Source organism: Gopherus flavomarginatus, chromosome 8, assembly GCF_025201925.1.
Source record: "Gopherus flavomarginatus isolate rGopFla2 chromosome 8, rGopFla2.mat.asm, whole genome shotgun sequence".
NCBI classification, from domain to species: domain Eukaryota; kingdom Metazoa; phylum Chordata; order Testudines; family Testudinidae; genus Gopherus; species Gopherus flavomarginatus.
In genome coordinates, this window is record NC_066624.1 from 40,678,302 (window position 1) to 40,822,480 (window position 144,179).

Here is a 144,179-nt window from a genome sequence, read left to right on the forward strand (position 1 = left end):
TGGATAGGATATAGACCCTCATGCTTCAGGGCATAAACCAGACTCTGCCTGAGGAGATTAGGAAGAAACTTGTCCACTGTCCTCTGAAGCAGCTGGTAGAGGTGAGGGCCAGGATACTGGACTAGCTGGCCCCATGTTCTGATCCAACCTGGCAGTTCCTATGTTCTTAAACAGGCCACCCTCCCGGCTCTGGATTCAAGGGCTTGCCGGAATTCATGCCCTGTTCCCAGGAAAAAAAATTCCTCGAGGAAAGGTTGCAGCTGTGTATTTTAGCCAGTAGGGCTGGGTTATTGTTTTATTTTATGGGGTTTTATTAGAAAAAGATCCATAGCTGATAAGGAAAGCATCATGAGGATGACTGTTTGCTTTGTGTCATTACTATTTCAGTGGGCAAATCCACAGCACAATTAGCCGACACTTGGCAGTCCTTCCAGAATTTCAGACCCCCAAACTTGTGCTTTGTTGGGCCAATATCTCCACTCCTGTCTAATTGCAAAAGAAAGAGAGAGACTTTTTCTGGGTCACTGTCTCTCCTTCCTGGGGGAACTCCCGGATTCTCTCCATCATCTGCCAGAAACTTTTAGGAATTCTCCCCAAAGGCTTCCTGGGAATGCTATCAGGCCTCTTAGCCCCATGGGTTAGAGAGACGCACTCGTGCTTTTCCTTCTCCTCCGTGATCTCATTGAAGGAAAAGGTTTGGTTTTGTGAGCTCAGCAGGCTATTTCAAATGGCCACGGCAGCGATCTGCTCTGTCAACTGAAACGTCTCTCCTCCAGACTTATCCTCTCCCCCCAAAATAACATTCCCCCCCTCAATTCCCTCTCCAAACCAGCAGGGGTTAATGTTGTCAGCCATGACGTCAGAATCCTAATTTGCCCATAGATTTTTTTCCCTTCCCCAATCTACAAAAGTCCCTCTCTCCTCCCCTCCTCTTGTGACTTTGCAATGAGCAGCAAAACTCTACAGGAGCTGCAGCAACAGCATTAAGGAGACATGCAGCTCTGTTTTTGAGAGCAATTCTTTCTGTATACAGGGATTTTTTTTTTGGATTTTTTTTGTTTGTGTTTGTTTTTTAACCCTTTCACAAAATCCATCCAAGTCACCAGCATCAGGGTGCAAGTAAAATAAAAGCACCCTGGGGCTTGAAAGCCCCCCCTCTTAAAAATAAAATAAAATAAAAAAAGAGGAGTAGGGCAAACAGATGAATAAAGGGTAGACGAAATCCAGAATAAAATTGCATTGCTAGATAACTCTCACCCTCCCCCCCACCACACACACACACACACACACACACACACACACACACTTTCTCCTCCTCCTCTTCTCTGAAGGTGGATAACAGGAGCCATGCAACATCTGCAGAACTGGATGGCAAAATAGCAGGGAGAAAATAATCGAAGTGGAGAGTTCAGGGGAGATTGGGTTCTTTTTTCTTTTTTTACCTGTGAGATTTGATTCCACATTTTGCTGAGTCCATTTTGAGGACACTTCATTTTTCTCTCTTGGGATTTTCTCCATTGCCAGAGGATGTCTCTTGTTGAGAGGATGCTGAAAGGAAGAAGAGGCGAATTCTTTGACTGGCACTGAAGGGAGGGGGAATATATATTTCCCCCATTTTTTTTTACTGTCTTGTGCTTTTTTTTAAAATAAAGGAAATTATTTGTTGTCTTCTTTCCTTCTGTCATTCTTTTTTTTTTTTTTTTTTTTGGAGGGGGATTTCAGAAGATCTTCCCCTTCCCTCCAAACATTTTTTTCCTCCATCGTGTTTGTGGAAATGTGGAGATTTCAGGCAGACAGATTGAGTGCATTTGTCTCTGCTTTAGCAGCGCTTTGTCTCGCCTGCTGTGCGCAAAGGTAAGGATTTGATTTCCAGGGTGCAGGGACAGATGGGGTGGGCTTGAAGGAGTGGGCTGGGTTCCTTTGGTGTTAGTGGTGGTGAGGGTCTTTCCCCCTAAATTGCTTTCCTGATGCCTCCTGTTTCTTATTTCCTAGTCAATTGCATTTTAGGGGGAGGAGGGATGCTCATGCATGGGATCTAGAGCAAGCTCTCTGCAGACGGAGCTCACCTCGCAGCTCGTTTGCATCAGAGGCTCCTACTGTAAGCGAAACTGACGCGAATTGGGGGGAATTGACAAAATGAAGCCTTGTGCTGGGAACATGGTGTCCAGCGAGCGGAGATGGAACTAAGCGCAAGCAGCGGTCTGTATGTGTAAGTGATACATGCAAAAACAAACATACACCCTGACATAGCCATGCCTGTGTCTGTACACACACAGTGCACATGCAACCACACTCACACATGTCCATGCTGTGTGTCTTCACACAGCTATACAGTGTGTGTTACAGATGCAATACATCCATCCATCATGCATACAGACTTATTCATTGCATGCATACATGTAAATATAACCATATATGTTTATGTCCAATGCATACACACACATCTATGCATGTATGCATCCATATATACTCACACGTGTATATTCATGCAGTATATCATACCACATCATACCACATCTACAGTGGACAGTATACTAGATGTGCAATGCAGTGCATGTGTCCATAGATGCCTACTTAGTAATGTATTGCATACATACCTGCAGAGATATGACTATATATATGGACACAAGAGATCCATGCATTCACACATGTACACACATCCATAGTGGACAATGTATGTGGAGTTCTATGCATGTATGCATAAGTATGTGTCCACTGAACACACACATTCAATGTATACACACTCATTTTCAGTTCACACATATGTGCATTTACACAGAATGCACTCATCAGTGCATTAATAGGGTAGTTATGTATTAGATATATACTCACACATCCTTGCATATATAATAATGCATTACATTAAAACATCTACAGGTCCAGGCACAAATATACATCTCTGTATATACCGAGATCTATGTTTCCTATTTACACAAAGACAGATGCATACACATATGCACATGGGCAGATCCATGCCCACACACACATCCCTTTCCTCCTACTGCTTAATGCATGACACATACACTGTACACTGAAAAATATACACACTCATGCAAACGCACATGCATATGTGGATCCTGCCCACTCATATATGCCCATGCACGTGTTTGTTTACACACACACACAAAGCTAAATTCATGCACATAATGTACACACACACATCTGTGCTCACTAAGCATCTTGCATGCACATACAGGATCCATACATTTGGCTGTGTACCTACATGTACAGTGCACATGCACACCTGCTGAGCGTCAGGTGTACAATATCCAAAGATACAATTCACACATTGAATGTCTATGTATCCTACATGGATACAGACCCATGTTCATAAAGATTTTACTCTTAGCTACAGCCACACACACAAATCCTGTGTAATTACACAGATTGTTTGTTCAGAGGAAGATGGATGGCCTTACAGTACAGGCACAGGATTGAGAGGCAGGAGACCTTGGCCCTATTTTTTCTTTCCTAGGATACAAGTAACTCCCATTGACTTCAGTGGGAGATACTTGTAGTTTGTGGGAAAGAATGGGACATCAGGGTTCTAGTCCCAATTCTGCCACAGACTTCCTGTGTAATTTTGGGTATATTGCGTACTCGGTCCCTGCCTTAGTTTCCCTGTCTGTAAAATGGAGGTAATGATATTTTCTGACCTCATGGCTCGTTGTGGGGATAAATAAAAGTTTGTAAATTCCATTGAGAAAAGCATCCTATAAGCCTGAAGCATTTTGATTATTATATACATATATGAAAACCCATGCACCTAATTGCGCACACACACACGTACAGATAAATATGCATGTATCCAGAGTGTGCACATATACATACTTACACAGATTCCCAAAATACATATACACATACACGCACAAATACGTGCAGAGTCACACATAAATCTATATGTGCATGTGGTACATACTTACCTATGCAAATGTCCATAGCCTATGTATGCACAGACTAGTGTATGAGAATGTACATATCTGCATTTTCCTGTACACTTGTGTAAAGACATACCTAAACAAATGGGGCACATGTATAGGAAATCCAGCTCATATACACATGGCCATCAGCATATTCACTGAACAGTTTATCCATGTGCCTAGATTGTGCCCAGATAAATATGTTGGTTTATGTTCACACATACACATTCTGACTGAAGGTGTATGCATTGAAAATCCAGGCACACACACAGGCTCATGCATCCCGATCAATAACACATGCACACACCAATCAATTTACCCATGTTCCTAGACCCACACTCATGCACTAATATCCATATACCTGTACCCACAGATTCATGCACCTATACATATATATTTTATACATGCTCATATATCTGTGCAGCCAGATTTACATTATACATAGATCTATATTTTTACCCAGAATCGGCCATTCGTATGCTGATCCATGCACTCAGATCGAGTTGCGTGAGGATCCAGGTCCGTACACACACCTGTGTATACAGATCTCTGCACACGTCACACACACTGACTTGAGCACTCATGTGCATGTAGATCCATATTCACATACAGTAAATCCATAAGCATAAATCACAGCCAGCTGTACGCACCAGGGGCATGCGGACATGTCAACGCACCCCCCAGCTTCAGGGAGACACGTTGGCAGGAGGGGTAGTATTGTGTTGCAGCTTTACATCTTAGACGGATCTGCTGTGGAAGGACAGATGGCCTGAAAGATCTGTCTGTTTCATGGGATTTGGAGTTTAACCTAGGATTGCAAAGAATGTTGTTTGATGAGGGTATGTGCACCCAAGCTCTATGGAAAACAAGGCTTATTCCTTGGACAGAGCTGGGACTATGGTTGGGTTTGGGGGTCACTCAAGTGGAAACAATATGCACTTATATATATTATGGAGCTTCATTCTTGTAGCTTCTTCCTTCCTTCCTAATGTTCCACCAGCACTTTCCTTGCCTCTAGGACTATTTATAGCAGGAGATCCCTCTCGTTCATATAGCTGGAAAGAATTGGAACTCCAGTAGCAATGGAGGCTACCGAACCTCCAGATGGAAAACACAGGGCTTGGTAGGGAAAATATCATTATCTAGGCATACTGAGCCAAAGATGGACTCTTCCTCTCTCTCTCTAGGTCTGTGTTGCTAAGAAGATATTAGAAGCTGCTGTGTAATATATCAAGTATCAGAGGGTAGCCGTGTTAGTCTGGATCTGTAAAAGCAGCAAAGAATCCTGTGGCACCTTATAGACTAACAGACGTTTTGGAGCATGAGCTTTCATGGGTGAATGCATCTGAGGAAGTGGGTATTCACCCACGAAAGCTCATGCTCCAAAACGTCTGTTAGTCTATAAAGTGCCACAGGATTCTTTGCTGCTTTTGTGTAATATATATCCTCAGAGGCCAAAGATCATAGATCTATGGTGTGTGTGTAGGAGAGAGATATCTTCTGTGTGTGGCTAACACAAGAGAATGCCTCCTTGCACTGAGTGCAAAAAGGAGATTGTATAGATGAATGTGTTTGGGCAGGGGGCATGTAGAGTTAAGTGTGTATTAGGTGTGAGAAGTCTGGGTTGTATATAGTGTATGTGAGAGACAGAAAGTGGCTATTGTGTTGGAGATGAAGTGTGTGTGCAGGGTGAGAGGGAGGCAGCGCATGGAGGTGTGTAACAGAGAGGGAAAATTTGTGTATACTTTGTGTGTTTGACAGAGATACAGTGTGTGTGTGTGACTGGAGTGTGGAAGCCCTGTATGTGTGTATGGTAGAGGATGCAGATTTGTGTACAGTATGTGAGAGTGAGTGTGTATGCAGTATGAGAGAACACGAGGGGTGTGTGAGTGAGAAGGAAGTTGAAAGGCTGTGAAGTGTGACAAAGATGGAGGCTGTGAGTGTATAGTATAGTGTGGGTGTATGTGACAGAGACAGTAAGTGGGGAAGAGTGTGTATGTGTGCAGTGGTAGAAAGAGAATGAGTATCTACAGTGCCCATTTAATAGCCCCTGTGTGCCACCCCCTCCAGGGATTGGTTCACAGGCTTTTTAAACTGCATGGATGTCCCAAAAGTATGGGATCCCCAGCAGCCTCCAGCTGGGCTTGTATTTGATAGGGCATGTGCAGTGTGAAAGAGTGCGAGGATAGCTTTGTGAGTGCAAGACAGTGAGTGCGTGTGTGTGTGTGAGAGAGGAGGGCTACGACTGTGAGAGAGACAGGGAGGGGATGTTTGTGAAAGGAAAAGCTCGTCTGTGAGGCGGGGAGCATGTGTGCATCTGGGCATGCACACCAGGGCTCAGCCTGCAAGCCAGGGAATGCGTCTGCCCTTTGCCTAGGCCCTCCACATGCCTCTCCTGTATAGGGACAATGACAAGGTCTTCTTCTTCTTCTTCTCTGTTTCAGCCAATCCACTGGGAATATTTCTGTGGTGAAAGAGATTGTGGACAAATTGCTGAAGGGGTATGACGTCCGCCTCAGACCCGACTTCGGAGGTATGGTGATCCACGTTCTCTCTCGCGCTGGGGTAGTTTGCGATTGGAGGAAATGGAGCAGAGGCACTAGAGGCCAACTGCTCCATTTGTTGGTGCTACCTGTTCAACTGCTAGCAACATGTATCAACCTGTGAGATTTTCCCTTCTCCATGCTCCCTCTCTCTCCTCCTTTGCTGTTTCTCTGCCCTCCCCCCCCCCGTCCTACGCTCTCCTTGTGCTTCCTTTGCCCTCTGTCCCTCAGTTTTCTTTCTCTGTCATTCTCTCTATAAATCCTTCCTTGTGCTCTCCCTCACCTTCTCCCCATTTCCTTTCTTTCTCACATCTCTGCTCCCCCTACCCCTGTCCTCTTCTCTACAGTATGTGTGTCCCGGCATTTGGCATTCTGGGATCGTTCGCTGGCTGCTGACCCCTGTAACAGGCTGTCCGGCAGTTGGATAAACTGTGTTGCTCTGGGTTTAACCTCATTCATGGGCTGCCAAAAGCTTAAGAAAAACCTCAGCAACCCTACAGTCTGTATCTCATGGACTCTGTCATTTCTGTAGAGACTTCACTGTGACATTGGCTTACTGGATATCTCCCTCTTACCCCTCCGCCACATGGTACAATGCTATAACTAGCTTCCCCCTGCATACAGTGAGTTTTGCAGTATTGTCCCTGAGTTGGTCAGATCGTCCACTGGCCAGGTTGATGTTTTGTCTGCCAGGATACCAGCTAATGAGGTGGTATGGGAAATACCAGGAAGTTAATGTGGTCTCTCTGGAATGCTCCGTGCCTCCTGCTACGGATGCAGAATGAAATATTTCTTCCAGAGATGGCGATCTCACTACCATTTTGTAGGGGACATTCTTGTCTGCTGATTCCCACGGGCAAGGCTTTCCAGCCCCCCAGGCATTAAAGAAGAGGAAGAGAGAAAGGGGGCTTCTTTTCTTTTTTGGGTGGGTGGGGAAATAATTACAGGGCCATGAAGCCCCATCAGTGGGTATTTATTGGCGCCCACTTAATAGTAGGAACTAGATTATGATGTGAGTGTCAGGGCACTTTCGCTTGTACTTACTTTGATTTGGTTATTTTTAGCCTTAGTTGGGTGGTGATTTCCCTTTCCCTATAGGTAGGAATTCATCTCATAAGTTCTGGGAGTTGCAGAGGACTGAGTGGCCCTTCTGGAAACAACTGCTGAAAAGCAGATTCATGTTCTTGGTTTCAAGGGGAAAATGTGCCAATGATGGTGTGGGACAGAGGTCTCCCATTACAGGCCTGATCCAAAGCCCACTGAAGTCAATGGGAAGATTGCCACTGGGTTCCAGGAGCTTTGAATCAGTGTTTAAGCACCCCAGTTTCTCTCTGCTCCATAAACTAGCTACGATCTCTCTATTTAACAATCTTCTCAGACTTCCCTCCACCTCACACACAGTCTTTCCACCCCACTCTCGTGCTTGTCTCCCTGCTGGTGGAATGGGATTTTCAGAAGGGCAGGAGCAGTATAATCAGCTGCTGAAATGCAGACTTCAAGAAGGACTTGAGGTGGGGAGAGACTCTCCCATTTAAAATGACTCCTCAATGGTGCAAAGTGGTACATCCTGGAATTCACTTAAATGGACACAGCTTCGGGAGGGTAGCAGCGCTCAGCAAGCGAGCAGGAGGTAATGGAACCTCTTTGAATCTGGAATACAGGAGGGCTTGATGAAAAAGGTTTATTGGGGAAACACAAAGCATTCCCTATTAGCTGGCTGGCCCCAGTCACAAAAGTTGGTGCAATCACATTTTATGTGTGGAGAACTTCAGAGATGCCATAAAAATGGCAAGAAAACTGCCTAGTTAACCTTTGGGATTATTAGGATACAGTAAAACACAATAGGTGATCCAGCTCTGTGCAGGGGCAACATGAATGGACGGAGGGTGAGGGCAGTGGTGATTGTGGAGGATTGGCTATCCTGTCTCTCCATGGAACATGGCTCAGGGGTCCAGAGCGGGCAGGGAGTCATGCATGATCTGTTGAAAGACAGATCTGGTGCTTTGTCCTACTTGAGTGGCCATCCAGCAGAGCAACCCCATGGCGCACACTGTCCCTCTTTAGCTGGGTTGAAAGAATAGCTTCTTCCACATGGTGCCATTGCCACTGCCACGCCCAGATTGAAAGGGGGTGTTCAGCCTCTCTGGATGGTTCAGTCCTCTGCCTCTGTCCCTGCACAGCCTGAAATAAGAGAACTTATGGTAGCGGTAGGAATTGGACTGAGCCCCAGGACTAAGTAAGGGTCCCGCAGCAGTCAGGAGATAGTGACACATCTCAATCATCATCAACCTAGTGAGCTGGAGGTGAAAGTCTCCATGTACCAGCACCAGTCCCCACAGTTATCTGGGTCCCCGAGATATTGGGCCAAATCTGTCCCTGACACAATTCTACTGAGGCCAGTGCTGTCACACCAGGGGATAAATATGACTCACTGTGTTTTCTACCTCATTCATATCCCTGCCATGGAGGGGTTGAGGTTTCCACCCTATCCCATAAATAGTAGATGAAGCTGGAAAATTACACCTTGGGTAAGACCCAGGAAGCTGTCTAGGAGCAAGGCTACCTTCTCCCAGGGATGTGTAGTAGCCAGGAAAGTACCTCAGAACTCAGGCCCACAAGCAACCAGAGGGGTTAGGCTGGCTTCCAGCAGGGACCTATGGGCATCTGTGCTTGCTCTGACTCCACACCCCACCCTCATGCCAAAGATCAGAGAGGCACAAGGGCATAGAACCTCAACAATATTCAGGTACCTCACAACCATTGAGCTAGGTGCCTAAACACCTTAGAGGATGCGGACCTAAGTACAGTTCCTCCTGATAACCAGGACTCACCTTGCAGGTCTCATGCACAGAGCTGCTGTGGCTGGCCAAGCCACACTCTACAGTTGTCAGTGATACCAGTTTGTCATCCCTGTGGTATTATCTGTTAGTGCATGTCCACCTCCACTATGCTCCCACACACCATTGCCGCACCTTGACCTGGCAATAGGGAGCTGCCAGAGCACCCCTCAGACTTTCCAAAGAGTCATGGTGCTTTTCTCTGGGCCAGTAGCATCCTGCCCTCCCCTTATTACAGTCCAGTTCCCCTAGCTCCTGCTCTCTCTCTTTCTCATACGCAGAATTTTATCCCACTTTCCATTGTATGGTACTCCAGACAGATCTCTGTATCCTCATCCATCCCAGGGATGATAGAGCCACTACTGTTCACACCCTCCGCCCTCTCACCAGCCCCAAGTTACGACCCAAATTCCTCTCCCTCCCACACACACTTGCCTGCTCCCTCTCACTACAAGGCCAAATTCCCCCTCCCTCACACACTCACATTCTCTCTCTCTCTCTCTGCTCCCTGCATCCCATGTTTTATCGTCTCTGCATCCCCTCCACACTGCTCTATTGATGTAAGATAAATAGGTGGCCAGAGAGTTAGAAACCAGCCAATCAGTGATAGTTCCCCGCTGCCCCCGCCCCCCAAGAGAAAACACTCTCCAAAGGGAATCTCTCTGGGGGCCCTGACTTCACTGAAAAGCCCCCCCCACCATCTTTCCTAAGGCACAGGCCCTCCCCATCCCAGTATCCCTGTGCACTACCCAGGACACTGTGCCTCAACAGATCTGAATGCCGCTCACTGTTCCCCAGCTCTCTGAGATAGAAAGAGAACTCCAACTAATGCCAAAAGGAGGACAGGCCTGCTGGGAATTGCAGTTCACTTTTTAATTTCGAGATGCCTTGTTAGCTCCAGGCCAAGCTGAGCGGCTGAGAAGCGTCATCCACTCACTCCCCCCTTTGAAGCCCATTAGACCGATGAGCAGGTTGGCTTTCAGGTGTGGCACTGTGGCAGAGGGAGTGACGTGTTCATCAGTTCAGCTGAACCGTGAATGGGGTGGAGAGGAGCTTCTGGCAAATCTTGGTCCACCTTCCCCAGACAGACAGACAGACTTACACCATGCTGTCCAGAGGTTGCTAGTTGGGGAGATGGAGCTTGGGTGGTGGGGGAGCATGGAGGGTGACTCAGTGTACTCTCAGTGGCATCACATCTTAGGAGCTCAGGTGCTAAATCTCACTAGGATATGGCCTATGACTGGAGTAGCAGGGCGCTGTTGCAGAGCAGCCTGAGAGGCCTTGTCGTAACTATGGGGGGGTCTCCATACTGGAATAGAAGGGGGTGATACAGAGGAGGACTAAGATATATTGACAGAGATGTCAGTCTGTGGGGAGAGGAGATCTCAGTACTGAAATAGCCAGAACAGGCTAGGAGAGAGGGCAGGAGTAGGGTGTTTTGGCTGAGCTGAGGGAGGAGGGCGGGTTCCCAGCATTGGACCATCAGGCAAAGCGTGCATCAGGAGTTCTGTTGCCAGTTGTGTAGGATCCAGCAAGCTACCTCTGGGGCACACTGGTAGAGTGGTGCAAAGGCCTTGTTTCTTAGAAGAGAAGGTGTGACGGGGGAAGGAAGAGCAGGAAGCTTTCACAGCAGCATCCTGCACAGTGCCTGGCTCTAGTCAGTGCCATTAGCCTCTCACTTTTGGAAGCATTAACTCCAAAGCAAAAGAAAGCAAATTAAGAAGGTATTGCCCCAGGTCAGAGAAGGAGATGCAGGAAATGGTGCGAGGAGCCTTGTTAAACGCAGTGACTCAGCTGCTCTCGGTGCATCGATGCCCAAAACTTCACAAGAGTTTCAAGGAGATGGTCCTGCTTCCAGAGAACAGAGGAAGGGGGAGGAAGATTTTCTCCATGTCCCCCTTCCACCCACAAAGTCAGGGGCTCATGGGTTTTCCATGCTAGGGAATTTGCATACCATGTTTGGAAATCTCAGGTGAAGAGGGAATGACTGGAGGTCCTTAAGGAACAAATACAAATCCCTACACTGCAAAGCATGGAGGTCCAGCAGACTCTCCTGCTCCGATCTCTCTTCATACTTAGGGAGAATTAGTTACAGTTTATGGGGTCCTGGTTTTCAAAGACATCAGAATGCCACAGTCTGTGCTCCCTTTCCCATGCCCCTCATTATAAATGCAAACTTCCCTCCAGCATACACTTACACACACCTATCCTCACCCCCTCATCAAAGATCCATGTTCCCCTCCTTCAGATACACACACCTGTCCTCACCACTCTCATCACAGATCCCTGTTCCCACCCCGACACACGCACCTATCCACTCCCCTCTCATGACTGATCCCAGCTCCTTTCCCTCAGATACATACACCTGTCCTCACCCCCCTCATGCACACCTGTCCCCACCCTTCTCATCAAAGATCCCTGCGTCCCTCCCTATGATATGCACACCTGTCCCCTCCAGTCTCATAAGAGATCCCCTCTCCCCTCTCACGCTTTTTCTTTCTCTCACTCTCACTCACACACACACACACACCTGTTTTCTCCCCTCTAATCACAAATCCCTGTTCCCTGACTCAGATGCACACACCTGTCCTCACCCCTCTCATCACAGATCCCTGTTGCCCCTCCCTGAGATACACCCAACTGTCCCCTTTCCTATCCTCACAGATCCCTGCTCACATCCCTCCCATGCACAGAACTATGCCTTCCCCTCTCCTCACAGATCCTTGCTCTCCCCTCACCCAGACACACACACCTCCCCCCGCTCCATCACAGATCCCTGTTCCCAGTCCCTCAGATTCACACACCTGTCCCGTCCCCCCTCACCACTGATCCCAGCTCCCCTCCCTCAGATGCACACACTTGTCCTCAACCCTCTCATAACAGATAGAAGCTCCAGTCCCTCCCTCCCTCACGCACACCTGTCCCCACCACTCTCAAAGATTCCGGTTCCCCTCCCTGAGATACACACACCTGTCCCCTCCCGTGTCATCACAGATCCTGGGTCCCCCCCCCACACATACACACACACACACTTGTTTTCTCCCCTCTCATCACAGATCCCTGTTCCCCCTCCCTCAGATACACACACCTGTCCTCCCCCTTCTCATCACAGATCCCCACTCCCCTTCCTTACACAGATATACCTTTTCGGCCCTCTTATCAGAGATCCCCATCCCTCACACACATACACACCTGTCCCATCCCCTTTCATTATTGTTCCCCATTCGCCACCCTCTGATACACAGAACTGTCCTCATCCTTCTCATCACAGATCCCTGTTCCACTTCCTCAGATACCAAAATCTGTCCTCACCCATCTTGTCACAGATCTCCGGCTCGCCTCCATCAGATATACACATTTGTCCTCACCCCTCTCATCACAGATCCCTGTTCCCTCCCGCCCCCCTGACACACACACTTGTCCTCATCACAGATCCCTGTTCCCTCCCACCCCCCCGACACACACACCAGTCCTCACCACTCTCATCACAGATCTCTTGCTCCCCTTCCTCAGATACACACACCTGTCCTCACCCCTCTCATCGCAGATCCCCATTGCCCCTCCCTCAGATACACAGTCCTGTCCCCTTCCATTTCATCACAGATCCCCGCTCTCCTCACACCCAGACACACACACCTTTACCCCCTCTCATCACAGATCCCCATTCCTCTCTCTCAGATACACAAACCTGTCCTCTTTGCTCTCATCCCAGATCCCCTCTCACCTTCCTTACAAAGACACGTCTATCCTCACCCCTCTCATCACAGATCTCCATTCCCCCTCCCTCAGTCACCTGTTCCATTCCCTTTCATTATTGTTTCCCGTTCCCCACCCTCATATACACACATTTGTCCTCACTCTTCTCATCACAGATCCCCGTTCTCCTTCCTCACACGGATACACCTGTTTTCAACCCTTTCATCACAGATCCCATTGCCCCTCCCTCAGATACACACACCTGCCCCTTTTCCTCTCATCACAGATCCTCGCTCCTCAGCCCTGTTCTCACCCCTCTCATCACAGATCCCCACTCCCATCCCTCAGCTACACACACCTGTCCTCACCCCTCTCATCAGAGATCCCCATTCCCCCTCCCTCATATACACACACCCGTCCTCACCCCTCTCATCACAAGTTCCCACTCCCGTCCCTCACATACACACACCTGTCCCCTCCCCTTTCATCGTTGTTCCCCATTCCCCTCCCTCAGATACCCAAACCCGTCCTCACCCCTCTAGTCACAGATCTGAGTCTCCTCCTTCAGATACACACACCGGTCCCCTTTCCTCTCATCAAAGATCCCCGCTCCCTTCCCTCGGATGTGCACACCTGTCCTTGCCCCTATCATCACATATCCCCATTCCTCTTCCTCACACGGACACTACTGATTTCAACCCTCTCGTCATAGATCCTGTTACCCCTCCCTCGGATACGCACACCAGTTTCCTTTCCTCTTATTACAGATCCCTGCTCTCTTTGCTCAGATGCATACAGCTGTCCTCGCCCCTCTCATCACAGATCCCCGTTCCCCTTTCTCTCACATAAACCTGTCCTCACCCCTCTTATCACAGATCCCTGCTCCCCTTCCTCCCATGGACACAGCTCTTTTCAACCCTCTCATCACAGATCCTGTTGCCACTCCCTTAGATACACACACCTGTCCCCTTTCCTCTCATCGCAGATCCCTGCCCCCTTCCCTCAGATACCCACACCTGTCCTTACCCTCCCATCACAGATCCCCATTCCGCTCCCTCAGATACCCACACCTGTCCTCTCCCCACTCATCACAGATCCCTGCTCCTGTCCCTCAGATACACACCTGTCCTCACCCCTCTCATCACAGATCCCCATTCTCCCCCCACACACCTGTCCCCTACTCTTTCATCTTTGATCCCCGTTCCCCTCCGTCAGATACCCAAACTTGTCTTCACCCCTCTAGTCACAGATACAAGGTCTCCTCCTTCTGATACACACACCTGTCCTCACCCCTCTCATCACAGATCCCCATTCCAGTCCTCACACAGACACACCTGTTTTCAACCCTCTCATCATAGATCCTGTTGCCCCTCCCTCAGATACACACAACTGTCCCCTTTCCTCTTATCACAGATATGTACTCCCTTAGTTCAGATGCAAACATCTATTCTCGCCCCTCCTATCACAGATGGGGAGGGATAGCTCAGTGGTTTGAGCATTGGCCTGATAAAGCTGGTGTTGTGAGTTCAGTCCTTGAGAGGGTCATTGAGGGATCTGGGGCAAAAACAGTACTTGATCCTGCTAGTGAAGACAGGGGTATGGACTTGATGACCTTTCAGGGTCCCTTCCAGCTCTATGAGATAGATCCTCCCTCAGATATACACACACCTGTCTTTACCTCTCTGCTTATAGATTCTCAGATTCACATACTTGTCTCCACTTCTCTGATCCAGATTCCCTGTACAAACACACACACCTGTCCTCACTGCAACCCCAAATTCTTTTCCTCACCTCCTACCAGTACAGACCCAAATTCCTCTCCCTCACATGCACACTTCTCTATTCTTCCAAACTCCCCTCTGTGTCACACACACCTGCCCATACTTTCTTCTCAGGTGATGAGCAGGAAGGATGGAGTTCAACAGAATTCCATCCTCAGCCATTCCCTTTAGAATCTGCAACATCAACACCTGCAATCGCAAATAGTAAAAATAAATGATTGCTGATGCATAAAGTGTTGCAGCGAAACATCGTCAGTAGTTCAAGGCTCCTGAAGTGACTGTGCTGGAAGGCTGAGCCACCATGTTGGCTGAAGGGAATGCATCAGGAGCAGCGAGGGAGGGAGACAGCAGATCTGTCCCTCACTGCCCAGCATTTGACTGCTGGAAAATATTTCGCTGTAGTGGTGTTGTAGCGTAAGGAGTTAGGCACATGGTTATACATTAATGCCAAGGTACCTGAGGCTGCTCCCTTTGTCCATCCTGGGATAATGCTTGGGGCTTATCCAACATGGTGTCGGTGTCCATGGATTCAGTCCCCTTAGAAGGTAAATATTGTTATCTCCATTTCACAGGAAGGGCACTGAAAGGTTAAAGGAATTTTCAGTGGCTTGCCCAAAGTCTTACACCCAGGCAGAGCCCTGCTCTCCTGTCTCCCAACCTGGCTCTTGGGCAATGGTGTTTTCAGGTCACACATGTATGCTATTACACCCGCGCTGATTGTAGCCAGGCCTGTGTTGGGGTCTCACATGCCAAGCCACATGGGGAACATGGTGAGTGATGTGAAAGGAAAACTCTGGCAATTTATGAAGTTGGATTGGTGATTCAATAGGTGGGACTTCCCTATTATGTAGCTATGGGTCATGTGAGAGGTGCCATCTTCTGGATTAGACATAAAACTGAGGTCCTGGATGCTTGTAGTCATCAATTAGCCGAATACAGCAGTAGAAAATGATGTTTGTTTTCTGGCTCTGGCCAAATTTTATTTTGAGTAATTGTATTCCACCTCCCTAAACTCGCCTGATGCTTTCCTCTTCACTTCCTCTCTGAAACAGTTGGGTACCATGACTTTATTCTGTTCTACTGCTACTTCATTCCAACCCTGGGTGGCTGCATTTCAGTGGTGGTTTAACTGATTCTTGTTTACCTGTGCTGTAGTTTATAAAGTGCCTTGGGATCCTTTTAGATAGATGGCTGTCTATAAATGGGTAAGACATTATTATAATTACTATTATTAGTATCACCTGACTCATAAATTTGAAACATAAGCCTTTGTCTATACTGATTATACAGTTCCATTCAGAGCGAGGTGAATAATTTTTAACATAGCATTTCTTCCATGACTTTTGCCTTTTCTTTCCTGTTCACAAGCTCTTTATGAACAATTTGTGATTTAATAACATTTATTCATTACTGAAGGTTTTTGGCTGAATGATTCTTGATCTGTAGATTGGTCATAAGCAGTTTGTTGTGATTATTCATTATGCAAAATATGAGCTGTTTTGAGTGGCCTCATAGGTCACATGGTGTTGTTCTGTTCCCTGATTGGGTGAGTGACATTCTTAGATTCAGATTTCTGGTTTGAATGCTCCTAATTATGAATTTTAAATTCACTTTCCATGAATATTCTCTAATATCTGCTTAAAAATCACTGTTTCCATGCACATACCTGCCAGCAAGCTCACCTACCAGACTATTCCCAGAAAGCTAATGCAGGTGTGCAAAAAACTCCAAACAGCTAAATGATTTAATTTAAAAATTGAGGTGTTAATGAAAAATATTCACTTGCCTCTTGATCAGAGTATCTCAAAGCACTTTGCAATCCTTATTTTACTAAAACCTCATAACCCCCATATGAGATAAGTCAATATTTTTACCTCCATTCTGCTGCTGGGGAAACTGAGGTACAGAGGCTTTATTTATATATGTAACACATTGGCTAAGTATGTCATTTCTCTTTCTAGAGGCTGGTTCACATAGTGAATCAGAGCCTACTAATGTAATGTCATGTAGTTCCTTTAGGTCAAGGGCTGAAGTTTGATGTGGAAAGTCAGAGGTTCAATCTTTGCTGGTAACCCATGAGAGGGGGTGTATTTAGCTATGTACACACATATGGACAGTTCATGTGAAAGCTTGTATATTTGCATGCACCTGTTAAAAAGTGTATATGAAAATGGCTGAGTGCTTTTAAACAAATGCTGCACTCGACAGTGGCACAAAACCCATTAAATGAATTAACTCCATGTGTGTAAAAGGTGAAATACATTAGAAAGCAGAGCCCTGTAGCAAGCATAGAGCTGTTCAGCGAATCGGTATTCCATAGCTCAAACCCATTGTTCCTGTTCCCATTGCACATAAGACAACAGAGCTCTTCAAGGGAGTCTTCTTTACAGGTCTGCAAGGGAATCAGTTTGCTCTAAGCAGGCTATGCGTTTCATGGTGGTTCAGATGTCACTACAGTGTTATTCAGATACAAAAGGGTTATTCTTCTGTGTTCAGCATTTTTCCCTTCCCTTGTGGTAGGAGTTGAGAAATCTCTGTCTTTGACCTTTTTTTTTAATTCTCTGTCCCTTTCCACTTGCACTGACACTAGAATATTGCTGTTAACTGATTGTGCAATCACAGATATCTGTGCTTGTGGCAGGGGCAAGGCCCAGTGGACCTCGTGTGGCTTTGGTTTCAGACCTCAGGACCCCTTAGTTCAAGTCTGGGATGACTTGAAGTGTGGTTATGGTTGGAAAAGAGCCTCTGTAAAAATTACTTCTTGTTATTCTATATTTATTCTCCCTCAGCGACTTCCATGTCAAATTTGCTCAGTTTACCAGTCAAAACAAGATATCTCTACCTGCCAGCACAGCAAGCTCAGCCTGGGATCTGGAAATCAAGCTGTGTTCTCTCTGCTTTGGACATCATCACCAAGCAAAAAGATTCTGGAATCAGGGCTTAACTGGATGTGATTCTTTGATTGTGTGACTGTAATTTGCTCTTCTGTAGCATTATTGGCTCTGTGTGACAAAGAGGAGTAAAGATGCTGTGCTGTGCAAACATTGACTAATGAATCCTCTCAACTGCCCTATGAGGTGGGGGAGTATTCCCACTCCTGTTGTACACTTTGGGAAACTGGGGTGCACAGAGATTAAGAGATTTGTTAAAGATCAGGCAACAGATCAGTAAAAGAGCCAGGATTAGACCCAAGAATTTCTGCCTCCCTTACTGTAAGAGTAGAACGCAGGAGTGCCCAGGTTTCCAAGCCACTACCATACTCCTTCTCTAATTAGGGTTAGTTGGTGAACTCAGCAAGGGGAGCAGATAGGGGCATTCACCTTTCTGACATAGCTTTGAAGTACACTGTATCACAAGTTTATTCACTGATAATTTATTTTCTGATTGATGGGGGGAGAGGGGAATTGCTAATAATTTAATTCACAAATATTATTTGACTATCCCAGAGCTGATTGAATAATGAAAAACTGTATATGTAAATAATGTAGTAAGAAAAATGGGCAGGATGTAATTCTCCACCGACTTTGACCTTTACATTTCATAAGCTTCTATAACAAATCCCACCACAAGCTGTCAGTAACTACTGACTTTAGATCCTTCAGCACCAGAGCACAGGCCTCTACTACTTGAGCTAACAGAATAACTTCAACAGCCTGTAGCAGTATTAGACTTTTATCCACTACATGGAACAGCCACTAGAGGGAGATATGACATTTAGCTAGTATGTCACGTGTTATTTCAGTGATACATTATTATCAAAAGCACTTGGAATTAAAGGAAGGTTTCCCATCATGGCCAGTCTGTCTTACCCGGCTGAGAAATGATCATGCCAAATTATCATTTTAATTTCCATTGGAGCAGACTATGATGTCACAGTGTGGCTATGCCATGGGCCCAGGCCAGAGCAGGTGTGGGAAGGAAATGCACATTTCTCCAGGAATGGCAAAGAGAATTACTAGCCCATTCATTGCTGTTTGTTTAAATGGTCTCTTTGTTTATAAGTTTGCCCTAGTGAGAAAATCCTTCTTTAAACCTCTTCTTTGAGGAGGTTTGCAGGGTGTTGGTTAAACTGAATTTTTCTCTAAATCCAGGGAAAGGTGTTTGCTCCAGGTCATACCAAGGGGTCCATTAATGAGGCTGTGCAAGGGGGAAGGCCAGGACTCAAAGGAGAGTGGATTCCCCTCTTGCACCAGTCCATGCTGGGGAGTTCGCTGAGACGATAGCAATAAATTAAACATGGAGATTGCGGTCTCAGTCTTGCATCCATTACAGTTCTGGGTGTCGGTTTGGGCTTTGAATTCCCCTGTCACTCCAGAAGCGGGTGAGCCTTCATGTTTATGGCTGGGAATCCATTGATGAGGCAGTGCACCTTGAAGCTCAGGACTGAATGAACATGGAGACTGAATTCTCCTCTTCCTACTGGGGAGGGTGGTCCTCCTTGTGGTACCTAGGGGGTGAGTCACATCACCTGTAGACCCCAGACTGGAGATGGCTCCAGAAGGGATTTTCAAAAGCATTCAACATTAGCCTAACTCTGACCCCATTGGAGTCAAGGGTAAAATTCCCATTGGCTTAAGTGGCAGCAGAGTTAGGACAGTGCTTAATACTTTTAATAACCTCACCCTATGTGGGGTCAGTCCTGCAAAGCCTTACACCAGGGATCTCAAACTCAAATCACCACGAGGGCCACATGAGGACTAGTACATTGGCCTGAGGGCTGCATCACTGAAACCTTTTCATACAATACAAAAGTATAGTCAAAAATGAAAAAAGATGCAGAGTCATATAGTATGCTATTAAAAGTTAATGTGTTAACTTTTTCAAAACTATAATGCAAAGAGGGTTTTTTTAAATAAAATATAAACACCTGTAACTATTCCTTATGTGGTCAGTATCACTGATGCTGATCTACACTAACAGTCTATCAACATAGCTGTAATGGCAGAAACTTTTTACAGTAACTATTCATGTAAAATATGTTGCCAGTTTTAACAAACATTCTTCCCAACTACTCACAGCAAAGAATTATACATGTGGAACTTCATACCTCAGACTGCTCGTCTAGTCCATGAAGCCCTGCCTCTTTCCCTCCCGCCCCAAGCCCCATCTCAACCCTTTCCCAAAAGTCCCTGCCCCAACTCCACCCCCTCTCTGACCCATTCCAACCAAATCTCGGCCCCGGCCCTGCCTCTTCTCTGCCTCCTCCTCTGAGCACGTTGCATCCCCGCTCCTCCCCTGTCCCTCCTAGAAAGTCCTAAGCACCAACAAAAAGCTGTTTGGTGGCATCGGGATGTAGATGGAGGAGCGGGAACGCGGCGTGCTCGGGGTGAGAGAGGGAGTTTGGCTGCCGGTGGAGTTGGTGGCTATGGCGGGCCGCAGGAAATAACTCCGCGGGTCACATACGTGTTTGAGACCCCTGCCTTACACACATGAGTAGCCCACGCTCATTGACATCAGTGGCTCCTCTCATGTGAATAAGACCTGCTTGCCCATGTCTTGGCAGAACAGGGTCTCATATTATCTGTGCTCCTTGTGCTAGAAAAGTGTTGACCGTGGTTTGGAGAAAGGGACACAATAGGTACTTCCTGTTAGCTGGAGATTAGAGGCCCATAGAAGTAAATGGGAAGTCTCCTGTAGACTTCAGTGAGCTCTGAATGAGACCTTTGGTGAGAACAAAGAGGGAAGGGGAGGACTAATATTGCCGATTGCATCCATAATCTGAGCCAGAGTTCCTTTAATTCCTGAGTCTGATGTCAGCAGAAATATTAAAAGGGGAATACAATTAATCATTAATGTGAACGATTCCTTTGATGTTTACCAGAAATGAGAGGAGCTCATCGGAATTGTCTCAGCCTGGGAAGGAAGTTTTGGGGAATGGGGGGGAGGTTTGATGCCAGAAGTAGGACGTAAAGCAGGAGTTTTCCATATGTGTTTCTGGTTTTTGCACTGTTAACTCAGTTTCATTTTTTGAAGTTGGAGCTGAATTTGACAGGCACCTTGATTAATAATGTGTGCTAATCACTCTGAAGAATTGTAGAAGATGTCTACATATATATCAGCCTTACAAAACCCTAATCACCCAAGCACCCCAGGCAAGTAATTCTTTTGATGGGCAAGTGACATACTGTTAGTAGCTTTTGTTATTATCAGCTGTGCTGGCAAAGGCTGGGCAAGTGGATTTTGTGAAAAGGCTGATAAATTTTCAGGACATTTATGTAAGGCAAATCTCTGCTGAAATGACCATAATATCAGCACATTGGTGGTGGACGCTTTCAAAAGCGACTACAGATTCTGGGTGCCCACTTTGAATCCCCTTCACTGTTACCTACTCTTGTGATTTTAGCACAAGTCACATAATCTTTGGTGTTTTTCTTAAAGCCGCAGCTCCTGAAGTCAAGTCATTAGGGATGAACTGCTGCTTTCATTAAAAGAAAACATTTATAGATTGTAAAGAAAAGGTGGAGAATATGAGCTGAGTGCACCCTAAAGGTTCACACATCAGAAGGCAAAGAAAAATAATCCCAAATTTATTATTATTTTTTAAAATTCTGATGATTTCTAAGAAAATCTCATGATTTTTAAACCAGTTTCATGATTTTTTCAGGCCTGGCTCATGATTTTTGAATGTTCGGGGTTGGCAATACTGCATCTTAAAGGGGCCTGACAGTTTTGAGACGCAGCCACACATACGACCCAGTGCCTTATTTCAAGTCTCTGGCCAACTGGTGAGTCAAGTGTCATGTGACAGCTCAGAGGCAATGCTCCCTATAAGGGGGAGCCTGCTCAGTTAGAAGGAAAATGCAGGATTAGTGGAAGGACCTACGATGGGTCCCCTGTCTCAGTCGGGTAGACAGTCTGGTAGGAAATACCTGTAGAGAGCAGGTGTAATGGGGAAAGGCCAGGAGCAGGTGTGGGTTTCAGAAAGGAGCTATAGAATCCATGGATGATATAGCTGAGTTAATAGTGTTAAATAATCAAAACCCTGAAGAAAGGGACTGAAATTCTGCCACTGTTGGGAGCTTTATCTGACAGTGAGTTGGCTCATTGGCTTACACTGACTTTCAGGGGTTGGAGTTTAGCACTTTCTGAAAATCAACCCTCTTGACGGTATCTCAGTTTGGCAAACGCTGGAATTGGAGCCCCCCAAATTACTAGCTAGATCCTGAAAATCCAGGCCCCAATATCTATAGAAAACTGGCATGTTCTCAGCCATCAGGTTGTACTGCTGTTCTGTGCTGCGTGTGCTGGATTGAAATGGAGCTGGAGCTAGTGATATCCTGTAAAACAGAAGAGTGAGTGAACGATGAATAGGAAGTATGATTTCTTCATTAAAAATTAAAAAAAGGAAAAAATACCTTCCCATTGCCCCTTTGATAAATATGACAAGTCAATAGATTTTCTTGTTACAAATATTTGCAGTGTTTCATAATGGGGTAATGGATTTGATATCAACCAAAGTGTTTGCATTAACCTATTTAAATTAATTTGGTTCAACTCACTTTGCATGAAGGGATTGGATGACTCAGGGCTTGGTAATATATACAAATGTTTTCCTACCAATAGGTCCTGGGTTCAAATCCAGCCCTGATCTATAGTGAATGACAACTGTTAATTGATTAATAGTTGCTGGTTGATACCGGAACCCTCATGTTTGGTATCGATTGGCTCCTTTGTTGACAGTCGGAGAAAGTAAGTTAAGGAATGAATCAATCACATAGACCCACTTCCCCTATGACCTTTAAAGGTAATCATAAGACTAAGGCATGTTGATGGGGCAATATGGGGACAGCTTTCACAGCTACTGTCCATTATGTGGCTAAATAGATTAATTCAGTCTCTAGGGCTCTTCATCCAGCACTAAATTATCTTAAAGTTTCTCAGTGAATTTTTAAAAAAAGAGATACTTTTTATGTTGGATTAAACATCAAGGAATGATTTGACATGCTTGCATGACAATATGTTAGTAGGACATAGTCAGGGGTGGTAAGTAGACCCATCAGCCTTGGTTTGCTTTGCAGACTTGGGCATGCATGTCACATGAGTACATGTACTTTTCATCAGACACATTTCCCTTATCTGCAGTTTCATACTTGGGAGCCAGCGGGGTAGTGAAATCCACAAAAGCCCTGCCAGGCAGAGGAAGGATGGTCTTGTGGGTTTCACTTCCTCCTGTTGTCCCAGACTTCTTGTGTGACTATGGACAAGTCACAGAGGGCCTGATTGACTTCAATAGGTTGGATCAGGGTGTGAATCTCCTTATGCTTTTGTTCCCTGTGTGTGGGGACAATAATCCTGCCTTCCTCTCACTCATGATCTGTCTTGTCTATTTAAACTGTAAATTCTTGAGGCCAGGGACTACCTCATTTGTTTGTACAGCACCTAGCACCATCATAAGGCTCTGATCTAAGCACTCTGCATCCTTCCTATGGGGTCAGATGTCACTTAGGGCACAAGTAAAGCCGGGCCATACCTGTGCATCCTGGGCTGCTGTTTGCATGTCCTCTCTGTTAAGTCCCTTAAGTTTTCCCTCTCTGAGTACTGTTCAACAGAGGGATTCTTTTGGTCAGCTGCTTTTGTGTATCCCTCCAGCTGTCCAATGGCATGCCTGTCATGGCGCATGCTCTGGCTTCATTCTTAACATGCGTCCCAGACATTTCCAACTTCTTGTCTGAATAACTTTGGAGAGAATGGGGTCCTGGAACTCTCTGATGGCTCTTAGTGTTTGTTAGATTCCATGTAATACTTGGTATTTTTCTGAGGCGTTTGCTTTCGAAGACATTTAGACGTCCGTCTGTACCTTGGCTGGCTTTCCAGCTTTCACACCCACGTGGGAAGATGGAAATAACATTAGAGTGAAACATTCATTGTTTGGTCTTCAAGTTGAAGATTTCTAAATCTAAGCCTTGTTTCAGCTGGTGAATGCAGCTGCCACCTTGCCAGTTGGTGACATTCTCTCCTTCTGGATAGCTAGGCACTGCAGTTGTATAAATAGTTATAATAAGGGACACAGCAGCCTGAAAATAAACCCAGCAATCAACTGTGAGATGAGCTGCAAATCCATGATGGAGACCCAGGTTCAAGGCTGCTCCCATTGTTGTCTTCCCCATGCTGACCTGAGTGGACCTGGGCCAGGCGGTGTAACATAGTTCCCTGTTGTCATCTTCTTTCCCTTATCCCATCATCTGGGTTTGCGTTGTTGTGCCAGCATCCACCATCTTCATCTGTCCAAGGAGTCACACAGTCCCCTGTATTGTGATGGATGAATCTGACATAAAGGAGGAGGGAACAGCATGGTGAGAAAGCTGCCCTTGTGAAATGTTGACTGTTCTGTCCCTCCTTGGGAGCATGGCAGAGTCGCCCGTAGGAAAAGAGGGCCAGGTTTCCAAAGGAACTCAGCTCAGCACCCACAGCTGGGGCCAGATTGACTGAGGAGATCAACTTCCATTTAGGCAACTAGCTACTTGCGCCTAGTGGGCTGAACTCTTTTGAAAATCTGGCCCTTATTTAGGTGCTGAAATGAGAGCTAAGCTGTGCTGGAAATCTGACACCCAATGCCTCCTGGGCTCAGCCACTGACACACAAAGAGCACAGCAAAGGTGCATTACATAACAGACGAACGACAGTGATCCAGTTGATCAACAGCATCCTATGATCCAAAGGAAAACTTCTTCGGTCCTCTGGATGCTGGAAGAACAGACTCCCATAATGCTTATAAGTTAATCAAGCCCTAGGAAATGTACTAGACCAGTGGTATATTTGTCTGTATTTTACCTGCCTGGAGGGTGAAGAGGGAGTTTATAGTGGAGCCATGGGACCTTACTGCAAATCTGAGGGACAGCAACCTTTCTCAGTATACACAGCATGACCTTCAATGGAAGTTAGGTGTGTAAACTGCTTAGGCCCTTTTGAAAATCCTGTTAGGTGCCTCACCACATCGTTAGGTGTCCAAATACTTTGTAAACCTGGCCCAAAGTACTTAGGCACATGCCTAACTTTAAGCATGTTAATAGTCCCAGTGAAGTCAATGGGATGGCATGCTTATAATGAGGCTGAATGAGTGCCTGGATGACCTGAGGGCTTGCAAAGGAATTCCCCACAGTTAATTAGCTTTCTGCTGCTTTTCATTCTCTGTTTTAAGCCTGCACAATTGATACCTTGTTTTTATTCAGCTCAGATACTTGCCTACCACCATCTTTTAAAATCAACCTCGATCTAGCTTCCTCTATAATCCTTCAATACTCACGGGATGGCTTTTGTAGTCTATTGCAGCCAATTGATTGTTCTCTCTAACTTCCAAATTTCCATGGGATAGTCACAATATCCCACTTTAATCCCCACTAATCCATTAAAAATGCCCATGGGATAGCCTCAGTAATCCACTGCGCCTCACGGATGGCATTCTCTAGTTTTCGGCTTTCCCTGGAATATTCACAAAATAATGATTGTTACATTTATACCAGCAGGGCACCTCACCTTCTGAAGGATCCCACAGCAGTGCCTTGCAAATTGATATAGGGCTCACTTCACCCACAACTGCAATGCTACCCTCTCTGGGGTGAAACATAGCAGCTGTTCAATAGTGCACAGCAACACTATGCAACAGTTGAGGGCAGGAAATGAAAAATACTGTATGCATTCAAATCTGCAGGGGAAATTTAGGTCAACAGCTTGTTGGAATTTGGCCATCACAACAAGGTTAACACCTGTACGCTTGGAAAGAGTGCAAGGGGATATTAATGAGTACGAGTGGTCAGTTTTATGTCTCAGCTCAAAGGTGGCACAGCCAGCAGCACAGTGCCTCCTGGCTCCCTGCTGAGCAATTGGTTCAATGCATGTAGGCTCAGGTTTTCAACAGAAATCTTCTTCTGTATGAGTACCCAGCTAGCCCAAGCCTCTCTTAGCTTGTGAGACAAGAGAGGACTGCAGCAAAAACATGGCAGGATTATATACAGAAGATGCTGTTTTTTTATGTGAGTCCTAATTACTGTCTCAACCCCCACGCAGTACTCTACTGTATCTTGGAAACGGCTCACTCTAACTTTCCATTTCCCATGGGACATCCCTAATATTCCTCCTTATTAAATGAATTGTGCAAATTGAGCAATCTGATTGGCTACTGGCCAAAAGCCATGCTGTTAAGAGAGTAGAACAGCACCAGTTGGAACTCATCATTAGCTTCATCACTCAGGGCTATCTTGTGCTTAGTCTGACAGAGGTGTGAATAGATGGGAGTGGGTGTGAGGAGATATTCCGTCCCCCATCCCAATAAGAATAAGCAGGACTCAAACGCAGGTCAGCAGAGCCACCAGACAATAGACACTGCCACACCGCAGTAGCTATAACCTGGCCACTGCTCAGATGCTGCAAACTGCAGCAGACATACACTATGAAAGGTCCTGCCCAAGTGACTCCCTTGGAGGCTCCCGATTGGCCTTTTTACCCCATATAAGCCCAAGGGGTGTATTAGGAATCAACAATTTAGATCCCCAGTGAGCTGCCATGATTGACACTGCTTCCAAACTCCTGGAACTTTGGAGAAACAGGATAAGAGACTTAGTACTGCAGCTACCTAAGGAAATTCTCCTTTAGCTCAAGGGCTAAAAGCATGTGTTTCTGGAGTGGAAGAAGCAGGCATCTAGCCCTAGCTACCCAGGAAGAGGTGTGATTTTAGATAGTAATTGGGTGTGCTTTTCTGCAACACTTGAATTCATTACCCTGCCTTTCCCCAAATCTGTGGGGTTTCTACTACTGCTGTCAACACTGGAGTTCTGTTGCTTGGAGCATGAGCACAGAGACTGTGGCTCTGGCTTGGATTCTGACTCTTTGCTTAGAACCCCAACCGAAGTTCTGACCTCTAGTATTGACTTTGGCCCGGAAATCTGACCATGACAAACCCTTCATGTGGGCCAGACACCTCTTTCAGCTCCAAAAAAGCATGTTTTTAGCACTTGAACTGAAAGAGAATTTCCTTAGGTAGTTGCAGTAGTAAGTCCCTTATCTTATCTCTGCCACCAGCCACTTGAAGGCAACACCACACTCACTCTTACCACCCAAAGCCAGGACATCACAGCAAGGCAAGAATGGGGCCATTTTCCTTTCTCCCCTACCCCAGCTCCCGGCCCTGGACCTTTTCATCCCTCACCTGGCAATGTGGGGCAGTGCATTAAACCTGTAATCTAGCCCCCATCTGCTGATTCCCGGGTATTTTTTGCCCCATGCCCAGACCAGTGTACAGTGGGGTAAGGCCTGGCCTGCTAGGAACAGGGGCAGACTCTGACAGGAATGCTGGAGGGAGTGCTTTTATATCAACCTCTGTAAATGTTTGATGTTTCTGGCTTTTGCACTGGTAGGACAAGCTCACTGTGTGCTTTGCGATAGGCTGGAGGGATGATGGCGAAGTCAGCTGTGAGTCACACAAATGCAGAGGGAATAAAAACAGGTGAAAAGGGGTTGGGGATGTTTAATGTGTATTTCAAGTTTGATTGTGTTGGCAAGATTTAAGCAGGTGCTTAAGTGACCCAGCTGAACTCATTGCTTCTAAACGTCACCACAAATCAGAGAGACACCAGATAAAATCAGTTCCCCAAACCCTTTACTTCTGCTTTCCTGGCACATGGTCCGCTATCCCTGCTCCACAACCAATAATAACCCCTTCTGATTCTCAGGCACCTCTGCCCCAAATGCTAAGTCATAACACTTTTGGGGGGCTATGTCAAGCATTTCTGAACTAACTCTATGTTTGTCTGTTACTGCTGGTTTGTCTGTGGAGCAGGGACCTGTCTTTTAATAAATGTTTTTCCTGCACCTAGCACGAGGAAGCCCCAATCTGGATTGGGGCTGTTAGGCACCATCATGATACAGGTAAATGGCATTAATTAACAATCCCCTTTATTACAGCCATCCCATATTATAAAAGCAAAAAGAGACTCCATGGTGCCCATTATTAGGCTGGTAGTATAGCATTTCTTGGTTACAAGATGCGCTCAGTTTATGACCTTTCCAGCTAGGTTGTGTAATAGTGGTGAGTGTTATGGTCATTGGACCCTAATGGAGATCAGCACTAGTGACACTTCATTCATTATAATATAGTGCTGAATGTGAGCCATGCTCTGTAATCTATGATTACTTGTGGGATATTGTCTCTAACATACCAGTACCTGTCCGCATACAGTCAGAATGGCTCAGTGGAATTTTTCTGTTTCCACACATAAAGAACAAAGCATATACTATCCATCTAACATAATGGTTATGTACGATTATGGAAAACAATGACGAGAAAGAACCAAAGTAAAGTCTCCATGCGTGAGAGAGAGAGCGAGAGAGAGAGTGCAGTGTGTGCATCTCCTCTGCAACAAGCTGCAGAAACTCTTAAGAACAAAATAGCAACTATCTCTGAACAGAGGCAGGTGCTTATAAATGTAAACGTGCAAATGTAAACGGGGGGAGGGATAGCTCAGTGGTTTGAGCATTGGCCTGGTAAACCGTGTTATGAGTTCAATCCTTGAGGGGGCCATTTGGGGAACTGGGGTAAAAATCTGGGGATTAGTCCTGCTTTGAGCAGGGGGTTGGACTAGATGACCTCCGGAGGTCCCTTCCAATCCTATGATTCTATGAAATGCAGAAAAAGGACATCCCAGTTTCATAGCTGCATGCACCACCAGGTTTGTGGGGCTGGAAGAGAAATTCAAAGAGTAGCACCAGCTGGTACAACCTTTCACAAGGTGGAGCCTCCATTCCACCTGTGCTGGTACAGCTCTGCCAGCCATTTGGGAGTGGGATATGATCCTGATCTTGCCCCAGCCTGTTTCTGGAGCCCTGTTCCAGGCTCCTTGAATCATGAGCACTTGGAACAAAGATTGTTACTTTGCATAGTTATCCTGAGGAATCTGGGGAGAAACTACTTGTGCTTATGTCCCCTTCAGGGCTAGGCACAGTCTTTTCCTATATATAGGTTCAGGGGCCCCAGACAAGCTGAACACTCTGCCTGAGAAAAGGAGGGGATGGCAAAGAGAAGTAAATTTACCCTTGAGAGTGGGGGCCCATCATGGTCAAAGCCAGACTGGTCTGATTAGGAAGCCAGCCTTTGATGCAGCTACTGAGGGAGTCTTCCAAACTTGCGCATGGAGAAAGTTCCATAGGCAGGATCCCTGAGCAGAAAACTCCTTTGTCCAGTTCAGAACTGTGCTGAAAAACCCTAACCACATTATAAAGAAGCACGAAATCACATTGTCTCCTTTCCTTTCTGTGCATGGCTCTAATGCTGTGCAAGACAGCCTAGTGGGCAAAATTCTTCATTCATCTGCAGGCCAGCTACAGCACAGGCAGGCCCGTGCTGCCCCATCAACAGGTTCTACTTCCTGTCTGAAGGGAGAAACTTGAGGGGCCAGAGGATGATCAGTCCCATGAGGTTCTTCGCTGTGCATCCCTTAGTGTGGGTTTTGTGAGGCAGACACACATCTTCTAGGAAATGTAGAGACCAGCCAAGCTCAGTATTATCAACTCCACATGTTTGTAAAGCCTGAGCCAGCCCCGCCCAAAATCACAAAATTGGCTTTAAAAAATCATGAGATTTCAAAACATAATCCAACATGAGTTCTTTTTCATTTGCCTTCTGGTTTCTGAGTCTTTCAGGGACACATGTTCAAGCTTTTCTCAGCAACAGTAAGGTCTAGAAACTTTTTTTTAATGAAATATCAGATTCTCACATTCTCACAAGACTCTAGGAACAGAGGCTTTTAAAAAATCAAATACTGTGAGAGTCACAATATAATTGTGAGTTTTGGCAGTACTACTAATTTGCTCTCACGTAAGTCGTTGGACAGCTGTCACAGAGTAACAATATTCTGTCACTATAAAATCCTTTTTTAGCGGTTTCATTTTTTCTGGTTTTGTCTTGAATTTTAGTTTTTCAGAGTCTCTTTTTCCCTTCCCCCTAATACAATTGTCACAGGCAATAAGCTGCTTTTGCTGCAAAACAGCTGAGATTTCTCCATTGATGATGGGAAGTGGGGAATTTTTCCCCTAGGAGCAGTGGTGGGGAAATTTGCAATTTGTCCCTGTAAGGAACATCATGGAAAGATGCTATTCACTGGTGAAAATGGCATCACCTCAATCTCTACCACATGGATGGAATCCGTTTTCACGTGGAAACATTTCCCCTTGTTAATATGGCTAATGGCACAAGTCAGAGAGCATCATAACATCAACAACGCCATGAATACTGGGTCTGCTTCCACCACCCAAACTCAAATAAAGTAGTCCAGGGCCTCTCTATTAGCCAAAAAATGACGCAGATAATGTTTTTTTTAATCCTTTATCTCTTGTATTAATCCCACCTGAGATTATGAACATTGGCAGAGTTGTATTTATTGTGCACAATGGATGTCCTTTGTTTATTTTATTTATTTACACTTCACTCAAAGCTTGGACATTGGCAGTAGATAGAAGATGAAATGAGCCAATTTACAGTCTCATCTAGTGGCCCGAGCAGAGACTGGGCCCCATTGTCATTGTGCTTGGTGCAGCATAAATATAGTGAGAAATAATGTCTGCCCTGACGAGGCTGAAACCTAAATAGACAAGTCCTGCAAAGGACAGGACAGGAACCCCAGGAACAGAGAAGGTGAAATGACTTCACCGTGGCCACACCAGGGATAGACCACAGCTCTCCTGAATAATGGACTGCTGCCCTGCCGACTGGACCACATTGCCCTTTGCTACCTCAGTGACACACCGGCCTCTCCTGGCTTCTTCCATGCCCTTGTGTTGAGGGGAGTGATTTGTTGCCATACTTTACCAACAGCCCATTACCCCCATATGAGCTCAGCTGTGCTGGATGGTGCATTGGGATGGGGGCAAGGCAAGGCTGCACTCATTCCCCACCCCACCCCTGCAACTCCCTCATGAAGGGCTGGAGTGAGTGGGCGCTTAGCCCTGTGTGCTAGCCTTAAGGTGCAGGTAGCTCGTTCAGGGATGTGAGAGGGATTCTCATTCCCCTGCCTGGGCGTGTCCTCCACTTCACAATAAGCACATGAGTAATCCCATGGGGGAAAATTCTGATGTTGAATAATACCTTGGTGTACGAATAGCCTGTGGCTTGTCATGTGGGTTAAAGGGCTACTGAACCAAAGCAAGGGTATCAGGATCAGATTTTTAGCCACTTTGTAACCCCCTGCTTTTGGCAGCTCCTCTCCATCCCTTGCCCCCTCTGATATGACTCAGACTTGCTCTCTGTGCACAGATTTCACAATTGCTTCCCAACCCCCCTAGGAGACAGACCCCATAAATCATCTTTGTATGCAGGCTTCTTAAACTGTTAGGTTTGCAAGCTGGTGGCCTCAAGCAATTAGAGACGTCTCCCACTTGGCATCCCAGTGATTAGGCCGGATGGTCTCTGCAGCCACTCGCACCGGTGAGCTGGAGATCTCTCTCTGGCTGAGCCCGTAGAAGCTGTGCTAAGCTCAGCTCAGCTGGAAGTGGTGCTTTGTGGATCTTAAATCCATCACTCATCTTTCTTAGAGCAGGGATTTGGGAGTCAGGAGTCCTGGATTCTATTCATGGCTTTGACACTGAGTCACTGCATGACCTCAGGCACTCAGATACCATGGTGATGAGCGTGGCATAAATGCCTAGACAGATAGATTAGATTAGATAGACTTTGTGCGTTTGACAGCTCTTTGTGTAGCGTCAAAGTTTCCCCTTATAGTCAGTCAATTTCCTTTGTTGTTTCTGTGGGTCTTTCATGTGGAAACAGGGGAGAGAAACATATATATATTTAGATGGCAAAAACTTGATTGTAAAACCACAAAAATTGTCAGCGTGTATGTGGGGGCGGGAGGTGAAGGGGAAGGAAGCGGAGGTGGTTGGTGGCAGTGGTAGGACCTTTGTGAAGGAGAAGAAACATAGACTCATAGATTCCATGGCCAGAAGGGACCATTGTGATCATCTAGTCTGACCTTCTGTACAACACAGGCCAAAGAACTGCCCTACAATAATTCCCAGAGCAGATCTTTTAGAAAAACATCCAAGTTTGATTTAAAAATTGCCACTGATGGAGAATCCACCACGACCCTTGGTAAATTGTTCCAGTGGTTAATTACTCTCACCATTAAAAATTTACACCTTATTTCCAATCTGAATTTGTCTAGGTTCAGCTTCCAGCCTTCGGATTGTGTTAGACCTTCCTCTGCTAGATTTCAGCAGCATAATCCATTGGACGGCAAATGAGACTAGGAACTCCGAAAACCTGGCCTTCTATTCCTGGCTTTGCCACACACCCGCTGTGTGACCTTGGGCTAGTCTCTGGGCTCTCTCCCACCCTTTGTCTACTTATATTGTAAGCTATAGGGGCAGGGACTATGTCTGCTATGCAAACGTATAACCATTAGCACAGTAATAATAGTAATAGCCCTGATTTTAGCTGGTGCTCTCGTAATAAAAAATAGTGTCAGGAAACTGACAAGAGAATGATTTTTTTTCTTATAAAGCCTTTCCTTGTGCTCCTAATAGCACCCAATGTGATTAAGACTGAAAGGGTTTTAAAAATTCACCTGGCTTGTCTCTGCTGAGGCTGGCTATGCCTTTCACACTTCACTCAGCTTGAAAGGTGAGGCTGACAGATCAGCTCTGTGCTTGCCAACCACGGGGTGGCCAGTTAGTGCCCCTCTGTGGTGTTGGTTTTCTGAGTTGGGCAGACTTCAGACTGAGAACCCACCTACTCATTTCAGGCAAACAGCCAGCAGTCTGCTGTCTGTATACTGTAAAGTCCAGCACTGCAGCGTGAATGGCTGCTCCTGCTGCAGAATGTCCAACAAGCTCTGAATCAGAGAGGAAAAAAATACTGCTCTGTCTCTTTAAGGAGATTTGCACTAATTACAGTAGTTATTGATTCTGATGTTTTAAGTGTTATTCATATCCCATTAAAGGATAATGTTGTCTAATTTACAGGCATAGGGTCTCAGTAACAGCACACCCAATCACAAGGAAGCCTTAATGACACTACTTTCCTATTTCTGGTAACACACAATTAATATATCATTTCATTTCCAGTTTAAATGCCTCCCCCGTCACCCTCATTTGCTATTTTTTTTCGTTATTTTGTGATTATCTGTAACTATTTCAGCACTTGGAGCTGCTAATGACTTGAAGGAAAAGTCAACACAGTGTGTGGCAAAATTTCCTGCCTCTCCTTTTCTGGACTCGTGCAAGACATCACTCAGAAAAACACACACAAGAATAGGGACTTGATTTCTTGGGGATGGTGCCCACTCAGAGGGGTTTGGATAGGGATGGAGACTAGAACCCACTAAGACTCTGATCACCTAACAGGCAGATGGCCTCCTCTAGCTGGCCACAGTTAGAGTAGCAGATCCTGTTTTCTCTCTGTGGGCCTAGCTAATAGCTAGCAACATCACATTTACTCACCTATAGGCACAAATCCATATGTTAGAAGCGTTGGCCTCACAGAGAGCACTAAGGTATTGGGCTAAAGCGCTACAGTTTGAAATCCTGCCATGTGGGGTTAGCAGTGTCTATAGTAGGACATTTATTTTGTATATGGTTACAGGGGGTTATGTGCCAGGGGAAGGGACCTCTGCAATCCTGGAAAAGTTATGTTCTTCTCATACCACCATTCTACAATTTCCAGTCAGACATTGGTTCTTTATCAACAGGTGAAGGTGGCTTGGCTGCTGAAGCCTCCTGGGGAAGGGGGTATCTCAATTAAACACTTAGCCAAAACACACCAAAAGGCATCCATACAGCTCATTGGCCACGAGGGCAGAGCAAGATGGTACCTTGTTACCAAGCAGATTAAGTTTGACGATGAACTGAAGTGCAGTGCTGCTCGGAGAAGTGACTGTGAAAAACAGCATCAGCTTCCTCCACAGATCTGCTCCCTGCGTGTCCAGAGGCCTGTCTGCTGTCTGCGCTGACTAACATACGGTTTAAAAATGGTTAGCATTGCAGAGCTGACTCCGTGAAGAGGGAGTGAGCTGGAGTCTAGTCCCTCTTATGCCGCAGCGGCAGTCTTGTTTGCTACATTCCAGTTACGTGGCCAGTCAGTTACACCTATGCAAGCCCATGGCCGAGCATGGGATCCTACTGGTGTCACTGGTGGCAGCACTGGAAGGCAATGGGGCTACAAAGGTGTCAGTGAGGGCATCATTTGGTCTGCAGAAGTGAATTATTAGTGATGAAGGAAAGAATCCAGCTTCTCTCTCAGTTCCCAGGGTGAATTTGCAGGGCTGGCAGTTAGAAAAATCCACCTTTTCCCTAGTAAATTGGGCACTCGACGTGGAAAGCCTTTCAACCCAGTGGACCTTGTACCTTCACTTTCCATTGGTAACTTCATTGCCCAGTAAGCTGCACTGCTGTGTGTGGGCAGCACGGCTGGAGCTGGGTACTGTTCTAACCTGGGCCCTTTGTGTTTCAGGTAACCCTGTTACAGTGGGAATGAGCATCCATATCTCCAGCATTGACCAGATTTCAGAAGTCAACATGGTAAGTCCAAAAAGAAGCAAAAAGCTAACAAACTTTATCCATCTTCCAGTGAGAGAGAAATCCAAAGCTATGGCTACTCAGAGTCATTAGAGCAACAGGAGTATTCTTTTTTTTTTGCAAGAGTTTGGGAGCTAACATAGGAGGGGTGGCTAAATTCCAGTGTGTGTAATTAAGTTTGGTTTCTCTGCATTCCTTCTGCAGTTATTCTTCTGAAAGATTGTGTTTGGTGGAAGGGTGAAGGAGACATTCACTGGAGGTTATTCCTCTGTTCTCTCGGTTCTGAACAATGTAGAAGAAGCCTAGCCTTATCTAGAGCTCTCTGGCCAGTGAAGAGAATTAAAACTTTTGTGTCCCAATGCTCCTGCCCTGTTTCTCTGGGTCTGGACATTCCTGTCTGATTTCAGTGTTCCTGTTCTTGGTTTGTGTGTGGGAGGTGGGATTTTTAGGAGTCGAGGGGAATCACTTTTGTTTTAAATCTTCTCTACACTTGGAACAGTTTGGGCCAAATTCAGCTCCGTTGAGTTGAGTTGGAGTTGCACCCACCTGCATCAGGGCTGAATTTAGCTCATGGTGCATCCATGTTCTCAGATGAAACCATTTGCACTGCAAGTTCTTGCACAGTAAAGCCTTGGAGTGCTGCGTTGAGGTCTGGCTTTCCCATGGATCTGTCTAGGACAGGTTAGATTTCCCTGCAGGTCAACCCTTGGCCTTCCATGTGGTACATACGCTTCTCATTGCTACTTCTAACAGCTTGTCTTGTGGGACAAACTCAAAATTCCAGTATAGGTTTCTGGCTCCCAATACTGTAGTATCTGAGCACTTTAATATATGTCTCCTCACAACCCTACTGTGAGATAAGATGGAGCTATCCCCTGTTACGTGAGGAACAGAGGCACTGGAAGTTAGGTGCCAAAGTGCCTTTGAGAATCTGGGCCTGCATGATTTGCCCTACATCTATGGCAGGAAATTGAATCTAGGCCTTCTGCATCTGGACCATTCTTCCCCTCACTGTGCTAACACCACTTTTCAACCTGATGCAGTCATCCCGCCAAACACAGACAGCTCACCCGCTCCAGGAGAGCAGGCCTTCCACCTGTGTGCCATGTCTGTAGCGTCTCCAGTGGCAGACTGGCACTGATCACATCTGTGCTGGGTCCACATGAGAGGGCCCTCCACCTATCCACACTGGCTATGGCCGGTCCGTACCAGGATGGACGGTGGCTGTCTGCTTCCCACCTTGGGTACATTGAGCCCTTCTTAGGAGAACTGTCCTACCTGCCTTGATGGGTATGTTGTGTCCTCACTGGAGGGGCATTTCTCACTCCCATGCAGGGTATGACAGGATCTGGCTCCTGCCTGTTCCTCATACCTCATGTGCTATCTCCTAGGAATTTGTCCTGCCTGCCTGTCCTTGATATTTTGCAGGACTGGTCTCCTACCTGTGCCTGATGAACCACTCAGACTCTCACTCTGGGAGTGTGACTTTCTCCTGTGGATCTCTCCACATGTGTGTATGGAGGAGGGGGACCCTTGCTGAGAAGTGTTGTGTCTGCCCATGCTGGAGGTGCCTGGTTCTGCTGGGGAAGCTCATTGACAGACGTTTCTTCCCCCCTGTGCTGGCTCTAAGAGACTCACTGGAAGTATGTTCTTCCAAGCTGTGACTATTATGTCACATTCTCAATGTGGGAGCTTTCTCCCTGGCTATGTTGGGGGCTCAGGTTCTTACTGGGTTTAGCATGGTACCTTTGATAGACTCACTAAGTATGCCTGGTAAGGTCTGGTCCAGTGGGCAGGGCACCAGATTGGGATTCAGAAGTCCTGGGTGTTATTCCTGTCTCTGCCACTCACCGACAGGGTAACCTTGGTCAAGTCTCTTTCCTGGGCCACTGTTTTCCCCTCCCACCCTTTGGCTTGTCAATTCAGACGATAAGCTGGGTGAGCAGCATCTCTTAGCTACATGTCTGTAAAGGGTCTGGCATGATGGGACCCTAATTGACATGAGGACCTTGAAGTGTCACTGTAACTTAAAGAATCAGAATGGGAGAGGCAGCTTTGAAAGGGGTTGAAGACTGGAGCCATCTTAACAAGCAGACATTAAAGGAGCCAGAGATAGTGTTATTCACCGTGTGATGTGAGCTTCTGCACTGAGCAGATTTTGACTTCTCGCTCTCTGCGCTGGGTAGCAAATCCTCCTGGGAAAGGCCGGTGTCTCACCCTGGGTCCGGGCACAGGGATAGCAGCAAGAAAAACAAGGCATTTCTCAGCACCGTGTGAGATCAGGAAATAACCGTTCAAGGAATAAATTAAAGGTGCACAAGCGGGGCTGTGTTGCCATGGAAACCAGATAGCTTCTGTTGTTACACAATGAGCGCTGTTCCTCACTGCCCCTTGTAGGATAATTAATTAATCCCCAAATATCCCTTTCTGGCACAATGTGTGCTGCTGCTGTGATCGGAGTGCCCCCTCACCTGCCGGGTCCCTTTGCTGTGTTTACCCTCTCTTGGGGCTGCAAGTTGCAGCAGACCGGGCACTGAAAGAATGGCGGTAAATGCTGGAGGTGACTGGATACTGTGCTGTATTACACAAGAAGTTAGTTTTCTTTGAGATTCCAGGCAGTTACAATGCTGCAAGGTAATGCAGTTCTGTCCTACAGCGATACAGTAGTTTTCTGAGTGTTGTAATACCGAGGAGATGATGCAGTAATATCTCAGAATGGTGGTCGTGGTGGGGAGTTTCCTACTTGCTCTAATGTAGCAGAGGCAATGCAGTTGTGTCTCAGGGTTGGAGGCTTCCAGGTGCTGATTTGGTAAAGCAGATTCAGTTGTGTGCTAATGCTGGAGGTTCCCAGATGCTGTGCTGTGTTGTAGCAGAAGTGATGGAGTCATGCCTTAGTGCAAGAGGTGCTTGGCTGTAGCGCTGGAATTGTAATATATTCTGAGAGTCATTATAATTAAAGTGCACTTCTCTGAAAAATGACTATGGAAAAAAGATCCCCTTTCTGCTCACCAGAGCTGCTCCCTGCATGTATTCAGACTCCTATTCTCTGACTTTACTCACCAAAGTAGTGTTTTATTCCTACATACTCCCCCTAGCCTTGCCAAGCCAACTCTGCTAAGACTAAGCAGGAGCTTATTCTGCCTTCTGCATCATTTAACAGGATTGTTTGCTAAGTTCCGACCATTTACACTGATATAAACACCTATCCTGGATACCATGTGCCGAACCAGGCAGGTATTGATTAAGGCTCTGCCGGCCAAATGCAGCCTTCATTTACAGGTGACAGTGCAAAGGAAAGAGTCTAGCTTGACTCCTCTCAGCTCTCCAGATGGATTTTTAAGGCTGAAAAATAAAATCATATAAAATTACCGAGAACAGAGCTGGGCAAATAATGGAAACACAGGGCCTGTGAATATTGGTAAAGGAAATTTGCTGCCAAATGTTATCCAACCAGCTGTAACTGAGAGACAATGAACATGGAGCTCCATAATGCCATTTCTGGGGAGTCACTTTGTGGAGTATGGCAGAAGTGTAACATGGCATTAAGAAACCTAGAAACTGCCAGACTGGATCATGAGTCCATTTAGTCTGGTGTCGTCTGACAGTGGCCAGGACCAGCTACTTCAGAGGGAGTTGAAAAAACCCAAAATCAACAGTTATGGAATAATCGATCTATGGTAGAATTTCTCTCCTAACTCTCATCAGGTAGAGGCTGGCACTAGCTCTTTCTCTGAGGGTTACTTTTGGAGATGAAATTCATCTAACGGATTCTCATGCTGCAATTCAGTTAATCAAGAAGTTAATAAAAATCCCTTCAGCCATTCATGTGTTATCTGAGCGTGAGAGTCGGGAAGAGTGGGAACCCCAAACCGGCTGTCGGTGCTAAAAAAAGAAAAGACAATTACCCTCTGTGACTTTTCTACTGGGTCTCCTGTTCTGAAACAAAAATGTGAAGCTCAATGATACAATAAACATCGAAAGCAATATATAAGCACCATGGACAACACTGTTTAGCTATCCAGCTGCTTTCCCTGTATTTGCAACTTCTTGTGGCTCCCATAATTTATTCATCCCAGGATGCACTCCTACATCTGCAATATTATTGTTTGAGTTTTTGTTATACCATTGGCTTTAAAATTTTATAAACCTTGGCGCAGGTGAGAAGTTGAAAAGTTATGAGAGGGTTATTGTTGCCGGGGAAAGGGTCAGGATGGAACTTTCCTGTAGAAAAATTTCCCAGCGATGTGCATGAAGATGGTGCAATATATAGGGTATTTATAGTACATTTGCTTGATGAAGGTGTGCAGTGAAATGAGTTAGAATGGAGGGGCAGCAAAGTGCCATGCAGGACTGAACCTGAAGGCAGTGAATATGGCCTGGCCGCTCTCTCTTATAACTGCTTAATGCTACACTCCACTATTGTGTGCATGCTCATGAGAGCGACTGCATCGCGGAGGGCACACTGCACTATGTCTATCTGAATTAAGGAAGGTAACATATTGTGTCTGCTATTTTCCAACCTCTAGAAACTTATTTGAAAGCCAAATTTCTTCCCACGAGGCAAAGGCAACAATTTCTATGCAGGCGACATTCAGCGCGTGCCTAGTGCAAGTTATAAACAGAGCTGCTTTTGAACTAGCTGAGTGCACAATACTGAGCCTTATTTTGACATGGGAGATGAGAGTGCATGCGGAAGATGAGGGGGCTCAGGATCTTGAAGGACCAGGCCTATAGTTTCTTGATCCTTCACAAACAGGGATAATCCTTTATCTTTATTATGAGCTATCTGTCTATCTCTATTTCAAATGTGCCTATCTCTGTGGGAGTATCAGCCCGTATGAAGCTTGGCAGTATTCTGTATTCTCACTGGAAGGTGCATATACACTTTCTCTTTTGTTTTTTATTATTGTTATTTATTATTATTTTCACTTAAACTTTTGTGTGTGAGTTCCTGCTGTTGTGCTGGATGAGGCTGGGGAGAAGTGTACACTATAAGGAGTGGAGCTATTAGACTCCATAGCTGAGTGGTATTTGATCCATGCACAAAAAGCCAATTGCATGGGCTCAGGCCTGTGGCCACACAGAACTGCTTGCGGTATTGATGGAGGTGGGGAGGAAGGAAGAATGAATCTGTATGAGAAGGAAAGCAAAGTGGGCACCTCAGTGTATATATATGACCCCCCCCATCTTGAATTCCTTTACAAACCTGTCTTCTTAGTAGGCAAACTATCTGGATGAAATCATGGCCCCATTGAAGTCATTTTGACATTCACCTCACTGGAGCCAGGATTTCATCTTCTATATTTAAAGTCACCAGTGATGGAAAACACCATAATCGCTACAAGGGTTCACCAATGGTAGTGATGACCTAACAAAGATTGAGAATCTACAGACCCCTCTGCCCTTTTCAAAGATATAGTTATGGGTTTTTTATTCACCTCTTTAACTCTTAAAATAGGTTTTCCTCCAGAAAAGCCCAGCTAAGGAAATTACATGCAAATAATTTACTAGAAGTAATGTGGGTTAGTCTCTTTGTTCACTGCTTCTTGGTGCCCAAAGGTTTTAGAACATAAAGGAGATGAAGCATTTATGTCTTGGTGCTGGAAGTTCTTAGTGGTCTACTATCTTATTCCAGGATACAGGTAATTCCTGTTGAAGTCATGAATGTGTTCTCATAGCATTCAGGAATTTCTAGCACTGTGACATGACTGCATTACCTGCAATATATTACAGCACAGCATCTGGGAATTTCTTGCTCAGAATATTAAACATTCTGCTGTAGTATAGCACAGCTAATGCAGTTATATGCCAGAAGTTTTGAGCTGTAATATACTGCAGATGATGCAGTCATGTCACAATGCTGCAGGTTCCTGGATATGGTAGTGTTGCAATATAGCAAGTGCAATAGGCTGCCTTGTCTTGGTGCTGGGGAGGGGTTCAAGGTAGCTGACCTGTGACATAACAGAGGTGATGCAGATGTGTCTCCAAGGAATTCCCAGATGCTGTGCTGTGATACAGCAGAGGTAGTGCAGTCCTGTCTCAGTGCTGGGGGTTCCCAGATGCTGAGATACAACGGGATATTGCAGACATGTCTCAAGTGCTGGGCATTTCCAGACACTGTGCTGTAATATAATGCATCACAGCTGGTATTTCTCTTTGCATTCTACTGCCAAAGAGCTCACTGTAGTACAACTTAGGTCATGTAGTTATTGTCACTGGTTCAAGTTCTTGGGTGCAGTGCTGTAATTTACTGTTTGCTTGTGGACGTTTACTTGTGAAGCCAAGTAGTGGCTATATGCATACATGTAGCCATACCTCTCCCAAAAGAGAGGGCTGACAGAGAATGAAAAGGCTGATCCTGAACAAAGCTTGCTTCCTTACACTGTTGCCAATCCTGCATACTACACTGTCACATGCACAGCATGCTGACACTCCTGCCATCATTCTCGCATCTCAGTTTATTTTGCTTCTTCTGTACTGTGATGACTAATTAAACATCCCCACCTCTCATCTTCTCCAGCAGTAGGCAGCAGCCGATGCATGGTGGATTACATCAACAGGGCTACCTGACTACTAGGAGAAATGGGATCTATATGTTTTCCTCAAACCAAAAGGAAGATTGGAGAAATAGGAGGTGGGGAAAACATTCAACTGATTTCTAGACATAGCATCTTAGTGCAGTCTGCCAGGGATCAGAGCATCTTTCTTCAGCATGAGTGCAGTCTTGAAAGCTAAGGGCTAGATGCTGAAACCGTTAATCACATTGAATCATAGGTGCTGAAACTAGAGCTGCTGGGGGAGGAGTGGAGAGCTGCCGCACCCCCTGGCTTGAAGTGGGTTCCATCATATACCGGGTTTATAGTTTGGTTCAATGGCTCTCAGCACCCCCACTATACAAATTGTTCCAGCACCGCTGCATCAAATAGTACCTTACTCTACTAGCAGTCTCCCTGATTTCAATGGGCATTCTAATGGAGTAAGGTACTACACAATGTGAGTAAAGAATCTGGCCCAATGAATGCAACATAAGTCCATTGTTGGAGCAATCTGGAGGAAGCTCAGGTTTGAACAAACAAGTAATTAAATTTTCTTCTTCACTCTGGAATGGGTGATCCTTCAGTACTAGAGTTAGAGTCTAGTATGGATGGAGCAGGGTGACAGTGCTCTCATTATTAATAAAGCAAACAGTTGTGTGGCATTCTGTAGTGCTCCTAATTCACTGGTCTGAAATTGATTACCACACACAAATGTTGATTACATAGAGATGCCCTGGTTTAGAAATTGGAAAATAGGTCAGTGTTACTCAATGACTAGAGAGACCAAGTTGGTATTGCCATATTCCTGACCATTTGAAAAAGGCAGACAAAGAGTTGGTTATGTGTAACAGATTTTCAGAGTAAATCAACTCAATTTCCAGATCCATGCCAAGAGTTTGTTTCCTTCTGTATTTCTGTTTTCTTCCCTTTCTTCTCTTTCATTTCTTTAATTCTTGTCCATCGACTTGTCTGTCTAATCCCCGGGTTCTTAGAAAATACCCATCACCATGGTACCTTTGTAATAGTGCTCAGATATTGCTCTCCTGTGTCTCTTCAGATTCCTCCAAATGTCCAAAATAACATTTTGGTTTGGTGAAAGGAAGCACCTGCAAAGTTTGGATGCTTTATCTGAACATTGTGTGTCCGCAAAATTAAGGGTTTGGCTTTAATGTCATTGAGAGTTGCAGGTGGTCCATATTTCTCATGATCCCATGGTCAGGCTCTTAGAGTGGAATTCTGTCATGGACAGTGCAATATTTTGTTCCTTATGCATGTTATCCCAGCTAGAACCAGGCAAAACAAACTTGTGGGGAAATGTAAAATAACGGGGCTGAAAGCTACCGGAACTTTTCTGAAGTCTTTAATAAGTTGGTTCAGATTCTGGACAAGACTTCAGGGTAGCATCATATTTTACTCAAAATGGCTTATATCCTCTCTACTGTGAGTCATAAATGTGGCAGCTCCCCATATTCAGTCCCTAGTGGATCACAGGGGACATTTCAAAGAAGAAAACATATGGCCCTTTATTTTTCTCTGAACTGAAAATTCATCACACCTTTTACTTCTGTGCTTCCTGCAGGAATTTATTACAAAGAGCAAAGATTGGTATTGGGATGATATGATTATAGAGTGATACGTGTACACAAACAGAGAAGGATATGGCCCAACAATCTTACAATACAAACCAGAGAAAGCACAGTGCAACAATTCAAGTGAATGAGGATATGAATCAATGGTAAAGAGACCATGGTAGGAAAAAGGAAATATGCCTGGAAGAAGAACTGGGCTTGGAAGAGGAGAGGGAGACAAGAAGTGGGGGACTGGTCTAAGTATAAGAAACTGCATGAATGGATGCACTAAACCAAGAGTGGGACATGGTGACCAAGAGCTGATGGTGAGGAAGGGACAAAAAATGCATCGTCAGCCACTACCATCCTGTCTTTCTGCAGCATCCCCCCTCAGAGGATGATCTGAGAACTGGAGAAAAGGATCAGTACTTTTACAGTAGCAGCTGGATTTCAAAGGATCCTAGAGAGACTGAGCATACCAAATTAGGGGTGGTATTGCCTTATTCCCAATGGAAAACTATGCAGCTTTTCTCTATGAGATGCTGAGAATCGTGAGCTTTAAATCAGTGTTTCCATTGCTCTTTGACTAGCTGTGCCTCCTTTGATCCATGTTTAAGCAAAGGGGAAACCCCTCTGGAAGATGCACAAATCCAGCTCTTTGCCCCCTCTCCTATGGGTGAGCCCCACATGCCTCTATAGGACTGAGCAAGGGACAGTTTTGTATTAGACTCAGAGTAAACATCCGCCCACCACCACCTCCATGCTGGAAACACCGATAACCCTGGTATGAAAATGTAGCCTCTGTGCCCCACTCCTGATTCTAACCCCCAGAAATAGCCAGGGATACCGACCAGCCCATGGATACCTCATAGAGGAGAAGCCTGGTACAGGACTTAGTTGACTATGGAACATATCAAATGATTCCACTCCATCACATAGAACTGAAATTCCTATAGTAACAGTGCCAGCTTCACCACCTGGGCCACCAAGACTCAGGCATGTCTGCCTGGAGTAGGGCTGCAGCTGCACAAGAGACCTGGAATCCCAAAGACAGCTGGTACAGTACCAAAATGGGTAGGATTGGCCTGGGAAGAGGGCACTATTTCAGCACCCCTACCAGGTAGACTCCTCCCACCAGGCACTAGGAAACCTGGCTGTCCTCCCACCAGAGGAGAGTGACAGAAGTCCCACCAATGCCTTCCCCTGGGTTGGGGGCACCCACCCTCCTGTGAAGCTGTTTCCATCCGCCCGCATCCCTGGGAGTGAATGTGGTCCAAGATTCTCCAGCCCTCATGTTACAATAAAGCTCTTTCTATATATATATGTAAATAGTTAATGGAGAAGATCCTCAAGAATTTGTAGCACCATTCCCAATTTGTGTAGGCCCGATAAAATATTGCTCGATTCAAATGGCGTTCTCCATCCGTCTCTCTGCTTGGAGCTCTTAGCATTAAGCACTAGCTTTGAAACCCCCCAGATGGCCTGGAGCCACAAGTCCAAGCTGTAGTAGGATTGACTCAGCCCTTGTTCATTCCAGTGCTGATAACCTGAGTTCTGTGCATCTTCCTAATATGTTGGCCTCCCAGGTGAGAGCATCCTGAGTTCACATTAAACTATCCCATGATCCTCAGAGTGAGAGTTTACCTAGGATTCCTTAGCCAAGATTTTCCTTCGCCACACTATGTGCTGAAGCCAGCTGTGTTTTGGGAGTGCTATAGTAGAGAAAAGTGCTTTGGGATGAATGGTGCTATATAAAGTATTACCATTATCTATCTGCTTCTGAACCAAATGGCTCATCTTTAGATCGGCACATACTGCAGTATTTTATAGTAACAATACAAACTACTGCAGTTCACAATAGCATTCCTACAGTATTTGGAAACATTGCAGAGTACTGTATGTACCAAGGTCAAAAGCTTATAGTAGCTACTCACTTTGTTCTCAGTCCTTAGAAAGGCAAAACTCTGAATGCCTATTTATTGAAAAAAACTGCTATATTCTAAAGCAATGCTCCACATCTCTGCCTCTTTCAACAACAGTGCTGCAGTGTACTGGAGGAATACTGTAGAATGATTAAATATTTTCCTGATGTTGGTGAAAGCTTCATCTGGATATGGACTACCTTAAAATTGAATAAGATCTCCAGGCTCTGGCCTATAGACAACCCAGAATATATACATTGAAAGCATGCAGCTATGGAGTGTGGGTGTGGATATGCGCATGAGCCTCTCAATATAGAAACCAGTTCTGAATCCAAATGTGTTTTTGGGGGGTTGCAATTTGAGTATGTAAATAAATAAGGATATATATAGCTCTATATGTTATATACATGCTAAGCGATGATGGCAGATAAAAACCTTGCTTCTTCTGAAGGCTGGAACAGAGCTCCCTGTATATTCCCACGTTTTCTGGACCCCTTCCCTTCTGCTATCACATTTGCAGGCCTCTGGAGGAGGGGGCGTAGTTAATATTCTGAATCTGTGCCGTGTTGCTAGGCAACAGAGAAGAATGACTGTTCAAGTCAGAAGAATGGTAGGAAAGGGAGAGGAACTAATGAGATGTTGAAGGTCCGGACAGGCCCTCCGGTCAGATAAAAGGGGTCACGATGAAATGGGTTGTGGGTTAGCGTACATGTGTGCCTATGTGCGGAACAGGGATTAGGCAAACCCTGCTGCTCTGCTCTGAGCAATGATCCCAGGCAACTCCCACAGATTAAAGGGGAGACCTTGGGATAACAGGCCAGATTATCAGTCCCTTCCGAGTCCCCCTTGAGGCAGCAAAGAGAATCTTCAACACGGGTAGGGCTGCCCTCACTGGCACAAGGGGACAGCTGGGCAGGAGAGTGCCCCTCCTATATTCTCCCCCAGTTAGGGATATGTTGCATTTGAGCCAGTGTCCGGAAACTGCCTGACTCAGAGCAGCCATTTTGGGAGTGGGGGAACATGGCTCACACAGGCTCAGTAACTCAGAGGCTTGACCCTGTCTTCTCTTCCAGCCTCAGGGGAGAAAACAATTTGTCACCACCTTGGGCTCCCCATAGCAGGACTGGAAGGGGACAGGGGTTGTATCCTGATTTCCCTTACCCCCACTCTTGGCCTCCTCGGTGCACACACGTTGATGTTTTACCCTCACCATATCTTCCAGAGATAGAGAACAATCCTTTTTCCTATTTTACAGATGGAGAGCGGAGATATAAAGGTTTGCACTGTGCCAGAGCAGGGGATTAAACCCAGATCTTCTCAGCCCCAGGCCAATACTTTAACCCCAAAGGTCATCCTCCCTCTTGTCCATCTGTCTGCATGATCACAATGGTGGACCTGCAAGAAGTGGGGCAGTCTGGGAGCAACTGGGCATCGCATGCTTCTGTGACAACCCCTCCTTTAATTGCAGTGCTACGCCTATTGGCAGCTCCCGCTCCTATCCCTCCACAGGCTTTTGTGCCCTCTCAGTGTTGTCAGTTGTATCAAAGACCTCGAAAAAATTACACAGCGCCTTTGGGTATTTTTATTATCTGGATACTTTATTTACTGAGCTCGCATGGGCTCTTTGCCAATAACTTTCAGCCAACTCTTCAAATATAATTCCCTGGCTCTGGGATTGTTGGTTCTGAGCACTGCAGAGAGCAATTGCTCACCATGCACGGGCATTGCAGATCAGTATCTCTTCCTTCAGCTTGGAATTGCATTCAGCTGCCCATAAATTCAAAGCATTTGACACCTTCCTGTGGACTTTCTGGGCTTGCTGAAATCTCCATTTTTTTGCATGCACAATGTACTAAGCCAGGAGAATCAGGGAGACCCTCATATGGATCTAACTTAAGTGCTGTTGTTGGTCAGTCACCTTAAACCTGTCAGTGATACTTATGAAGCTGAAACTTGAATTGCTCAACTGGGAGGAGGGTACCACAGGTCATATTCTGAACTCATTTACGCTCAGGTAAATCTGAAGTGGCTCCATTGGCTTTAATAGAGATTCTCAGGGTTGACACTGGTGCAACTGAGAGCAGAATCTGGTCCATAATTAGAACCTGAGATAGACTATATATATTCTATGGAATATATTCTGCAGTGCAGAGTCCATCTTTTAAGAGGCTTAATTTTCAAAAATAAGCATGTACTACTGAGTTTGCTGACTTTGTGGGTGTGCAAGGTGTTTGTACATACAGGAGGGCAGTTAGATGCATAACTGGAGTTGTTTGCACATGCAACTCATTATACAGACGCTCCCTAGGTTATGCAAGACCCGATTTACGCAAATTCACACTTACGGAAAAAGTTCCATAAGCCAGAAATAGGATTTTCAAGTTGAGGAAATTTTTGCGTAACGTACGGGTATACATTTCCGACTTATGCAAAATTTGAGTTATGCAAGGCTTTCCAGAACGGAAAGATTGTGTAAGTTGGGGGGCATCTGTATTTGTAAGTGCAAACTGGGCACGCACAATTGCTTGGACTTGCTGAAGAAAACTAGGCCCTAAATTTGTCAAACAACAGGGCTTCCATCACTTCTCTTGGGAGACTCTCCCACGGTACAATGGATGTTACCACTGGGAGTATGTCTTGCTATTCACCCAACTTTTTCCTGTCCTTAATTTCTTCCCTTATACCCTCGCATCCCAAACCATCCTAAATAGCCCCTCTCTATGTTCAGACCCAACAGATCCTTACACACTCTTACAACCTTCGTTGGTATTCATTTAGTAAAACTATGCTGTGCATAGCTAGTTATTTTAATCATCCTGCATACCGTGCATCAGTCCTGTCACCCCATAATCAGTTTTATTGTTTTTTCCCTTGGACCCTCCTGTTTATTAACGTCCTTCTGGTATCTTCCTGAATGGGCTCACCATCCTGTTCCTCTCCCCTCCTTTAAATCTCTTCTGAAAACACATGATAGGGGCATTATCTGTAGAGCACCAGGAACAAGTCTATTTCTGTAGAAATTCTAATGGTTTTGGTGTGCAGAGCTGTGTGTGCAGGATTCCACTCTACACCCCAAGCAGAGAAGTACGCTCACTTCCCTCATGTGTGACATGATACCACTACCTATGCAGCCCCAAACAGCATTGTCCTTTTGGACTGCCACAATTAATTACAAGCTCTATTTAATTTTCTGCCCAGGAGGAAAAAATAGCCTCCAATGTGTATTATATACACTTATCACTTGCCTATAGATCCAAGGGCCTCGAAGTGCTTTATGAAGGCAAGTTCATATCATTATCTCCACGTTATGGGGGTGGGGGAGGCAATGAGGCATATGTAAGGTGCCCAAGGACACCCAATGAGTTAGCAGTGGATGAGCTGGGAATAAGTTTCAGGGGTAAACTTTTCAAAAACATCTTAGCATATGTCTACGCTGCAAAACAAAGAAACCACATAGCAGGGACTCTTAGAGCCCAGGTCTACAGACTCAGGCTCACACAGTAGCCTGGGGAGCCTGGGGAGGGGCATGGATCTCTGAGCCCAAGCTGGCATGTCTACAAGGCTATATTTAGTCCTGTAGCATGAGCCCTGCGAGCCCGAGGCTGTAGACCTGGGCTCTGAGATTCGTTGCAGTGTAGACTTACCCTGTGTGACTTAGAAGCCTAGGCCCAGATCCCCAAAGGAAGTTAGGTGCCTAACGCCCATTGATTTCAATGGAAGGTAGGTGCCTTAATACCTATGAGGATCTAGGTCCTACGTCCTAAGTCACTGAAGTGCTTTTGAACATTTCACTCCAAATCTCTTGGGTTTTAGTCCCGTGTTCTTTCCATTGAGCCACACATACAGAGACAACTCCACAACATTTCCTCTGCGATGGTGTGGTGTGACTGGATTTGTGTATTTAAGATCATTGGAAAGATCTCCAGGGGGAGCTTTATACCCTGTAGCAAACATGCTAGGGGGCAAAATGGACCAGGAATGTCAATTTAGAAAAGACATTTTCCTTCCCTGCCACATTGCTGGGCACAGCAGCCCAATGATGGGCCAGGAAGAGGTAGCCTTGTTCAGAATCCTCCTGCTATAAAATCAGGACATTTGCTTCTTGCTTGCTGCTACTGCTGCTGCTGGCTCATTTCAAGAAAGTGACTGTGAGGCAAAATTCCATTGGTGACTGCATGCCTCACGAGAGGCAGTGATGTTTGCTCTTTGAATGGGGCCATGTAGGAAAACCCCAAAGGTATCCTGTGCCCTGGTAGGATCGCACGTTCTCTCCTCCCCGATCATCATAAGAGAGGCTGTAGAGAACCAGTAGCTGTGCCGGTCACACTTTAAGTGTCTCATATTCAGAGTTAATTGAGATTTAACAGGAGAGTTGTTGCATGTTAATTAAATACAAAGTGATTATTAAAAACATATTTTTTGAGGTTTAGCAGCTGTGTAATAAGAGACGTGTCTGTTACGTGTACAGCTGGCCATTGGCAACTGCAAATTAGAAAAAAAATGAGGGGTTCTGGTGTAGCCATAAACCTGGAGAAAAAAGCTCTGGATAATGGCTGGTGTGTAAACACCAAGATGTGTTCATATCCATGGCAACAAGTGTTTAGTGGACACAGATACCATAGGCTAGGTCAGCAGCTGCACTGGATATCGGCTTGATACAGCTCTGTTGGGTAAAACTAAGACAGAGGTGGGAGAGAGAAATGAAATGGTTTAATGAAGATTCCCACATGCAAACATGGTAGGGCTTGGTCTGTTGGGTTTGAAGAGTTGGGTAAGGCCCTTTACAAGCATAAGATGCACTCAAAGCCTCCTGGGAGATCTGTGGAAATGAGATCCCCACACTGATAAGGTGGGAGAACTCTCTCACCGCCTGGCCTATTGGTGAGCCGCCCAGGGCTTGTTTATGGCCCTGAATACAGAGCAGTTCAGAGCTACACAGCAGCAGCGCTGGGAAGGACTGTGCCTTCAGCATGGCAGGTGGTGGGTGGGGATCACATTGAACCATCCCATCAGGTGGCTTAGCATACCCCCCCTTCTGCATCCAGCCAGCTCTGTGAGCCAGTGCTGAGGGGAATCACACAGAAACTGGTTTGCATGGTTGAGGCTCCAGGTAGATCATATACCATAAGTGATGGTTCTGGAAAGCACGTTCTGTGGGCGAGACCACCATTACATACAGGCTCGCATTACATAGGCTGTTCCTCTCCCATTCACCCCAGCGCTGGCTGCTCCTCCTCTCACCTTGTGAGTTTCCAGTTTGACAGAGGGCTAATGCAGGAGCCAGTCGGTGCTGCCCTCTGGTCAGATGTGTCCTCCAAGGGCTGAGCCAAGAGGGGGCAGGTGATAGAGAGTCAGTTCTGTTAGGGCACCGTCTCTTGGTTCGTGCCAGCACTGTTGGTATAGCGCCCCTGGGTGCTGGGGGGAAGGGTGAGACACAGTGAATTTTTATACTCAAAGGCCCAGTGCGGGGTACAGCTGAGTTATCTGTCCCAGGCACTGGACACATGTACAGCAATTACAAACATGTAGATTAAAACAAACCTAGACTGACAACGAATCAATGAGGGAAGTTCTCCAGGAAAACTACTCCCCAGGTGACATGAGAAATTCAAGCCCCTCAAGGCGAAGCCCTGCTGCACAGAAAGGACTGATGTCATGGCCTGGAGGTTGGCCAATTCCCATCCCCTTGAAACAATGTTGGAAATGGATTCCAGAGTCCAAGGGGCTTGCACTGAGACTGGCTGTCACCCCAGCATTCAAACTGAGAGAGAGACAGAGGGTCCAAGCTCATCTCAGCTATTAGGCTAAGCTGAGGGAGAGGGGCAGTCTCTAAAGTAGTAGTGCCTGAACCAGGCAGGACTTTATAGATCATAATGAACTCCCAGACTTGCACCAGGAAAAGAAATTAGAAGTCAGTGCAGTTTACACAGATGTGAGCAAATCCCTGTGAGAAGCACTGCCTCCTTCTGCCCTAACTGAAGCTTATAAGTAATTTTATTGGCCATGAAGAGCAGAGAAAACCCTCATCCTGCCTTTGCTATCTCAGAATAACCGGTGCTGTTCCTGGCTTTCAGAACAAAGAAGTGCTTAAAGTGGGCCAGGAAGGCCACAGGCTTGGCGAAAAAATAAAAATTGAGTCAGGTCACTGTAGGGCGCACTTTAATTATTGTCCTAGGTTGCTGCTCCCAGATCATGACAGCTCCCCCCCACTCTCAGGCCCACTTTTTTTCAGACCACTGTAAGCACTGGCAGAAAGCACTTGGCTAGTCCAGAACCTCTTCTTCATTGTATCTGGAATGAAGCAAATAATACATCAAGAGGGCTAAACTGGATTCCTTGTTTAGCAAACTCACAGAAAAACTGCCACTTTCTTACTTTCCCTCTGTCCCTCAGTGTCTTCTCGTACATATCACTTGTTCCTGCTCTAGTCAGCTGGCTATAGATATAACCCATCTCTTCTCTTAAAAACAAGAATTAACACGACACCCAACTGAGGAATATTTTGTCCTTTACATTCTCTCTCAGAAATGACAGGAACAAAATTTGGTGTCTCATTGAAGCCAACAAGCCATTCATTAGTCTCATTCATTGGCAGCTGAGTTTCCCAGCAGCTAGGAGACGTTCCATTCTCTCTCTCTTCTTCCAAAGTAGCAGTTTCCTTGATGTTCTTTATGACCACAGGTTCAGAGCACTGCAATGTTCTTTGCTTACATGGAATGGGATTTTTATTTGATCCCTTTCCCCTCAAAAGAGAGGTGCTTTAGCAAAGTCTATAGAATCAGGTGGAACAGCTGGAGTGGCAGATAAGCTGTAAAATGTCCTTTGTCCTTCATGTCCCAAGCAGTGCATCAGCAAGAACTCTCTCTCTCTGCCAAAAAGTTATCACTCCCAGTAGCTTCCTCGTGCTTTGTGAAATATAACATCTACAGGGGGCCGAGAATAACTGTCTCTCCAGAGGGAACTAGAGGAATCAATGGTCTCTGAGTCATTTTGAGGAGAAAAATGGACTCAGCAGAGATCCTCAGCACCAGAAATGTATTCTGAGTGGAGATTTGATCCACTGATTCAACATATGCTACTCATCCCCCTCTAGTGGATGGTCCTCAGAAGGTAAGAGTCTACTACAGCTCCCTGCTAATACAGATACTCCTTTAGCTCAATGGTTAAGGATCGTGGTGGAGGTCTTGTACTGATAGGAAAAAGGAATTGGCAGACTGTATTAGACCAATAGTCCATCTCGTCCAATATCCTGACATGCACAATAGCCAGTACCTGTTAATTCAGGGGAAGGTACAAGGAACCCTGCAGTAGGCAAGTCTGGAATAGCCTGCCCAGATGGAATGTTTCCTACTAAATCCCTTAGTTAAAGGTTGGGGCTTGTGCCCTGAAGCAGGAGGGTTTATATCCCTCCCAAAATTCTTAGTTAGTGTTTTAATATTTCCCGTTCTAACTCTGGATGTTCTTATTCTCCATGTAAACGCCCATTTCTTTTTCAGTCCTGATAAGCTATTGGTCTCAATGACATCTTGTGGCAGTGAGTTTCACAGGCTCATTGGACACGACGTGAAAAAGTATTGCCATTCATCTGATTTGAATCAGTTCTCAGTGATGACCCTCTGAAAAGAGCAGACGGGGAACTGCAGTCACTAGAATTAACCTGGACTCTGGATTTAAGCAAACTCACCTCATGGAACAGCTCTCCGCCCTTGGACACATGATGTATGTTGGATGCAACATGCAGGTGGGGAATGATCTGTTTTGGGTGTGTTAGACATGAGGGCAAAGTGAGATTTCAGGGGGGTTGAGATGGGCAGCAAGAAGTGGGAGAAGCACCCGCAGACTGGAGGGACTCTCCCCATTTGTTCACAGGGAGCAAAAATAGATGTGGTGTTCTTTCATCATGGGAATGTATTCCTGGCCATCCCAATCCTGTACAGAATGTCAATACACAGAAATTGCCACAAACACAAGGTAGCATCCTGTCCTGTGCGCTCCTAAGGTCAGGAATTAGTTGGAGCCGTACCCAGCACAGCGGGGCCCTGATCCCAGTTGCGACCTTGGGGCTCTATTGCAGTGCAAACAAATACATCATACTCTGGGGTGGGCCAGCTGGTGGTAAGTAAGCCATGTGGAAATGTCACAGGGGCAACAGCACAGAAATTCAGGGAATTTACTTAGGGGTCCCAGGAGGATGCAGCCTGGGTGGGTAAGAGAGAGAGCTCTGTGTGTGAGTCTATGCAGAGGCCCAGAACTCTCCACCCAACCACCTGCACTGGCCAGGTAGACAGGAAAAGCCCGGCGAACTTTTGAATTTCATTTCCTGTTTGCCCAGCATGGAGCTCTGATCAGCATGGGTGGCGATGCAGTCCCAAATCCAAAAAGAGCTCCAGCATGGGCCGTATGGGAGATACTGGACCTGATCACTGTATGGGGAGACAAATCTGTTCTATCAGAGCTCCGTTACAGAAGACGAAATGCCAAAGCATTTGAAAAAAGTCTTCAGGCTATGATACAGAGTCCACAGCACAGTGCTCTGTGACAAGCGTAACGGAAAGCCAAAGAATCAAATGGACGCTCATGGAGGGAGGGAGGGGGGACTGAGGACTCCAGCTATCCCACAGTCCCTGCAGTCTCCGAAAAGCATTTGCATTCTTGGCTGAGCTCCCAATGCCTGTAGGTTCAAACACATTGTCTGGGGTGGTTCAGGGTATATCTCGGCAATTTACTCCCCCTTCCCTTCCCGTGAAAGAAAAGGGAAAAAATCATTTCTTGACTTTTTTCAATGTCACCGTACGTCTACCGCATGCTTCTGGTAGACATGGTGCTGGGGCACTGAACAGCAGCATCCTCTCCCCTCTCTTCCCCGGTGGCAGATGGAATAGTGCAGTAGGACTGATAGCCGTCATCAGCCCGTGAGTGCTCCTGGCTGGCCTCAGGTGAGGTCGGCCGGGGGCGCCTGGGTAAAAATACGAATGACTCCTGGTTATTCCCGGCAGATGGTACAGAATGGCTGGTAACTGTCCTCATCATAGCAACTGGGGGCTGAACTCCATCAACCTCCCCCCCCCCTTCATGTCTAAAGAAAAGATTCTGTACTGCCTGGAATATCATAGCAGCTGGAGGCTGCCTCCCCCTCATTTTATCTCACTAAAAAGTCAGTGTTTCTTAATCCTGCATTCTTTATTACTTCATCACACAAATGGGGGGGGACACTGCCACGGTAGCTCAAGAAGGTTTGGGGAGGAGGGAAGCAACGGATGAGGTTGTTGCAGGGACACTCCCTAGAATGGCATGCAGCTATCATTTCTGCAGGATCTGACATGGAGCGGCTGTGCTCTCTGGTTCTCTGATACACTGGTTCTCTAGTACACTTGCCCCATATTCTAGGCAGGACTGACTCTATTTTTAGATACAACATAAAGGAGGGAATGACCCAGGGAGTCATTCCCATTTTTGTCTTTGCGCCCCTGGCTGACCTCAGCGAAGGTCGGCCAGGAGCACCCAGGACAGCAGCAGACGGTACAGAACGACTGGTAACCGTCTCTGCTATCTTGCAAAGGCAAATGAATGCTGCTGTGTAGCGCTGCAGTACCACCTCTGTCAGCGGCATCCAGTACACATACGGTGACAGTGAGAAAAGGCAAAACGGGCTCCATGGTTGCCATGCTATGGCGTCTGCCAGGGCAATCCAGGGAAAAAGGGTGCGAAATGATTGTCTGCCATTGCTTTCACGGAGGAAGGAATGAGTGATGACATTTACCCAGAATCACCTGCGACACTGTTTTTCCACCATCATGCATTGGGATCTCAGCCCAGAATTCCAATGGGTGGGGGCAACTGCAGGAACTATGGGGTAGCTACGGGATAGCTACCCACAGTGCAACGCTCCAGAAATCGAAGCAAGCCTCGGTACATGGACGCACATCACCAAATTATTGTGCTTTGTGTGGCCGTGTGCACTCGACTTTATACAATCTGTTTTACAAAACCGGTTTGTGTAAAATCGGAATAATCCTGTAGTGTAGACGTACCCTGAGTCAGCATTCCTCAGCAGAGAGGAGCAGCTCTGGAATGTGAATGGCTGTCTGACCCCTGGGGTGTTCTTACCTTTCTTCTGTATGTGCAAGGAGGAGGGGAAGGGAGAGAAGGGAAAAAAACCCTCCACCAAACCGGAGACTGAGGGGTGAGGGAGAAGAGGGAGACTGGAGCTGGCAGCTTGGAAAGAGCCAGTGGCTTAGTGATGTGGAGGGAATGGCAGTAATGTAAGGGGATCCCAAAGGGATCCTGAAAGGACGGTCACGCTCGGAAAGCCTTCCAGCAGGCTCAGGTGCTGTGTCTGCTCCAGGAGGGGGTGAATGGGAGGCGCAGCACTGAACAGGGCCTGTCACGCAGCTGGGCTCCCAGGGCTGCCTCTTTGATGAAAAAAATGGGACAATAAATAAAAAAAAACCTAGAGCAATAGATGGAGAGCCAGAGACCAGCCAGCCAACATGGCCTCTCCACATCTCTTCCATGGCAACCAGGTGAAGGGACCCTGGCAGGGGATTTGGAGAAGGGAAGCCCCCTATCTAGAGAGAGCCCAGGACACATGCTTCTCCTCCCATTATTGTGATAGACGTGCCAGTGTCTTCCAGCTGAGTGAGACTTAACCCAGCTGCTCCCACTTGGGCCAGAAGGAGCTGTTCCCTCAGCTGCCTGTTGCCTACGGAGTACTTCAGTTCCACGTGGTGGGGCTGGGGCACCGTGCATGCCAGGCACAGACAAGTCACAGCAAGTCTAGCCATGGCAGCCAAGTTTAGCTAGAGCCAGGCTGCTGCGGCTCATGTAACTGTGTGTGTCTTTGCAAGAGCATAGTGTCCCAGGGAGTTAAATGAGCCGGGTGTGGGATCACTCCCAAATCAAGGTAATCCTAGACAATACAAGCCATGTAGCAATCCCACGCAATGTCCTGCTACCATCTGGCATCTGTAACACAAATGCTAGGCTTCAGTGGAACCTGGCTTTGGCCCTGATGGCAAAGTTTTAAAGGGTAAAGCAGAAATGCAATGGTAGTACCCACAGAAACACACAACCGCTGCATCCGCAGAATCCCAGAATTTGAGCATGCAGGTTGAGTAACTGTGCATGGAGACTAGGCACTAAGGTATAGTTCAGGGGACTCAGACATGTAATTAGGCTCATGGTTAATGTACTTCATCAGGGCATATCCCCATTGGGGTGCTGTGTGCCCCAAGGAAGTGAGGAGGGATCAGCCTCTGCCCCCCTCGTTAGTCCAGAGAACGGAATTCTGCCTCGCCATTGTTTGGGCCATGCAACCCTCACCTCCCACTACATACCCATGTAAGAACTCAGTGGACTCTCCTGGCCCTGAGTGAATGCATGCTGCTGAAAAGGTGCTGAACTGAGAACTCTAGCCACCTCATCTGTACTAGGAAATGTACAGACACATTTCCACCAGTGGGGTAGCTGCAGCATAGAGAGGGTACCACTGTGCCCTCCTACCTGGTTGAAAACAAGGAGGTCAAAATGCCCATCACTGTGTCTGCAGCGCAGCTCCCGCTGTGGATAGCAGTGCCGGAGAGCTGCACTGCTGTAGAAAATCACATAGACTGCGAGCATCCCCATAGCTACAAGCTCTTCTGTTTATCCTCCGCACCAGCCCAGCACAGGCAGCAGGGTGACTGTAGGGCACACTGTCCCACTAATGCTGACCTGGGGAGACCAGCCCAAGGGTGCAAGGTGTGTTCAGTCCCCAGGCTCTCACCTCTTTGCAGAGACTACTGACAGAGGACAGTGGGTGTTCATTTTGTTGGGGATGCCCATTCCCTTGGGAATCAACTCATAGCCTGGGGGACCCGTTGACTTGTGAGAGTGTGCAGAGTGGGAGCTTTGGGAAGCTATGATGTCAGCATGGCTGGAGGATAAACCCCAGAACACAGGGATCTTGACTGATGCCCTGCGGGGTCCCTACTTGATGCCTTGTGAGAATGTCAGTGTAGGGAGTCAGGAATCCAGAGCCTGTGGATTACTGCACACATTGAATCAGTCTGGTTACTCTGCTCAGAAAGGATGGTGTCACCCTCAGTTATGATGTTATCCATGTCTGAAGGGGAGGCTTCCACTGTAATCTTTTCTAATAGGTTTGTAGCCTTGCAACCCTCATTGAACAGATCGATACCTATAGTTCTAGCATCCATCCATGTCTGGACATTTTGTCATCCATCTATCATCTGTTAATATTAGGAAGATACAGTGTGCTGGATAGAGCTCATGGGGTCCCTGCTTCCTCCGTGGGATACAGCATCTATCAAACATAGTACATGATTGGCATGCATGGCTTCTTTCCTCTGTGATACAGTCTCTCTTGCATGCTGTAGGGTAACTTATCAGTGCCTTCCCTGGTGGCATGGGCTCTGGTTTGGTGCACTCTCCTTCAGATATAATAAGGTACCTGTTATGTGCATTGCACTCTGTTAGCAGCTCCCAGAGAGCACGCTTGGTTCTCAAAGTCTCCCCTCCCTGTGCTTTGGAGCTGCAGCCCATTAATATGTCAGTGTCAGTGTCACCTTTTCTCCTGAAGAGAACTCTGACCTCTGACTATTGAATGCCTGCCTGGCTCTTTCACTTCTGTCCAGCAATCACACACATCACTCAGCAGAGATTGGCACTGGGCTAGGAGAGGAAAGGAAGATACTGAGAAATGGAGTGAGAAAGATGTATGGGAAAGAGGAGGAAGAGAGAAAAATCAAAATGGAGAAAGTGAAGGAGATGGGCAGGGGGTTGGGGGGAACAGAAAGAGAGAGAGGAGGAGTGACAGGGAAAGAGAGCCAGAGATGGGGAGAGTCCATGAGAAGCACTAAATACTAGGTGGACTGCAGTGCTTTGTAAAAGATAATGGGGGTTATCTAGAAATACAGATTCATGGCATTGCACAGTAATGTCTGGCTGTGAGTTGGAGGGAAAGGAAGCACACAGGAGCAGCCAGGGAACCTGGGAAAGAACTGGCTTGAATATTTGCTCTTCCACTTCCCAGAAAGCTCTCTGTAGCTCACCAGTGCTAGATGACTGGTTTGTAAAACCAGTAGGGAAATAGCATGCTGATTCAGAAAGTTAATACCTTATGTTTTAACCCCCAGATCCTCTCATTCCAGCCTAGATCAGGTCACAAAAGCCATGAGTTTTATTTACTCTCACTGTGGTCCATACTGATCATTTGCCCTCTAATGGGGTACTGGCCTTTAAAGCCAGGGGAGATCAGTTTGGGTGTGTGTGGGGGAGCAGTTACCCCAGGTATCCAGGGTAAGCAGATGAAGAATAGAAAAGTAATTAGAGCAGTCATTTGGAGAGAGGAAAATGGTCTCGGGAAGCAGTTAGTGTTGGGGAAGGGGAATATATTGTTCCTTTAAGGGCCTGGGACTAGGAGCCTTATAGACTGAGTGAGGCCAGGGTCCCATCTCTCTCAGCTGATGCAGACAGGTGTTTGAGGTTATTAAACCCACCTGGGGAGAATCAAGAATCTGATTAGTGTCTGGGCTGGTGACTTAAGAGAAGGCTCCAAGTTTAGTCAAGGAGAAGCTGTTGAAAAAGCCTGGAGGGAGGGATGAATGAGTTTGATGTGCAAAGTTTCTAGGAGGACTGTGAAATCCTGGACTTGAGAGAGCATGCAGGCTGGGAAGGTCAGGAGTGAAAACTCTCCGTTCCCAGGAAGGAAGGCTGTGAAACCTCTGAACCTCAGGGCAGAGTCTGTAGGCTCTTAAGGCAGGGCTGAAAGCAAACCTCACAGCCCTAAGATGGAGGCTGTGCAGTCCTTGAATCTGAGTGGAGAGTTGACAGTCCAGGACTGGTAATGCACAGGCCCAAGAAGATGGATTGGGAAAGACCCTGAATTAAAAAGGGGAGATGGTTAATCTGAATAAATTAGCACTGATAATGGGGGAATAATGTTCTTAAAGATGCGGTGTAAATTATTTATTCTTGGAACTCAGAAGGAAACTGAGGCCAGGTGCCTTCCGGGCTGTCCCAGGCCGCAAGGGGGTGCTCTGGGGCATCACCTGTCTATGAATTCTCTTCACTAGTCCACCATGTAGTTCTTTGGAACTCAGTGTATATCACAGAGGGGTATTCTGTTTAAGGGCTGAGGTGCAGAGTCCTGAGGGGAGCCCAGACTAGGAAAGCCAGGGTCAGAACTGAGGTGTATTGGCAGAGCTAGTGAGGGGTTCTAGGACTGGGACAGCAGAAGGTACTGCTGGTGACCTGAGGAGCATTGCCATGACTGGGGAGGAATAGCAGAACCGATTGTTCAATAATAATAAAAATGGGCACCATGCTGATTTGTTCTGCTCCTTCACTCTTACAGTGGAATGCGGGGCCAGACTGTTGAGGGGTGTTTCATTGCAAGTGTGTGGAGTTCCTGGGGAAAGGCCCTCTGAAGATATTGCTGAGCATTCTGAGAGATGGGGGAGGAATTTAGCAATCCTTAAAAAAGCCTGTTTGTTAACCAAACTCCTGGCACATTCAGGGGTGAAGTCAGAAAGCAGTATCAGTATGTGGATTTTGATTAAAACACAGGACTAAGGGTCAGGAGGCCTGGGTTCTACCCCAGCTTTGTGGCCTTCGGCCACACTTAGGCCTAAATTTCCTGCAAGTGTCTAGTAGTTATGGGTACCTCAGCTCTTGGGTGCCCTACATGAGCCTAGTTTTTAGAGGCACTGAGTGTTCACAGCTGCAGTTGAAGTCTGGCAGGAGAGAGGCTGGCAGAATGCCTCCCTGACCTTCCCAGCATGGGTCCCCTTCAGCTAGCTGCTCCACAAAGCAGCCCCACCACAGGGGTAGCTTGGGCTTCCTACATCCCTCAGGAGAGAGGTTGCCCCCTCAGAAGCTGCAGGAGTCTGGCTGCCCTAAGTGCAAATCCACAGGGTAGGGTGCCTCCTGTACCGTCTCTTCACTGCTTTATAGGGATTTCCTACAGTGACTTATGGGGCACTTCATATTTATGAAATGGTTTTTAGCCATTAATTTTGCCAGCAGTAATTTATTCTGAAACTTCAGTTCAACCTCTGTAGCCTACCCCCTACCTTAGCCCCACCCCATTCCTTGTCCTACTTTAACCACACCCACTCAGTTTATCATAGCTCCACCCCACTCTCTGATGTGTCTTAGCCCCACCCACTCCATAGCATTGCATAGCAGAGCAATAGATTAGGAATCAAGACTGTTTGTACAGATATTCTCCATGTAAAGAGAAAGCAATGGTGTGCCAGCACTCCATCATCAGTGTTATGGCAACTTGGGCTACCATAATCTCCTTGCTTCTTAAATATGGCACCATTGCGGATAAGCTGACCACCATATAAGCTTCAGGAGAAAGAACCAATTTTCACAAACCCATCTTGTATCCTGACAAGGGCAGCTGAATTGCAGGATGCAAAAAATCCTGAATTGAGAGCGAGATGGAATGAGCCAAACCCTGTCCCCTCCAGCCCAATCAGCATTTCACAAGATGATGAGAGGAGGCTGCTCACACAGAGGGTCATGAGATCACAACACTCATTCCAGGCTGCTCTGAAGCTGAAGCAAGATGGTTGGGAAGAGCAAACAGCCGCTCTGTATAGGCATTGTCTAGTTACTATGCCTACCATCTAGGGCTGTTCTTATAAGGTGACAGAGTCGTGGTGGAATGGGCTGAGGGATTTAGCAGCAATTATTTGCACAGTAATCAAGCCCCCCCATTTGCCCTGTCTTGATGTTTTCTCATGGAAATTCAAGCTCCATTCACTTGGCTGAGATTTGGCCTATTTTCAGACACCCAAGGAGGGCTTGCTACACATGCGGGATCATTTCATTATTTTGGGCTCTTAGCTGGATTTAGTGCTGGACTGACAGCCCTAGAGAGCAAAGTCCTCTGCTAATCCCCAGAACAAGTGCAGCATGGGCGATGGCAGTGCAAGCTACTCCCCGCCATCCTGTCAACATGCCCCAACCCTGACAGACAGGTCAGCTCCATGGGGAACAAGATCTCAGCCTCCCTGCCTCATTATATAGTCAGCCTCTCTGCTAAGCCATAAGGCTGTTAATGTCTCCTTCTCATTGTGCTTTTCAAGACATGCTTCCTTAGAACTTCAATGAGCCCCCAATTCACTTCATATAGTGAATCTAGGGGTAATGGCTTTCAGTCATTGCCAAGCTAGCCTGACTTTAAACCCCTGGCTTAGAGGTGAAAGTTACCATCTTCCCTTAACAATCCTTCTGCTTTTTAAAAGAATAAATGAAGTGAAAGTGGCTTCCACTGCCTGCTTCTTTGCGACAAACATTGGCCGAGCCAGCCAGAAATCCCCTCCCTGCCTCATGCAGGTTTACCCCGGGATATATTTTCTTTAAGTTTATGTATATATCGATACATATAATTTCCTCTTTTTTGGTGGCTAAAAGGCAGTGCTGTATAAGAGAGAGAGAGAGAATTATGATCCAGTGGGCAGTGAGAGTCAGGAGACCCGTCATCTATTCCTAGCTCTGCCACTGACCCACCGGGTGACCTTGGCGAAGTCACTTCTATCTGTGCCTCTGTTTCCCTTTCTACCCGAAGTGTATCTTGTCTATTTTGATTGTAAGCACTGCAAGGACTGTCTCTTACTAATTGTTTGTGCAGCATCCAGAACAATGGGGCCTTGATCATGATTGGGGCCCTTATGTGCTATTGCAAGACACGTAATAATAATTATACACCCAAACCTGGAACAGATTCCCTTCTAGGGGTCCAACCACTAAAGGTGGCAGGTGAAGCTTGATGTGGCAGCACTCCATCAACACTGTGGTGATGAGAGCCATAGACATGACCATTAATATGATTGATGAATGAATCTGGGGTATACACAAACTGTAGCCTGATCCCCAACAGTTTTGGGGTCTTCATAGAATCACAGAAATGCAGGGCTGGAAGGGACCTCGGGAAGTCATCAAGTCCAGCCCCCTGCACTGAGGCTGGACCAAATAAACCTAGACTAGTCCTGACAGGTGTTTGTCCAACCTCCTTCACAAAAGCCTCCAATGACAGAGATGCCACAACCTCCCTTTGGAAGCCTATTTCAGAACTTAACTAACCTTATAATTAGAAAGTTTTCCTAATATCTAACCTAAATCTCCCTAGTTGTCAATTAAGCTCATTACATTTTGTCCTATCTTCAGTGGACATGGAGAAAAATGGATCACCATCCCCATAGGGAAAGAGCTCAGTGGTTTGAGCATTCGCCTGCTAAACCCATGGTTATGAGCTTAGTCCTTTAGGGGTCCATATAGGGATCTGCAGCAAAAATCTGTTTTGGGATTAGTCATGCTCTGAGCAGGGGGTTGGACTAGATGACCTCTAGAGGTCCCTCCTAACCTGATATTCTATGATTCTTTAAAACAGCCCTTAACTTATTTGGAGACTGTTGCCAGGTCCCCACCCAGTCTTCTTTTTTCAAGACTAAATAGGCCCAATTTTGTTTAAACTTATCCCCGTAGATCAAGTTTTCTAAACCTATGATCATTTTTGTTGCTCTCCTCTGGACTCTCTCCAAGTTGTTCACCTCTTTCCCAATGTGCAGCACCCACAACTGGACACAATACTCCAACTGAGGCCTCACCAGTGCTGAATAGAACAGGACAATTACCTCCCATGTCTTACAACACTCCTGTTATTATACTCCAGAATATTAGCCTTTTTCTCAAATGCCATCACCTTGTTGACTCATGGAGTTTAAGATCCACTCTAACTGCCAGATCTTTTTCAGCAGTACTACCACCTTGCCAGTTATTCCCCATTTTATAGTTGTGCATTTGATTTTTCCTTCTTAAGTGAAGTACTTTGCACTTGTCTGTATTGAATTTCATCTTGTTGGTTTCAGACCCATTCTCTAATTTTTCAAGATTGTTTTGGATTCTAATCCTGTCCTCCAAAATGCTTGCAACCCCTCCCAGCTTGGTGTCATCTGCAAATTTTACAAGCATACTCTCCACTCCATTATCCAAGTCATTAATGAAAATATTGAATAGTACCAGACCCAGGACTGACCCCGGTCAGACCTCACTTGATACATTCTCCCAGTCTGACAGCAAACCATTCATAACTACTCTTTGAGTACAGACTTTCAACAAGTGCATCACCTTATAGTAATTTCATCTGGACCACATTTCCATAATTAGCTTATGAGACTGTCATGTGGGACTGTGTGAAAAGCCTTACTAAAATCAAGACATATAACATCTACTGCTTTCCTCTCATTCACTATGCCAGTAACCCTGTCAAAGAAGGAAATTAGATTGGTTTGGCATGATTTGTTCTTGACAAATCCATGCTGGCTGTTCCTTATAACTCTGTTGTCCTCTAAATGCTTACAAACTGATTGTTTAATAATTTGTCACAATATCTTTTCAGATATTGAAGTTAGGCTGACTGGTCTATAATTCCCTGGGTCCCTTTGTTCCCCTTTTTAAAGATAGGTACTATGTTTGCCCTTCTCCAATGATCTGGGACCTTACCTGTCTTCCATGAGTTCTTGAAGATAATTGCTGACTGCTCCGAGATTGCTTCAGATAATTCCTTAAGTACCCTAGGACAGTGGTTCTCAAACGTTAGCACCCCGAGGACCCCCATTTTGATTTACAATATTTCATGGACCCCCAGGTCGGCTATAAGGTGCCACAGGACTCTTTGCTGCTTTTACAGATCCAGACTAACACGGCTACCCCTCTGATACTTAATATATTTAAAGAATCTCTTCTTATTGCCTTTTGTGTCCATTGCCAGGTGTAACTGATTTTGTGCCTTAGTCTTTCTGATTTTGTCCCTATATGCTTGTTCTGTTCTTTTGGTCTCCGTAGCAATTCTTTCATATTTCTACTTTTTGTAGGATTCCTTTTGGATGTTCAGGTCATTAAAGAGCTCCTGATGGAGCCATATTGGCCTCTTAGTATTCTTCCTATCTTTCCTTCACATCAGAATAGTTTGCAGTTGTGCCTTTAATGTTGTCTCTTTGAGAAACTGCCAGCTCTCCTGAACTCCTTTATCCCTTAGATTTTCCTCCCACGGGACCTTACTGACCAATTCTACTGATGGAGCCGCTGCCATTCAAAAAAATTTAGCCAACTTTGTATGTCTCCCTGATCTCAGACACACGCCACCACACTGTGACTCTGGTGTTAAGGAGCAGTGGGCAGAATGTGGAGCAGGAAAGAGGTGGCTGAACTGCAACAAGTTCTGTCCTTTGAGTATTGAATCAGTGACAGGTCAAGCCAATTCCTCCCCTTAGAAAGCTCACTCCAGTGCCCTGTAGCTTTACTTTTCCAAAAGAAGGCACAGTTCCTATAACACACCATGTGGGGAATGCAGACCCCTGGGTGCAAAAGCTTTGGAGACATGTCAGGCATCTCAGTGGCAGCAGGAGTGAGACAAGGGACCAAGGTGTCTCCCATGGGACAGCCTGATGGCTGTGTGTTTTCTCTCTCAGGACTACACCATCACCATGTATTTCCAGCAGAGCTGGCGGGACAAACGCCTAGCGTACAGTGACCTTCCTCTGAACCTGACCCTGGACAACCGGGTGGCTGACCAGTTGTGGCTTCCTGACACCTATTTCCTGAATGACAAGAAGTCCTTCCTGCATGGGGTGACAGTGAAGAACCGCATGATTCGGCTCCATCCAGATGGGACAGTGCTGTATGGCTTGAGGTAAGCGTGGGAGGAGTTTTCATTACTTGCATGCTCATGAATGACATTGCTGTCCTATCATCCAACTCTCTGGCCATACACAGACCATCTCTCAAAATCCATCTTTGAAGAAAGCATAGCCAGGCCAAGAAAGACTTGCACAAGAGTTGCTCACTTCTAAGTGGTCCAATATCGCATTTCACACCAGAAGTGGTTGCATTTCAATGGTGGGCAAAGTGATCCCTGAACTGGAGTAGACCAGTATTAGGGGCAGAGGAGTAACTGAGGTTGCATACTGTTTCAGGTTGCTATAGTTCAAGTTGCATAATGTTTCCATTTGAAATGCCCCTTTCAAAAGGGCCTAGTGTGGCCTAGAAGATAGAGCACTGGGATGGGACTCAGGAGAGCAGGGTCTTATTCACAGGTCTGCCGTTAGCCTGATGGGTGACCTGAGGCAAGTCACATCCCTGTCCTGTGCCTCAGTTTCCCCATCTGTCAAATGAGGATAATGATACCCACCTCCTCTGCAAAGTTATTTGAGTTCTACTGATAAAAAGCACTATCTAACAGCTCAGTATTTCAATAATACGTTAATTATAACTTTCTGCAAGTTTGGGTAATAGAGATGAAATTTTCCAGGTCTCCTTTCTGCCCAGAGGTGAATATTGATGGAAAGTTTGAACCAAATCAGATCAAGTTATATGAGACAGTATAAATATATACTTTCCCCAGTATAAAATAAATAACTTCTTGCAGCTTTTTCTTTTCTGGCTGACACTAGTGCCAGGATGGTTGGGGTTAGAAAGTTTGATATTTAGCAAGGAAATAGTGCCCAAGTTTACACACAGCTCTTAGACCTGCCGCCAACAGTCACAAATAAATGAGAGAGCTGCACTGGACTTACTTCCCAGCCCAGCAAAGGGGAAGGAGATATCTCCATTTGGAATGAACTGCACCAATCTTTACCATACACAGAACCAGCTCCTTTGATGCTGCATGTTTTGGGGGAATTTCCATTTCATACATTCTACAATGATTCCTTTCTACTTAACTGCTGGGGCTGCAGCTGAAAAGAGCTCAGAACTACCCTGGACAGGCCATCTTCAGGGGTGAGACAAGGGGCCTGGTATTTGGGCTAAGGAGGAAGAGGATGACTGAGGTATTTGCCCCTGTTACCTACAGGCTCCTGTTAAGATCTGTGTTTAAATAAAACACTGTCTGGTGGGTTGCTTGGAGTCTGCTCCCTTGATGGCTGAGCACAATGGAACCCATCACAAAAGTCATGAGAGATTCAGAGTCTGCAAGTCCTGTTGCATTCAGTGGAAGTATCCGATGTTCATTGCAGGCCAGACGTCTTAATGTGATGAAACTGCAGTCTTCTGAGAGACACTTTAAAAAGTCCTTCCATCGTGTGCACAGAGGTTTGAGGCAACATTTTCTCAGGGGCCTTTCATTTTGCACCTGTGTTTTTGCTGACATCAATAACTGCAAGGTGCAATTTTGCGGTGACAAATAATTTCTAGCACATTAAGTAGTATGTGGACACCTGACCGGCAAGTGCAGTTGGGCAGCTAAATACTGAAGTGTTATGCTTGCAATTATTTAGATCCACAAAACTGCACCCTCAGTTATATGCATCTGCAAAAACATAGGAGCAAAATCGCAGATTTCTTCTGAACATCAGGTCCTTTCTGTATTTTGATGCCAGATCTATTGGGTTCTGTAGCATGTGAGAGTTTCACTGAAAGGGAAGTCTTTCAAACTGAGCTTCCAGAGTGGAGAAAATTGATACAGTGCTAAGCAAGGTGATTTTTGTTTCTGTCTTGTGTTTTTCATAGTTTTTCTGGTCTTTTTTACTAGTACCATAGCAATGTTTGTTTCTTCACATGCCACCTTCCTTCCAGTCCCATCCTCTCCTTCAAGTTGATCTTGCAGTGAAGCTACTCCCTCTTGCTGTGGCATCTCAGTCATTTTCTTTGCAACAGACTGTGATGTTGGAAATGCAGGGGCATTCAGAAAGTTACAAATCAAGGGCTTTAAGCACACACTTAAGTACTTTGCTGTACCAGGGCCAGAAGCTCAGCACCTTGCAGGATAGAGCCCCTAGGGTCCATTTAGGCCCCACTGAAGTCAATGGGTACTTTGCTGTTAACATCAATGAGAACAAGATCGAGCTTTGAGTAATTTGTTTTCATGGACAAATGAGGCCTTTTTCTTCTTCCCCTTTGCTCTGTTAAGACAGTCCCTCTGTTGGGGAGAAGTACATATGCTTGTTTTTGATAGAATTAGCAGATAAGTGGATGAAGGGAATGCAGCAGATGTAATATTGCTTCATCTTGGGGATGTGTTTGATACACAACATCTGATGAAAGATTACTCCACAACTAATTCGTATTGGCTTGGACTGAGAGCTAGTTGGAGGACCATAAACAAATGGGACCTCTAATCTATAGTGCCAGGAATCCTGGAGGAGTCATACACCAGGGCAGGAAATAACCAGACCTGATTCCATTTATAGTAAAAAATGCAAATATGTAGGGAGGGTAACCCAGAGCTCCGGGGCGAGGAGCCTGGGGAGTTGTGGTGCAGGAAGAGACATGGGGATGGCATCTCTAATACCCATGGTTCCATGGAAAAGGAAAAAGCCAAAATAACATGGCTGGAACCTGGGGCAGATCTCCTGCAAATGTCAGACCCTTTATGAGCTACTGTGAAAAAGGCCCTTGCCCTTGGGGTTCAAGATCATTGGTTAAACTTTGGTTCCCTCAACGAAAGAGTGAGAGATACCAGAAAAATACCATAAACAAAACAGAAGTTTAATCAAGCCACAAGTGCTGAATAGCAACTGCATCTTCATGCTGGGCATTGTGAAGGTCAGTACTATATAAGCTACTTTTCACCATATACAGTAGCTCTGACAACGCTCCTTAGTCCCTACATTTGACCTTGGGCTAGTCCAGTCCCAGGCACTACACAGTGCTGTCAGTGGACTTCAGTCTAGGTCTCTCGCACTCCAAGGATTTAAAACTTGCTTTCTCCCCCACAATTTTGTCAACTCACCTCAATCCTGATCTGCATCACCCCCTTGCTATTCCATTTCCAGATCCCTGTAACGTCCCTCAATCCTGAGAAGTGGTTGCTGGTCATGTGGCAACTTTGTAATGGAACAAAGAGGCTGAGTAGAAAACAAACTCTTTCAGCTTTTTGGCTGAAGGGTTTGGGGCTGTGCACTCCAGCCACGAATAGCAGCTTGTCTTAACTTGCTGCAGCACCATAGTAAGGGAAGAACAGGAATTCACCAAGAATTTGTAAACCATTCAAGGTCTTCAGAAGTTGTGTTCACTGCCAGGCAGAAAGTGATGTTTGCCAGCATATTTTTCTGAGAGACTTTGAAAGGTTAAATGTTTGAGATTTTTCTCATTGAGTAATTAATAATTTTGCCTCTATAAGTCCCCATTAAAGTCAGTAGGAGTCCAAATGGGCACGTCTACACTGCTGCAGGAAGTGAGTTTGTCAGCCTGGACAGACAGACGCATACAAGCGGGGCTCGAGCTAGTGTGCTAAAAACAGCAGTGTGGACATTGTGGCTCGGGCACCAGCTGACCTGACCCCCTGGGTCTGAGCTGGACTGGCTAGCCTGAGTCTCCACCGGAGATGCAAAGTTCATACTGCTATTTTTAACATGCTAGTCGAGGCCTACTAGTGTGACTCATTCTGCCTGGGCGAGGATGTTCATGCCCAGCTGCAGTGCAGACATAACCCTCTGAGGTGAACTCACTCTGTGCTGCTCAGAGTTGTGGGGTTGGTGCCCTCATGGCTCACTGACCCCGTGCCGTTTCAGTTCTGAGCTGGCCCCTGCTCACTTTCCTTCACTTCTGGAGTCTTTGCCTTGATGGACTTTGTCTTTTTTGGCTTCTTGGAAGAATTTAAATCAGTGGCTCTCAAACTTCTCTACTAGTGACCCCTTTCACATAGCAAGCCTCCAAGTGCGACCCCCTCTTATAAATTAAAAACACTCTTAAATATATTTAACACCATTATAAATGCTGAAGGCAAAGCGGGGTTTGGGGTGGAGGCTGACACCTCGTGACTCCCGATGTAATAACCTCACGACCCCCTGAAGGGTCCCAACCCCTAGTTTGAGACAAAACATGATTTTTTTCTTGGTATCGACTGTATGTGTTTTAGGATTTGTACCAGTACCTACCTACTTCATACACTGAAATATATTAGCAAACCAAGAGCTGGCTCCATCTCCACTCACTTGCAGAACCTGGCAATTGTGTACAGTGTTCCCCTCTCTCATTCACAACCATGGACGGACTTTCTGAAGATAAGGCAGAGTTCATGGTGTCACGGTGTCGGGCTTTCCAGTGATGAGGAAAATTTAGGAGGAGAGGGACTTCATTCTATTTGAGAAGACCTCAAAGGAGGGAAATTCCCCCCTGTGCTCACGCGTGTGCAAACACACACACACCACATTAAGAGTCTGCTCCTATTTCTTTTGAAGGCAATGGAAGTTTTGATGACGTGCTTTGCCACTTTACTGTGCCAGCTGATGAGTGTTCTTCCCCTGGCCCCTTTGATGAAGGGACTGAGGGCAGATGGATGATGAGAGGCCAGAAAGGACTTGAATGAATTGAATGGAGAAGTTTGATAGAGGGAGCTGCTGTCATCAAGGGAGGAGCACAAGGCCCAGGGATAATAAGTGAGACAGACAACTAGGAAAAAGCAGGCTGAAGGGAAATCCAAATCCAAAAGCAGGTCCAGCTGGGGCAGTTGTCAGGACCAGGTGCCCGAGAATGCTGGAACTGATCTACAGGCTTCGCAGCATGGGCCCAGCACAGACAGAGACTTGAATATGGCAGGTTTTTAATAGCAGCTCTGAGCTCTTTCCCTCCGTGTCTGCGATCTTATGTAATCACTCTACATAAGACAGAAGAAGCCATTAATAAACAAACAGCAATGAGGAGGATCAGAGAAGGAAACAAAATGGCTGGTATTGTGTCTGAGCTGGAACCCTTAGGCAGGGGGAAAAGACAGATTGTCTTGGGAGAATGGAGTCCCTAGCATGAGATGCGTTAAGATTCAGGAGTCTTGCCAGAGCTACGAGCAAGGTGAGGCAGGATGAAGCCCCCTGGTTCCTCTTAACTCATGATGATAAGCAGAAGTATTAAGAGATTGAATTGGATCTTCACACCCCTTCACATACACACAGCCTAATAATTCTCTGCCTACGTCAGCAATGGGAAAACCCCTAACAGTTCCATTTGATGCTTCCCAGTAGGTAAGATGCTTCTCACAACTGTGTCCAGACCTCTGATCAGGCTGCACATCTTATGAGAACAGTGTTTGGGATCCATTCATGTTGTAACAAATCAGGAGCCAACTCAGAACTTCACTGCTGCCTCATCCTGGCATTTCACGACTACTCAGAGCTTCATGATGGCAACTGCCAAGGCACATGCCTCTACTACTTGTGCTGAAGGAGAATCCCCATTAGCTGCTAGCAGTATGGTGTCTATGACACACAGTCAGCTCTGTTTCCATCCCCTAGAGGGAAGTGGGGACATATGATCAGCCACAGATTTTTATCCAAAGTACTTTGTGTAGTCCTGGGCTAGATTCCTCCTTTAAAAAGATTTCCAGAGTTGTCCTAGTCTCCGTCTCCCACCAAATGAAAGCTGTCTTGTTCACCAGAAATAGCAGCTCTGTGTGACTTCTTCTGCCTGTCAGAGCTGAGCAGAAATGAGTCACATGGAAGGGCAAAATCCTCTTTGGGAGGGATGTGGGGGGAAGAGATTATGATTTCAAGGAAAGTGGGGTGGGGCAAGGGTAGTAGAGGTGATTGTGTCCAAGCTGCAGGGAGCTAGCCAGCGTTTGTGGTCAGTGAGAGGCCACAAAATCAGGCCATTACACTGAACGCTGCGTGCCAGAGGCTGGTGAGTTAATCCCTCTGATTGGCAATGTCTCTACAAATTCCCATCTAAAAGAGAGAAAATTTCACACCAGACAAATTTTGAATTAAAAAATAAATAAATAAATAAATGATACAATCTGGCATCATTCCGATGTCTAATTCTAATGTCAAAGAGAATGTGACATCCTTCTCTTTTGTCCTCCCCCCCCATCTCCCCCCCGCCATTCTCTCCATTTCTCTTTTGTTTTCCTCCTGGAGGCAGTACGGTCTGTCTGTAGCTGTTTACCATGGCATAGTTTGTTCTGTTTCTTCCTCTCCCTTCTCACAGAAGGAGACTTCGCTCCGCCTACTTTCTGTCTTTTAACCTCTCATTCTTCTCCTGCCATCCCTCTCCCATCTCCTTCCCCTCACTGCCTCTCTGGATCCCCCTCGGTTTCTGTCTTCTCTCCCACATTTGCCTCCTGTGCTTTATCATCTGCTTTGTTGTCTCATCTCTCCTCCAACCTCCCCTGTCATTCCTCGCTCTCTCATCTCTCGTGTCCCTCTTCCCATTTTCTCCTTCTTCCATCCCCTCCTTCTTGATTGCTCTCCTAATAAGGGTCAGCCATCCAACAGTCCATATTATATAATGAACAGATATATCTATCTTCCCATGTGGATTTGTTACATGTGCTGTTGGATATACCATTTTAATAGTCACCATAGTGCATGTGATAGATGCTGGACTGATCACCTTGGAGACTAATAGGCTTTATGCACAGAGCAGGTATGACATGGTCAGTGATGGAGCAATCCCTTCACTGACATGCCCCAGAGCTGCTCTGGACCATGTTGGCAGCTCTAGTTTTTGTGATGTAGGCACCAGCTAGACTGAGTCCTACCAGCTTCTGTCACTGACAAGCTGGTTGATGGTCATGGCTTTCAGTCGCTGCCAAATAAGGCATGTCAGCCCTACAGTTCCTTGAACGTGCCACACAATAGAGCCAGCAAAATGGAGGATTGAGCCAAATGAGCTACCTATGTAACCACCTAAGCAGAGACCACGGGCTGCCAAACAGGCCCTAACAGCATCAACACACTTCCAGGGGTGGAGTTCAACCACTTGCCCTCATTGTCTCTGGGCAGCAGAGGGCACATGGCCAGTCTCATCCATGCCATATCTGAGGCACGAAGGCAGCTGTTGTTGACCCTCACCTTTCTCCGTGCCATTACCAACTTTAATCCAGAAGAGGGGTAAGGCAGAATTCTTGGAGTCCAGGTGATACAGATAGAGGGGATCCCAGCATGTGAATGTTCAAAAAGCAGCAGGATCATCACCAGCTTCTGGGGCAGGTTCATCCCTCCACATGCCCCCATTCTATCCCGTGGGTAACATCATAACATGCAAAGGGAGGAGGGCATGTAACCAGGCATGCATGGCACACGGTGCTGGCCAGCCAGTGGGCTGTAGTTTAAGGAGAGGAAGGGGGCAATTTATCTAATTCTCTGGGGCCAATATGTCTCAATCCTGTTTATTGCACAATAATGATCATCCCTAACTGGTGGTTGTATTTGCTCCAAAATGCAAGGAGCCATATCCTGCTCTTAGCTACGCTGCTGTAAATTGTAGTAAACCCAGATTTACGCCTAGAATGGAATTGACCTTTGGAGTGTAACATCCACAGCATACTGTGTCGTGCTCTGGATCTGAAGCCAGCACTGCAGGTGACAGCAGAGTCCTGCTGGGAGACCAGAGGGTCACTTGAAAATCAGGGCAGCCCTCCCCAATAGTCCTTGGTTCGGCAAAGTTAGGACAGAGGCTCTGGGAAAGTTTTAGCCCACAGTGTCCCACAAATGGGGTAGAAAATGTTCATTTAATACATTTTTGCATCTCACACTTTGGCGAAAATTGGAGAATGCATTTGTAGATGCTATTTCCCACAGGTGTGGCATAATATGTACAGTATATTCCATGTGCGGCATAGGGGATGAGTCATGCACATTTCCAACTCATCGGTCCTGGCACATGCCTGCATTAGCCGCTGTGCTGACTCCAAGGTCTGTCTTCAGTAGGGATGGATGCCCCATGGAAATCTCATCTCTGCACCTCTGAGGTGTCTCCTGACCATAGCGAGACTGCTGAGAAGGGATGGGACGGGCATTGCCTCTCCTGTTGGAGGAGCAAAGTTTGACTGCTGCTAAAGCAATAAATGAAATACACAGTCATTTGTGATCAGTTTTAGGCAGCTTATTTTCCCCCTCTGCTGTGTGCAGCATTCAGATTAACAGGTTAATTTTTCCTTCCCACCCTGGCCCTTTCCTCTGACAAAGGGCAGTTACAATGTTGTATCTAGACCCCGTGAGGATATATATAAATTCCCTCCGTCTCTCCAGATCTATTTATAGCATGGCAGGCAGTGGCAAAGGCTCTCCTCAAGGCTTCATCTCCTACAAACAGTCTTCACAGACAGCAGAGAGATAAATTTAGCACACAAGATTTCTTAAAGAGACAGCTGCTCAGCGATGCGCTCTCTCACTCTGAGTGGTCTCTGGCTCAGCTGAGTGCTTTCTCTCCATTTCTTTTCTCTGCCCCCTTCCCCCCGCTTTATCTCTGTGTACCCCCCCACATACACCCTGGCTTTCTATCTCTTCCTTCCTCACTGATTCTTTTGCTTGATCTGACTCTCATTCTTTCTGGCTCTCTATCTCCTCATTCTTTATCACCCTTTCTTTCTCTCCCTTCCTCTCTCCACTTCCCAGGCCACAGGGCTCAGAAGATAACAAAGCTTCGCTGTTAACAGTTCACTGCTTATGCCTGCATCCAAAAATATGTGTTGCTTGATTAATGCCTTCCAGATGGTTAATTGAAAGGGGTGTGAGGGGACCAACCCTTCCCCCTCACCTCCGCTACACACACACACATTGCACAGAAGGGAGATTGCATTCAAAGGAGATTGGGTAGTCAAGTGAGGGGGAGCATAACCAGCATGCCTGAGGGGCAGCACACTATGAGGACAGTGCTGTGTTGCCAGGCTGGGTAACCAGACAGTGATTTGCTCTGTCCCCCCTCAGCTGCCCCTCTGCCATCCAACGCGCATGGCAGCCACATGCAAAGGAGGCAGTGCAGCAGAGTGAACACCTCCCCCCACCAGTCTTTCTTTCACCTGCTGCTTCCCCTCTTTCACACATGACACATGCAGTCCCACTCTCCACAAACATAAAGGCACATATCTCCACATTCACCCCCCCCACACACACACAACACATCGCATACAAACGTGCACAGCCCCATCCACGCACTCTCACACCCCCGCATCAGAGCTGTGTGAGATATGTGTGTGTGTGTGTGTGTGTGTGTGAATACACACACATGCACACATATCTATTGCAACCCAACCCATTTGTGCTATGCCCAATATGTTGACATAATTGGGAGTTGATAGAAAAGGAGACATGCAATTCATTAGAAAAGGAGGTTCAAAGAAGTGAGATTTGGATAATCAGATTCAGTGATAGAAAGATAGATTAGATGGAGGGGTAGGGGTGGTGATAGACAAATGTCATGGTGACTGGGAGAGGCTGGCTGGCTGGCTGGCTGGCTGAATAGACAAATAATCAGATAAATTATTCTCCCTTATGCCCCAATGCAGAGCAATTTAATCAACGCACGTCCTCTTTTATAGGCATGGGTGTCCTCTCTCTCTCTTTCACAGATAGAAATGTTTCTCTTCCTCCCTCATTTTGAAAGCCCTGCCCCTCTCAGTGTCTTTGTCTCTCTCTCATGTATATACAGAGGAAACCGCGCGCCCTCCCCGCTTCTTTAATAAAGATGCAGCCTGGCTGACGTGAGTCACGAAAGACTTAAGCCATGCAGTTGAGGGTGAGCTTCATTCAGTTCCCCCTCCCCACATACTTCCCTCCCCACCATGGCTCTCCCTGGTTACCATAGAAACAGCAGCCCCTCATGCTGCCTGACTTTCATGTCTTCCTTTAATATATTTTTTTCCTTTTCAGAATCACCACCACAGCTGCTTGCATGATGGATCTAAGGAGATACCCTCTGGACCAGCAGAACTGCACGCTAGAAATTGAGAGCTGTGCGTATGCCTCGTGCCTTCCCCTGCCTCCCCTAGGACTAGCATTGCACATGTCATAAGAGGAGGGAAAGCAAGGGGTCCCTGCATGTTGTTTCCCCTTCCAGTCTGTATTGTTTTCCACTGATTGCTGCTGGGGATCTGCCATTCTTCTCTGTCTTTCCCCACTGGTGCAGTACATGCACTCTCCCCTGACTGGGTGCTGTGACTTCCACACTCATTTGTCTCTGTTGTGGCTGGGTTGGGGCATATGGAAGAGTCTGGCTTGGCTTCTCGGTCTCCCTTTTCGAAGGGTGGGAACCACTCAGGTGAACCCCCAACAATGGAGAGTCAGGAAAAAGGATACCAGGGCACCAGCATCAGGGTGAGATTGAAAATCTTACTCACTGTGGCAAGGGTTTTAGAAGCTGCTATTTCACCAGCAGCATTTTCGGCCTACTGAATATTTGCAGGAGGGAAGAGATGAAAATGCACCACAGCATCCTACAGGAATGGTCCAAAGCCACAACTCTCACAATAGTGAAGATGAAGTGTCTGGAGTTTTTCCTTTTTCATATGGAATGTCCCCACTATGTCCACAGTCTGCAATGTCCATGTTGCCTTCGTAATGCTTCATGTGCCGTAATGCTTCATGAGTTCCAGCAATAGTTTTGATTTGGTTAGGGCAAATTGCAGCGCTTAGCATGGTGCATAATGGAATGTAAATTAGGTCCTGATGGAGGCAGTAATGACATGTCATAGCTGGTGTCTCTTAGTATATTGAGCGTAGTTTACAGTAGAACCAAGAAAACAGAAGGCAGAGAATTGCCCACAGCTCCCCATCTTGTGATTGTGTTTTTAGTGGGACACTCTCAAGCTAATTTGTTAGCATCAGAGCTATGTTTCCTTGCAGTATGTAAAAGACCCATGCAGAGGAGGGTTTATTTCCTTAATGCTTTTGTCTTTTACATATTTGGCGTGTCTGAAACTAGCACAGCTCCATTTTGTTTCCTTTCTCATTTGTGTGCCAGCATTGCCAATGGTGTCAGCAGCACAGCTTTGGAATAGAAGCATTGGTTATTTATTTATTTATTTATTTTGTTGTGGTCCTACCTAAATGTTTTTTAATCAAAACCCACCAAAACACCCCTCTCACAGTGACAGGGTTATGGATTTATGAAACAGCAGTGGACAGTTAGAATCCAGAAGACATTCTCCTCCGGTAAATCAGCTTATGGCAATTGCAAGATAGGTCAAATTTGGGACACAAATGGTATGATGATGTTTGTGTGACTCCAGCAGTGAGCCAGTTCTCAGATACGAGGAATTAAGGAGGCTTGGACTAATTACATGGAGCAGCAGTGTGATGAGACATCTTTGCAGTGGATTCTGTTGGGCATGGGGGCCAGATTGATAGTTCTGCCCTGAATCTCATCAGCAACTGCAGCCCCTTTAGCTCCTCTCTTCTGCTCCAGACAACAAGGGCTATGATAATATAGGCCAGTTGCAGAGTCATAAAGTTTAAAGCCAGAAGAGAACCCTAGATGATCTAGTCTGACCTCTGCTATATCACAGACCACTGAACACCACCAGCCATCTCCACACCAAATAACAACCAGAATTAGGCCAAAGCATTACAACTCTGAGGAGACTAAAGTGTTGTGTGCCACAAGCAGGGAACAGGAGGGACCAAGGTGCACCAATGCCTGAGGCCTCTGAAATGGCAGGGAACTGAGTAAGGGCTCATCTAGACGAATAGTTAGTCTGCGTCAGGCTGGGATAGAAATCTACCCCACAGTAGCCTGCAGCGTGCTAACTGTCCATGTGGATCCTGATGTCATGCACTAGAAGTTCCTTAGTACGCATTGACCTATCCCCGTTTAAATGGGAGTAGATCAAAATCCACTATGGAACTTTCAGAGCACTTCATCATTGACCACACAGACAGTTAGTGTGTGGTAGATTTCCCTCCAGCATGCTGCACGCTGTATGTCTAGGCAAGCCCCGAGTGAGGTGTACCTAGATGATTAGTACCCAAATGGTGTGGGAAGATCAAGCTGGAGGAGGGGAAGGATGTCATATAAGACTCACAATAGAGTTTGTCATAAAGAGATGAGGCTACATATTCATAACCTTGTGAGCTTAGAGCTTGCATCCTGAAAGGTAGCTTCTTCTCCACGTGCCCTCCTTACTGCTGTGCCACTTACTATAAGCCAGTTAGCCTGGCATCAAACCTGGGCAGAGTAATGGAAAAGCTGATCTGGTATTCAACCAATAAATAATAGGAATATAACTAATGCAGTTAAAGTGGTTTCATGGAAAACAGTCAAAGCAACCTGATTTCATTCTTTGACAGATTACAAGTTTGGTAGTTAAATGTAATATACTTAGACTTTTGTATGGCATTTGACTCAGTACCACTCGATATTCTGATTAAAAAGAAGTAGCACTATATGGTATCCACAGAGCACATGTTAAATAGACAAACACTGGCTAACTGACAGATCTCAAAAAGTAGTTGTCGATGGGCAATCATCACTGAATGAGGGGATTTCTAGTAGAGTTCCTCAGGAATCAGCACTAGGTCCAACACTATTTGACATTTTCATCAATGATCTTGGAGGAAATATAAAATAGCTGCTGATAAAATTTGTGGGTGACACAAAGGGTGTCAGGATGTTAAATGATAAGGATGAAGCAATGCGGATTGCTTGGTAAGCTGGGCCCATACAAACAACATGTGTATTAATCCTGCCAAATGCATAAGTATGCATTTAGGAACAAGGAATGTAGGCCAGACCTACCCAATGGGGGACTGTACCCTGGAGAGGATTGAAAAGGGTCATAGTGGGAAAGCAACTGAACACCAGCTCCCAGTGCAATGCTGAGGCAAAAAAGGCTAATGTGATCTTTGGATGTCTGAACATGGGGATAGAGAGTGAGTAGGGAAAGGATTTTTACCTGTACGTGGTGCTGGTGACACTAATACTACAATACTGCATCCAGGTCTGGTGTACATGATTAAAGTGGAGTGGATGCAGAAAAGAGTCATAGAAATTATTCAAGAGCTGGAGAAAGTGCCTTACAGAGAGAGACTTAAAGAGCTTGATCTGTTTAGCTTATCAAAAAGAAGATTAAGAGCTGACTTGATTATGGTGTATAAGTATCTTGATGAGGAGAAAATACTGGCCTCTTTAACCTAATGGAGAAAGGCAGGACAAGAGCCCATGGCTGGAAGCTGAAGCCAGACAAATTCAATTTAGAAATTAAGCCCAATTTTTTAACAGTGAGGGGGATTCACCATTGGAAGAAACTCCCAAGGGAAGTAGTGGATTCTCCATTTCTTGATGCCTTCAAATCAAGACTGGCTGCCTCTCTGACAGAGATGCTTTAGCCAAACAAACACAAGGTACTGGGCTCAAGAAAGGGGTCAATGGATGGAATTTTATGTTATGTTATATACAGGAGCTTGGACCAGATGATCTAATGGTCCCTTTTGGCCTTAAACACTATGAGTCTGTGTGGGATTATGACCTGACTCTGTCCTTTAGCCAATGGCAGTTTTACCAGTGACTTTAGTGGGAGCAGGAGCATGGTCACCCTAGGACCTGGATCAGCCACATCTCAAGTGTGGTGCAGATCTCCTCCCAAAAGAGGGAAGAATGAGCTCAGCAGGAGCTTCCAGCCCAATGCAAGAAGCAGTGAACTTTCATGGGCCAGATCCTCAGCTGGTGGAACTTGGGCTTGCTGTATTGAAGTCAATGGAGCTATGCTGTTTTAACCAGCTGTGGATCTGATCCAATGTTTGGGGATGTTTTTTAAAGCAGCTTTGAATAAATGCAATGATATCTAAGGCTAAGTGACTTGCTGTTTATCTACAGGGCAGGTATGGAGATAATGTAAACTTTGCTGCCATCCTTTGCCTAAACGCTGTTCTAGAGGGACTATGCACCTCTAGGGCCCTACAGGTCTCTATAGTCCATTTAATTCTTGGTCTCTCTGTGGACATTACTGACAATCAGTACCACTTGTGATGGTGGCTATAGGTTGTGGACACCTTCCCACTAAGAACAGCCAGTCCCTTCCACATGAACTAGCAGAATTCCTTGATGCTGCAAGTACTTGCATGCCCTGCAGGGCTGTTGTAATGGTCATGAACAGAGGCTATTTTCAGATGCAAGTTAGGGTGAACCACTGGGTGGAGTTTTCTGCAATGAAAAATAATAAACCCCTTGCACACTTACTCTCAAGGGTGCAAGGTAAAAACAGGCCAGGGAATGAGTGTGTGATCATTATGCCAATGAGACACTTATTTGTATGTGTCCCTTGTTGGCCTCACTCCTGCTACTGGACAGTAGTTGGCAGCTGCTCAGCAGTGCTCTCATTAATTGGGCTCCCCTGCACACCCAGTCCTGCCAAGCATTTGTTACCTGGTGATGGTACATGCAGATTCCCACATTCATACAGTGCAAGACCAAACTCAAAGGGGGATTTGCATTAGGTCATGATGGACCAGGCTTGCATTTGAACTAGTTATGCTGAAATGAAAGACTTGAGAGCTCATTATTATCTCCCAGAGCCATCCAGCCCTCTCACTCACCAAAGCTCTTCTAAATGGCTGCTTAATGAAGGCATTCACCTATCAAAGAAGTTCACATTTTGACCTAGATGAAAATGTTGAGAGTCTGGAGGGGAAAGTCCCAAATGTTGTGGGTTTTTTTGTTAGTGCTGCTGTTCATTATCCACCATCCTGTTGCTCTTATATTTTGTAAATAGGTAGGCATCATTTTCATGGGTCAGACCAAAAAAAGCACTGTGTGATCTCCCCCTGCTGACATGCAGAAATAGTTGACCAAGGAAAAGCTGTGCATATTGTTTGTGAGAGCGATTTCTGATGTACAAATCCCCGCTAAGCAAACCAAGGATTGTGTGGCAGTCTTAGGGGTCAGCTCCCACCTTCACCTTCCACTTCTTAGTCTTCAGAAGGAGTCTTGGTCATTTGTTTCTTTCTCCAGGTAGCTTTTCTACCAAGTTGGGCTAAGGAGCGAAGGTGCGTCAAGAGATGGGGAATGGTTGCTATGCCCTCATAAATGGACTCTATTTGGGACCCATGGGAAAAGTCTTCATGGAGATGAAGATGCTGATTGCCAGGACTTGCTAACTCTGAGTGTACTGTGCTTACTCACCCCACAGATGGCTACACAGTCGATGACATTGTGTTTTTCTGGCAAGGAAACAACTCAGCCGTCACGGGGATGGAGATGCTGGAGCTGCCCCAGTTCACCATCATCGAGCAGAGACTGGTCACCAGAGAAGTGGTCTTCACCACAGGTGGGGTTCTGTGCAAAGGGGTTTGGGAAACATATAAAGGATTCTCTTTGCAAAAGTCAGTGCAGTTGCTTCTCTAACTTAGATGTAGAAGCCATTGTCTAGGATGTTTGAGGGCCTGGGTTCTAATCTTGCAGTGCCACTTTGGAAAATTGGTCTCTTTTCCTTTCCTGCCAACCCTGCTTTTTCAGATCCCTGCCCTCAGACAGCAAGAGGTGAATGGTGCCATTTTTTGCAGATACCCTCAAGATTGCCAGGCCAAAATGCTGACTTCCCTCAAACAGGGCTTCATTGGTAGGTCCCCACCTTTACCACTCTTTCCATGTGATTTCCAAGTGGTTCTTGAAACTCCAATAAAAATAACAATAAGAAGAAAAACATTTCCTTAAAAACAAGTGTGCAACCTATGAATGAGAAGCAAACCTGCCTGTGTGTCATGGGAAAAGGAGCTCGTGAGACTGCACATCTGATGGTGCAGCTGGAAAATTTGCTGTGATTGGTGACAGACTTAATTTTATCTAGTATGTGTGCACTGTCAAAAACAAACCACAAACATTGGCTCTTAAGATCTTCTAAATTACATGAGACCACTGCCAAGATCATCAATTGTTATTACAATATTGTCTAGAGGCTCCAACCAAGCGGGTGCCCCATTGGCTTGGGCACTGGGCAATCACATAGTGAAAGACAATCTCTGCCCCCAAAAACCTACAGTATGACACACAAAAAGTGGGAGGGGAGCATAAATACTGAGATGTGAAGTGCCTTGTCCAAGGAGATGAAGAGGCATGCTGATAACAGACTCCAGGTTTCTGTCTTCCTAGTCTAGTGCTCTAACCATTAAACAAGACTGCCTGCCCAGTTAAGCTGGTTGCCAACCTTGAGGGTCCCTTTGTCATAACACATTATCCCCTTCCTCGGCTGTTAAGATAGCAATTGAGGCAGGGTGACCTCTTGAATTTTCAGCTTCAGAGCAAAGGGGAGAGTTACAGAAGGGTGAGTTCTTACTGGAGTCCTCTACAAACTTGCACAGGTAAGCTGTTTGCATTTGCCCAGTTTGCACACACCTTTATGGTACCTGCACAGGGAAAATAAGATTCCCAATGGCACGTGCATTTTGGATGTGTTATCTGAGTAATGAGGTTGAACAGGAACCTTGTGGTTGGGACAGTCCCGAGTTTTCCCAGCAGCTGCCTAATGCACTGCCTTCCGCTATTTAGGAGTACATTTTCTTCTTATTTTTGTGAGTGAGTACATGGTATCTAGCAGAAGAAATCCTCTGTCTTCTCCAACTGCAACTGCTTATGGGAGAATCTGTTCCCATTTAATGCTCAGAAAGCCTGGGCTCCTTACTGCTCAAGGTGGTTAAAGATCCAAGGCAGGGGACCCAATTGACCAGGCTCCAAAGAGGCTCTTCCTGAAGGTGATAAATCTACGTCATCAATGGAGAGGCAGACTAACAGGATTACCTCCCCTGTCCCTCCCCAACATTGCTTCTAAAGAGGGAGAGATATGAGTGATTCCCAGGTGATTTCCATTCCTGTTCCTGTCCCCTTATCACACCTGTAGCCCTGGCAAATGACAGTTCCTTTTGGTATCTGATTTACAGGCTCTTATCTCCGCTTATCCCTGAGTTTCCGGATCAAGAGGAACATCGGTTACTTCATCCTCCAGACTTACATGCCTTCCATCCTCATCACCATCCTGTCCTGGGTCTCCTTCTGGATCAATTATGATGCCTCTGCTGCCCGGGTGGCATTGGGTAGGTCCCTTTTCACTCTACACTCCATAAGGGCTTCCTTTGGGGAGGGGAGTGGGCTGGGATTGTTTGAAAAAGAGAAGGAGAACAGAGTGATTAAAAGACTGATAGAGATCGCACAGCAAAATAAATACACATTGCACCTTTTATCTCCCAAGAGGGTCAAACTTGAAGATACCACGGCATATCTGGTGAGATGCAGATCAAATATGCAGAGATCCAGGTATACAGACATCTGTGCAGTTATTGGAATGATCAGCTGTGTACAATGTAGTAATCAAACAGACATGCAAACAAATGCACAGGTGACATCTAATCACTGGAATCAATGCACTGGCTTGTATTTCCTTGAGGCTCCACGTTCAGGCATACAGGTGTTCTGCTTGGAGACATACTAAGGGTGAAGTGGCACCTTCAGTCACCCCTAGTCAGGGGCAGTGCTTGGCTATGCTTCCCCAAGAGCAGAGGTTGTAGGTGTTTTGAAAATAATGTCTCTGAATCATAAATCAGGACGTGCTACTCTCTCACTGCAGGGCAGAAGTAAACTCTGCCAGCCCTTTTCCTGGTGCACCTTACTTCCCCTGCCAGGCAGGCTCAGCTGTGCTGATCAGAACATTATGGAGCATGGAGCCAAATCTTCATCCACTCCCCACCCTGGCATGCCCAGTCCCTGCCTGTCTGCCCAGTTGCAGCTGCTCCCCTCCTTTGTGTGGTTGCAGGGCTGCCCAGAGGATTCAGGGGGCCTGGGGCAAAGCAATTTCAGAGGCCCCTTCCATAAAAAAAAGTTGCAATACTATAGAATGCTATATTCTTGTGGGGGCCCCTGCCAAGGCAAATTGCGCCCCCCCCCCCTCAGCAGCCCTGGGAAAAATAAACATTTAAAAACCTTCCGCATCTCGGCACAAACCCAGTTTTGAGAAAACTTCTTTTCAAGTCACCTTTAGAAGGTATCACTGGTTCTCAGCATCAGCTAGTGCTAAAAGGCACTAAAGCTCATTAAAAAGGGTTTGGAAAAATATTTTCCGTCAAAACTTTTTTTGGATCGAAAACTAGGGGTTTTTAAATAGCAGAAGAAAATCACGGACAATGTCTGCTTTCCTTCAAAATTTGTTGTTTTTTTTAATTGAAAAGCTGAAATTAGTCTGCCAAAACCTGAATATGGTTTGGGGTTTCAGAAGTGTGTGGCCAAATATTTGCTGCTTGCTGTGTTTGTTTAAAGAAACAATAAAAAAAAATCTGCTTAAAAAAATCCAAAACTTTTGAACCACCTCACCTTGTGACCAAACACCTGAGCCCATCCAGTCAGAGATTTTTCCGGGTTTCTGATACTCTGCTGGCTTCCTTGACTCATATCTGTCTCCATAACTTTGGGTTCATCTAGCTTAGAACATACGAATGGCCATACTGGGTCAGACCAAAGGTCCATCCAGCCCAGTATCCTGTCTACTGACAATAGCCAATGCCAAGAGCCCCAGAGAGAATGAACCTAACCTGTAATGATCAAGTGATCTTTATCCTTCCATCCATCTCCACCCGCTGACAGACAGAGGCTAGGGACACCATTCCTTACCCATCCTGGCTAATAGCCGTTAAAGGACTTAACCTACACGAATGTATCTGTTTCCTAGAGACTGGCTCCACGGGGTCCCTCACAAACTGGAGATGGTTATCGTAGGTTTGTCTTTAGTATAGCTTATGTACATACTCCATGAACTGAGCATTTGAGCTTGTTCCAGAATCTGAAATGAGCCTATATTGTGAAAACTGAAATGCTCAAAATAGCACATGCATGTGAATGGACGCAGGGTGCTAAAATGAAATTAACCCAGGGGTTCTCAACCTGGGGGTCGGGACCCCTCAGGCAGTCACAAGATTATTACTGGGGGTCACAAGCTGTCAGCCTCTACCTCAAACCCCACTTTGCCTCCAGCATTTATAATAGTGTTAAATATATTAAAAAAGTGTTTTTAATTTATGAGGGGGGTCACACTCAGAGGTTTGCTATGTGAAAGAGGTCACCAGTACAAGAGTTTGAAAAGCACTGAATTAACCCCTCTGGAGCCTCGGGGAATGCAGGGGAGGGGGGGTCTCCCTTCATAGGGTTGGGAAGGAGGTAGGTGGTGTAGGATGTTGCTCTTCTCATGTGATCCCTCCCCCACGGAAAAGCTTGTCTCTCTGTGTTAAATAGCTGTCTGCAAGCCTCAAACTGCTGAATGAGCTTTAGGGTAGGGAAGGCTGTGCCTTCCCAAACAGCCTGGCCCTGCCCACTATCCAACCGTCATCCACTTCCTGCCCCCCGACTATCCCCATCAGAATCCCCGCCCCATCCTGTTCCTTGTCCTCTCACTGCCCCCCCCGAGACCCCCTTCCCAACCATCAACCCAGGACCCCACCTCCCACCAACCCCCCCCCCGTTCCCTGTCCCCTGACTGCCTCAACCGCTATCCACCCCCACCCCCCTGCACCCTGACAGACTCCCGGAATGCCCACAATCCAACCCCCCCTTCCCCGTCCCCTGACCGACCCCCCAGAACCTCTGCCCCCTCCCTGTCCTCCTGACTGGCCCTGGGACTGCCTGCCCTTTATCCAACCCCCCACCCGGCCCCGGTCCCTGGCCCCTGCCCTCTGCCACGCTTACACACACGCTGCCCGGAGCCTTGGCGTGCCGCATCCAGGAGCGGCCCTGGACAGCACTACAGCGGCTGACTCCAGTGGGGCCTAAGTTCCCGCCGGTTGGCCCGGAGCTCGCAGACCCGCCCCCTTACGACATGGCTCCGAGCGGGGAGGAGCTCACGCCCCGCCTGAGCCACGCCGCTTTAGCTCTGTCCAGGGCTGCTCCTGGGCAGGACCGCCCAGAGGGGGGGCAAGTGGGGCAATTTTCCCCAGGCCCCACAGGGGCCCCCACGAGAATTCTCCGGCCCCGCCTCTGCCTGCCCCCATCCCCTGGTGCCTCAGCATGCCACGTCCAGGAGCGGCCCTGGACAGAGCTAAAGCAGCGTGGCTTGGGTGAGGCCTGAGCTCTGCCCTGCTCAGAGCCGCATGGTAAGGGGGCGGGGCTGTGAGCTCCGATCCCATCGGAGCCATGCCGCTGCAGCGCTGTCCAGGAGCCAGGGCAACGGCGCACTGAGGCTTCAAGAGAGGGGAGAGGTGATGGTAACCCAGGAGCAGGGCTGCCCAGAGGATTCAGGGGGCCTGGGGCAAAACGGGGGAGCAGACATGAAAAAAGGCACCATCCGCTCCTGCGCTTGTACTCACCGGGCAGCACTCCAAGTCTTTGGCGGTGGTGGCAGGTCTTTCACTTACTCCGTGTCTTCGGCAGCACTGAAAGACCCGCCGCTGAAGTGCTGCCCAAGACTCGGACCGCTGCCGGGTAAGTAAAAATTTAAAAGGCACCTCTAGCCAGGGAAGGGATTTTCAGCCAGGGCTCGCGGGGCCCCTGCAGGGCTCAGGGCCTGGGGAAAATTGCCCCACTTGCCCCCTCCCCTCCGAGCAGCCCTGCGTGGTTGAGCAGAGCAGGTAACCTGTGCAGGGAAGAAAGGAGAACTTTTAGGGAGCCCTTAGCGGAAGCATGTGCAGTGCACGTTCATGCTGCCGTTTTCAAAACACCTGTAACCTGCTCACCCATTGAAGTCATTTCTTCAGATCTAGCAAAGAGACTTGTTGCCAGAGGACTAAGTTCATGGTGATTTAGTTTCAGGATTCAGCTCTTCAGGAGTTACCCCAGTATGTAAAAGCACCTGAATATCTTTTAATGTGTGAAAACTACCTATTCTCTTCTCAGGTAACACACAAAACAAGCCAAACAGACTCTGGCAGACTTTGCAAGATAAATTCACAGTTTTTCTGAGAACAGGCTTGAGAATTTTCAGCTCAAAGAGGCATTTGTCACCGCAGATAAGTCTGTGTCTTATGAGTCTTATCCCACATCATGAGTTTTGCCATGAACTTCAGCGGCATCAAAATAAGACTCTAAAACGGGGGTTTAAATGAACATGCCTCCACTGACATAACCATATTACCACTTAGATGGCATTCCTTTCACTGTGTGTGTGTCCGTGTGTGTGCACGTGCTGGTGTGTGTGTGTGTGTGTCTCTGTCAATTGACTGAGAAGCAGATAAAATAGTTAGGTTAGGTGGATAGATAGGCACTGGGGATGGATGGATGGATGGATGGACAGAGAGATGATGAATGAATGACTATGGGAACGGGGGAATGTATGCAGTATTAGAAATTTGCATGGTACTTTACAAACTCTTTACAAAGACGTGTTTCCTGCCTTGAAGGGCTCACACTCTTAAGTAAATACAAGAAAAATCCAGGAGAATAAATTTAGGTCCTCAGTTTAGGAAAGCACTTAAGGACTGGCTGAAGAGCTGTCCCGAATCGGAATGTGTTCCTGAATCACAGCCTGGGTGAAGGAACCTTAATCAGGAGACAAGAGGTGGGCTTGATTGAAGAGTTGAAGGAGGAGAGGGTGATTGGACTACCAGAACAGGCATGTGCAGCCTGATAGAAGGTTCAACAAAGGGAAAGATACAGAAGAGACAGTAAGGTGAGGGAACTGAGATCAGTGTAGGGAGTAAGAGGAGGTCTAGAGGTTTAGCAGATCTGAGATATAGGCTAGAAGAGAATAAGGTGCTTGAATTTGCTACAGTAGAAGACAAGGAGCTAACAGGGAGATTCAAAAGAGGGATGGTGCGGACAGAGCAATAGGAGAGGAAGACGATTGGGGTAGAGTTCGTAGACCAGAAGGAAGAAGGTTACCGTAATAAAGGCAAGAGGTAACCAGTGCACAGACAGGAGATTTAGCAGCAAGGAAAGGATGGATGTGGGTGTTATACAGGGTAAAGTGAGACACTGGATATTGGGGGAGAAGGAGAGGAAAGTGTCAGGATGACCATGTCAGTGAGAGGAAGGACAATGGAGTGGTGTTAGAGAAAGAATTCACTTATAGAAATATTGAGGTTGGGGTGGCAGCTGGATACCCAGGAGGAAACATCAGAGAAGGGGTAAAGATCTGAGATTAGAGAGAGGGGCAGAGGTCAGTGATATTGTGACGTTACCCTCTGGTGTTATCTGGACCAGTGATCTGCTAGATCACTCCAATCCTTGACTCTGGGAGCCAGCCTTACCCTGCTTTGCTGTGAGAACCCCCACTCCTGGACTGTTCACGCACAGCCTCTGGCATGTAAGCTGCTCCTTGGATTGTATAATACTAGCCAATGAATGACACTAGCCAGTACCTCTGGTCCCAGACACAACTCTAGTAACCTCCGTCTTGCAATGTTCAGTTACACCGGCTGGACGCTGCAAACTTATATGAGTTCGTCAGTTTAACAAAGAAATTGATAACACACCAGGCTTGTTATCCCAAGGGGAGACTCTGAAACACTTCAAACCAAGCCCACTGCTTCAGGTAGAATAAACAAACAGATTTATTAACTACAAAGATAGATTTTAAGTGATTATAAGTCAAAGCATAACAAGTCAGATTTGGTCAAATGAAATAAAAGCAAAACGCATTCTAAGCTGATCTGAACACTTTTAATACGTTTACAAACTTAGATGCTTCCCACCACAGGCTGGCTGGTTGCCCTTCAGCCAAGCTCTCCCCTTTGATCAGTGGTTCAGTCGCTTGGTGTGGTGTCTGTAGATGTAGGTAGAAGAGAGAGAAAAAGCATGGCAAAATGTCTCTCTCTTTTATCATGTCCTTTCTTCCCTCCTGTCTTTACTCCCCTCCCCCCATTCAGAGTCAGGTGAGCATTACCTCATCGCAGTTCCAGACTGACCTAAGGAAAGGTGGGGACTCTCTCGAGAGTCTAACAGATTATTTTGTTGCTGCCTAGGCCAGTGTCCTTTGTTCCTGTGAGGAGGGACTGTGTTTGTCCCATACCGGCCCTGATGTGATGTGAACTGCCTCTCTGTTCCTGGAGAGTTTTTGCCTGGGCTTGCTTTAAGCCATGAGGATACATATACAGCCTCATAACTGTATACATGAAATTATACCCTATAACATTACTATAACATTACTGTAACATCACTATAACAACCATGCTTAGTGCATCATGAGCCCTCCAAAAACACCAAACATTACAAACTTTGCATTGGATACCACACAATCATTTTATAAAGATGAACATGAGGGTGTAGGGTGTCCCCCAAGGTACAGAGCATCACAGATAGAGGGGGTTCGGACTGAGAGCCACTGTTGTAGAAATTTTATTTAAAACCACAGGCACAGTTAAGGTCACAGAGAAAAGGAGAATGAGAGAGCAAAGGACAGGATCGTGGGGATTGCCAACAGCCAGTAGAGGAGGTTGAGGATCATTAGAAGAGACACTGACAGGGTGATCAACAAGGTACATGGAGAGCTGAGTTGTGAAAGCTAAGGGGGCCAGAGTGCTTCCCCGCCTCAAAGGCAGCAGAGTGGTAGAGGAGAGCCTTTTAGCTGTGAGAAGGCTGTCAGCGACCTTGTGCAAGGCAGTGCCGAGAGACTGGAGCATGAGGAAGACAGAGTGGCAGGGGCCGTGAGAATGAACAAGACACTTCAGGATTCCAGGGACAGAGTGGGTGAGGAAGATAAGGTCTGAGGGACATTTACTTCCAGATGGATGGAACACGAGTGGGCTGGACAGGGAGGGAAATGAGCTGGGGAGAGAGTGAGTGGGAAAGGAAAGAGAGGGAATTAGGGAGTCAGGCAGAGAGGAAGGAATGGAGTCAGGTGGAAGAAGGACAGAGATGAGAAGGGAGACTTGGAGTCAGAGAAGAGAGGGAGAGGGAGGAGAAGAGAGCAGAGCTGGGTATTCTCTGCCATCCTGAGTGGAGGAGGAAGGGGACAAAGAGGTGGAGCAGAGCCAGAGCGGGTTGATACAGATCATCTTGCTAAAGCACAGTTGATACCCTCCTCTCCTCCTGGCTCTTCCCTACAGTGACTCCTGTTGGGAAGTGGGGATCAGAACAGCTATAGTCTATCTCTCATCCATCCTGCTTATCCCTCTCTGCAGCCACACCTGCTGAGAGAGAATGGGGCTGTGAGTGTCTGAGAGCCCTGGTCTCCTCTCACTCCCTACACTGATCTATCTCCTTCCCTGCATTGCTCAGATGGAGGAGAGAGTGAGCGAGTGCCGTGCTGTGGCACCATCCCGTCTCGGTAACGGAGCATGCGCACTGTTGTTGCAGGGGTCACCACGGTGCTCACGATGACCACCATCAACACCCACCTGCGGGAGACCCTCCCAAAGATCCCATACGTCAAGGCCATTGATGTCTATCTCATGGGCTGCTTCGTCTTCGTGTTCCTGGCACTCCTGGAATATGCCTTTGTCAATTACATTTTCTTCGGGCGGGGCCCTCGCCAGCAGAAGAAGCAGAGTGAACGGCTCAGCAAGGCAAACAATGAGCGCCAACGATATGAGGAGAAGAGGATGAGGGAGCAGGTTTGTCCTTTTCCTACCTTCTAGCAGGAGAATTCAGATTCTTCACCTTCATTTTGTCCAGGAGCACCCGGGAGGGGCTGTTCTCCCCTTTGAGACAGTCCCCATGTTCACTATACACTAGGCTAATGCATACATCCTCCACAAATGGATGCCCACAAGGACCAAACACTCCTGAGGTCAGAGTGCTCATTCAGTCCTCACCCTTCACCCTGCCCCATTAGGTCCATCCTCTTCTGAGAAGAGGAGGATGTGATACAGGTGTATTCAACACTAACAGAGTGGGACTTTGTCCCCCTCTTGTGGTGGAATCACTTACAGTGCTGTAAGAGTCAGCCCCTGCCTTTAAGATGATGGAGCGTGTTCTTCAGCTACAGCAGTAGCACCCCTTGCTTTTAGATCAGAAGGCCAATGCTCAGTCTCTGTAGATGACCTAACCCAGGGCATTGTTGTTACCCAGACAATAGTCCAAAACCATCTCTGAGGCCAGTGGAAAAATGAAAAAGTTAAATCTGGCCCCGAGTGTGCTCTGCTCACACTATCATCTTTCTCTCTCTTCCCTGTTCCAGGTTGACCCTTATGGCAACATCCTCCTCAGCACCCTGGAGATGAACAACGAGCTACTGGCCACGGACATGATGAGCAGCGTCGGCGAGTCTCGAAACTCTGTCCTGTCCTTCGAAGGCTCAGGAATCCAATTCCGTAAGCAGCTGGCCTCTCGGGATGGCTTTGGCCACCACCCCACCTTAGACCGCCATGTCCCTCTGACACACCATACTGCTGTCCGCAACCGTGCCAACTGCCGCCTCCGCCGGCGGTCCTCTAAGCTGAAGCTCAAAATCCCAGACCTGGCAGACGTCAGCACCATTGACAAGTGGTCACGGATCATTTTTCCAATCACCTTTGGATTCTTCAACCTCATTTACTGGTTGTACTATGTAAATTGATGCCTGCGGCCTCCAGGAGCGATAGGCACAGACACTCAGACAATGACAACACAGGAGCGCTGTGGTCTTTTGGGTTTGGGTTTACTCTTTTCTCTTATTATCATTTCCTCCTTTGTTTGGTAGGTTTATTCTAAGCTTACTTTCTCTTTTCAGCACATTAGAAACACGGAGCATGGGGAGGTGGGGCAGGGGGGTTGGGGATGGGTCTCAGGTTTTAGGAGGATTGACCTCCTCTTGATTTCGGCTTTGTGCCGAAGAACTTCACCATTGTAAAAAAAAAAAAAAAAACAACAATCCCAAAATCAAAATCAGAAAAGTTTAAAAGAAAAGAAGAAGAAAAGTTTTAATGAAACTGAGTCGAAAACAGGGATGGAGGAATAAGCTATCTTTGAATGTGCTCACTGATGCGCTGCCCACACCTCCATTTTACCACTGAAGTCTCATCTTTTTGTTCTTCTTGATATTATTATTTTTTAATCTTTCACTCATTTTCACTCTTAGCCCCTTCTCATTTATTCCCACCTGGAGTCACTGAGATCGGGGAGTTCCATTCTCACTCTGCATGGTCTTTCTTTTCTTTCTCTCTCTGTCTCTTGCTTACAGGTGTAAAAGAATCTTTTAAACAAACAAAAAGAATATTTATTTTGGAACAGCTGGGGGAAGGCATTGGGAATTACTTGGGGAGGGGAGATGGAGGGAGGTGGGTTGGGGCGGGAGGGTGCATATCAAAAACGAAGGCACATTTGCAAGTTGCCTTTTTCCACTTTCAGGAGTTTGCAAACTGTTTTTCCAGTGTGAGCGTGTGTGCGTGTGTGCGCGCGTGCATGTTTTCTGGGGTGGGGAGGGAAGGGTTTGTAATTTTTTTTGTAGAAGGAGGACACAGGTCACATTTAACCAGTGGTGTTTCCAGGGGAATAGCAGGGTTTTGCGTGCATATTACAACTGCAGGAAATTTGGGGAGGGGGTCCCAGCCTGTCACACAGTGAGGTACACAAATATTAAGGCGAGGGAGTCCAAGATTGGCCAGGAAACTTGTACCATTGTCCGGAATTGGCATTTGATCTCTTGTTGACTTAGCTTGAGTCAGCCCAGTAATGGGAGGGACAGAGATCAGTGTTCCTAATATTTCCCACCCTCCATCCTGGCATGCTGAGTTTTGGAAGAGAACCAGTCATAGGAGTCAAAAACCAAACCCTAGTCCTCCTCCACCTGCTCTCTGTGTACAACTTTCTGGACTCCAAGCCACTAGATGACTTCAGACCACTCTAGTGTGGTTTTTGTCTTTCTAGACTTCTGGGTGGAGAAACCTGTGAGTGGCATTTGGGCCCTTTCATACAAGCATTAGAAGCAAAGGGCGGGCTGAGGCCCTCTGTCACATATTTCTTAAGCCAGGCCTTGTTGCAGATCCATTAATGCAACTAGAGTATAGAAGGGAACACACCACTTCACCTCTTGCAGAAGGTGTATTAACTATATGTCAGAGTTCCACTGAGCTAGGGAAACATCATTCTGGAAGGCTATGGTCTCCAAAGGCTGGGTAGGCAGGAGGTTGAAATGGAAACACTGATCCCTTTGGTGCATGTGGAAGCCCTAAGTTCTTGGTGGCCTCCAACCATTAGCACTTGTTAATGGTGCACAAAAGTAACTTGTCCTGGTACATTAGAGCCAACATTCTCCAAAGCAGCCAGTGATTTCAGGTTCCTCCATTGTTGGCCCCCAAAATCACAGACCATTTTGAAAAAAGTTGGCCTAGAATATTTCCCGTACAATTGCACGCCAGTAAAAGCCATGAAAAAAATAAATTCACAAGTGCAAAACTTTAACCTGAGGATCATTCTCCATTATGCCTTCCATACGTGGAGCAGTCACGGAGATCCTTGCTTGTATACATTCAAGGTTATACATGCAATATGCACACATTGCTGTTAGTGCAAATGTCCCTTTTATTGCTCTCTAGCATTCTCTTCCTTTCTCCCCCTCCATCCTTGGTTCCCATTGGCTAAGAAAGCTCAGAGCTTCTGACACCAGTGAATGCTCCATATACCCAGTGACACATGCACTTATTGTATATTGATTTATTCACTAATTTGTGTCTGTACAGTGCTTTGAAAATGTAAAGCATTATAGACTGGATCTGGCATCGCTGAAGGCAAGGAGACGTGTGGGTGCAGGATCTGGTCCTATATGAGTAATAAGTATTGTTATTTTCATATGAGCAATGTGTCTTATACATTTTCTACTGATAGGATCCTAGAACACCCTCTCAGCTGTGACCTGTGTTTCTCTCTTGCACTAATACACTTGCACATGCACACATACCCTGCCTCCTCAATTCTTAAATCGTGCTCATGTTTCCGACTACGCTGCAAAACAAGATTCATGTTTTATTCATATCAGAGGACAATGCTGTAGTAAGCGGGTTTCCCCAGTGCTGTTGCAGTTGTGGTGCAGATGGGATTTTAGTGTAACCACTTTCCCATATGGCAGGGCATGAGAGAAGGGCCTGGGGTTTGAGTGCAGCATGAGCATAGCATTAGAACTGCACTGGTGAGCCATGTCCATATGGTACAGTGTGAGGTCACACTAATGTGGCAGGCAAGAAAGTAAATTGCACTTTATACTAAGTTTCCATTTATTAATGATTTAAAAAAGGTTGCAAACATTTAGTAGAAGTATAGCATGTTCCAGACACGAGTGGCATGTGTTATAGAAAGTTGTAAGCACATCAGAAGATGTTATTGGTGGTTATAAGCCATGGTTATATGCTACCTATTGACATGCTGGATTTTCATAAGTGTTGAGAATTAATTGGCCATTTGATAAAACAACCAATTACTGTTTATTAATTCCATGTAAATGGATCCTTACTATGAAGTGTGGCCAAAAGAAATAAAAGGCAGCTACAGCACAGGACATTTTCAAATGGTAGATAAGGAACAAAGGCAAAGAGCCAAGTTATAGAGATGATGCTGTGGAATATTGTTCAGGAGCTACAGTCATTAGCTCTGCAGGGATGGAAAAGCCTGGCTAATCCTTATTGGCTGGGAGAGCCCAGGCCTCAGGTACTAAATGTTTTGAGTTTCAGCCAATACTGATGCCTGGCAGTGATAGAGACACCTGGCTACACGTGGAGGATGGAATTATCATCAAGGTTATTTGCCATCTGAGCACCTGGGCCTCTACCAGCCACTGGCTGAATCCAGGCCCCATAATTACTCTCCAGGGCCTTTTGCAGCTGGAAAGTGAATGCAAAGTCCTGTACTTTCTATTTAAGGCTTCAATCAGGGATTGAGCCCAGAGTGCCATCATTCCATTTAGAGCTCCAGCAGTCAGGGATTAAGCCATGGTCCACTGGTGATGCAGCCATCTGAGAGTTTGATTCAGCCTCCTTTGTTATTGTCTGGGTTCTCTGTCAGCTGGGTTCTCTTTCTTATCAGGAGTTGCCCTACTTTCTGTCTTTGAATGTTTCTGACCTGTCATTACTAGGTCAGGTTTGCTTGATAGAATCAGTCTTAGTGTTTCCAGACATCCTGATTCCTTGGCTCTACACTATAATCTTGCCAGAATGTATGCGGTCAGGACTTTTCATACCATCCAGGGACAGCCTCCTAATTTCTGGTGACAAGAGAGACTGCTAGGGAATAAAAGAGCCCTGTAAATCAACTGATTAATAGAGCTCTCTCTTGTTTTATTGTATGGGGTAGAGGGGATAAATGCAGGAGGACCCACAAAACACGTCCCTTCAGGGCAAAAGCTGTACTCTTTCCACTCCACAGCTGTCTAGCAAAGGAGATGAATCACGGTGTTACTATAGGGGACCAGTGGTTCCAGAAAGATCTTTTGAAGGAGGCGGCAGACAGAGGAAAGAACCTTAAATCTGCTAACAGTGCTCTTATGATGCACAGGTTTGATGCTCCCATAAGAGTGCAGGAAAAGGGCGACATGCCTATAGAAAAGTAAATGCAAGGCAAGATCCACTGGAGGTATGAAGGGAAAGCAAGACTCACTTTTCATAGCAGCTGTCCCAATCCTGCCTCCGCTGTCTTCAGATCAGCAGACAAATCTTGCTGCTCATACAAGTTTCAACAGCTGCTGTTTCTTCAGGGGCTCATAACTCATTTCCCCCATCTCTCTTTTTGCTATACTTTTCCTAAAAGGACAGCAAGATTTTCCCCTCTGTAGTGCTTGCTTCCAGTGCTGTTGGCTCTTATGGAAATTCACAATGGCATAGATCCCATGTCACAGTTTCAGGGTGATTGCACCTGTAGTTCCCTCCTTGGTGCACCAAGGGCACCCACTTTAGGCTTCAGGCTCCCAGTCCTCATCTCTTCTGGGCAGTCTCACTCCCTTCTGACTGGGGGTTTTAAGGCTGCACAGCTCCATAATTTACACAGTGATATTCCTGGTAAACCAGACTATCTGCCAGCAACCGCATTTTGCCTTCTCTCTGAGGGCTATGTGCAGGACATAGCTCACAGGTATGAGTTACCACCCCGCTCATTTTAAGCAAGCACATTTATTCTTATGGTGAAAGCATTACAGAGAAAACACATTCAAAACAATAAAAAAACCTGCACACATGCTAAAAATCTTCCCAAAGGTCACCCAAACTCTGACCTAGGGCTCTGGTGGATCTTCGTCCTTCAGAACCCACAACTGGGTTTTCTGCATGGTTACAAGTTCATCAGTCTTAGATCCACAACAAAAGCTCTGAATCAGTTTAAACACAGGCTATTTATTCAAAAGTCCTTTCTTCGTCTGTTGGCCTCTGGAGAGTCCAATCTGAACTAGTAGATGTGAGCCTCCCCCGTAGGTACCTCTCTGGGTCAGGGGTTCAGCCTGGCTGATTTGCCTTAATATCACCATCCACTCTTTTTAGTTCCTGGAGGAGCAGTGGTAGCCCTCCCCCACTGAGTAGAACACAACCATACATAAACCTTTCATTTAAAACAGTGGAACCCAAAGATACTGCTTGGGTTAGAAATATTGGTCACAGCTATAACCATCCATTTAGTTTTTGTGAAGCTAGGGCAGTGAGAAAGAAAGGAATGGACCTTACTCCTCTTTATCAAAGCTTCTGGTTTTACCTCCAATATTGCCTCTTTGCTTCAGTGGTGAAGGTGATCCAGGACCCTGTATGGGGGGTTTAATCTCAGATCGGGACAGGATTACTGTCCGTTGCATTAATTACCTGGTAGTGATTTGCTTCACATCTAGGAGAGAAGCCCCATGTTGCATGTGGTCATCAAAAGGCGGGAGCGGGGGAGGAAAGGGGGAGACAAGTGCTTGTTCTTTCCCAGAAAGTCCAAGAAGGGAGAAGAGGAGGAGGAAGAGAAATAGAATTGGAAATTCTCTCAGGATAAACATGGCCAATTTACCCCAATTGTTTCATTTTCTGACATTGGTGTAGGGCTGTCACTCAGGGACCTTTAGGAACTGGGACCTTGGGACCATATCCTACCTGTCCCCTACCCATCCCTTTCCTTCAGCCTAGACATATAAGAATTGAGTGTTGGGAGACAGAGAGGAAAAATGAGAGTCCACGTAGCAAGCCCCTGCTATTCCATGGGAGACCGAAGCCTTGGTTACTAAGAGAGCAAGAAAATGTATGTCTTTGTATTCATGTTTTCAACCATAACCCTGCCCATAGTGTGTATAGGATAAGTTCACAGTGCATGAAACAAACAGGACTGTAGTGGCATCCAGCTTTCTTGCTAACGCATGCACATCTGACACTGCCTCAGCAGCTTATGTCTTGCAAATAAGTGGGGAACCTGCCAAAGTTTGGCATGTCTTCTACCAAGCAACAGTGCCACACACCTCCTGGAAACAGAACCATCTGGATCACTGATCAAGCTGATCTATTCGACTAGATTTCTTCCAGAGACGTTGGGGTTTGGGGGTGGAGAGAAGAGAGATTTTGCCTCTTATAGTCATTATCAGGCAAAACAGTAGAAACCTCTGGAGCTGCAGGCCAAGGGTCACTGGTCAGAGGGAAGGCGACTACTGAAAAGTTAGTGGTGAGCTGGAGATGGTTATGGCATGAGAAAGATAAGCATTTCCAATGGGTTTGAAGGGGTTGGGGGTGCAGGACACTGAAGACCTCTGTTGATCCAAACAGACTGGGTACAGCTGCAGACAGCCATAAATGAACCTGGCCTTGTGACTCATAACCCTAATCTGCAGGGACCACAGTCTTTGGAAGATAGTGGGGTCCGGAGACAGGGGAGGGAATGGACTAAGGCTATCTCTGCATTAGAGCTGGGAGGTGTGATTCTCAGCTCACGTACACTAGCTGGGTAGCCAGGGTGGCATGGATGGCAGCTTGGGTTAGCTGCCTGAGTGCATACCCATCCAGATTCCCTGGGGGAGGATTTGGGCAGCTATCCTCAGCCGCTGCCCCTGCTACCCCAGCCACATGGCTACTTTTAGCATGTTAGCTGGAGAACAGCTGACATGGGTATGTCTGTGTGAGCTGGGAATCACACTTTCCAGCTCAGATGTAGACAGAGCCTCAGAAGTGATCTGGCCCCTGTGCTAGCTCAGTTCCTTTAGACTGGAACAATCTTTTGCATCCTGACAATTTGCAGGAGCTGGATTTGGATAAGTGACTGAGGGGAGGTCACCCAAAGCCAAGATCAAAGGCTGAGCTCAACCCTATTTCCAAATGTCAAAGCCAACCATATGAGTTGCCAAATGCTTCTGTGCAGATGAGGGTGGGGGCTACCAAGGGGTGGGGGCATTTAGGAGTCTGGAAAGATGGGGTGTGGGCTGAGGGAGAGAATTCCAGCAGATGCGTTGAAAACAGGTCCTACTGCAGATACCGTGTGGGTGGGAAGGGGTGGGGAGAAAGGGTTGTACATAGTGGGTTTTTTTAAAAAAAAAGTTTGATTTATAATGTCTTGTTGTAAACCAAATAAAAGTGGTTCCATGCATTCAGAAGAGAAGTGAAACAGTTGAAAGGTGACAAATATGATAAATGTTCTATGGAAAGGCCCCTTCCCAAAGCCTTTCCAAGGGGGTGAGCTGGGTGCGACACAGCTGCCTGTGGTGATGAGCTGAGTGGCTGGCACCGGCTGATTCCTCTGAGCCAGAGTAAATTAGAAGTGGGAGGAAGAGAAGTGAGATGATGGTGCATGGGTGGCTTTTCAAAGCAAGGTTCCACCATCACTGATTCCACTGGTGGAAACTCAGCCTTACCATATCGTAGGGTGTAGGGTTGAAGGGCAAGGAGCATTGTAAGGGAGGAGCCACCTGCAAAAACCTTGAGCAATGATTCAGATGATACGAAGGCAGTGAGCCCTCTCTGAAGGGAAGCTGCTGCTGCTGCTGATCTCTTTCTCATAGTGTTTTGAGGATGCAGGAGGTGGTGTGGTCTAGGAGATTCCCAGACACTCAGCAGAATTTTTAAGAAAACCTTCCAGTTGAAAAGACATTTTAAGACCCTCTCTAATTTAATTCACCTTCATCTGTAGGTTGGTTTCTTGTGGGGTTGAGGATGGGGGAAAGATCAGGTACCTAACACTAGAGTTAGCTCCCTCTTTTAGTGGCTGTTGGCATTGCTGAACTGCTCGTAAAACCTCATGCAAAGCTGCATCCTTGGTTTTCTGGGGCTGTCTAGGTCAGTAGTGTGAGCAAATGGGTTCAAGTGCAAGGAGCTGTCAGCATTCAGACTCATAGGGACCTAATTCCTGTGCTGGCTTCTATCCTGGCTCAGCGCTGTTGGAGCCGTGGACTAGGGTGGTGAAAGAAGGCATAAGAACCTCGGTATTCTTCTGCATCAAGTGGGAGGAGAATGGCCAATGCAGGGATAAATGTGACCACCCGTCACATCTTTCTTTGTGTGTGGGAGATTTGGTGGGTGAAACTACAAAGTCCTAGCATTGCTAAGACATTGATTGTCTATCTCATCTTTAAATTGCTTTAGGTTAGTAGTGGGCAGTCGAACTGACAGAACCTGTGGAAAGATGGGCTCAACAGGTGGCCAATGGATGCTGTATTATGTGTGCATGAAAAATTTGCAAGGGGGGTGGGATTTTGATCCTAGACTCTTAGGAATGGTCATTCTTAAACAGCAAAATCTCGCTCCACTGCTGTGACAATGGTGTCTACTCAGCCTAGGGTATACCCATATTTGCCCATGTCACACAACCCTCAAACTATATGGGACCGGTGTCGGACTCTGCTCATGAGAGGCCCAAAATTTAATAGCAGGGAGGAAAGGATGGTCTGTTACAGGTCATTTGCAAAACCAAACAAGGAGGAGTTGTTCTGACTAGCAGGGAGGCTTAAGAGAAGTTCACATCCACTCATCTGCAGAGGCTGCTGCCTGTCCCACATCAGAACCTGCTGGTAGCATTTTCACAAGCTCCTAAGTGATTTAGGAGCACACATTCTATTGAAATTCAACAAGACTTTGCACCTGCATTGTTGTGGTTAGTATTAACAATTTGTATTGTGATAGAACCTACACGCCCCAGTCCTCAACTAGGGCTTCACTGTGCTAGGTGCTGTAACCATCCCAGACCAAAAAGACAGGCTGTGTCCCAAAGATATTACAGTCTAAACCAGCTAGGTACTTTTGAAAGTCCCAACACAAGTGTGCCACATTTGCATACTTCCCACTCCCACTCTTATATCAGGAGAATGATTGGCTGCCTGCCCTTTGGAAGATATGGGCAAGCTGGTTGCATAACCTGCATATGGCTTGTGTAGAAGGTGCTTCTCGAGTGATATTGATATTTCAAAACCTGCACTGGTGAGGAGATGGAGTTTATACAGGGCAAGCCACAGTCCTGGAAAGTGTTATTGAAAAAGTTCCTGACAGTGTGATGTTGCCCTCTGACTATCACTGTGCAGCCAGGAAAGCAATTGTTTCTGCCCTCCAATATCGATATATGTTATGAGTGTTCTCTTCACAATACCCTTATTGCCCTCATTTTGCTGCAGCTTCAGCAGTTACCCTCTACTAGGGCTCCTCTCTCTTAGCTATGCCATTCCAGCCAGCCAGCTGGATGATGTGTGGAACCCTAAGGGTTAAATACTATACTCGGTCACATTCTCTTTCCAGGCTCTGTTTGGTGGCCCTGCACCAGATCTGCTGACTCCTCCGTCAGATTGGTTGTTGTGCTCAGGTGCATTTTGCTAGCATTGGCTGTGATCAGGCAGAAGGCAACCCAAGAGCTGGCTCTCATTCTGGGCTCTTGGGAGACTGAAAGGGTGTGCTTGGCACTGGAGATGGGGAGCTATTAATAAAGGAGAAAAGAAAACATGGCTTCACTTGCTAACGTGCAGCTATTGCTGGGCATTTGAGAGCAGGACTCACCCATTCTCAGGGGTTTGCTAGATGAATTCACTAACTCCTCCTTCCATTAGAAGAGCTGTTCCTCTCTTTGCTCTGTAGGGTCTTATCTGTCCCACACTGGGAAGGGCTGGCTCAGTCCTTCTCACATCCAAATATGGTCCTCTTTATTTCACTGATGCCACAATCCGTTCCCACCTTGCAAGGCCCTGCCAGCATGCCCCATGTTGCAATGCCCTAGGCGTGAATGGCCCGTTGGAGTGCTGTGGATTTTGTCAAGTGTCTATTTGCCATCCTTGTCCTCCTCTTACTGTCAGCAGAGCTGTGAAGTCTTGCATGTGCAGAGCTGAGTGTTGCTGAGAGAATGGCTGTTCCTAAGGAGGGTAATCTCCAGTGCTAGCACGCTGAGGGTGGAGTGAAAATTGAAAGCTCTTTGCTGTAACAATGACCAGCCCTAGTGACATGTTAACTTCTGACTGCCTCACTGAGAGCCTCACACCGTATCATGACATGTCACGCAGGAGCTGCATGGCTGTCATAATGAGATGGTCAAAAGCTGAGGCTCTGACATAGTTGTCAACATTTAGAACATTTTTCCTGGGACAACAGTCTGGAAGAGCTGGAGCTCTGGAGAGCCTGGGGTCACCCACCACGGGACACATGTATGGATCCTAGTTATTTTTTAACAGGAATATCTTCCTCATCAGGGCCTGGAAATAGACAGCACCTCCTAAGCCAGCAAGGATCCCCATGGCCAGGGATGCCCGGAATACAGGGGTTGAAGTAAGAAGTGGGGGGACACTCTAGCTGCCCCTCTTCTGCCAGAAGAAGAGGGACCTCTCCCCTTTTTTCTTTCAACCTACTTCAACCCCTGCCGGCTGTTACATATAACAGCATTGCATCAGTACACAGCATGATGCTACCAAGCCACAGGCAGCACCACTGCCAACGTAGCAGGAATAGGTGGAAAACCAGCAGAGGGAGAGGCCCTGGGCTTCAGATTTTGGATGAGTCTAAGGGTGAAACCCAGTTTTGACATTGACTTCAGTGGGGTTGGGATTTCATCCTGAGTGCTCCTCTAAACCGAGAGTCTCACAGCAGGTCCTGCGACCTTCTGCAGCACAGTCAGCCCTTGCCTAAGCAAGCCTGGCTTCTCCCTGCCTGTCCCTGTTGTACTAGGGAAAGCCCTAACGGCAAACCAGCCCTGTTGGGTGTGTTGGAGAATGTCCAGGACACTGCTCCCTCCTGCTAGCATCCTCACAGAGCAGATCACAGGCTTAGACCCTACCCCAATAACTCCATGAGTCACATTCTCCCTCTTCCCCCTTCCTCCTCTCAGTCCCTGCCTGGGACCTTCCTTCCACCCTCCCTCTCATCTGTCACCACACCTTCTCCCTCTCCCACCCCTGGGGTGTCTCTGCTTCTTCTGTCCCACAGGATCCTCCCAATGCTACCCCCACCCTGTGGCGTTTCCCCTTCCCTCCATTTCCCTAGGTGCCTCCTTATACAATCTCTCTCTCTCCCCTCCCCACCCCTTCTGGGGAAAGCTGCCACCATTGATGATGGTGAGAAGTGGTGGGGGATGAGGGACAATGAGGTGGCTGGTGTGATGGTGGTTGTCTCCTCTTCCTCCCAGCTCCCCGTCTTCCCTACCCTCTCAGTCTGATCTCTGCCCCATGCTGCAGCAGGAAAGCACTCAGCATGGGAAGCTTATGGGAGAGCCTAGAAGCTGTAAGCACTGCACCCTGCAAGGTGCAGAGCACTCAGTCTCTAATCTGGCAAACCACATAAGCACATGCTTACCTCCAAGCACAGAGGCAGTGCCATTGCTTTCAACTGGGCTACTCGCATGCTTAAAATTAAGCATGGGCTAAAGTGTTTTGCTGGATCAGAGCCGGAACGCTGAGCATATTGCAGGTTCAAGCCCCAAGAGAGGCAATTATGAGCAATCCCAGAAGCCATCACAACCACATCCCTTACAAAGGTTCCACAGATGTTACGGTGTTGGGTGCAGTGTAAATGCACAGATAGCCTGAGAGCTAAGCCAGAATTAAAAACTGTAATTAAAAATATTAAGCCCTGCTGTCTGAGTGACTCAGGACAAAGGGTAGGTTCAGGAGTATGCCAGGAAAATCAGACCGGTTGGCAAATATGTGTGACTCTCCTGGTGTGGATATTGAAGGACATTGCACACTCCATGGTAACAACTTTCCATTGCCTGGCATGTCATGCTATTGTATCATTGTGTAAAATCACACCATTTTGCAGAAGTTAAAATGGGTCACCACTCCCATTGGCCCATGCTGCCCTCAGCTTCTAAACAAGGACAGACGTCCAGTCGAGGCTGTGCTCGTTATGTGGAGATACCTTCCTCCAGGATGTACAAACAGAACACGGAAAGGTTTGCCACAGTGGTGGCATCAGTTATTCTTCAGACCATATAAGGCCGGGACATCTTTCAAAAGAATCTATAGGCCTAGCATGCCAATGTGTCAACCTCTCAGACTCCACCCATCCATCTTCCTCTCAAAGCTAGAGAAGAGACAACATTATGTGTAACTGGGGGACGTCCTGTGTGGTCAGAAATTCAGGCAAACCACCTAACACCACCACCAACAAAAAGACAGGGAGACCAATGGTGTAGTCATGACATATCAGTGTATATTACTGCAGGGACTGCTATGGACCATCAATACCTACTCTGTGTGGCTGCGTTGCATCCTGTACAGTGTTGAAAAAAAACCTTAAAAAAAAATTTAAAAACTAAAAAAAAACAAAAAAAAAATACCCTAAGAAAACAACTAAAACGGAAACTCAACACCCATTTTTATCTTTACTTTGCATCTTCTGCATGAAATGAGACCTTGATCCTTGTCTTTTTTCACAAAAGTGAATTCTGCTTTAACAAATGTAAAAGAAACAAAAGGAAAAAAGGAAAATAATGTTTCTATCAAAGTGATTTAGATGTAGAAATTTTTGTAAAAAAGGGGGAAAAAAGGAGAAAAAAAAGGGAAAAAACAAGAACAAAGAAATAAAATAAAATGACCTAAAGAGCCATCTTTATCTACTCTACAGGTGTGACAACGCGACTGGTGAGCGGGCACTCCCTGTCTCAAGGCAGGCATTTCCTATGTTGGACTGCCATTGAAAACCCACGTTCTGCAGAATCAAATGACTTTGTCAGGAAGGGCATGCTCACCAATCACTTCCTGTGTGTCCTTTCAAAAACTGTCTTGCTGTTTTTTTCCAGGGCGGATGGATTGTGTTTGGTTTTTGCTTTGTTCCAGTTTTTTCTTCTAAAGCGACAGTTTTTGAAAGCTGACGATAAACAAAAGTTAAACAAAAAAAACTTGAAAATAGTTTACAGTTTTGTACAAACCATGATAAATATTAACAAAAATGTTTTTAAAAATGATTATAACAGTGCCAAAATTATGTAATGTGTACATTAATTTCTTTTCTTTTTTTGAAAAAAAAGGTGTTAAAACACTAAAAAAAAGTTCTTTTTTTAACAAATGACAATGTATGTGGACATAACTGTACTTGAAAGTTGTTAATTATTAATTGGTTAGGAATCTTTCTTGGTTTTTTGTTTTTTTGTTTTTTGTTTTTTTTTCTTACCCAGACCAGAAATAACACTTTTAAAATATAGCCTTGAAAGGAGAAATGTTCCATTTTTGGTTTGAATGCAGGTTTCAGTTTGCCAGCTCTGTCTTTATGCCAGATTTGCAATAGAAGCCTCAATTCAGCAAAGCACCTCTATTCTGCAAGCTCTTAAGCACATGCTTAACTTTAAGCACATCCCATTAAGTCAACTTTAAACAGGTATTTAAGTCCCACTGACTTACTGGGACTTAAACACATTCTTAAAGTTATACACATGATTAACTGCTTTGCTGAAATGGAGAGTCCAGAATTGGAAACTGGGGATTGGGAAAATATAATATTTCTAAATTGCCCTAGCATGGAGGAGAGATGTGATTAGAGTAAAACCTGGGGCCCAATTCTTCCACTGTAGGTTGCGAGTAACTAGCCTTGACTTTTGGGGCAGGCTGCCAGCGATATAATTTTCAAAAGCATCTAAATCCTATTTTCAAAAGTGACAGACACTAAGGCCCAGATTTTCAAAGATATTCAGTTGGATAATTCCTACTGAAAGTCAATGGGACTGATCATACCTAAGTCACTTAAGAGTGTTTTGAAAATTTTGCCCTCAGGCCCAGTATAGCAAAGAAAGGTAGCTGCAGAGAGAACAGCTTTGGTACAAGAGGAAATGGTATTGCAGCGTAACTTAGAGACAGAGAGGGTTGCTTCTTTCTAAATTTCCTGGAAGATGTGACTCATGGCCAACCACACAGCTAAGACAAGGGACTATACCTGGGGCTTTGGGGTCAGTAGGGAAATCTTGGGCATTCAGGGTCCAATTTCTCTAGAGGTTCTAAATGACTCAGACTACCAGGATTGCCCCTCAAATCCCTCATTTCTGGCAGTCATAGGTCTGGATGTGGAGACCTCTTAGAGCTTGATTTCTTCCTCTGCCCTACAGGCAGTTTGGGGTACTACAAATCATGTCAGCCTTGAATGACAATTGTAAAGCACCAAAACCAGTGCAATGAGGAAAGCAGGTCTCACCAGTGACTAGAGGTCTGGAAAGAGGCCGACAGTGCACTTGGGTGATTGAAGTTCTCCTCTAGCTGGAGATACAGTCCTTGCTTCTTGAGAGCTTAGGAGATTGCAAGGCCACAGGTTACACTGGCAGAGCAGAAATGTTTGCTGTACACAACACGCTTCTGGTTCAGGGAAACATCAGGTGGCTGGGAATGCTGCCCTCAGTCAGACTCTGACCGGGCCCAGTTATCAGCACAGATAAAAAGCTGGGAAAGAATCACACTAGAAGCTACATTCAAAACACACAATGTCAAATGTAGTTCTTGCTCTTCTATTAAGCACTGACTAATATTTGGAAATGCTTTTTCATTCAGCAAACGGTGTGTATAATTCTTTTGGGGAAGGTTTTGGCTTTTGTTCCCCCCCACCTTTGGTTGGATTTTTCACTGAGTACAAATTCTGTAATATAGTCATTACCTTATTTTTTTCAAATGTGACAATTAAACTTTTGCATTTCTTCATGAGCTGCTAGAAAATCCCCATATTTACAGTCATCAAAATCCTGCTCTTTATTGGGAGAGTAATTTGGGGATGAAAGGGCACACCAGCTACTAAGTTGGGATCTGTGTGATGGATTGGCCACGTATGTGCTTTCCTTCTGTCTGTCTGTATCTTTATGTGCCTCTCTCTCTCTTTTTCTTTGCCTCTTGCACACGCAAACACCCTTACACTCCCACAATCTTATTGCGTTAAGATTTTTCAAAGCCATCCAGGGGACTTAGATGTCCAGCTCCCATTGAATTTACTGGGAAATTGTCATCCAAACATTTTAGGCAGCATTGAAAATCCCATCCCCAGAAGACCGTCTGGTGCAGGCCCTAGAAGGATGATTCAAGCTAAAGGGATATTTGCAGTCCGGTGGAGGATCAAAAAAATAAGGCAATATTTGGTTGCCTTAAAAAATGACAACTGCATAGTATCTGCCAGAAGCATGATGTGAAAGATGGTTTCATTTCTTGCAGTGGAGAAAAACAAGGAGAGGAAAACAATGTATCCATAAAGTCCCTTGTTTCTTTGACCTTCAGCGCTTGTCTACACTACCGCACAGGGTTGATCTAAGATACACAATTTCAGCTATGTGAATAACGTAGCTGAAGTCGACGTACTTAGATCTACTTACCACAGTGCCTTCACTGCGATAAGTCAACAGCTGAAGCTCTCCCATTGACTCCACTTGTGCTTCTCATTCTGGTGGAGTATCGGAGTCGGCGGGAGAGCGCTCAGCAGTTGATTTATTGTGTCTATACTAGATGTGATAAATCTACCCCTGCTGGATCCATCGCTGCCCACCGATCCGGTGGGTAATGTAGACAAACCCTCATTTATGATTCCCACTAACTAGACACTCCTTAGAGCTCATGGGATGCTTTGATGATGCTCTAGGTTCTCCTCCTGCCTTCAGATGATCTTAGAGGGATAAATTGGTGTGAGTTTAGCTGCTGACAGACCCCCCCTCTTCCTTCAGGTCTCTCCACTGCTCAGTATTTGAATTCATTCTTATTTGCTGTGTGATGTAATGATCACATATCACTGGGTTGCCCTCAGACTCAGGATGATCAGTAGCAGGAGGAGACTGGGAGGTGTGGAGTATCTAGACAGGGAGGTCAATGGTGACCTAGCGCCAACTCGCAGTTTTTCACAGGAAACACCATGGTCTCTGTAGCCCTTTGGCAACCTATGACACCTCGAAGTTCACTATCTACTGGCTCTGAGTCAATTCTAGATGCCAAATGCTGGAAAGTTCACACCAATGCCCAAGTCTGCTGGTCACATTTCATGGACCATGCAGGCCCTGGTCTTGTAATGAGCTCCACATGGGAGACTTCATTGGAACTCCACAAAGATGCAGAGCTCAATGAAGGATTGGAGGCTTTGATATAATGCTAATGAATATTAAATAGATATATAGGTTAGATAGATTTTGATCCATGGCTTCTCAACTTGAGAGGTTGACACTTAGGGGACTTCAAATAGATTTCAAGAGGTTACCATCATCATCCCCTTACATATGACAAAGGTGAGGGGGCTTCCATAGGATTTCTCTGGTATAACATGAGGTCATGATGTGGAAAAGTTTGGGACCCATGGATTAGAGAGATGAGAAAAATGAGATGGGGTAGAGAGGAAAGTAGCTAAACCTTCATTTCAGTTTAAAAGGGAAGAGGACGGTTAAGGTTTTGGATGGATGGAATATAAAACGAATGTTCCAATAAACTACAATCAGTAATGACATTTTTTGGAAGAGTAGGAGGATTAGCTCCGGTGTTCTGGTCTTGTTGCAGCTAAACCTGCTAACTAGTCTAGAGGAGGTTGTAAAACAGAGTTTTCATCCTGTGGGAAATGCTGATGTTTCAAAATTCGTTCTCATTCTGAATCAGAATGAAAAAGACAAAATTTCAAAATGTACCACAGAATTGAAATTTCAAAAAAATAAAAATAAAATTCAGAAACATCAAAATATTTTATGTTGATAATGTCAGATGGTTTTATTTTGATAAGGTAAAATGTTTTGTTTTGATAATATCAAAACATCATCTAAAATGTTAAAAATAAGATAGGTAATATTAAATATAATTATATTTTAATATGATAAAAAGTTGAAATGCAGTTAATGGAAATGATGAAGTTGAAACAAAATGGTTTTACCTCATCAAAACAAGGCATTTTGACATTACTGAAATGAAATGAGAAAGTCAAAATGATTCATTTCATCACTTCCCCATTGAAAACATTAATGAAATTGACACCTTCCTGTGAAACATTTTGATTTTGATATAACTGCATTTTCCAGTGGAAAACTGTTCTACCAAACATCTTTGACCAGCTCTAGTGCTAACCTCTCGTCACCTTCCCCTTTCTCTTAGATATAGGATTTGTCTTTATTTTCTGTCTTAAACTGTAGCGTAAACTTGCTGTACACTGCTTTAACGGTTATTGCATTCCTCTCCAAGATGTTAGTGCATTTCAGTGGCAGATGAAATGACTCTTCTATGTGTACTTTGTGGGGGAGATTTTCAAAGGTAGAAATCAGACTTTGACACCTGATGTCCACTGACTTTCATTGGGAGCCAGGCACATTACCATCCTTTGTGCCCTTTCACATGTTCCTCTATATCTAAATCTATTTTTCATTTGTAAAGTGCTTTGGGAACCTTCACTACCTATGTTATTATTATTTATTTGACTTAGTTCTTCACCAAGAGGAAAGGCTAGCCGCTGGCTCTCACCCAGTGGGTGGTGAGTCAGTGGGAGCTTATCAGGCAAAGCATGATAGATTATGCCAGACCCACACAAAGGTTTCTCCATCAATCAACATCTCGTTCTCACAGCATCCCTTTGTTCTTCAAAGAGAAACTGAAGAATTACACAGACAACTTACATTTTTAGAAATTGCTGCCTAAATTGTGCATGTGCATTCTGCATTTACACACCCACAGACAAGCTATTGCCTGCTTTGTGCACGTATGAGTCAATTTGCATGCACACATGAAGGATTGGCATGGGCAATTCAGGCTGCTGCTTTTGAAAGTTCAACCCTACTTCTTTCCTTTCCTTCTTTGTGTCTGCAACAGGCAAAGGCCTGCAAATTGTCACCCTTCCCATTCCCAGAATGGTGGTTGGAAGAGCCACACCGACAGAGAAGTTGACACACAAGTAAAGAAGTTTATGACCCACGCTTCTTGGAAAGTGTCTGGGATAAATCTTTATTGGCTAAGCTGAAGAAGAACTTACATTCTGGATGGGAAGGAACCTGGCTAATGTTAATTCCTGGATATGTTTCTTTTTATTAAGTGTCTAACACTATAAAATCCATTAATAGTGGTGCTGTGGCATGGACTTTTTGTCTGGGTGGCTCTTGATATGCAAGGAGGACCCTTCGGGAATTGCCATGATGATGATGGTGATGATGATGCACAAGCTTATCACTGCCCTTGGAAGACTGTTCTGCACACCAATCACCCTCTCCATAAAGAAGCCCCCCAAGCTACTTCCTTATTTCCACACCATGCTCATGGATTTCCGAGCCTGTTACCTTCTCACACTATTTTGTAACGCTGGTCTTTTAAGATCCCTGAGAACTGTCCACACCACAGCCAGGTCCCCTCTTGCTCACCTGTCTACTGGTGAACATAAACCTAGCCTCTTCTCATGGCTATAAGTGAGACTCTTTCTCCAGTTAGTCTCCTTCTCCTGTCCTGCTTCCAGTTCCTTCACATCCTTGGTGTCTCAAATTGTACACAGTATTCTAAATGTGGTCTCACTAGACTTTGTATGGATGCTTATCAAACTTTTCTGCATGGTGGTCTAGACGTCATGTCATTGTCTCATTTGCTTCCCTATCCACTGCTGTCTTTTGCAGTGTGTCCATTTAAAAGCCGAACTTTTTTTTACTCATTGCAAGACTCCTCTGTTTGAGCATGACTTTCCCTAGTAATGGACTAGTGGTACAGACCATCCACATTTTCTCCTGGAAGAACAACCACCACAAATGATCCAACTTCAGAAGGCATCTTGAAATGGGGAAGAGATTTAGGTCAATTATTGGACAGCCAAACATGACCCTTAACTTTATATGTGACACTTCGATATTACAATGATGTGAAGATAGATAGACATATTAGCTACGTCTCATGTCTTACCATCTACTTATCTGTACAACTGCATGTATATTCCATCTTCTAGGCCACTGGTGGATTGTGACAGCAAAGCAGGGTCCAACATTAATACCTGTATCACTCCCAGTCATCATGTTCTGCCTACTTGATCTGTTCCCATTTCTCACTGCTCTCTGTTACCAGTTATTAAGAGTTTTGACCAGTTTAGAATTTCACCCTTTGTACCATATTTACCAGCTGTATGCAGTATGCTTACTTTGTAATTGGCACTACTATATACCAAAACCCTCTTGAAAGCTGGCTAGATTGGTCTATATTACCATTAGCAGCAACCACAACACCTCTTCAGTACAGATTAATCTGCCCACCTACCTTACAGTGTGCTGTAAGGATTATCATGATGATTAGCAGTAGTTTAGTGGTAGTGGTGGGTATTAGGAAGTATTTATATTATGGTCGCACCTGAAGTCCCCAACAAGGATTAGCTAATGGGTAAAATTTTCAAAAGCACCTATTTGATTCAAGTGTCTCCATTCCATTGACTTGCTATAGACTTAGGTTCCTAATCACATAGACACTTTTGCAAATTTTGCCCCATATGTGTAAAATACTATCACCATGTATAGAACTATTTGTATATGACATACCATTGCTATGGTATAGACACATGCCTCCAAGATGACCAGCGCTAATAGTGTGTTATATTGCTACAGCACCTTCTAGCCCAAACTGCTCTGTATGCGTGAAGCACCACTGAAATTCAGCCACCTCCAGGGTGAAGGGTAGCAGCCATTCAGAGCCCTACACACTGCACCAGAGGGGAAAATTTTGACTGTGGCCACATTACCTGTCTCCAACTGAAAGTAAAGAGTAATGGGATCCACACAGAGCAGATGGCAGCTTAGTTTGAAAGTCTCATCCAATAGACTTTCATGCAGAAAGGTGCTTGGATCTCAGTTTCTCTCTCTCGGAAGGTTACAGGGGTCTCCAAGCCAGTGGTTTGAGGGAGCCTAGGCATTTCATGCTGGATATTTAGGATCACTCAGCCACCTCAGACTCTGTAGCTGTCTGAATGAGGGTGAATGTGAGGCAGCTGTCTAAATCGGCCACTGTGTCAACAACAAACAGCAGTTTAAATATTAAACATTCATGTGCTGTGGCCAGCCTGTGGGAGTAGCGCTATCAGACAGGGGAACCAACCTCCAATCTCATGCCTGGTCTTCTACTACCAAGCAAAGCCATTCAATCAACAATAGCCCAAAAACAGCCCCCTGCACACACACAATGCTGGTCCTTATCTTGCCCCTGCTTCCCTGAAATCATGCCAGGCAGCATGCCCTGAAAGCCAGCATGTCTGGGCTATTTCAGGCCAAGAGAAGGATGAATTCCAGTCGAGGGGCCATTGACAAAAACACCTACTGATGGTTCCCTGTTTTTTATACCACAAGGCTTCAACTCCGGTATCTTGCTGACCACTTCTGCAGAAGTAGGCACAGGACAGAGACATCTCCTAAATAGCCAGATCCCAGGCCTTTTACAGCTTCATAACTCCACTAATAGGCAACCAGGCCAAGATCTTCAAAAGTATTTAGGCAACTACTCTTGAAATAAATGGGAGTTAAGCACCTGAATACCTTTGAGGATCTTGGGCCCCAGTGCAGATCCCCAGAACAGCAGGGTCATGTGCTCTCAGAAACATTTACCCACTCACCGAGCAGGCTACTACCTTCTGCCCCAGCTTTGGTTTCTGGTTTGATTTAAGATGTAGCCTCACATTAAGCATGTTACAGTACAAAGGCATGAATCACGGCAGAAAGGTCCACATCCAGAAAAAACTGTTGCAGTCTCTGAGCCAGACAGAGACAAAAAGCCTTCCTTACCACTGCTGCTTTATGATCCTCTAACTGCAGCTGCGGATCCAACGCTACTCCCAGTCTGCAAACTCAAATGGTGGAAAAACACCCTCCGTTAAATGACTGCCTTGTCTTCTGGTCATGTCCACTACAACATCTCAATGTTCTTCAGACTGAGTTTCAGCCAGCTAGCTGTTAGCCCGGCCCAATATCTATCAAGCACTGGATAAGACCATCATAATGATTAGTCTAGGACATGGGGAAAATTTCCAGTAGCCCCAACTCCAGTCCCAACCCACACAATAGACCTGTACGAAGTTCACCAGTAACTACCTGGGATAACCCATGGACATCACGATGGCCTTGACACCCAGCACTGTCTCAGAAGAATTGTCATCAGTGTAGATATTAAAGTCACCACACCAATGCCTTGGTGCATTCAGTGCCCCACCTAGATCATGCAGGGATTCCGCAGTGCAGTGGTGCAATCGGCATGCTAACACTAGTCTCATCCTAACTCCATCCTTAGATTCTGATACGATGGACATGCTGAATTCAATCTAGGTTTGGGGGAGGGGGCAATCTCCTACATTTAAGGATGGATGCACATAGCATTATTATGCATACTCTCACACACACCTGCTAGTACCCCTATACTGTACTGAGTGCCTGGCAGAAGCCAACAGATGCCAGACTGGTTCATCAGTGTCACCCAACAGGTTTCAGAAATACATGCATTCCTGATCAGATCAGAGGGCTAACACTTTATTAACAACCGATTGCATGAATTAGCATGGACTGAAGACCAAGTTCCTTGTGCTCTGACACCTCCACTTTCCGGGAAGTTACAAGCACAATCAGCTCAATGAAACCAATCAGTCCATTCTGGTTTATCGCTTGGTCCAAAACTTTTCTTGCTTTGTTTTGTCCTCTTATTTGGAAGTTCAGCTGGAGCTCTGTGAAACTAAATACTGATAACAAAACATTCAAACATTCCAAAAATAACTTTTAAGTGTAAAATTATTATAATTTGCAGTGTGGTGGTGCTCAAAGGTACCAGGCAGGGTGGAGTGTCAGTGTGCTCAGTGCTGTACAACTACTTAGGAAAAATGGTCCCTGCCCATAAGAGTTTAGAAGCCTGATGTGAACAGAACACACGATGGCATGGAGCAAAGCATTCACTGGTCCTGTTTTAGGATGACCTGCATAACAAACTAGTGTATTTGTGTGCTTTGAAGACATCCCAAATCATGTCAACAAGGAGCAGATCCAGAGCAGATATAAATTGATGTACATTCACTGTTGTATCGCTATGATCCCCACCCCCAAACACACACACATCCCCACACATCTCAGCATGAATTCTCATTGGTCTGTATCTCAGTAAATACTGACTACAATTCATATGCCTGGTTTTTCATCTATAGGCCACAGGTGATACAAAGAGATGCATTTCTCATCAGGGGACCTGGGCTGATTGCTTCCCTGTTTGTTAAGGTTCTGAGTTCCAAGGTTATTGCTACACGGATGGCTGGAGTCTTTTCTCTGGGGAGAGGGTAGAAGGTCAGCAATCTGCTGATATTGCCACTACTACTTCTGTAGTGTAGTGTCTCAGTGCTGCACCTGGGACTCAGCCTCACACCACATTCAAAAGACGTCCCTTCTCCGGCCTGCACCTGCCAAGGGAGCCACTGTTGGTTGGGTCTGTCTGCTTAAAACTGAGTGACACAGTAGGACTTTAGGACACAGATGTGAACAACACATTGGGCTACGTAGACACTGTTTATGACGCTGTTCACTTGGGAGAACTTGTCCTGATTTTGGCACCCCTCACCTCCATGGGTGTGATGGCAACCCCATTGCCCCTTCCCCCCGTCGACTCCCCAGCCCTTCACCTCCTACTGCACCCCTAACTCTGATCACCCTTCCTGCATCCCTAACCCCGGCACTCCCCACTTTCCACAACCCCTGCACCCTAACCTCTACATTCTGCCCCCTCCACTCCCTTTCTGCACCCCTCACCACTGCACTCTTCCCCCTTCACGCCAATTCCTGCACTCCCTGCCTGCACCCAACCCCCTCCTGCCTGTGCCCCTAATCCATGCACTGTCCCCCTTCACCCCAATCCATGACCCCTCCTGCATCCTTAACCCCTACTCTGTGCCCCCTGCACCCCTAAGCCCTGCCCCCTCCTGTGCTCTAACCCTTGCACTGTGCCCCCTATGCCCTGAACCCCTGCACCCCCGTGCCCACTTGGGGAAACTAACCTGGATGCACAGAGCTGCTGGCATTGCTGCTTGTTCCCCCTCTCCAATACTGCTCCTCCGCACCCCACTAAGGGCTGTGAGGGAGCGCGGAGTGAAGCTCAACCTCAGGGCTCCCTAAATCCTGGTCACTTTTCCCACATCGGCTGCATAAGTGGTGGGCAGAGAGCAGCAGCTCCTGATGTTTGCCTCACAGCGAGGAACATGACCTGAATGCACAGAGCACTTGGTATTGCTCCTTGCTCCCCACTTTGCAGTCCCCTAGGGGGGCATGGAGGAATATTGCAGGGGAGCAGTATCTGCGTGCCCGCTCGACCCTCCCGCCCCATGTTTCTCTGCTGGGAGGAAGCAGGGAGAAATCTGGACATCTGCCCAGCCCCCACCGAGAGCTTCCCTGCCACCTGGGAGCAGTTTCTGACTTTATACCCGCAGCACGTGCCTCTGTGCTGCTACATGGCTCCCTCTTGATCATAGTGCCTCTGGGCAGCTGCCCCGGAGGCCCCCCCCAAGGCCAGCTCTGGTTATGATTTTATCAAGACATCTGCTAAGAATTCTCCATAAGGGCCAACATTGTCTCTTCTTGTTTCTCAACCCAAAGATAATTTTGGTTTTTCTGTAAAGTTTGAGCAAAATCCATTCAGCCATTTTAAAGTTAAGCAAGCATGAACAGAGCCACCTTTAAATACAAGTGCCAGCTCCTGTGACTTCAGCATGAGTCACACAGTGTTTTAAATGCTTCTTAAAGTCCCAACTGCTGGATTCATTTGAAAACATCAGGATCTCAGATTCCATTTAAAAATAAAAAAGGTAATTTCTAGCCCTCATGGTTGCAGAGAAAAGCTTGAAAATGTGATGCCTAAAGGCTCAGATGCCAGACAGCAAATGAAAAGAACCTAACATTTATAAATTTGTAATGATCTCATGATTTTTAAGACAAAGCTCATAATTTCTGGAGGGGGTCATGGGGTGGCTGGCTCCTTTAAGCGGAGCTAGGCACAATGGACCTGTGACAAACTTAACTCATCTCCTAACATGAGGAGAATGAGTCATGATGAGTGATGTCATGTGACACATGGGTCATGAGGCTAAATGAGGACGCTGGCTGTAGATAAGAGAGACCTGAGAAAGCAAAGGGGGACAGCAAACAGTGAAGAGTCTACCTGAGCTACCCTGGCTAGTTAGGATCCTCTGCCAGGTGGATAAGACTGCAGTGAACCAGAGAGGACAGACCCTTAGGTAGGAGGAACTGGGCCCCGCTAAGGTCTTGGGGGAAGAGCCTTTATTTTCAGTTTATTTTTGTAGTTGGATACTCTGGAACAGGTGGGTGTTTATTTAATGACTTAGCTGAGGGCCATGTCAGTGCAGCAAGTCACAGCAGTTGCCACAGCAGGCTGAGCGGGAGACATTGAGGCAGGACTGTTTCAGAGTCACCCCAGGCCATGGGGAGGGGAGATGTTCTTGAAGTGGCAATATGCCAACAATGGGCATGACTAATAATTTTTCAATGGTTGTAAATGGCTCTACTGCTGTATCCAGAGTAAGAACATGAGCTTCCTCCCCCTACACACATGCATGTAACATAGGAAGAGCTGAGCATTAGCATTTGAAAGGACAAGCCTCCAGACCAATAAACAAATGAAGAAATGTAATTATTAACTGAACTAAAAATCACAGAGCTAGAAGTCTCTGTTTTGTAAATGCGTGGGTTGAAATTTCCACTTAGTTTCAAGCTACAATACTATTTATATGACAGTAGAGGCCCCAGTGTGCTAGGTGCTGTACATACAGAGAATCAGAGCACTTGCAGTCTGAACAGACAAGAAGGGAAGCAGAGATGAGGTGACTTGCTCAGAGGCAGGCCTCAAACCCATGTCTTCTGACTCCTGGTGCAGTGCCCTGGCCATTGGAGCATATTAGATTGCAGCAAAGAAGTATGGACTTGTCTAGATACACAAATAGGGACAATGCACCATGGAAACAGTCTCCATACAACACAAGTTCCAGACACAGAACTTCCAGGGCGTCTCCCATTCCAAAGATGATAGAGGAGGAGGAGGAAGGGCTATAGTCCTGCCAACCCACCACACCTCTTAGTGGAGCTGCCCAGCCAGATCAGAGAGGAAGCCATTGCAGTATCCTCAGGGATGGGGCAGCACGCCCACTGCTCCTGGGCATGAATTAATCCTGCCAGAGCTCTCCTGGAGCAGGGCAACCAGCTGGTAGTTTGATCTGAACATGACCTGAATAGAAATTGATGTATTTAATGGGTTAACCATGAAGCAGGTTGGCCCATCAAGGTGATGGAAGGAGTGAGAGGGCCTCTTATATGCACCCTGGCTGCTCTGGTTGCCGACACAGTCACTTTGGGGTGGGAGGGCTGTAAAAGACCCCAATTAAACCCTCCATCTTCTCTGCAACAAAGTGGAGGAGACCGTTTTCTTGATCAGGATTGTTCCATGGTCTCTAAGGATGTCATAGTCCCCCCACCACCCCATGCATTTGTCCTCTCAGCTGGATCTCCATCAAGGGAGGAGAGGCTTCAAAAAAGGAGGATGAGCAGACAGACAAGAGGGTAGATGGAGCTTGTCACTGCTCAGGGAACCTCCCCCAAACATCAGCTGATATACAAACTTTCCCCTGAACACACCCACAGTGACCCTTCCCCAGGAAGGTTGTCCTCAGGAAAATCCCCTTCTCCATGTGCGGCTCTCCACAACTTGCCGGCTGCTCCCGGAGTGCTCATAAATCACACAGGCAGCTGTTACCATCAGCATTTTCTTTCCCCCTTGAAGTAGCAGCAGCAGCTGCTGAGTCTGAAGTTAATTTCACAAATTAACCTGAAAATCCCCTACAGTTCCAGGGCGGTTAGCCCCGCTCACTCCACACAGGTGCCTGTGAGGGGCGGAGAACACAGCCTGTGCAAGCAGTGGGTCTGGGTGGCCTGGCCAGGCTCTCAAGGGGAAAGAATACCACCTGGTTGGAGAGAGAGAGAGCAAGAGAGAGAAAGAGGTTCCATGCTCTAGTGGAAAGGCAAGGAGCATTGTACTACAGAGGCAACACCGGGGGGATGGGAAGAAGCAGAGTGAGATGAGAGAAAGAGAAATGCTGTTAGGACGAAGGAGTGAGGAAAAGGAAGTGGGGGAGTGTCATGGTATAATTCCCCACTCTGAACCTTAGCGTCCAAAAGATGGGGTACCAGCATGAATTCCTCTAAGCTCAATTACCAGCTTAGTACTTGTAGCGCTGCCACCAACCAGGAATTCCAGTGCCTGGTACACTCTGGTCCCCCCAAAACCTTGCCTGGGGACCCCCAAGGCCCAGTCCCTCTGGATCTTAACACAAGGAAAGTAAACCCTTTCCTTCCCTGTTGCCTCTCCCAGACTTCCCCTCCCTGGGTTACCCTGGAAGATTACTGATTCAAACTCCTTGAATCTTAAAACAGAGAGGAAAATTCACCTTCCCACCTCCTTCTCTCTCCACCTCCCAGACTCTCCCTGAGAGAGAAAGTAATCCTAACACAGAGATAAAATTAACCTTTCTCTCTCCCTTCCCTCCTTTCTCCCCACCAATTCCCTAGTGGATCCAGACCCAGTCCCCTGGAGTCTCACCAGAATAAAAAAACAATGAGGTTCTAAAACAAGAAAAGCTTTTAATTAAAGAAAGAAAAACAGTAAAAATTCTTTGTAAATGTAAGATGGAATATGTTACAGGGTCTTTCAGCTATAGACACTAGGAATACCCTCCCAGCCTAAGTATACAAGTACAAATTAAAATCCTTTCAGCAAAATACAAATTTGAACTCCTTCCAGCCAAATACACATTTGCAAATAAAGAAAACAAACATAAGCCTACTCGCCTTATCACCTAGTACTTACTATTTTGAATCTATAAGAACCTGTATCAGGGAGATTGGAGAGAAACCTGGTTGCAAGTCTGGTCACTCTCAGAACCCAGAGAAAACAACAACCAAACACTAATAGCACACACACAAACTTCCCTCCCTCAAGATTTGAAAGTATCCTGTCCCCTGATTGGTCCTCTGGTTAGGTGACAGCCAGGCTCACTGAACTTAACCCTTTACGGGCAAAAGAGACATGAAGTACTTCTGTTCTATTAACTCTTACTTATCTGTTTATGACAGAGAGCTATAGAAGGGGGAAAGAAGAGCAGAGTGCAATAGAGGGGTAGCAGAAGAGTTGCATATAGCCAACAAGTTACTCATTGGCGATGTGGACGCCTCTGTGGTCTTTGTTTCCTGCATGCTATATCTTTGGGCGTGTTCAGGCCCTGAGCAGTATCCTCAGTGTGCCTCTGCAACCTCTTACAGAGGAGTAATGCACTCACTGGGCTCCTCATGGAGACCTGGCTTTGTTCTCCTTCCTCTGTAACAAAGGGCTTGGCTACACTCAAAACTCCAAAGCGCTCCCACGGCCGCGCTTTGAAGTGCGAGTGTGGTCGCAGCGCCAGCGCTGGGAGAGAGCTTTCCCAGCGCTGCAGGTACTCCACCTCCCCCTGGGGATTAGCTTGCAGTGCTGGGAGCTGTGCTCTCAGCCCTGGGGCACTGTTTGCACTGGCGCTTTGCAGCGCTGTAACTTGCTGGGCTCAGGGGTGTGTTTTTTTCACACCCCTGAGCAAGAAAGTTGCAGCGCTGTAAAGCACCAATGTAGCCAAGGTCAAAGACCCTCCAGACTGAGAGCATGTGCTTTGCCCTCCTGTGGGCATGCTCAGAGTCTCCAGTCACTTCATTTTCCAGCTCTCTCTAGGCTGTTCTAATACTCTGCCCTTTCCCTGCCCCACTCTGTGATCCACTTTTCTAATGCGCCTTCTCAATTCCCTCCAGCCCTCAGCTTAAGGATGCTAAAGACAGAGAGGGAAGAGAATAAAGGTGGCTCTTTCCCCCATTCCCCCAGTTCTGTGGCCATCTGGGCGGTAGTCCTGTCCCTGGTATGATTTAGAGCAGCCAGGGATATTCCAGGGTATTATACCCACTTTCTCCCAAGTGTGACCCCAATGCCAGTGGCTGGGTGGGGGAGTGTATGAGCTAATACAGCACTCTGCATCACCCAGGGATTTATTCATGCATGCAAGTGACTCCTCAGGAGATTTGTAAGTCCTCTTTCCAGCTGCTTTGGTCCACCAGAGTGGATCTGAGAATTGGACCCACAGTGTCTTAAAGGACAGTGTCCCTTTAATTTGTTGGGCAGATATGTGCTAGCTCAGTGGTAGGCAACCTATGGCATGCGTGCCGAAGGTGGCACGTGAGCTGGTTTTCAGTGGCACTCACACTGCCCAGGTCCTGGCAACCTGTCTGGGGGGGCTCTGCATTTTAATTTAATTTTAAATGAAGCTTCTTAAACATTTTAAAAACCTTATTTACTTTGTATACAACAATAGTTTAGTTATATATTATAGACTTATAGAAAGAGACCTTCTAAAAATGTTAAAATGTATTACTGGCACGCGAAACCTTAAATTAGAGTGAATAAATGAAGACTCAGCACATGACTGCTGAAAGGTTGCTGACCCCTGTGCTAGCTCTACCCACTGGAGTTTGCACAGAACTCTCACCAACTAGTTAAGTCTGGGTCCATCCTTCTTTGTTGCTCAAGGAAGTACTGGAGCCAAGGGAGCTCATTGTGACACAGAGACTGAACTGTTAAAAATCCCCTGGCATCACTTTTAGCAACCACAGTAGGAAAAAAAAGACCCACCCTGGAGCAGGAAACACATAAACTCTCTAATGTAGATGAATGGATGGCAAGTGATCCATAATTGATTCAGTTCTTTGTAACAAGAGACAAAGCTGGTGTAAGAAATTCATTACATAGGCCAATTTGTTTTTTTCCTTGAAGATTTTTAATTAAATGATTAATTTTCTTAAGTGTGTGGCAGGAAGAAAAGTGGATGGTGACCATAACTGATTGAAACAAATAGGGTCTGGAGTCTCCTGGGTCACCTAAGGATGGCAGCCAGGGAAATGCAGACTTCATTAATGCCTATGTTAGTCCCATCCACAGATGGACTGGAATCCTGTCAGTTTGGTCTATGTGTAGGCTTAGCAGAATTTAAATTTTTAATAATTTTGACAGAAAATAACAATGTTTATTTTTAAGGATTTTTAAAATGTTTATCAATTAAAATTTTTACAACTGTGGGAAATTATGAGGGTGGAGTCAGACAGTGGGGGCTGTCAGACAGTAATTATTTAATGACAGTAGATGTTGAAATTCAAAATGTCAAAGTTTCATAACAATTAAAATACAGATTGTCAACATCACATGTTAAAATATAGAAAGTAAACATCCTTCAATCAAAATCTAGTAAGTCCCCACGTGCATTTGTCTTACTTTTCCTAGCTGTAAATTTCAATGATTATCGATGGGAATATTTTTTCTTTGCTTTGTGTGTGTACAGAGAAATTGATGGCTAACAATGTTTACTGATAAAAATCGAATCCTGCCAAACTGATCTATGGGAAAGGAGTAGGTGGGACTGAGTCTGGTTCTTTTTCAACAGCTGTCGTACTCTGCAAAACTGCAACTCTCAGCTGGCACTAAGTAGCATCCTTTTTGGTGGCCTGAGCAACAAAGATTTGAAGAGGTGTCTTCAGGATGTGAGCCCTTCAAGTCAGGGCTGTGACACACTGGTGGGGCAGTGTGTGATGAAAGCTTCCGTGAAGACCGTCCCAGCAATGCTTGTACTGTGGATAGAGGAATGCAGATTGTTAAAGTGGCAGCTCTCCATGGTCCTGGATTCACTTTGCTGAGACTTTCTCCTCCTAGCTGAGCAAGGAGTTCATGTTCTCCATTTATCAAAGATGTGTGACACAATAGATAGGCCTTCACAATGTCTGATTGGGAGTTTAGATAGGGATCTGTGGTGTGAAAGCTACTCTGCTTGTGGCAGGCCTGAGAACCACTTGCTTTCTTGTTTTAGGGTCCCTGGAAGAGGAGCTCCTAGATTAGGGTTTTCTCCTTCATCCCTTTAGCTGAGAGGTGCTTGGGGGTCGGGCTGCCCAGATGGGAAGTGGTTTGTGGCTATGTGTTATTGCTGTTTAGTCTGTATGCTGTGGTAGCAGCTGGAGGCCCCAGCTGACGTCAGGGCTCCATTGTGCTAGGCCCTGTGTAAACAGAGAGTTAGAGACATTCCCTGCTCTCAAGAGCATTCACTCTACATAGACAAGAGAGCTGAAGGGCAGGAGGGAAAATTGACACCCTGAGGGTAAGTAATTTGACCAAGGTCACATAGAGGCACAGTTAGTAACAGAAGCCAGGGGTGAAATCCTGATTCCGTTGAAGTCAAAGGCAGTTTTGCCATTGACTTCAGTTGGGCCATGATTTCACCCCAGATCTCTTGACTTAGTCCAGTCCCCTGAGCACTAGACCATACTGTCATCATCTCATTTTGTAGTGGCAATAGGAGTGCTGAACAATTCGCTTAGTATGAATGAATGGGTGTCTTTCTCCTTTTCTCTATTGGCCTACCACCTCATCATCCTATGACCTTTTCACCAGGATAAATGGGGAAGCCTGTTGATGGTACCTCAGCAACAGGGTATACAGTAGACAAGGGCAGTAATTAAAGAAGAAAGGGGATAACAGTTGTGGGTATGAAGCCTGCCCCCTCCAAACTATTCACTGGGTAAAGGTAACTGGCAAGGGTAGTTTGCAAGGTATTTGCGTAGGAGGCCTAGAACAGGCATATAAATGTCAGAGAAGCAAGTGCTCATTTGGTTGTTTATTTGGTAGCTGCTGTGGGAGTCCACGTGTGCGTATTTGCAAGTATAAAAAATATTAAATCAGTGTTGGATCTGTTTGACTCTGATGACACTAACAAAGATCTTCAATCTTGGAGGAGAAAGCTAAAATTCCACAGGGCCTTAGTGTAATAGAGAGAACCTGGAGTACTGGGTTTGGTGCAAGATTTCAGGTCTGAACCAGAGGCTGTAAACAAGTTAGCCCATGTATAAAAGCAGATGCTTACAAGTTCACTGAACTTGGCAAAGTTGCTGCTCGTGTACTGAGCACTGGATATTTACATAAATGTATTCCAGCTAGCACAGACACATCCCAATTTAGTACAGTAGAACCTCAGTTACAAACACCAGAATTACAAACTGACCAGTCAATGTCATACCTCATTTGGAACCAGAAGTATGCAGTTAGCCTGCAGAAGAGACCAATTAAAAAAAAAACAAATACAGGACGTACCGTGTTAAACATAAACTACCAAAAAAGGGAAAGTAAAGTTTCAAAGCTGTGTTAAGTCAATGTTCAGTTGTAAACTTTTGAAAGAACAGCCATAATGTTTTGTTCAGAGTTATGAACATTTCAGAGTTACAAACAACCTTCATTCCCAAGGTGCTCGTTAACTCTAAGGTTCTACTCTACAAGATAAGATGGTTTGACAAAATAATGAATAGAGATGTCTTATCCAAGAGATTAGGAACAATGGGAGGTAACAAATGCTATGAAACACATAAGGTAGTATGTAAGTTGCTTATCTCAGTTGTTTGTCTCAGTCAATAAATTTTGGGGTACCTCGCCTTAACCCTTTGTGGGTCTGCTAAATTCGTAGACTGATCTATTTGCTGTTAGTACTAATAACATTGATGCTCCAAGGACAGAAGCACTGGGCAGCCTAAACAGCGTTACTAAGGCAATGACATTCCAGCCTTCAACACTTAACAACACTAATTTCCAAGCTTTATTGTCCTGATGTGAAAAATTTAGTGCATTAAACAGAGAGAGAGCAGAGCTATCCTTTATGGAACAGTAAATACAGTAAGTCACATAAGCCTGACCTGTATCTCATAATTCATCATTGTCATCGTATCTTTCTTCTAGCACCACAGTTGGGTAGGGCTGGGCCGAGTTTATGAGCAGATTCCATCCACATCCATTGTCAGCCACCACTTGAGTTTGTTGGGAGGGTTGTCTGGATGGTTTCATATCCTGTGTTCTATCACTGTCTCTCTAGACGTCCACAGCCTCTCTTGCCATGTACTCTTGCATAGAGAATCGTTTTAGGCACTCAGTACAGAGTCATTCTGGTAACAGAGTCACAGCCAAACCATTGTAGCTGGCACCTTTTGATGACTGTAGTCACACACTACATTTCAATTTCCAGGAATTGCTTTTAGGAGAGGAAAAGTTGCCAACAGATAAAGAGAATTAATTTGTGAAAGAACAATAACACTGGTCTACAATTTTTGAGAAGTCGCCTGCTTCAGAGATAAAATGTGATATTTATTATGTATTTTGATGTGCTGAATTTAAATATGACAATTAAAACAACTGGCTACTGTTTCTAAGATATTTGTTTTTACATTTTATGTCTATGTATATTGTGTAGATAGTAGAGTTTTAATAATAAATTGTAAACCTAGGTCTTTTCATGTGTTTATGGTTGCTTTACATGATAATATTTCACCTGTCCTGTTTATGGAACACTTTAAAAATCAGCAAAAGGGTTATAGAAATAAAATTTTTATTATGAAACAAAAGGCAAAAAACTATTATGTACATAGTTTAGTTTAGTCCTATTCAGTGTCTACTCGGCACTTCTTGGCTTGTCTCTTGTATTCATTAAATGGAGCATCTCTTGTCACTGTCCAGCAATAGTCTGCAAGCATTGATGGGCTCCATTTGCCCTGATAGCCTGCAAGGAGATTCCACTGCTGTAGTCTGAAGCCCAACAGCTCTGCCTTACTCTTGGATAGTTCCAAATCCCTGACAAGGTCATTCAGTTCACCTTGTGTTATGAGGTGTGGTTCAGAGGAGGAGGATGGGAGAAAATGTGGGTCCTGTGACATTGATGGTTCAGGACCAGAAGTTTTATCCTCTTCCTCGTCTAACTCAAGTGAGAATGTTTCTGGTGCATCAGGAACCAGCAGTCCTTCTCCGTGGGGTACTGGGTGTATAGCTGATGGAATGTTTGGATAATGCACAGTCCACTTTTTCTTCTTTGACACACCTTTCCCAACTGGAGGCACCATGCAGAAGTAACAATTGCTGGTATGAACTGTTGGCTCTCTCCAAATCATTGGCACTGCAAAAGGCATAGATTTCCTTTTCCTGTTCAACCACTGGCGAAGATTTGTTGCACAAGTGTTGCAGCATATGTGTGGGGCCCACCTCTTGTCCTGATCTCCACTTTTGTAGCCAAAATAAAGGTGATAGGCTTTCTTAACCATAGTGGTTATATTGCGCTTTTGTGATGCAAAAGTCACTTCACCACAAACATAGCAGAAGTTATCTGCACTGTTCACACAAGTACAAGGCATCTCTGCTCACTTTGGCTAAACAGAAATGTGTCCCTTTGCAAAATCAAACACTGACAAATAAGAGAGCACGACACTGTATGATTTCTAGAGCTGATATAGGGCAATTTGTTCAGCAGAGTGATGTAAGCTTCGTTATGATTGCATCATCCATGACTTCTAGGAATAACATGATGCAACTCATATCAGGTATGATGCAATACCAGCTTCAGATTGCATCATTCATCATTGTTTTGCCTAAAAAGCAAATACTGTCCAAACCCAGTCATAGATTTATTCAAAGATCCAGTCAAAGATGTATTTTAGTCATTTCTGGTTTAAATTGAGATCCCTTCACTTTATAACTCACTTATCCTCCGCCATTCCCAAGTCAAGGGTCGTATATACTGACCCAACAGCATATCTTGAAAACTAGAGCCAATCAACAATAAGCATCATTTTCGTTCTCAGTGACCCAGAATTAGTAAAGTTGGACTACATTTATTTCAGAAGCATTTTGGCTGTAGAGCAGTGTAATTAAAGCAAACTCTTTCCTGAGTGGCATATAATGTTTGGAGGACTTTTCTCTTGCAGTCCTCAAAAGTACAGCCTGACCTTTCAGACCAACTCCTAGCTTCTTTTTTAAAGAAAGTGTGAAGAAAAGGGAAGTAATGAGTAACAGACAAGGTCATGGAAGCTCCCATATGCCAGTCTCCCTAGGCACTGGTTTATTCTTCATTAAGGGTTTCAAGGTTATGCCAGATAACATGCTTCCTACATCATAAGGGGTTGAGGTCTGAGGTACTCTGCCCTCCAGAACTTCTCTCAGAGCGAGACTCCCACGTACTATCTCTCATACATATGATTCTCAGCTCTTCCTTATTGCAGGGCAGTTTCATTCATGTCTTTCTCTCTTATTCTTTTGCAATAGTATCCAAAGCTCCCTCAGGGCAACTCGTTCCTGACCAGTGGCACACTTGCTTCACTTGTCCTGCTTCTCCATGCAACTCACCTAGTGTTGCTCAATCTTGACAGGCAACTCACATTCCTATTCTCCTCCTTCCCCTACACGTGACCCCACCCCACCATTCACAGCTCTGATAATTCACTTCAGTCCCGACATGCAGTGTCCTCTTCTACTCTTGTGCTACCACAGATTTGCCAGTGCACTTCTGTTACAGCTTGCAGCACTCTCTGCAATTCCAGTCCTGGGAAACATCTCACATCGCTCAGCTGATGCACCTCAGTCCTGCCCTGCAGCATCACTGTTGGTATGTTCATGGCCCCTACTTCTCGGATACTTCCAGTCATGCCAAACACAGTGTTGTTTTCGTGGAGCAGACAAAAATAAAGCCAGGACAAGAATAAGAGATCAGCAAACTCATTTATCTTTTGCTCTACACCGAGATTTCAAGATGGGTGAAAGGTGAATTAGCCCAAATGTCTGTAGCCTGCAGATGAATCTGATTTAGTCACTGCACTGGATGATTGGTAACACTGACACTGTCATAGATTTCATGAGAGACAAGTACCATTTGGACTGACAGACCGAAAAGGTCCATCTCAGTTCATGCCCAGGGCACAGTGAGAAACATCCCCATGCTTGATCCTTCAGGAGAATTCCAGTGAGGGTGGTTATTGTGAATGTGATATGGGCCAGAGCTGAAACATTGAAGTCTTGATCTGGAGTTAAACTTCCTACCAAAGTCTGGACCTGAGTATTTGGGCCCTGCTGTACTATGAAATGTGATTCATTGGGTGAATACCCCATAGCCAACTCTAGCAGCCTCTTCTAGACAGTAACTTGTTCTGCAATGAGAGAATCAAGGGGTGTTCTTAGATTTGGCACTCTCCCTGCTGGGGTCGACTAGCTGCTTTAATCAGATCTTGTGGCTTTAGGGTTTCCATGTATCAGAGCGGCCCCCCAAATTTATTACCCACCCTTCATCTCTGGTTCCATTCTTATGAGATCTGAAGGCATCGGCCAGGCCAGCAGAATCTGCCTATGTCTGCTGACATGACCCCCACGATAGATTTCAGCGAAGCGAGGAGACAAAGCTGAGTGGAGGATAAAAAAAAAAAAGAGAGTAAAACATAAAGAGCTCCTTTTTTCAGCTGACTGTCTCTAGAGGCTAAGGAATCAAACCAGCAATTTACAGAAGTGTTCAGACCAGAGGAAGAGAGAGGGGAAAAAATAACTTAGTCGGCAGGATTGGGTTGCTGGCTTTGTCATTCCTGTTTTTTGTGTTTTGAGCGATTATGATTAAAACACGCAGATCTGACTGAGTAAGCACTCTGCATTAGTTAGGGATCAGGCTTTTATTTATTTTTGGGTTTGTTTCCTGTGCAGGAGGAGTAACGAGTACAAGGATTAGAATACAAAAGAAAAATATCCCAAAACAGGTTGACATGGAATATTAAACAGAACCTGGGCAGCAGGGATTCACTGGGCTTTCCAGGCAGAGGGAATAAATCTTTCATAAAGGATGGAGTTGTCCTTTTTTCTCCCTCTGAACATAACCCCTTAAGCTTCGGTCCAGCAGTTCTGGAATTGAATTCGATGAAATGGGGTTGATTAAGAACACGCATGCTTTTGCAGATATTGTGCAGTCTGGGGAAAGGCAGCTGGGACAGATCCCTCTGAGACAACAAGAGGGCCTTTTTCTGCTGACGGATGACATTCCAACAGCTAAATCCCTGATTTACAGAGAAATGTCAATGTGCCAATACAAAGTTGTGCCAAATCTTTTTACATACACATGCGCATATACATGGAGCTATGGCACAAAATGCCAGGCCCAGAGATTAGAAAGCTGGTGCATATACTTGGAAGTACGACACCAGCATATCTATATTAAAACAATGCTGAGATTTCCTACACTAGAAAGTTGTGACAGCCCTCTTAAGTGAATGGGCCTAAGTAGACCAGAAATTGCCCATAGATGTGTACAGAGATAATTATGGCATTAGCACCACTGAATGAAATGACATGTGACTTACCAGCCAGGGAGGGCATCTTGGGTGCTGGGCATTAAATGCAGCTTCTGAATGAGGGGCGGGCAAAGCCAGCTTCTCCTTTCCCTGCAACAGTTTCACATTGCTGGGCTGGTGACGCAGCCAGGCCATTAGCAATAGCAGGACAGTGCTCCTGGTGGCTACAACAAGGGGTGGTGTGGAGAGGAACTGGGCAAAGGAGACAGAGCTAGAACTTAAGCTACCTTCCAAACTCCATGGGGCTGAATTCTTTTTTCTTGGATACTTATATAGTCCCCTTCCCTCCTCCATCATCCTAGTGTCTGAGCACCTCACACTTTCACACCTCTGGGACACAGAGCTATTATCACCGTTTTAGAGATGGGAAATTGAGTCACAGAGAGGCTAAGTGAATCAGGCTCAAGGTGAATCAGGAAGACTGTAGCAGAGCTGGGAATTGACCTTACTTCATCTTGGATCTCATTTGCTCTTGGGTAACCTCCTGGAAGCCAGCAGGTTTGCATGAGGGCAGAATCTGGGGTGGGCTAGTCCAGTGCGAGCAAGAGCCTTGGAGTCAGGACTCCTGTGTTCTACTCCCGACCCTGCCAGAACGAACGTGGACGAGCCACTTTAGTGCACCCATTTCCTCATCTGTACAACAGGGAGAAGAATCCTGCACAGTGAGATGGTAATGGTGTTTAATGAAGGCCTGCCACCTGCTTGGAGATCCTTATGTGAAAGGTGCTAGAGACGAGCACGGTATTCTATGCGCTCCCTATCCTGATGCTGAGAAATGTTCCTGCCCTCACAACGGGTGTTCTGTATGTGTTTAAAACAAATCCAGACTTCTCTCATTAACTCACCAACTCCCCTCCCTGTGTTTGTGTGTATGTGTAGCAGGGGAATGGGGGAGTGGCAAGGAATGGAATGAACAGAGCCCCTTCAGTCCATGCATAGGCCTATCCACAAGCCAAAACCATAGCCCCTCAACATCAGCTGGATAGTGCCACACAAAAACCCCAGGAAGTTCCCAGGATTGAGCCCAAAGAACAAGAGGCCTCAGCCCATCCAGGGGTAAAAGATAAGAGAGGATCCAAATCCCCAGTACATAACAATGCAGAAAAAGAGCTGGTTAGTGCATCCCCTCTCAGCTGAGCTGCCTGTGAGTAGCAGAGCGAGGGCCCACAGGACCTCTCTGTCCATAACAAGGCCTTCTCATGCCCAGCTGAGCACATCACCAAAGCAGCCTTCCCGGCTCAGGGAAGGAGAGCGTGTCAGGCTCCCACTGGTGCTCCATCTACAAACTATCCAGCGAGGAAGCGTGCGCTCGCACTCTCGCTCTGCTGCTCTCTCCAGAGAAGAGCAGCTGTGTGTGAAACAGGGTCATCTTTTTTTCATGAACTCAGCAGGAATAACCAAACAACCAGCCAAACAACTTCTGATGGCAACTGACTAGGAGGGAGCTAGAAGGGGAGGAAGGAGAGAGTGGACAATGAGGGGATAGTGCAGGCAGCAGCAAGTGAACCATACCCTGCTTCTGGTGCTTCCCTGTTTCTCTAACAAGCAGGGCCGGCGCTACCATTTAGGCAGCCTAGGCAATCGCTTAGGGAGCCAGAATAATTGGTGGGCACTGTTTTGCCAGAGGGGGCTGCAGGCGGCTCCGGTGGAGCTGCTACAGTGGTGCCTGCAGAGGGTCCGGTGCTCCACGGCTCCGGTGGAGCTGCCGCAGTTGTGCCTGCGGACGGTCGGCTGCTAGCACAGCTCTGGTGGACCTCCCGCAGGCATGACTGCGGCAGCTCCACCGGAGCCGTGGAGCACCGGACCCTCTGTAGGCACCACTGAGGCAGCTCCAGCGGAGCCGCGGGACCAGCACGCGGGGCGGTGAAATTGCCGTCCGCCTAGGGCGCTCAAACCCCTAGCGCCGGTCCTGCTAACAAGGCCTATGTGCTGCACCTCAGATGCTTCTTTTCCTCAATTGCATCCCCCTTTTTTCTCTCCTTCTCCTGCTCCTTCCTGTCTGCCCCACTTTCCTGCTTTCCTTTTCTTTCATTCCTTCCCTCTTTCCCACCTCTCTTTTGCCCACTCTCTCCTTCCTTACCCCCACTCCTCCCCAGGTCTGCAGACCAGTCTCATCTGATATGGGTGAGTCATCCTGGTGCATCACCCCCGCCGACCCTGCTCCCTGAAACACAGGTCGATGGTGGGGGACGGCGTAAGACACAGACAGGAAGAGGTGGTGTAAAAGACATTTGTTCCACGGCCGCCTCTGTTCTCTGGATAAAGAGAATCCTACTTCCCAGGGCTCAAAATGAGGTTGAAAATGGATGTGAATAAAATCTCAGGGCTCAATTCATCATTGCCTGAACCAGGTAGATAGCACTGGTGTGATTCAGGAGACCTCAGGTCTGTTTCTGGCTCTGCCATTGGCCTGCTAGGTCACCTTGGGCAACTCACTTTAACACTCTATGCCTCAGTTTCCCCATTTGTAAAATGGGGGTAATATACTGACCGCCTTTGTTAGGGGCATTGTGATCGATGGTGGAAAAGGGCTACAGATATAGCTTATATGTTTATATTTGGTATTTATACTAGGGCAGAGTGCATGCCAGATGATACCATTCTGATCTGGCAGCGTCTGCACTGACGTAAACGATCACACAGGATGCAAGGCAATGATGAAATTGGTGTTTCCCAGCTTGCCCCCTACCACTGCACCCCAGAGCCTACCTATCTTCAGGCATAAGAGTGAGGCAGCGTGGCCTGATGATTAGAGCTAGATTGATCTTGCTTCTAACTCGGGTTAAGTCACTGACCCCTCTGGTTGACCTTGTGTAATTCTTTCAATCTCCACACACCACAGAGCTGGGGATTGAGTTAGAAGCAGATTTGGAGACTTGGGTGCATAAGGAAAACTCCAAACTGACCTGGGCTGCTTGGTTCTTCAAGGAATTAGCTGTTGCCCTTAGTTTAAAACAGACCACAAAAGCTGATCCTGCAGAGGGGTCCACAAACTAGCCCTGCTCTCTTGTTCCCTCACCAGGGCTGATGCAGGGCAGGCAGCATGGGTGGTGGCCAGAGCTGTAGAGCTGTCTGCAGATAACACAGAATTCTTCTCCAAACCCGTCTATGATGCACTTGCTCTCACCCCATCTCCTGCCACACACAACTCTGCCTGATCCCACAGCTCGCCCGCTCCCGCAGCCTAATTCAAACTGACACGCATCCATTTAAAGAGGTGCATCTGTATTGCCCTTCAGGCAGGCTGGTCACCTGGCTCTGCCCCTGACACTGACTCCAGTTGGGAAGCTCATGTTGCTTGAGTTTGACCCACCTGTACCAGCTGGTGAGGGAGCCCTGCCTATAGGATGCAGCACACACAGGCTCAGCATGTGTTGCCAGCTAACTAAGAAACACCTTCCTATACTCCAGCCCCTGCTCTGGGCTGGCTTGTCAGGGATATTAGAAAGTAACTGCACTATACAGCAGGGGAAAGACTTTTTTAGAGTTCTACTAGAATATAATACTCTGCACTTCTCTGGTGACTTTACTGTAAGGATCTCAAAGCATTTCACACCAATCATCCTCAATCTGCAGATGAGGGCATGAGGCACAGAAAGTCTGCAGATAAAGCTTTTCAAACCTGGAAACCTAAAGGTTTGGGGCGTTTAAAATACTTTAAACATTTGTTAAAAGACCCTAACGGGGAAATACAGAAGAAATCTTTATCAAGTTATCTGCTAAGAACATGTGCCTACAGATATCAGAGGGATAGCCATGTTAGTCTGGATCTGTAAAAGCAGCAAAGAGTCCTGTGGCACCTTATAGACTAACAGACATACTGGAGCTTGAGCTTTTGTGGGTGAATATCCACTTCGTAGGATGCATATAGTGGAAATTTCCAGAGGCAGGTATAGATATGCAAGCAAAAATTAGGCTGGAGATAATGAGGTTAGTTCAATCAGGGAGGATGAGGCCCTCTTCTAGCATTTGAGGTGTAAACACCAAGGGAAGAGAAACTGCTTCTGTAGTTGGCTAGCCATTCACAGTCTTGTTTAATCCTGAGCTGATGGGGTCAAATCTGCGGATGAACTCAAGCTCAGCAGTTTCTCTCTGAAGTCTGGTCCTGAAGTTTTTTTGCTGCAAGATGGCTACCTTTAAATCTGCGATTGTGTGTCCAAGGAGATTGAAGTGTTCTCCTACAGGAGAAGTAGGGAATCTACAAGTGTGCCTACAGTGCAACTTGTATGTAGGGTGGGGATCTTCAACCATGCCTAAGGGAGCTGTGCCCCCAACTCAAATTCTACCACTAGAGACTACATAGAATTTCTTCATCCTATGTGGATGAGGTGTCTTTTTTTCAGTGGGGGCTGTGAAAATCAGGCCACTTATTTAGGTGCTGACATGGATTTAGGTGCCTAAATTTAGGCTCCCAGTTTTTATTAATGTTCATAAAGTTCTTTGAGCTCCTAAGGTGGCATAGAAGTATGGTAGTGGTATCATAATACAATACTGCAGTGCCGTGACTCAGAAACCAAGCCAAACTTGCAATGGTGGGGTTGTCTTTGCTGATTTAAAGGTGGATGGGTCAGGTGGGTATGAATGATTTCCCAAAATGCTGGCTTACCTTGAGTCATGAAGAGGATACAGTGGGTCCTGGAGCAAGAGCAGCTGGAGACTGGAGAGGGAGAGAGTTGGAGTGTTGTGCAAAGTGCAGACAGAGGTGTTGGCCTTGTGAGCTAATCCCCAAAGTGACTAGCAGGATGCACCAGTGTAGCAGTAAGTGGGGCATCCAGTGACAGGACTCTACTGGGGGGTGGGTCAGAGACAGCATCCAGCTGTGATGTGGGTCCAAGACCTGTCATTTTGCAGTGTGGACACAGCTGAAGCTGCAGACCTGGTCAGAAGGTCTGCGTAGTGCAGTATGAAAACGTAAGCACGACTGTGAGACCTGGGTCAAGCAATTGTAAACCTGGGTTTGCAATTCAGAGCGCACACTGAAGTGCAGGATTAGAAATGCTGGGTACATCTACACTGCAATAAAAGACCTGTGGCATGGCTGTGGCTGGCCTGGGTTGGCTGGCCTGCATCAGCTGACCCAAGCCCTGAGACTCATGCCATGGGGTTTTTTATCAGTGTTAGACATACCCACTGAATCCACAAGCTGGGGTTTGCAATGTAGTGCAAACATACCCTCATGTGTGTGTTTATAGATGAAAGGTAACATAACAGCTCTTAATGGTAAGGTTGGATGTGCTCATAGCTTACAGCACTCTAAAAAAAAATAGTCTTGATAATTAACAATTTTCAGCCATGGATCTCCAGTTGCTTTACAAAAGTGGTTAAGTACCTCTAGCCTCATTTTGCAAGTCGGGGAAACCGAGGCAATGAGCAAGGTAGTGACTTGCCCCAGGTCACAAAAGTAAGTCAGTGGCAAAACTGGAACTAGTACTCACGCTCTTGACTCCAAGTCCCATGTCCTACCTGTTGGACCACACAGATACAAAACAACATACTTACTGAGGATGATGACTGGTTTGGAACATGCTCGTGGAGTCTGAAGCTGGCTGACCTACTGTATTGCACTGCTAGGCAATGGGGCTTGGGGTCTGCATCACCATCTGTATTTGGCACCCCAGGACTGGGCAGAAGTTGGGAGCATCATTGTGAGGCAACTCCAGTGCAGAGCCTTTGATGTAGCCTGAGACAGAAGCAGCTGTGAAGTCAAGAGGGAAACTGGCAACTTTAAAGAAAAAAAGACAAAGGTTTCTGCTCTACTGACAAGTGAGTTTAACTCAAACTGTAGTCGTGAGTAAGACTGGCAACGTTGCCACTATTTTAATCCACCACTCCCTCTCTTGAGGCGGCAGCAGCTCTTACGTCAAAGGCTCCACACACAAGAGGCACCGGGTCTACTCTCGCCTAAGCTACCACTCTCAGAAAAGATGCTGAGGGATTGCAGTATGCAAATGGACTTCAACCATCTCTCCGCAAACAGGCTCTGTTCCCTTGGATGTCACAGTCCCATCGGCCAACAAGGAGCCCTTCCATAACTGAACACAAAAATAGTGACTGTTTCCTCTGGCAAGCGAGGAACACGCTCAATCTTTAAAAATAAATAAGGATCTGCATTCTGTGCTCAGATGCCCCCGTAGAAATCGAGACTAACTTTGGTGGATTTATTCCAGAGTTGCACAGTGTCAGCAAGAGCTGAATTTGGATAAAAAAATACAGAAGGGAAAGGGAGTGATTTTTATTCACAATATTTAGGCAGAAGAATAATTTTGCTTGACATTTTTGTGTGAACCATTAAAATATAACAAAGGAGAACTGTGCATCCTCTCTCTTTCTCTCTCTCTCTCTCTCTCTCTCTGCACCCTCACTGTGGTATCCGAGCAATCAAATGCAGGAGGTTGTCTACACATCTTAGGTATTCTGATACAATAGAATACAATTTTCTATAGGGCCTTAAATGCCCACTGTATCCCATCATGCTTCACTAAGTTAAATAATACATAATAGCTCAAGGAAAGATAAGTTTTAATGCTACTGTGGCTACAGACCCATGGTTCAAATTGCCACTAAGATTCCAAAATAAGCCCTAATTTAACCCCATCCTTTAGCTGAGCCAAAAACAGACCCTCTTCTTTGGCCTGTAACTTTTAGGAAGAGCCTCAAGCCACAGAAGACCTTTGCTTTTGGTAAAGCAAGAAGCAAATCAGCTGTGCACACATGGAGTTATAGGGGAGTGAAAATATAATGTTTTTCATAGATTATTAGGGTTGGAAGGGACCTCAGGAGATCATCTAGTCCAACCCACTGCTCAAAGCAGGACCAATCCCCAAATCACCCCCTTAAGGATTGAGCTCATGTCCCTGGGTTTAGCAGGCCAATGCTCAAACCACTGAGCTATCCCTCCCCCTTTCCTGGTAGAAAGTGACTCCTTTTTGTTTGCTCATGCCTAGCTCCAGACTTTATTCTGAACTCCAATTTCTCATTCTTACAGTCCATCCTAAGCCCTAGCACATAGTGTAATTTTTGAACAAAACAACCTGAAAACAAAACACTGCAAGAACACCTTTTAGAACTTCTAAGTGACTAGACACCAACAGCTGCGGAGATGAAATATTTAGCCAAGGATTTGGTGGCTAGTCCTTCTGATGTCAGTTCTAATCTGAGATGCCATCTAAGAAAACAAAAAATAAAGTCCAGCTTTTTCCCTTATGATGCAAACTCAGGACCTGGAGTTTGTTCTGGTGAGTTTCCCTAAATACTCCAGTCTCTGTCTCCCCCGCACAGCAATTACCTCCCCAGCTGCGCTGTCATAACCCTCTCCCACCATAGATGATATCTCATCGTCACCAGCTGCTACCCATCAACATCCTGCTTCTGGTGGCCCAGTTTCTTCACCCTGTCCTGAGAGGACAACAGTCAGCAGCTTCACAACCCTAAAGTGCACTTAGCTTCAGTAGTTCCCCAAGCAGCACCACAGTTGCTCTTTGCTACTGGTTAGAAGTTCCATGCCCTGTGGTTGGTGCATGCTGGTGACAGTAGAAGTTATTCATACTCTGCTGAGATGGACAGTTGGGGACATCTCCTGCTGTAGCATTGGCACATGTTTCTGTTAGGTGAGGTAATTGGACCTGTGATTTACTATTTTTTAAAGGACAGATACGGAAAACTATGGGATTTGTGACTTTCATGACAGCCTCACAATAAATATGGGCTTGATCCTGGAGTTTGTGAAAAATTAAAAAGTTTTGTTTATATGTTTTATGACGGGTGGGGGAAAATCAGATTTTTTTTAACTGAAAAAAGTAATCAACAACTTATGGGTTTTCAAAGACCATTTTGGGTAAAAATCTTGAGTTTCAAAAACTGAAATATTTACCAAAAATTAAAAAAATGCTGTTTCTATTTTCCCCCATAAAATCTCCCATATATGTTTGACCAAAAGAAAAACATTCCTTTTGATTGACAAGCCTGTTTTGGTCCAAAAAATGTTTTGTTGAAACAATTCTGACCAGTTGTCCCTGCCCCTGCACAGTGCAGAATACCTCCTGCAAGCTGAACAGGAGTTAAAGATGCTTCCATGAAAAGACTTCCACTAACTCACTGCACTTTGGATCAGGCACCACAAGGACTGAGTTCATTCAGCATCTCACAGGATTGGGCTCTTCAGGTGGCGTGAAGAGAAAGTGCTTTGGGATTCCAGACATGCTGAACCACGTCAGTGGAATTTATTGTTCTATTTCTCTATGATATTGAAGCATATACAGTGTAATTATGATTTTAATTGAGTGCCTATTTATAGCACATATGGCTGTAGGTTGGTTGTCCCTATTGCTTCCCCTCACAGCAGAACACTACGTATCAGATGTGATGGTTTCTGTCTTTCTTTTATTGCTGTTGTTGTTTTATGCCTTATAAATGACATAAACGTTTGCAGCTGAAATATCCGGGAGCTGAAAAAGTAAGGAGATACAGGCCTGTTCTGGACTGGGACTGTATTGTGTAAGCAGTCAGCCCTGAAAGCCCAAGGGAGAATGTCTGGCAAGGCAGATCCCCATACCAGTCATGACAGGGTTAAAGAGCTCCACTGGGCACAATCCACCCCAAATTGGTGCACTGGTGAGGCTTGTCAAACCTGGAACAGGAAGGTGGCAATGTGAAAGTGTAGGGCTGGAACTCAGAACTGCCCTGCCCTAGGAAGCAGAAGTGGTTGACGGCGGAAACTGCTTGACAGCTCTTACCACTGAGGCCCTCTCAGAAAGGAGAGGGGCTGAGTTTTTTTCCTCTTAGATTTCTGAAGGCCCTGGACTCTGCTTCTGCAGCCCACAGAAGGCATTCAGACTACTTTGCCCCCCATGCCCATGAGGGGGCAGATGCCCTGAGCTGCACAGTTGGAAGGCTGTCCTCTGGCCTCCAGGCAGCTCTGCAACAAGGCAGTAGTCCAGGAAGGGACCTCTGAGACCAGACGGGGGCCACCTTCCCCAAAGAGGTGCCAGAGAGGTATAACCTACTAGAAAACCCATGATGGAACCCAGTGCACCCTGATCACAATAGCTACGCAGGGGAGACTGGAGAAGACCAGCCTACCCCAATCAGCCACCTACTGAATCCTGAGCAGGGCTAGTCTGATGGAGCAGATAGATTAGCCCAGAATACAGGGAGGAAGAAATGGTCCTGGGACCAGGACACAAGGAGGGAGCCAGGCTTGGTTTCTGCAACCTGGAAGCCAGTTGCAGAACTTGCACATAAATCTGACCCTCAGCGATCATCCAACCCTGGGCCAGCTCCATCTAAACCAGGCAAAGCAGCGGCATTTGGAGCTGGGCCCTGGGGAAAGAAGCTTCTCCAACAGGCTGCACCTGTTCAGGAGGGCAATGGTTGGTGGGTCTGCACAGCACCTCATCTGCCAGCCCTGCCCCACGCCTCTCATTACCTGCCCCAAGCCATACTGCATTGGCCAATGGAGGGCTTCTGGAGCAGGCGGGTGGTCTTGTACTCGCTGAGATGGCTCTGCACATCTTGCTCCCACTACACACCAGCTCCACAGTAGATGCAGCTCTGTGCAGCTACTAAGAAGGGGGCAGAGTTTGCCTCCTACAGAGCAGGGTCACTGTCTGTGTGTACCACAGGTTGCCACTTGGGATCTTGCTGCCTGTGTGTGTTTGCATATGCACGTGTCTAAAAGTGCTGCCCCATGCTGGATCTGGAGGTAGGAGTTATGGATTAGCAGTCACTGCCTCTGGCCACCACCTCACTATCACTCACAGGGTTTTAATTAGCTCTACCCCACCAGGAGCGTGAAGGTCACTGCTAGGCAGTTTCCGTTACTTTTGCTTTTTTCCGCAGACTTTGCAAGTTTGCAATTTTTGGAAGCACAAACAAGCTCCAGTAGGGAGGGAACAGCTGAGCAAGAGCAGCAGGGGGAGGAGTGGCCTGGAAGTGAGCAGGGGATGGAGTGCGGGGGGGGGGGGGAAGCAGGGACAAAGGAGAGGGGATAGCATAGCACTGGATGAAGAAGGAATCAGTTTGCAGTCACCAAAGAATGGTGCCCTAAGGAAGGAGTCAGGATCCAGCCCAGAGCCCAGAGCAAGGGGCTCCTCATGAAGGGTGACACTGCTTAGGCAGAACTGCACCCCACTTTGTAATGGGGGAGCAGAGGAGAAGCAAGCCTCTCAATCCTTATTCACAGCTCGGACTATCATCCAAACAGCAAAACTCTCTGGCATGAACATCACCTGAGCATGAATATCAACCCATCCCTCTGCCTGTCCCCAGGGAGCAGGTTTTCAGTCCCTGAGAAATGGGAAGCTGAGCTCAGATGAGTAAACCAGCTGAGATACAATAAAGGCTCTTTCTTATTGTGGGGATGAGATGCTCCAAGATGCACCAGTCTAAGGAGGTTCCTCTCTGTGAGATTGAACACAATGCGTCCTATATCCCAGGAGCTGAGCATCTGTCTGAGGTAACCTGCCAGCTCAGGGAATGAAAGCCTGGGAATGAGCAATGTTTCTTGGACATTTATCTCTCCATCGCTGAGTATTAATGTAGTGCCGCAATCCTGGCCAGGGGAACACTGAAAGGCAAGGCCCCTTCAAGGGCAACATCATTGCAACTTTAACCATCTAACAGGGGACACTGACAGAGGCTGTTGGCACCACACTCCTAAATCCTAAACACACTGTATTCATACAGTACCCAAGTCCTGCTGGCCTGGGCAAGCAACGCTGCAAAGGACACTTTTGGAGCCAGAGTTCTCTGATTTGGGACTGGATAGGAATTTTCCAGGCCAGTCAGGCTGGTTCTGGCAAGTGATAAGAAGGATTTGTGGACAGATGCACCAAGTTTTGCTGGGGCAGAGTGACAAAGAGAGGAAGAAAAATCTCTGTTCAGTCTCTAGCCATTACTGGAATTTAGTGCTTGCAAAAACCTTCTGCTTCTTGAGAAAAGGTGACTTTTAACTCCCTAGAGGGCCTGACTAACACAAAAGCCCAGCTGTGGCGACATCAGCGAAATGCACCATGCTGTGACTGGGCACTGTCTTTCCCCTGTGAGTCAGGGGATGTGTTACTATTATTGCAAACCTCAGCTGTCCGGCATCCATCTCCTTGAGGAAAGGGAAATGGCTCTTTGCCCCCTCTCTCCATTAGAAGGGAGGGAGAGAGAGGAAAGTGGCACTAGCAGAAGCATCATCTATTCTAGGATGATCTTTGGGACTTTAGGGGAATCCCTCAGAGCACCCTCCGATTCCTCCTGTCTCTGTCTCATTTGGGTAATCTATGAGCAGGGATACTTCAGGAATTTAAGCTGCGTGTGAATTTGCTAGGGGTGAGGGTCACTGTTTTAGGGGGAAGGCAAACTATTTCCAATGAGCTCAGGTCTTGTCTGCCTAGTAAAGTTGCACCAGTTTAACTTAAACCAGTACAAACCCCTGTGTGGACACTCATATTTCAGTTTAAGAGGAGCTGATTTTGTTGTATTATCCTGTTCTCAATTAATTTTAACCTAAAATGCAACAGAGCCTAAAGAATATCCACGTGGCAGTTTTCACTAGTTTAACTAAATGGGCTTCAAATCTCACCTTTAGGGCTCTTCTCTACAGCTTTCGCATGGATTTATCTGTAATAGTTAGAACAGGGATTGGCAACCTTTGGCACAAGGCCCATCAGGGAAATCCGCTGGCCGCTAGACTGGTTTGTTTACCTGCAGCATCCGCAGGTTCGGTCAATTGCAGCTCCCACTGGCTGCGGTTCGCTGTTCCAGGCCAATGGGGGCTGTGGACGCTGCAGGTAAACAAACTGTCCCGGCCCACCAGTGGCTTTCCCTGACCCACTCATAAAGGCCAAAAGGTTGCCGATCCCTGGTTTAGAAATTGAATCCCTGATGTGGACATATTTATCTCAGTATTGAAGTGCTTATACTGGCATAGCTTATTTCAGTAAAGCTGTAGTGATACATACACTTTCATGTCATAAGCTGTGCCCACACTATGGGGTTACCCTGATATAGTTAAATCACTACAAAATCCCGGTGTAGACCAGACTATAATGAAACCAGTGTAACTTTGCCATGTAGACAAGGCCTAAGTACTTCTTCAGATCCTCTAAGAAACCAGCCAGTAGGGGGCACTGTCAGCAGGATGGGCAAATACATTCAGGCAGTAACATTCCCCACCAGTTCTCTTTGAGTCTGCTGACCCCAGTCTGAATGCTTTTGGGTTTGCTCTGGCTGGTCCCGACAGCGTGGTATTCCAACACCACCATGCATCCCCATTGCATGCCACGCTGTGCTCTGGGAGCCCATCCCCACTGTGCCTTTGGCAGGACGGTGCTTCCCAGCGGGAGCAGACAGACATGCACTAGCTCTGCCCGAGAGCACTCACTAAAAATAGCAGTGTGGCTGGGGCAGCACCAGTAGCCACCCAAGCACAAGCCAGCCCAATGCCCTGCTAATTGCATGGGGGGCTAGCCTGAGCTGCTGCAGCCCCATTGCTATTTTTAGTGCACTATCTCAAGCAGAGCTAATGTGTCTGTCTACCTGTGCTAGGTAACACCCTCCCGGATGTTGTGTGGGTACATCTGATGCCAGCCTCACAGCCATGGCACAACTACATCATGAAGCAGGGCTGCCAAAGGCTCTATGCCACATGCTGCCCCTGCTGCCCAAACCACCACCCTCCAGAGCCCCTGAAATGTATTTGATCTGCGCTTGGTGCCTGTCACTAGGACTCATGTCACTGATTGCTCTGGGTGCCTCAATATGTTTCTCAAGTACCATGAACTTAGCCCTTCAAGGCTGCCAAGACGTGTCTTCCAACACAGGGCTAAGAGGGGTACAAGTTTATGCTTCTACTTGATTCTATCGTTTGATCCTTTGCCTTTATCGTCCTTTGAACAAGCAGCCGGTGTCATTCAATGCTCTCTGTGCCCTCTCAATTTTGCAGATACAAAGCTGCACATGCAAATAATTCTGTCTGAATTGTTTCCCCTTCAACCAATTGTGGGCATGGGGCCTAATCCGAAGCCTGCTGAATTCAGTTGAGAGACTTCCATTGACTTCAATGGGCTTTAGATCAGGCCTTATGTGTCAAAGTGAGATCAACAGCAATGACCACTGACTGTGGATGCTGTGATGAGATGTGCACCTCACACTGGCAGAGAAAGGGTTAATTGATCCAGTGAGCAATTTCTGCACCTAGGGAGGAGCTGGGTGTCTGGGTTAAGGCTGAGTCCTAGCTAGTTGATGAATAAAGGAAGCAGTTACGGGCAGTAGAGGGGAGGCAGGAGGTCTAGGAGGATGCTGGCGCTGGGATCCTGCCACCTGGAGAAGGGAGCTCTGGAAAAGGACTGGGAGAGATGCTGGGAAGCCCCAGGACAAGAGCAAGACCTGAGGGAGGCAGCCCTGGGATCGAGTTCCCAGAGGAAAGAGATCTGGACACACACACAGCCTCGGGGAAGGCAGATGGGAGCTGGGCCTCGAGGGAGAAGGCCCTGGGAGGTGTTGCCTATACAAGAGCCATAAAAAACTCTACAGAGCCCAGGAATGGGGCAGAGACTCTGCAGAGGAGTGAGCCCAGGAAAGGGCCTAGAGACAGGCTGATATAGAAAACAGACCGAGGAGGCAGCAAAGGTGTCTGAGGAAGCAGAGCTTAGCTGCTTGCTGCAAGGTCCTTGGTCTGGAACCCAGAGTAGAGGGAGGGTTCCCTGACTGGCCACTGAGGAAGATGCTGTGAAAACCCCCTGAGAGAAGGTGTGTAAGGACCAGTGTGTCCAGAGTTGGGCTAAAGACTGGGCATATGGTCACTGTACTACTGTCTGGAAGTGGTGGGACTGAATGTGACCTGGCTGGAGGGCCAAGTCATGAGAAAAAGCAGACCTCTGCAGGGCTAGAGATCCTGTCAGCAGGGGGTGCTAGAAGAGGAGAACCAGCTATGCCAGGCCTAGCCATGAGGGGGTGGTACGCCACCCAGTGAGTCACTCTTGGACACTGCAAAATTGTTCTCACAAAGCTACACATCCTTAAACTGAATGGAGAGTTACGAGTGATGGAAAGCAAGAAAGGTGCAGCTGCAATAAACAAGAGGGCCAGGGTCTTATACCCTTACTCACACTCAGTAGCACCTTACTCTGTGAGCAGCTGCACTGAAGTCAATGGGGCCATTTGAGGAGGAAGGGTCAATAGGGTGCCACAATCTGACCTCAGATTCACGGATGCTTAACCAGAACTATTGGGATTTCTTGAGCCTGCATCTTCTGACTGGAAAATTCTCACCAGCATGGGCTTTCTTTTGGGATTTCTGGCCCTTCTCTTTCAGTGTTTGTGAAAACTGGGAAGCAGAGAGACCTGAGAACATACTGAGTACTGGGAGTGTGGAAAGGGAATGAGCTAGTTCAACACTTTTAACCCTGAAGATAGGTCTGGATTCATAATGAGCTTGGGGAGAAGGGTTGGTGTCCAGTCTTATTTTTCACCTGAACTGTTTTGCCCATCATTAGAAGTGGCCATGTCAGGTTGTGCTGTGCATTGTGTGGTGCAACTCTAGTTGTTTAATCAGTGCTGCGTGTGAATATCCAGGCAGGCTATTGTGGGAGTGGAAAGCTGTGCGCATGGGCACAAGGAGCAGAACAGGGAATGCAAGGACCCTGATTCTGCAGTAATTAGAACTCAGCAGCATTGCCACCACATTACTCATGCCCAGTTTGTTGGAATGCTAAAACTGTACTATAATGTTCAGCCAACAGGTGACACCATGCATAACATATATTATCCATATTATGGTAAGAGCCATACCTGGCAGTGCATTAACGTATCTTAGAGAACACATCTCTTGTATCTCTCTCCATGATGGAAGTCCTGTAGCCTGACCTTTAACCTACCGAGTAAAAGGAGTACATGACACCCAGCAGCAGAGGGAAGCTACATACCTATTTTGCATGCTGAGGACCACATCGAGGTCCATGTCTCTCAGACATACCCATCCTTTCCTTTTTTTCCACCATGCTCTCAAGAATGAGGGCACAGAGGGGCTTGAAACTGATTTCTACGCAGGGCTTGCTCATGCTCCCATTAATGTCAATGGGAAAACATAAGAATGGCCATACTGGGTCAGACCAATGGTCCATCTAGCCCAGAATCCTGTCTCTGACAATGGCGAGTGCCACACGCCCGGACTGACAGAACAAGGCAATTTCAAGTGATCCATCCCCTGTAGTTGAGTCCCAGCTTCTGGCAGTTGGAGGTGTAGGGACACCTGGAGATTGGGGTTGCATCCCTGAACATCTTGGCTAACAGCCATTGAGGGATCTATCCTCCATGAACTTATGTAGTTCTTCCTGAACCCAGTTATACTTCTGGCTTTCACAACGTCCTCTGGCAACGAGTGCCACAGGCTGACTGCGTCACATGATGAAGCACTTTCTTTTGTTTGGTTTAAATGTGCTGCCATCAGGTGACCCATGGTTCTTGTGCTTTGTGAATGGGCAAATAACACTTCCTTATTCATTATCTCCACAACAGTTATGATTTTATAGACCTCCATCATATTCCCTCTTTAGTTGTCTCTTTTTTCTAAGATTTTTAATCTCTTTCTATGCTCTCATCATACAGAAGCTCTTACATCCCCCTAATCATTGTCGTTGCCGACCTCTTTGCCTTTTCTAATTCTAATCTATTTTTCTGAGATGGGGTGACCAGAACTGCATGCAGTATTCAAGGTGTGGGAGTACCATGGATTTATATAGTGGCATTATGATATTTTCTGTCTAATTATATATCCTTTTCCTAATGCTTCCTAACAGTGTGTTAGGTTTTTTGAACGCTGCTAAACACTGAGCAGATACTTTCAAAGAAGTAGCCATGAGGACTCCAAAAGCTCTTTCTTGAGTGGTAACAGCTGATTTAGACCCCTTCATTTAGTATGATTTCCCACTGTTTTCCATGGCAGCAGGATCATCTCCTCCATGTGTAGGGATATGCTTTGTGTTTAATCTTATCTGTTCCCACGTGTAGCTGTCACTCAGGGCTGCACTGAAGCATGACAGCCATGTGCTCCCTGCTTCATGCTGTTCAAGGATTTACAGGATTAAGGGCACATGCAGACATGATCATTAAAGCCTAATTGTTAATGCACCTGACTAGGAGCCTCCGTGCATTGGTTCCATGAGCTACTCAATAACTGTGGCTGGACAGTCCTGGATTGGTGCAGTGCCTCAGAGAACAGCGAAGGAGACCTGACAGCTTCTGTGCTATCATGTTCAAGTCACATTGCATCATCTGCCTTGTCCACTTCCCCAGTGAGTACTAACGGGGTGTGTGGGAGGGAATGCAAACCCCACACCACACAGGAAGATGTAAAGAGCAGCTATGGGCTTGATCAGCCCTGCCCCACTGCACCTGCAAGGTATGTCAAGGAGTTCAATCTGTTTGACTTAACAAAGAGAAGGTTAAGGGGTGACTTCATCACACTTAATGAAGTGTTTGTTCCCCATGTAGGTATTTAAGAATGGGCTCTTCAGTCTAGCAGAGGAAGATCTAACATGATTCAATGGTTGGAAGTTGAAGCTAGACAGATTCAGACTGCGGATAAGGTGTACATTTTTAACAGTGGCATTAACCTTTGGAACAATTCCATAAGTGGTGGATCCTCCATAATTGACTCTTTAAAAGACTGGATGTTTTTCTAAGAGATCTGCTCTGGGAATTATTGTGGGGCAGTTCTCTGGCCTGTGTTATACAGGAAGTCAGACTAGAAGTACACAGTGGTCCCTTTTGGCCTTGGAATCTTTGAATCTATGTCAGGCCTGGAGGAAGGGTGGGGGAGGCCCAGAGTGGGAGAAAGCAGCACTGGGCAGAGAGGAAACTTTTCATCCATGGCTCCCAGAGAGGGATGTAGCAAAGGACAAAGACTGCTCACATGACCATGGCCAGTTTGAGTCTCCTGAATGGAAGGTGGCCCAGATCACAAGTGTCTGCCCTACCACTCCTGGGAGTGACTTGCCTGAGGGTGTTGAACTGTATGACTGCTGCCAGGGGCTCCTTCCCAGGAGAGTGGTCCAGAGCCAGCTTCCATTAATTAGTTTGTTTTCTTTCCTTTGCCACTTTTGGAAATGTCAACTACAGATGGGCCAAGGCTACTGAGAGGAAAGTGGGCTGCACCCTCAACAATTATCTCAGATGTTTTCTTGTAGCTCACTAAGGATGTGAAGCAGGCTGCAGCTCACTGAGGGCTCCCTTAAGGAAGGGAGGCCTGGGCACATTTGGGACTGTTTGTTTTCCTTTCCTTTATTCCTAGAAGGAGGAAGTTCCAGTGGAAACCAGCCAGAGGGCTGAGTTTCCATCCCCAGACCAGTATAGCGGACTGCCTAGACCTGGGTGACAAGAACTGAGTGAGTACAGGACTCTGTTGTGCCCCAAGGCAGTTCTGGGGAGGGACTAGACCCAGGTCAAGGGGCCACAAACATTATCTGTCTGGGATCAACAACCAGTGTCAAACCATGGTAGTGAAGGGGCCGCTGACACAGTTAATCTGTCTTTATGGGTGTTAATACCTGTTGCCAGTTAATGGCTGGATCCTGGCCACATGAACATATGCAAGTCCCTTTGCAATCAGTGGAGGTTGCCCATGATTAGCTGGGGCAACGATTAACCCTATGTGGATTCAAGTGAGTCCCTCATATCTTGTCAGAAAGAATGGGACAATCAGAGCAAATCCAGGTGCAACAGTGTGGGAATTTATCCTTATCAAAGACATGGCTGTAATAGTCCCAGCACCCAATCGTGCAAACACTCATGCAGGCAGTTATTCTTACTGCTTACTCCTAAGGGTTTTTCATGCCAGTTGCAGGATCATGCCCCAAAATGCTCGAGCTTACACAAGGATTCTGCAGTGATTGTCTGAAAACGGGAACCATCTTTTTAGATTAGGCCAGACTGAAGGGCTTGGGAAGTTTCCGGCCAGCACTCTAGAGGGTTGTTGTCTGAGGGAGGTCTCGACAATTCACCCTCCCCCATGCCCAGCTCTGGGTTAAATGGTGCTGTCGAAAGATAAGATGCCATTAACTAAATGTCTCAGCCAATAGCTTTCGGGGAAGCAGAGGCCCTAGGCCTAGGCCAGTGAGTGCATCTGCAGATCTGTAGGAGAAAAGTCTTTCTGGAGACTACCTGGGAGAGGGCCACAATCCAGGGACAGGCCATGGCCCATAAGGCCCCATGGCCCATAAGGCCTCAGACTCTGAGCAAAGAGAAAGGATTAGAACACAACCCGCTCCAGCTAAGCACTTCAGTGGTTTGAGATACAGGAGAGGTCTGGTTAAGTGGCACCTGTTGCCCTCTGCACTGCAAGTAATGCTCAGCTCTAGCAAAGTCACCAAAACTCAGCAATTCATTTTTAAACCATAAGGCTGGACAAGGTGGCACTAAAAGCTGTGGTAGAGAGACCCCAGGCTAGCACACACCAGCTGCTGGCCAAGCTCTCCTGCTGAGTAAAGACACCTTTGTTTCCAGCTATACCCACAGCTGGCTGGCTGGGCAGAGATACCCTGCTCTAGTTTAGCCCAGCAGCTGGCCAGCGTCCCTGGCTGGGCAGCAGTGCCAAAGCTGAGATTCTCTTTCAGCAGGAGAGACAGTGACTAGAGTGAGCTCATAAATCTTGTATGAAGGCAGGATGCTCAGCTGGCTCATTTAGGAAATAATCAGAGATGCCTTTTTTATAGTGTCCTGCCTCACAGGAATAAATTAGGGATCTGGATTAAGAGCTTAGCCTGACTGCCCAATTTACAGCATCTGAGTGCAGCTGGAATTAACCCCAGACTGAAG

The 144,179-nt window shown here is 46.3% G+C and overlaps 1 protein-coding gene across 2 annotated transcripts; it reads left to right on the forward strand.

The window, feature by feature from the left end:
- The first annotated feature begins 1,721 nt into the window (after positions 1–1,721).
- On the forward strand, positions 1,722–118,710 carry LOC127056474 (gamma-aminobutyric acid receptor subunit beta-4). Of its 2 annotated transcripts, XM_050964351.1 has the most exons (10): positions 1,722–1,854; positions 6,365–6,453; positions 34,210–34,277; positions 63,785–64,005; positions 73,898–73,980; positions 79,150–79,287; positions 80,894–81,046; positions 88,224–88,480; positions 89,047–89,179; positions 118,643–118,710. In XM_050964351.1, exons 1-10 carry the CDS (start codon positions 1,775–1,777, stop codon positions 118,681–118,683), a joined length of 1,263 nt encoding a protein of 420 aa, XP_050820308.1. In that variant the 5' UTR covers positions 1,722–1,774; the 3' UTR covers positions 118,684–118,710. The 2 variants fall into 2 exon arrangements, with proteins under 2 accessions (XP_050820308.1, XP_050820307.1); XM_050964350.1 differs by lacking the exon at positions 118,643–118,710 and having other exon boundaries at positions 89,047–89,480.
- Positions 118,711–144,179: the final 25,469 nt, after the last annotated feature.

Excerpts from the sequence above, each read along its gene's own strand:
- LOC127056474 (XM_050964350.1), top strand. The coding sequence starts at position 1,775 with ATGTGGAGATTTCAGGCAGACAGATTGAGTGCATTTGTCTCTGCTTTA. Across the intron at positions 64,006-73,897 it reads ACAGTGCTGTATGGCTTGAG|AATCACCACCACAGCTGCTT; the intron begins GTAAGCGTGGGA and ends TTTCCTTTTCAG. Across the intron at positions 81,047-88,223 it reads TGCTGCCCGGGTGGCATTGG|GGGTCACCACGGTGCTCACG; the intron begins GTAGGTCCCTTT and ends CTGTTGTTGCAG.